Source organism: Mixophyes fleayi, chromosome 4, assembly GCF_038048845.1.
Source record: "Mixophyes fleayi isolate aMixFle1 chromosome 4, aMixFle1.hap1, whole genome shotgun sequence".
Taxonomy (NCBI): Eukaryota; Metazoa; Chordata; class Amphibia; order Anura; family Limnodynastidae; genus Mixophyes; species Mixophyes fleayi.
In genome coordinates, this window is record NC_134405.1 from 337,309,389 (window position 1) to 337,430,778 (window position 121,390).

The 121,390-nt window shown below is 44.3% G+C and overlaps 4 protein-coding genes across 11 annotated transcripts; 2 read left to right on the forward strand and 2 right to left on the reverse strand.

Annotated features, from left to right (window-relative positions):
* Positions 1–1,004: 1,004 nt before the first annotated feature.
* Positions 1,005–9,767, forward strand: MANSC4 (MANSC domain containing 4). Its single transcript, XM_075210548.1, has 4 exons — positions 1,005–1,119; positions 5,111–5,359; positions 7,522–7,656; positions 8,239–9,767. Exons 2-4 carry the CDS (start codon positions 5,122–5,124, stop codon positions 8,949–8,951), a joined length of 1,086 nt encoding a protein of 361 aa, XP_075066649.1. The 5' UTR covers positions 1,005–1,119; positions 5,111–5,121; the 3' UTR covers positions 8,952–9,767.
* Positions 9,768–12,728: 2,961 nt separating this feature from the next.
* On the reverse strand, positions 12,729–22,243 carry MRPS35 (mitochondrial ribosomal protein S35). The gene is made up of 8 exons (XM_075210555.1): positions 22,092–22,243; positions 20,227–20,282; positions 19,639–19,806; positions 19,340–19,400; positions 18,269–18,408; positions 17,224–17,333; positions 17,078–17,147; positions 12,729–13,190 (listed from the first exon to the last, which is right to left on the reverse strand). The coding sequence occupies exons 1-8, from the start codon at positions 22,204–22,206 to the stop codon at positions 12,933–12,935; spliced, it is 978 nt and encodes a 325-aa protein (XP_075066656.1). The 5' UTR covers positions 22,207–22,243; the 3' UTR covers positions 12,729–12,932.
* LOC142153194 (potassium voltage-gated channel subfamily KQT member 1-like) lies at positions 22,071–102,339 on the forward strand. Of its 5 annotated transcripts, none has more exons than XM_075210551.1 (18): positions 22,071–22,264; positions 40,650–41,132; positions 69,699–69,789; positions 73,053–73,179; positions 75,378–75,456; positions 75,803–75,899; positions 81,323–81,463; positions 82,212–82,322; positions 82,995–83,090; positions 83,178–83,306; positions 87,565–87,766; positions 90,951–91,010; positions 92,169–92,283; positions 93,373–93,448; positions 94,355–94,449; positions 94,734–94,774; positions 98,164–98,225; positions 101,350–102,339. In XM_075210551.1, the coding sequence occupies exons 2-18, from the start codon at positions 40,810–40,812 to the stop codon at positions 101,506–101,508; spliced, it is 2,004 nt and encodes a 667-aa protein (XP_075066652.1). In that variant the 5' UTR covers positions 22,071–22,264; positions 40,650–40,809; the 3' UTR covers positions 101,509–102,339. The 5 variants fall into 5 exon arrangements, with proteins under 5 accessions (XP_075066652.1, XP_075066654.1, XP_075066650.1 ...); XM_075210549.1 differs by lacking the exon at positions 22,071–22,264 and adding an exon at positions 40,048–40,218; XM_075210550.1 differs by lacking the exon at positions 22,071–22,264 and adding an exon at positions 40,309–40,390.
* Positions 90,189–120,052, reverse strand: LOC142153196 (cyclin-dependent kinase inhibitor 1B-like). 4 transcript variants are annotated; one of them, XR_012691453.1, is made up of 4 exons: positions 119,631–120,052; positions 117,955–118,079; positions 110,709–110,808; positions 90,189–90,642 (listed from the first exon to the last, which is right to left on the reverse strand). XR_012691453.1 is itself a non-coding variant. In XM_075210557.1 (4 exons), exons 1-2 carry the CDS (start codon positions 119,977–119,979, stop codon positions 117,964–117,966), a joined length of 465 nt encoding a protein of 154 aa, XP_075066658.1. In that variant the 5' UTR covers positions 119,980–120,052; the 3' UTR covers positions 90,189–90,642; positions 110,775–110,808; positions 117,955–117,963. The 4 variants fall into 4 exon arrangements, 2 of the variants coding, with proteins under 2 accessions (XP_075066658.1, XP_075066657.1); XR_012691452.1 differs by having other exon boundaries at positions 110,651–110,808; XM_075210557.1 differs by having other exon boundaries at positions 110,775–110,808.
* Between the last annotated feature and the right edge of the window lie 1,338 nt (positions 120,053–121,390).

Genomic DNA, 121,390 nt, shown 5'->3' on the forward strand with positions numbered 1-121,390 from the left:
CTCGTCCTGATAATATGATCTGTGTGACTTTTGTATATTCCAGGCAATGTTAATTTTTTAGTCCTTTCTTGGGCTAGTGAGGTTACACTCTATATCGTGTTTATTTCCCTTCATCCACTTGTATTAATCCTCTATATTAATGTTTTAGTTGATTTGGGTGCTGATTGTTTTCAATATCATGGTTCTTATTTTTGCCCTTTTTATCAGTAATTTTACCCTTTAATTTGATACCACCTCGTATAAATACTGGGAGGTGTGTAAAGTTCCCCTATCTCCTTGAATAAAACTAGAAGGTTGAAATGCGTTGGTGTTCATAACAGTGTGAGCATTCATTAGGAAGGTTAGATTTTAATGTGGTTAATGGAATGATACTATCGAGATTTTTGTGTCCCTTGATTTTTATGCACAATACCAGTGGGAGAGAACGAGCCGCTGACCGTAAAGGATTTCTGAAACGAGATACATTAAGGACACGTACAATCCTTAGGTTTAGCAAATTATAACACCTACTAATCTGTTCACGGTCTGAAGATTCCCGGAGTCGGGTTTTGCTATAAGTGTCTCTCGTTCCAGTGAGTATATTCACAAGGGGAGCGGGGACTATAAGGAGACTCGTATATATTTTGAAGCTTCTTAGAATATTGAAAGAAATTATTGGACATTGCTGTTTATTTATAACTATTCTCTTTCTTTTACATAAACATTTTCTCTGATAATGAACTGAAAGCTTCTTGCTTATTCCTGGTCTCTCTGCTCTTGGAATGTTAGTTCTTATCTCCAGGTATCTGCTCTGCATCACTGTGCAACCTAAACAAAACTTGTTTTCTGCTTTGTTTTTTCAATTACATTTGAATTAAAAGATTAATATAATAGGAGAAAAACACTTCAGAAGAAAAGTTTCAAATTCCTCACTTTGGCTTCTTTTTAAGTTTCAACCAATAAGCTGCAGCCCCCCAGCACCCCCCTCTCTGTATCCATGTTACACCCTCTCCAGCCCAGCAGACAGGTCTGTGTGACGGAGGGAAAAGGAGGAGACGGATGGGGGGACTCTGAAGACAGCAGAGACGAGAGGAGAGTGATTCAGCCGAGAAGCACCATGACCCAGCACTCAGCATACAGGTGAGTGAGCGCACACAGGGGATGTTAGAGTATACTGACACACACACACAGGTGAGTGAGCACACAGGTGATGTTAGGGTGTACAGACATACACACAGGGGATGTTAGAGTATACTGACACACACACAGGTGATGTTAGGGTGTACAGACATACACACAGGTAATGTTAGGGTGTACAGACATACACATAGGGAATGTTAGGGTGTACAGACATACACACAGGTGATGTTAGTGTGTAGCACATACACACAGGTGATGTTAGGGTGTACAGACATACACACAGGTGATGTTAGGGTGTACAGACATACACACAGGTAATGTTAGGGTGTACAGACATACACACAGGTGATGTTAGGGTGTACAGACATACACACATGTGATGTTAGGGTGTACAGACATACACACAGGTAATGTTAGGGTGTACAGACATACACACAGGTGATGTTAGGGTGTACAGACATACACACAGGTAATGTTAGGGTGTACAGACATACACACAGGTAATGTTAGGGTGTACCACATACACACAGGTGATGTTAGGGTGTACAGACATACACACAGGTGATGTTAGGGTGTACAGACATACACACAGGGGATGTTAGGGTGTACAGACATACACACAGGTAATGTTAGGGTGTACAGACATACACACAGGTGATGTTAGGGTGTACAGACATACACACAGGTGATGTTAGGGTGTACAGACATACACACAGGTGATGTTAGGGTGTAGCACATACACACAGGTGATGTTAGGGTGTACAGACATACACACAGGTAATGTTAGGGTGTACAGACATACACACAGGTGATGTTAGGGTGTACAGACATACACACAGGTGATGTTAGGGTGTACAGACATACACACAGGGAATGTTAGGGTGTAGCACATACACACAGGTGATGTTAGGGTGTACAGACATACACACAGGTGATGTTAGGGTGTACAGACATACACACAGGTGATGTTAGGGTGTACAGACATACACACAGGTGATGTTAGGGTGTACAGACATACACACAGGTAATGTTAGGGTGTACATACATACACACAGGTGATGTTAGGGAGTACAGACATACACACAGGTGATGTTAGGGTGTACAGACATACACACAGGTGATGTTAGGGTGTACAGACATACACACAGGTGATGTTAGGGTGTACAGACATACACACAGGTGATGTTAGGGTGTACAGACATACACACAGGTGATGTTAGGGTGTAGCACATACACACAGGTGATGTTAGGGTGTAGCACATACACACAGGTAATGTTAGGGTGTAGCACATACACACAGGTGATGTTAGGGTGTAGCACATACACACAGGTGATGTTAGGGTGTAGCACATACACACAGGTAATGTTAGGGTGTAGCACATACACACAGGTAATGTTAGGGTGTAGCACATACACACAGGTAATGTTAGGGTGTAGCACATACACACAGGTGATGTTAGGGTGTAGCACATACACACAGGTGATGTTAGGGTGTAGCACATACACACAGGTAATGTTAGGGTGTAGCACATACACACAGGTAATGTTAGGGTGTAGCACATAAACAAAGGTAATGTTAGGGTGTAGCACATACACACAGGTAACGTTAGGGTGTAGCACATACACACAGGTAACGTTAGGGTGTACAGACATACACACAGGTAACGTTAGGGTGTAGCACATACACACAGGTAATGTTAGGGTGTAGCACATACACACAGGTAATGTTAGGGTGTAGCACATACACACAGGTAATGTTAGGGTGTAGCACATACACACAGGTAATGTTAGGGTGTAGCACATACACACAGGTAATGTTAGGGTGTAGCACATACACACAGGTAATGTTAGGGTGTAGCACATACACACAGGTAATGTTAGGGTGTAGCACATACACACAGGTAATGTTAGGGTGTAGTACATACACACAGGTAATGTTAGGGTGTAGTACATACACACAGGTAATGTTAGGGTGTAGCACATACACACAGGTAATGTTAGGGTGTAGCACATACACACAGGTGATGTTAGGGTGTAGCACATACACACAGGTAATGTTAGGGTGTAGCACATACACACAGGTGATGTTAGGGTGTAGCACATACACACAGGTAATGTTAGGGTGTAGCACATACACGCAGGTAATGTTAGGGTGTAGCACATACACACATGTAATGTTAGGGTGCACCACATACACACAGGTAATGTTAGGGTGTAGCACATACACGCAGGTAATGTTAGGGTGTAGCACATACACACATGTAATGTTAGGGTGTAGCACATACACACATGTAATGTTAGGGTGCACCACATACACACAGGTAATGTTAGGGTGTAGCACATACACACAGGTAATGTTAGGGTGTAGCACATACACACAGGTGATGTTAGGGTGTAGCACATACACACAGGTAATGTTAGGGTGTAGCACATACACACAGGTAATGTTAGGGTGTAGCACATACACACAGGTAATGTTAGGGTGTAGCACATACACACAGGTAATGTTAGGGTGTAGCACATACACACAGGTAATGTTAGGGTGTAGCACATACACACAGGTAATGTTAGGGTGTAGCACATACACACAGGTGATGTTAGGGTGTAGCACATACACACAGGTGATGTTAGGGTGTACCACATACACACAGGTAATGTTAGGGTGTAGCACATACACACAGGTAATGTTAGGGTGTAGCACATACACACAGGTAATGTTAGGGTGTAGCACATACACACAGGTTATGTTAGGGTGTAGCACATACACACAGGTGATGTTAGGGTGTAGCACATACACACAGGTGATGTTAGGGTGTAGCACATACACACAGGTGATGTTAGGGTGTAGCACATACACACAGGTAATGTTAGGGTGTAGCACATACACACAGGTAATGTTAGGGTGTAGCACATACACACAGGTGATGTTAGGGTGTACAGTCAGACACACACAGGTAATGTTAGGGTGTAGCACATACACACAGGTAATGTTAGGGTGTAGCACATAGACACAGGTGATGTTAGGGTGTAGCACATACACACAGGTTATGTTAGGGTGTAGCACATACACACAGGTAACGTTAGGGTGTAGCACATACACACAGGTGATGTTAGGGTGTAGCACATACACACAGGTAACGTTAGGGTGTAGCACATACACACAGGTAATGTTAGGGTGTAGCACATACACACAGGTGATGTTAGGGTGTAGCACATACACACAGGTGATGTTAGGGTGTAGCACATACACACAGGTAACGTTAGGGTGTAGCACATACACACAGGTAATGACAGGCTATAAAGACTATAGAATACAAAATGCATATAATATAGACTACAGATTATCATCACCATTTATTTATATAGCGCCACTAATTCCGCAGCGCTGTACAGAGAACTCACTCACGTCAGTCCCTGCCCCATTGGGGCTTACAGTCTAAATTCCCTAATATAGACACACACAGACAGACACACAGACAAGGGTCATTTTTGTTAGCAGCCAATTAACCTACCAGTATGTTTTTGGAGTGTGGGAGGAAACTGGAGCACCCGGCGGAAACCCACGCAAACACGGAGAGAACATACAAACTCCTCACAGATAAGGCCATGGTCGGGAATTGAACTCATGACCCCAGTGCTGTGAGGCAGAAGTGCTAACCACTGAGCCACCGTGCAAACAATACATATAAAATATATTAGTATCCTTAATATTAGTCTATCCTTAGTACCTGAAAACATACACTAATTCTAAACATATTTCTTTAATCCTCAGTCTCTCTATTCCAAAATACCACCCAGCACCAATACACACCAACTACCAATATATATATATTTCTGTTTGTTAACATAGATTTTCTTAGTGTTTATGTGATAATATCTCGGGGTGGGGACCACTAGGGTGGTGGTGGAGACTATAACGCCATTGGGTGAGATCATCGTGGCAGTGACTGGGTGTTGTTTGATGAAGATGATCTCCCCCCCTCCTCCACAGGACACTCGGTCATGGCTGTGTACTTGGAGACGGTGGCTCTCTTGTTTTTCTCTCTCCTGGACGTTCCGTGGACTCTCTGCGCGTCCAGCTCTCTGTGTCCGCACACCACCTACTACCACGACTGCTGGATCAGGCGGTTCCCGGGGCTCTTCCTCAGCTTCTCCGGATCTGAGCAGCGCGGAGCCCGAGTGCTGCAGAGACAGGAGGAGCCCTCCGCGCAATCGTGCAGCCGCAAGTGCTGTGACCAAGGTGAGGCCCCAGCGAGTCAGGGCAGAAGGTACATAGGTGAAATGATTGCATGCAGTCGCACATTAAGCTGGGTACACATCTATGCAATTATATTGCCGATCACACGATAAACGACCGTTTAGTCATATATGACATCATTGTGTACGCTCCCGTTATTTTTAATCATAACACAGCACATCACATCTGCTGATTTCGTCTTACAAACTTCCTAAAAATCACGATCAATGATGGAACGATGTCAGGGAAATTTGGAAGTGTTTATACACTCGCGACCAGACAGTTATCTGTACAGTGCACAGATTCACGATCTTTTCTGCAGATGGTTACGAGAGATGAAGATCTCAGATCCGAAGGTTAATTGTGTATAATGTGTACGTAGGAATCGGCATACTCATCAGGACTTTCAGTCGTTGGTGAAATTGATACAGAAATCACATCTGAAGTAAGGTTGCATAGGTGTGTACCCAGCTTTAGTCTAACATCAGCTCTCTCATAGCTGATTGGCTGCAGAACATTTATGGTATAAACATATTCTTCTTTAACCAGTTTCATTAGTGATGTTAATTAGAATAATCACCATTTTAAACAATTCCATTGTTTGGCTTATTTTCCCTATAATACCGTTATCACCTCCCAGTGCTCTTTTGTTGATCTAAATTAAGCTGGCTAATTCTCTCGCAATATAATAGTGGGCGTGGCCTACTGGCAAGAGATATGTGTGACATCATTAGGGGGGCAAGGTACAAAATAAAAAAATAAAAAAGGTATAAAAATCATACTTGCCTACTCTCCCAGAATGACTCTTGAATTTCAGGTAGTTTTCCCTGGAGAGCAGACCAGCCCCCTCTTGCATCCTGGAAACTTCCTAGTGAAGGGGGCGGGACGTGGGGCCTCGATGACGCGCTTCACAGCGAAACGCGTCACTGAGGCAAATTGCGGCATTGTAGCAATCTCCCAGAGGGGGGAAGGTTAAAGAAAATTGCAAAGTATGATGAAAATATGACAGAGATCAGGTAAATGAATGGCACCCCGTTTTACATCTCCTCACAGACATTTCTCTGTGGGAGGCACAGATAAGCACAGGAGATATTTTGAGATTTGCCATCCCTTTAAATAAACCAGCATCAGTCACATTTGTGCCTTACTCAACTGTCGACGGGGTAAAGAGAAAAATTCTAATAATTATTTTTTTTAATTACAATACCTGTATATGTGTCATCAAGCAAAACATTGCACAAAAGGTATATTGTGCCTCCTAATTAATTGTTAAATATGATGATGGACATCCTCAATCTGTGTATAATGAATCCTCTTCCCTCCGCAGAGGTAGGCAACATATAACTACGAGGCAAGTTTAAATACGGTTGATCCAGCGCTAATGATCCATAATGTGTTTCTACAATAATATGTGGGACTATATCTATGTTAATAAGGAGTGATTAAATAAATTGACATATAACTATGGCAGCTCCCATTTATATCAGGCAAATAAGGATCTCCCTGATGAATAATGAATTATGTGTTTTGCTAAAACCTGTTTTAGTAAGTGATAAAGGCCCCTACTTCATCATCATCATCAACATTTATTTATATAGCGCCAGCATGTTCCACAGCGCTTTACAATTGGGAACAAACGCAGACTTTACCATTTCTGTTGCTTATTCCTTTTTATTTTACAAGAAACAATTGTATTATATCTTTTTATGTAATTTTGTGAATTGTTTTTTTTTCATCTTAAGTATTGTGGATTTATTTTCCATATTATATTCCAGTTAATAAGTTCACATCTCTGTGTTCACATGATGGACTACACTTGGTTCTAGAACACTACATAGTTGGAACAGAGGAGATCATTTGGTTTATGATAACTCTGATGCAGGTATCTTCTGATAGATTAGTTTAACCAAAGGTTTCCTGAGTAACAGTGTCAGCTGACAAAGAGTAAACGTTCTACTGTACAGAGAACAATCAATAGCAACAGCGCCACCTGCTCTGAAAGTGAGAAGTGCAGGAAAAAATGATTTGTTGTCCGACATAACATATGTCTATAGTTATATTAGAATATTGAACATGTGAAATGTATCATCTGCCCTCCAGGAAGTAGCTGATATTTTAGCTTTGTCCTTAGAGTTGGTTATGGAGCTTTTACTCTGTCTCCGCAGAGTCCTGTAACGTCGCCGTCTTCTTCTCCGAGACGAGCGCTGGGAAGGCGAATTGTCACCTGATGCACTGTCCCCAGCCGGAGAGCTGCCTTGTCCAGCTGCTGGAGCGCGGCGTTCTCTTCACCGTCACCGCTGGTGAGTAGACAGACGCATGAGCGATGTACAAAACGGGCTCTTTAGAGATATAATGTGTGAGCGTTAAATATACTTAAGATAGGGCTGTGATTTATTACTCTCAGTCACACAACAATAGTACTATTTCAAACATCTTAAAGGGGAACCCCGGGTAATATCTCATTTTAAACCGTGATACCACACATATATAACCATAGGCCTCTCATCCATGAGTCCCCACTCACTGTACGATGCTCCCATTTCTAGCATTATAGCCAATAACTCTCCAATAGAATTTGCTGCCTTAGACATTTGGGTCACACCCCTTTTTTCCAGGCATAAGAACCTGGAGAATTCTAAACAGAAATACTGTCTGAGGTTAGACCTGCTGTAGACATGGGACCCCAATAATTCTCAATAGTTGAGTTGAAGGACGTCCAGGTGTAGATATGAGACCTTGCCTAAAGTTCCTATTTAAGTTCTACTGTGGTTCGGGAACTTCTACATATATTTTGGTTAATGCTACATATGCTTTCATAATTGGATAAACTTGTACTGAAAGACATAGGAGACGATATTGATCAATCCAACCTCATCTTCCAGGTGTTGATCCAGACCTGCTGGTGTTTGATAAATCGGGACACGTTGATTTGAACCCACGGTCGTCTTTGAAATGGGGACGTCTGAATGTGTCGCGGTCACCAGCCTTCCCTTCTCTCGGATCTCCGCCAGTCCTAGTCACTAACGAGCACCCCAATAATCAACCGTCCTCCTCTCCACAAAAACTGCCTCCTCAACCTCCTCGACATTCGTCTCCCCCACAATCTCCTCCTCAGCTGCCCTCCCCAGCGGACTCTCCCCTCCGCTCTCACCCCCCTACTCATTCTCCATCTTTAACAGCCCCCCTGACCCGTGAGAGCACTTTCATCTCCGCCTCAGTAGACAGGTCTCTACAAGAAGGGGACCTGGGCAAAGAGCCTCTTCCATCCTCACCTCCCCTGGACCAGCCCATGTCAGACGTGCAGAGCCCGGCCCACCTGGACAGCAGCAAACAACACGTCAATGAGACCAAGGGCCACAGCGGGAGGAACCAAAGTTCTGAAGGAGATGCAGAGGACAATGCCGACCCGTTGGCCAACCTCTGGCCGCTTCCAGCACTGATTGGATCTACAGTGACTTTATTGTGCTGCTGCTCAGGAATCCTGGCGTTTGGGTGTTGTAGAAGGAAAAGAAGAGGCCGATACAGGCCTGGGCGAGCACGTGACCCTGGAAGAGGGACGTTAATCAGGTGCACTCTGCTCAAGGAGAAGGAGTAATCCTGGGGGCCAACTGGAGACCGCTCTCTAACCAGGCTCTCTAAACCAGCCTGTGCCAGAATCTGCCCCCTGCTGGACAATAACTGGTACTGTTACTCCATACTTGTGACATCAATCACAGGTAAGATATCTGCAGGACAGTGATTTTGAATACAGCGCAGAGTACTGATGTTCTGTTAATACATGTCAGACACGCTTCATACCCCGTTCTAGAACCCAGATGTATAGTCAGATACTAACTGTTATTTAAGAGAGAAGATGATTCACTGTATAAAACAATTACTAGCAGCGTGCTCCGTACCATTGTTCTGCTAACATCATGTTACACGTCCACTCCTGTAATCGGAATTCTGATTGCTGTAAAAGATTAAAAACTCATCTTTCAGTGAATATCATGGAAGTTTCACCACTAGTTCATTGTATAGGACAGCGGATTCCAAACTTGTTCAGTTCAAGGCACCCTTAGGGTCTCCATAATTTTTTCAAGGCACCCCATAGCCAAAATCATTACCCCCGCCTTGCTTATCACTGGTCCTGAGGCACCCCTGTGCGATCGACGAGGCACGCAAGGGAGCCTAGGCGCACAGTTTGGGAATCACTGGTATAGGACCATCTGTGCCATAACAGGGCAGCTGGCATGACACTGTGTGGTAAACCGGACTCCGAGCTCCGGATTAAAGGGCACTTGGTCAGTAAACCAGCGCGGCAAGAATGTTGTGCCTTGAAATGATACTCGGAAAACAAAAACCAAGGAAGTTTTGACAACCGTGAAGCCTGTGAGGCATTAGGTACCTCATGTCTCTATTATGTCACTAGTGAATTGAGAAGTTGACTAATGGTTCAGTATATTAAAGTATTTTTAAAAACTGGTCCTAGGGCAACCAATGAATTTGTCCCTGTAATAATTGTCCCAGCTGTTTCATGTCAATAATATTTTACATTTTCCCATAAAATATGATACGTAATAGTCAATTGAGTGGGACAACATTGCTAAATATATAACCCAAAATCTTTTGCTGGTTAAAGTTGACCATACGCTGGGGGAAATCTGGTTGTTCGACCCACATGGGCGTCGAGAACTGGACTGGTCCGTTTACTCATCCACGGGGCTGTCAGTTCAGTCGGCTGTGAACCACTATCTACCAGGGTGTTCGGTCATTGTCCATCTGCTCTACATGGGCCCCCATATTGAAGCCACCGCATCGACCCTAGACCGTATGTACCGGCCCCTCGATCAACCTGATTAGTCCGTATCAGAGGTTCATCCGGACTTTTGGTTATTTTAGGGTCAGGCAGACAGCTAAAGGAACCAAACTGGCTGGTTAAAGTCACTATGTATGTGTCCCCAAGGCCAGGGCTACCTTGGACTGGGTTGATGGGGTACCTGCATTTTGATTCATTTAAAAGAGTTACTGATCTGCTGCTGAGCCGAGTGACTCAGGTAGTGATTTCTCTGTGGCCTCGGGTGGCTCAGTGAGTACAGAGCACAGATCAATCTGGGAAGAAAAATATCTAAAAGTAAACCTCATAATTACATCATTTTCTGTGTTTGGGGTGTAGCTGGACGTTCCTGGTTTCTCTGCCATGTCTGCCCTGTCCTGGCATTCATAGGCTGGGCTGCCGAGCAGGTAACAGATCCCCCCCCTCCTAATCTTAGCGAGGGGGGCTCTTACCTTTTGTACTAGTGCAGCTCAATGCCTCCATTCTTCTCTAATGCGGTGTTTGTGTATCTTGCTCCCTGGGAGCGGCTGCTGAAGGTCACTAAGGCTGGATCTGGCCCAGGAAAAGGGATTTTGTGTTTTCAGATTAGCAGGAGGTCACTAAATGAGGCCCTCATGAGTCAACAGCAGGAATTATACCACGACCGGTATCACCACACTGACCCCCCCCCCAGCAGGATTATGACACGACCCCCTCACACCCAGCAGACGTGGTCAAGGCCGTTGTACTGAGGGTTAGATGCCCTAAAGATGGGAGAACACAAAGACCAGGGACGTAACGAAGAGTAAAGTTTTGTCGCCGTTATGAGAATTAGCTTCACCAAGAAGCAGGAACATGAGCCGCAGACAGTGTAGTGTTGTGTATTTCATGTGACAGCTGTAATCCAGGGCCCCCGACCTCACACTACAGCGTTTATCTGGTCTCACATCAGAGTATCTCCACGTTTAGATCAGTTACACAATCTCTGCTTGAAATCAATACTAAGGCTTGTGAAAAACATGTACATCTAAACATCACAGCTACACAATGCACCGTCTACACAATGCAGATAAATATCAAAGCCGCACAATGCAGCGTCTACACAATGCAGACACAACACAGCTGCACAATGCACGGACTACACAATGCAGACACATCACAGCTGCACAATGCACGGTCTACACAATGCAGACACATCACAGCTGCACAATGCACCGTCTACACAATGCAGACACAACACAGCTGCACAATGCACCATCTACACAATGCAGACACAACACAGCTGCACAATGCACCGTCTACACAATGCAGACACAACACAACTGCACAATGCACCGTCTACACAATGCAGACACAACACAGCTGCACAATGCACCGTCTACACAATGCACCGTCTACACAATGCAGACACATCACAGCTGCACAATGCACCGTCTACACAATGCAGACACATCACAGCTGCACAATGCACCGTCTACACAATGCAGAGACATCACAGCTACACAATGCAGAGACACATCACAGCTGCACAATGCACCAACTACACAATGCAGACACATCACAGCTGCACAATGCACAGTCTACACAATGCAGAGACATCACAGCTACACAATGCAGACACATCACAGCTACACAATGCAGACACATCACAGCTGCGCAATGTAGAGATGGAGGAAAAGTTGCTAAAAATATTTTATAAACTTGTTAGAACAAAGTTATATTTGGCAGTATTATCTCAGACCAGAATTCCTGTGTAAAGACTGATTGTAGCAGACACAGAACAAGTGTTACTGCACCACTGTTATCAAATGATTTAACCAAAAATAAATATAAAACAAATGTCTACAGCAGATCAGACAATCTGACGACGGCCAGTTAAGATCTGAGAACCTGACAGATAGTTGTACAATTTGTCAGTCCAGATTTGATTGCACGTCACACTTAAGTAATAATCACTGTACTGGCGGATGGAAAACTATTTTATTGGATATATAAATTGTTACTAGTTGTTGTTTTAAGCCTTTTGGACGAACACTGCGAACAGCCACCGTGAGCCTAAAATATCCGATATCAGGAACTTCAGTGCACGTATATAATGAGAGATCACTGAAACACCCGAATGTGGACCTGTTCCCTAGAGAGGGGTGCAGCCATTTTTATGGGCTGAACTAATATTTAGCCGAGGAAATTACTAGCAACTTATAACCTCACACAGGTTAAGTGCACCCATATGTTCTGGTTTTCCTACCTAAAACTGATTACCCCAAATCACTACAGCGAATTGGAATAGATCAGTGTTGGCTTACCTGCGACACTCCAGGTGCTGTGAAACTACAAGTCCCAGCATGCTTTGCCAATATATAGCAGCTTATTGCTGGAAGAGTATGCTGGGACTTGTAGTTTCACAACACCTGGAGTGTCACAGGTTAGCCAACACTGGTATAGGTGATGTTAATAGGGTGTATTGTATGGATTAAGTAAACTTTAGGTCACATGGGGGGGGGGTTTAATGTTCCAGAATGACGGGACCCCTCCTCGTGTCTAAGTGCCGACACCTTGATAAACCACCAGGGGATCTTATTAGACAAATAGTTTATTTACAGGGAATAATGAACATTTGATGCATCCATCCAGATGTACAATAATGGACAGGTGAGGTCAGGGTGGGATTCTGGTACTTTATCATTAACCGAGACAAAAACAGAACATAAAGGTAAGATGTCCCAGCAGGGTCAGTAGTTTCAGTCCAATCGCCACACTGCGACCACAGCGACGAGCGGATTACGCCACACCCAGCAGCTTCTTGACGCTCTGCTTGTAGCCGCTGATGTTGTCCTCGGTCTCGCCCTGGTTGCGCAGGTTCAGCACGGCGCGGCGGTATTCCTGCACGCTGGGAGACTGGAGGATTTCCTCGGCGTCGGTGGAATCACCGCGTACCGCTGACAGCGTGCGCAGGACAGTCTCCTGGGACTTACTGCCCTCCCAAATATATTCCTCCATGTCGCTCTCCTCCTTCTCGCTCTCCCAGGCTTCTGTTTTCTGTAAAGATAAACCATCTTCATCAACACTACATAGACCCCAAAGTGCCACCCTCCGAAAGAACCGGGCAATCCTCATTTTTTATGATGGTTTGATTTTTGGACCAATATTCACTGAAACTCTTAATAATTAGATTTTCTCCTATGCCCTAGAAAACGCTGCACCTACAACGCCCAATACCTCGCTGTTACATCGGTTCCCTAAATCATTGACTGTTAGTTATATATTCCCTTCATGTTCCTAATGCAGTGCTCTCGCCTAAGAAAACAATAAAAAGACACTTAAATTAAAATGAACACCCACTCAAATATTTGTTTCCTAATTCTTTCCCTATTCTCCAATGGAGAAAAAAAATGATTTGCAAACATTAATTTTTCTCCTGTTCTATATAATGACATAAAAATTGTTAAGAACCTATGGAGCACCAAGGGTTAACTGTTTGGCAGAGAACTGCAACATTGTATCAGCAATGACAACACTATCAGTCTTGGCTGTCTGCCAAGCTCTGCTGCAGTTACTGGGGGAGAGTAGAGCTCAGACCTTTATGCTTTCAAAATGAATTGATCCAGGTCGGCTGAAATCTCCAGCTCATAACTAGGGCTGTGCACAGATATGACTTTAGGGGTAATATATGCTTTTACCACAGGCCACCAGAAAGGGTAATAATTTGCAAATCAGATTACCACTTGGAGGGACATGAATTTCAGTAACGTTCCCTTTTAAACAAGCTCAGCTAAGCAAGATAAGACAATGTTGATCATTCCTCCTTTTAGTCAGTTGCACTGATGTTAAATGCGGCCCACATATATTAATTTATTATGTTTCTACATTCAAAATAAATTAGAAGGTGAACCAATGTCACCTAGAAGCCGAATACTGCATGATAGGGTATAGAGTCGCCCAAACCAGGTTTGGGAGGGGTTCCACGAGTTAATCCCGAATATTAACCTATCTAGAAGAGCATCGAGATATGCGACGGATCAGCCGGAACGCTGGATCCCAGGTAAGTCCTACTTTAATTTATGTTTAACATACAAATATTATACCAAACACATGTCAGCATCTAAAAACAGTATATTAAACTAGTGACACCCGCAGGCTAAACAGAGGTACTACACTCCCTCAACTTTTTATTAATTTATGTCCCTGCAGAAGAGGTACAAAGGCATAAGTATCCCAATACTTTGTCTATAATATAAGCATGACTCGTGCCAAGATATTCTATAAGATATGTCCTTACAAGGGAATTCTTAGTTGTGAAATTCTGTATTTTCTAATTTCTATCAGTCATGATTTCAATTAAAAAAAAATTAACTGTAAAGAAAATATACGACCCGGCTCTTTTTGTGAATGGAGTTCACTTAACCTCCGAGTAGGATGCTTCAGTTAAACTAAATCAGAAAGCACAAGATATACTATATGCAGGAGGAGAAAATAGACAAAGAAAATTATCTTGTGTTTCATTCAAACTCCTCGAACGACTAATTCACTCAGCTGCAATGTAACAATTATCATTAACCACAGAAAGGTGGGATGTGGGGAGCAGTTAAGATGTTAAAATAACTAACAAAATAAATAAATCCTTCCTCATTCAGCAGACAGTACAGTAACCACACTCTGCACGTACCTTGGTGGATCGCGTTGTAGGGCTTACACCGCGTTGTAGGGTTTGGGGGTTAAAAGTGGGCAAAACCAAAAGAGGCGACTCGCAGGTGGGTAACCAGGTGGTCGCCCCGGGATTCCTCCCACACCCTCCAACTCAACACAAGCTCGCCCAGATCATGGAAAAATCACAAGTGTCACAGAGGCTCATGAAAAATGCAGAGCAATCAAAGGCGATTCATCCGGCGAGCGGCCTCTGAATTATTAACCAGCCTCTGAAAGGTAATGAAAGCGCCAGGGGGGGGGTTTGTGTACAGGGAGCGGTCTGAGATCAGGTGGCGCACAGAGGATCCTGACTCAGGGAGAGGAGAGGAGAGGGGGGGGGGGGGGGCATCAACGCAGCCTTCTGCCAAATCCACAAACTGGTACATGAATACACCAAGGATAGAAATGTAATCTAAATCTGCTGTATTGATAATTAATTACTGGATTCCCTCATTGATATCAGATATAAAGCAGGAGACATTATCAATCATGATAGAATTTAAATAATGTGGAGTAAAACGAAATGTAAATCAACTTTGCAACTTTTGTAACCAGAATATAATTCCACCTTTTTGATTATTTTTGTTACCCTCTTTAGAATGAGATTTATTAAATAAGTGCAATACCTCCATGTAGCCTGCAGAGGTCACTGCTGCAATTGCTATACATGAAAAGCATTTGCCCGACAGCAACGTCTCTCCATACACGGCAATGGGAACAGCGACACCTACTGGTTATTGAAGAAAGTATTTTATAAGTGCACATAACTTTTGAACAAGTAGCAATTAAAGTATCCTTGTTTTACTGTCTGTGTATTTTTTTTTTTTTACCCAGAGACAATGTTTATGAAGTTATTGCTTGGTGAAACCAACAAGTATTCTGATTGCTGATGACAAATTAGCCCTTAGGATTTTGCAGAATAGAGCGTTCTTTTACATATAACCAATGGACGGCAGATAAGGCATATTTGCCTACTCTACCGGAAAGTTCGGAAGACTCCCAAATACCAGGTAGGTCTCCCGGACTCCTGGAAGGGAGGGCAATTCTCCCACATCCTGCCCACTTCATAGAGAAGTGGCAGGATGTGAGCCCAAATGACGCGATTCGCGGGGCATCATTTTGGCCCTACCCCTCAATAAAATATTAACTTTGTCACATAAGGCGGGGCCAAATGACGCCACACCCCCTCCATTGTAATCTCCCAGAGGTAAAAAATGAAAGGTCAGCAAGTATAAGATAAGGATTAGACTGCCCGACCAGGGTTGTAAAGAAACATCTTTTAGTGCATCCTAGAGCCTTTTAGGGGAAATATGTCCCTAAAAACAAATTAGGTCATAAAATGTAAAAGATCTAATGAATTAGGCGCCATCTATATAATAATAGGACAATGTTTTCCTTTTTCCAACCATGAAACCTGAATGATATAATTTTAGTTGCCGGCACCGTTGGCTGCTACACAAGGTTTCTGTTTTTATTTATTTGGTCGGCTACAAATGCAACAATGCGACACGGTCAGTCAGACCTGGCAGATCTATTATGGAGCCGTCCACTGACCGCAACAGAAATGACCCCTAAAGTTAGGCCTCAGCGGTCACTCTTTATCATCATCATTTATTTATATAGCGCCACTGATTCCGCAGCGCTGTACAGAGAACTCATTCACATCAGTCCCTGCCCCATTGGAGCTTACAGTCTAAATTCCCGATCACACACACACACACACACACAGACAGAGAGAGAGACTAGGGTTAATTTTGTTAGCAACCAATTAACCTACTAGTAAGTTTTTGGAGTGTGGGAGGAAACCGGAGCACCCAGAGGAAACCCACGCAAACACGGGGAGAACATACAAATTCCACATAGATAAGGCCATGGTTGGGAATTGAACTCATGATCCCAGTGCTGTGAGGCAGAAATGCTAACCACTGAGCAACCGTGCTGCCACTCTTTACCTGGATGTTGGGAATTTGTCCATCCTTATACCTTCCCCAAATATTAAAAACGAAGGAAGCTCTTAGACGTGAACCTCCGCTTCACCCCAAAGTCTCCTCAAAAACCTTCCCACGGAACCGGTAACAACCTCACTGTAATCATCAGGACTGAGCGCTGGACACAGTATAGAGAAAAGCCAGAAATCTATAGTGTGTAACCTACACCGTAGGAAACGGGAGTCAGTGTCACCGAAGACACAGAAACCAGAGGCAGCGTTACCCGTACTTAGCGGGCACCGTGTAACTCACCCAGGACTCGTGGTACAGGACGGTCAGCAGGTACAGAGCATAGTCCTGATTCTGCCTCCTGAGGGGACACCTGGGATAACACAAAGCAGAGTGTGTTACTCTACACAACGACCGGCAGGCCACACGGTAAGTGTGTCGTTCTCTACCTGTCGGTCCGAATGGTTAGAGTATCGTTCTCCGCGTTGTACCGGGATCCCACAAGCTTGATGAACTTCTTCCTGGCGTGGTCATCCAGATTGAGGCTGGAGAGCTTTACCTAGAAAGAGGAGGATGAGGTCGGTAAATTATAATACACTAGTGGTGCATAGACTGCTGGACATAATATCGGTATAATCAGTGAGTAAACAACATCTGTTTTGAAGCTACATGGAAAACGTCAGAGATCTAAAATACGTAGTCAATAAAACCAAGAATCAATTAGGGGATAATGGAGGATTTGTGACAACAGTCAATATCTCAAACACAAAGTTGAGTGATTCAGACTTCGTTAAAGAAGGATAATGGCGACATCAGGTGAATAGTGACATAAGCTGGTGTCTGAGTTAGCGCCATTATCACGCCACCTCCTGCACCAACGTCCTCTGCTCGTTCTACTGGACCCCCAATAGTAGGTCACACAATCTTGGGGGTTCTACACATCCCTTAAAGAGACAACGGCCTCTCATTCAGATAACTGATAAGATAACTCTGTGGGATTATATAGAGTCTGAAATCTGAGCTTAATTTTCTCCATACGTTGCTTTTCCTGCCTCTAATAACACTCTAGGGAGACGGGGGAGTTCAGCGGTATAATGCTGAGTATAATCCAGGTTTAATAGGACTCTGCCTGCTAATGAGACAACCAACAAGTGCAGCTAACAAGACACACTACGCAACCAGTGCCCAGTACATACAAAGGCCAGGTCGGAGCCTAGACGGAGGGTGGAGCGGTATTATAATGCACTCTGGCACCCACATCATCCAATCACAATGCATCACTATAACCCCAACTTGGTCTGTGATTGGGTAGAGCTATTCTACACCGTGCACTGGGGATCTCAGAACCGGACGACCTCCCGGTGACCAGTGCGGCACGGAGAGAGATCTCTAATGCGCAGTGTCATATTTATGCAGATTCATGCCTCGCTGGCCTGGAGGATTTAATGATGGTGCTGCATTCACTGGACGGAATCTTACCGCCGTAACACTCACCTGCAGCGTTACACCTCTGGCATTCGGTTGGCGGAGAGACGGTCCGGCAAACACGTAATCCACAGACTGCAGCACAATGGGGAAGTGTCGGGTCGTCAGTTCATCGCTGGTGAGCGCCGCCGGCCACTCGGTACAGAACTCTGGACGGTAGGAGAGATACAACGTGACCACACATACAAGCGGGTTCCGTATGCAAAGGCGTCTTGTAACTCTGTCTTATGCGTGTAGAAGATAACGAGACTTAACGAACCTCTGGATATTTGACGTGATTTGTAAAATAAGTGCAAGCCTTTGTTCCTCTTAATAAGCCCTACATGGAGTTCTTTTCAGTAGATTCAACAGAGTCTTGTCTTTAGACAAAACCCATACCCAGAGCCCCAAATGTATCCAAATACCTTCAGCTGATAACTTGTATCTCTATCTGTGAAAGGATCAAGTAGAACTTTAACATTTCAGCCTTAGCGGAAGAAGATCAAATATTCTCCAATCGGTGCAGGAATTATTTAGTGTAAAGGCAAATCTGTGGCTATAAGCAGATAAACGGTGGCTATCACTGATCACTCTATCGCAATAGGTAGCCATATTTATAGTAATAATATAACCACCGGATATGTACAGCACTATGAAACCTGGCAGACAACAGAGGGTTATTTACATTATTATTACAACAATAATTGTGGAGACATCTGTACAAATGTTTACCTACATTTAAAGGATGTCAACTACTCCATCCTTTAAGCTATGTGTAAACAAATATAATTATTAATAATAATAATAATAATCAAATTACAAATGAAGTAAGTTATACCAAAAACTGAAGACCTTTTAAAATATATGTACACACAGAAAGAAAAAATAGGTTTACAAAACCGGAAATTATAGTAGAATAAGTTTCTTCACGTAAATAATTTATGTAATATACAGAAACACAGAACCGACTTTTAAAAAATATTTCAAAATAATCCTAAGCAACCCGGTATTATATCGAGTTTAAAGGGCCCGGGGATGATCCCGCCGGGCCGTGATGTTTTAGAACGGCCAGAGAACAAAGCTTTACATTATAAATCTCACCTCTCAGGGTAGCGCAGTGCTTCTTTATAGCTGCTGGAGTTAAGTGCAGAAAGTTGGGGATCTACAAATAAATGAAAATAGCAAAATCAAAGCGTTAGAGGTTTCATGTAAGAAACAGAGTCTCCAGCGTTACTTATCCCGGGTGGTTTTCTAGAGGATGAGCAAAGGTTTACTGGGCAAATCACCCAGCGCTTTCTACAACAGACGTCCCACTATATTCCCTACGTCTTTATATTCTGCAACGTTCCAGTAAGTCGGACAGAGGGAGAGAACAGTCGTCTTTCTCCAGCAGTATTTACCTTCAGGAGTTCTAGGTTTCCATATTTGTCTGGGGGTGCGCCTCTCTTCACAGGGTACCCCATACGCACAGGGAGCGGCACGGCGGACGGCTTAAAGGAGGCCGCCGTCGGATACACACTGCTCCAGTCTTGATCTGGAAGCATTTTCTCTGTACGTGGCGGTGGAACCTGGAAAGGGGGGGGTAACAATATTAAATCAAATAAAGTTAATCCGCAAGTGAAAGATGCCATACGGATAATATATATAGTAAATTAGAAACACACTGTTGCCGCCATTTAAAAAACTGACCTTCCACGGCAACATCTACAACCACGGAAACAAACAGTGGGGTACAACGATTGTTTCCATGGTTGCAGATGTTGCCAAGGAAAGTTAGTTTTACACCAACCTGCAGAAGTGTGCATCAGAGTTTTCAACGGTCCATTTCAGGCATAAGTCTTACTTCAAATATCAGTGATTGTTCTAACAAGTTGTGGTACCCAACAGCATGATTTCAGGTAGGCAACATCCTTTCTGAGTGACGTTGCCCCCTGAATGATTCCCACCACCTACAAGCAGTGCAGTAATTAAAGGGACGTGTATTTTACCTCTCTACTTCTCCTTAGAAATCTCTGAGGTAATCCCTGTTTTCTGCGAGCAGGAGCTGGAAACAAGCAAATAATGAAGTCAAAAGCACAATACCAAAACAAACCAGTGTTCGCAAAAAAGAAAGAAAAAATACTGTTTAGATCTGGGTTATGACAGTCAGAAAACTACTGGGAAAAGCAGAAACCTGTGAGGAGGAGTCAGGTTGTAGCTGTGTATTTTGCGGAGGTCGTACATTACAGTGAGCACTGTGTGTGGTGCATACACCAGAGATAAGCAGCCTGTGCTTCTCTAGCGGCTGTGGAACAAGTAGTATCAGCATGCCCTGCCAGCATTTATCTGCAACGAATGTGCAACATTAATCCCTATGCTGAGATATTCTGCACATCGGTCACTGGTCTAGGTGAACCTTGATGCACTATAATCCCCAATATGACACATTATTAGGACTAGATTATATGGCATATTCTGTGTTTTAAACACTCTGATACCACAGAGAATAGGAACAGATAATGTGAAGTGCAATCAGGACACAACATAAGAGGGACTGTGCTGTGTACTTGATGAGAACTGAAAAACAGGGACACTTAAAGGGACAATATTTTCCAGGAATAAATAAAACCTGGGATGGTCTCCAGAAATTTGGGACATCTGGCAACTATGCAACAACTCAAGAGGCTGACAGGACACACTGGGACTTGTAGTTCCTACAGGGACTGGAGAACGAAGCTGACAGGACATGCTGGGACTTGTAGTCCTAAAAGGACTGGACAGAGGCTGACAGGACACGCTGGGACTTGTAGTCCTAGAAGGACTGGAGGGAGAGCTGACAGGACAGACTGGGACTTGTAATCCTAGAAGGACTGGAGAGAGAGCTAACAGGACACGCTGAGACTTGTAGTCCTAAAAGGACTGGAGAGAGCTGACAGGACAGACTGGGACTTGTAATATTAGAAGGACTGGAGGGAGAGCTGACAGGACAGACTGGGACTTGTAGTCCTAGAAGGACTGGAGAGAGCTGACAGGACAGACTGGGACTTGTAGTCCTAGAAGGACTGGAGGGAGAGCTGACAGGACAGACTGGGACTTGTAGTCCTAGAAGGACTGGAGGGAGAGCTGACAGGACAGACTGGGACTTGTAGCCCTAGAAGGACTGGAGAGAGAGCTGACCGGAGAGGCTGGGAGTTGTAGTCCTAGAAGGACTGGAGAGAGAGCTGACAGGACAGACTGGGACTTGTAGCCCTAGAAGGACTGGAGAGAGAGCTGACCGGAGAGGCTGGGAGTTGTAGTCCTAGAAGGACTGGAGAGAGAGCTGACAGGACAGACTGGGACTTGTAGTCCTAGAAGGACTGGAGAGAGAGCTGACAGGACAGACTGGGACTTGTAGTCCTAGAAGGACTGGAGAGAGGGCTGACAGGACATGCTGGGACTTGTAGTCCTAGAAGGACTGGAGAGAGAGCTGACAGGACAGACTGGGACTTGTAGTCCTAGAAGGACTGGAGGGAGAGCTGACAGGACAGACTGGGACTTGTAGCCCTAGAAGGACTGGAGAGAGAGCTGACAGGAGAGGCTGGGAGTTGTAGTCCTAGAAGGACTGGAGAGAGAGCTGACAGGACAGACTGGGACTTGTAGCCCTAGAAGGACTGGAGAGAGAGCTGACAGGAGAGGCTGGGAGTTGTAGTCCTAGAAGGACTGGAGAGAGAGCTGACAGGACAGACTGGGACTTGTAGTCCTAGAGGGACTGGAGAGAGAGCTGACAGGACAGACTGGGACTTGTAGTCCTAGAAGGACTGGAGAGAGGGCTGACAGGACATGCTGGGAGTTGTAGTCCCACAGGCTGGCGGGTGTACACATGACCGCTCCTCACCCGATCCTGAAGCTGCCACCCCGGTACTGTACCACTGGGGTCCCAGGGGGGCCACGCCGGAGGTCACGGGGGCCCGGACGGTCACACACACCCGGCTCAGCATGGAGGCCGCCATCTTGTTTCCCGATCTACGGAGCGCGGAGAGGGACAGACTGAGAGAGAAGTCACCTCATGTAAGTTATATGGTTATATGTCTGTACTCCCTGTGTATAGTGCTGCACAGCTTCATGGTGTGTCCTGATAACACTTATATATCTACATCAATACACAGGGAATTATATATAAATGTATATATATATATATATATATATATACACATATATATACACACACACACACACACACACACACTTATGCACATAACAATACTTATATATTATTTATTTATTTGTTTAAATGAACATTTTCTAAAGTTTTACTACCGTTTTTCTTTACACATTTTCCAATGCTAACAAATTCACTTTGCTCCCTCTGGACTAGTGGATACAGGACTGTCCCCACCACTTGCTGCAAGTTTCCATATATCTGTCATATATTATATTATATCGCCTGCACTAGGTAAGGTGTTCAGGTTGTGAGATTGTAATTCGACGTGTAAGCAGTTTAAATACATCAAAAGAAAACACTGTTTTGGGACTCCTGTAGGTGTCTGGTCCCTATTTTTATTGTATGTACTAACATGCTAAACAATATCTGCCTTATTAGACATACACACCAGCTTCATGCTGCAGTATCACCACCAGGGCGATCTTAACAACATTATGGGCCCCCGGGCAAAGCAGTGTACCGGGGCCCCTAGATATAGATATAGATATATAGATGTATACAGATACAGATACAGATATAGATATATAGAGATAGATAGATGTACTTGCTCAGTGACCCTTGAAGGTTTTTTTTGCAGTTTTTTTCTTTTGCAGGATTATTTATTCTAATTAGGAGCCCTGCATATGGGGCCTCCTTGCCCGTGGGGCCCCCGGGCAGTTGCCTATCGTGCCCAATGGAAAAGATGGCCCTGATCACCATGTACAGCTGGCCCTACACATCGCTAGATGAACATAAAAACTCTTACTGAATACCCCATAGTTGCCCAACACCTGATACCCTCAGCCAGCAGCAGCTACTCATTAACCACATTACTGCTCTCATTCTTGCAGAGTATTTAGTAAATTATATTCACTATTAGTTTTACCAAGTTTATTAGAATAATTATTTGTAGCTTTTATTTATAAAGCTCCAACATATTACACAGCGCTGTACATATAGGGAATCATTATACAAATAAATTAGACATTTCTAAAAAAAAAAAGTAAAGATGTTCCTGTGCTATTGAGCTTACAATCTAAAAGGAGTGGGAAACTGATGATACATAAGGTAGCGGAAAAACAAAATGTAGCTGCGTTGGGGAACGTTGTGGCTATCGTGCAGCATTATTAGCCGCCGTTAATAAAGCAGCCATTGGTGACTGGCGTTTCTGTACAGCTACCAGTGCTGTGGTACAGTACGGCTGGACAGGTATGTTGAAACATCAAAGATGAGCCAGATCTTCATCATTTTTAGTAACCAAACCGACTCTCTGTCCCGGTATAGGAGAAGGTTTTCATTTCCTGTTGAACGGGGGCTCAATTTAGACGCCAGGTTAGTAGCGTTAAAGCCAAGAGCCCCCACATGCGCTAGCGGTTAGCGAGAGGCTGTAATTATAACACTGCAAAACAGTCGTTTTGCAACATTGCTAACGTGCTCTCTGTTGCCCCCTTGTAGCTTAAAAACAAGAAGAGGTTCAGGTATTTAAAGGTCACCGGCAGATTTGATCCCTCTTACCCCAAAGGGGCTTCTCATGGAGAGAAAAACGATGGGTACGATATTCCTAGAAGGGATGGGGAGGGATAGAAATATCAATATAAATAAACGTTCATGCATTATATTTATTTAAATTGCAAAGAGTTGATTGCAAAAAAAATAAAAAATAGATAATTGTACTTAGCAGATTGATGTATGATAATAAAAGTATTTCTTGGTTCAGTAACTCCTAGGTATGCCTCATAAATAAGGCTATTGTTTCTACGGGGTAGTTTAAGAAATCAAAAAGGTCATATTAAGTGTCATAAAGAGAGGATAGATACAGCCTGTTGTGCTCTTATCTCTTAATCTGACGATGAGACCAGCGCTGAGGAAAGATGAGTAGAGATGGAGCTGTTATCGTGGGCCGTATTGTCATCCTAGACCAGCATTTCAAAGTTCATCGCTGTACTCCAGGGGTGAACTCACATTCATTTCACATATGTAACATTTCTTACTGAGTATCCTAACTCTACGGTTAGCCTAACTTTCCATTGCAAGTCTCACCTTATACCTGATGGTGGCGCTGTTGTTGTTGCTTCTGTATAATACCGGATATCCCTGTCCTGTATTTAAGCTACTATCACGACATGTTTCCTATGCAATTATAACAGATCTGCTTATAATAAATATAATTATGCCCTAATAAAGAAATGTATCATCTGCTTAGCTTTCCTTTTCATTTTTGAAATCCCCTTATTAATCTAAATATTTCTTTATTCCTTCCTAATTGAAAGCCTTGTAGCTCTTCCCTCCTTGTTAGAGGACCAAGCAGTGCCTAAGGTTATGTTCAGAGGTCCCAGCTATATTTGAGTGTCGGGACCCTCCTAAATTCAGAAAATTGTGGGATCCGAGGAGAGGGACCAGCACCAAAATATTATTATTGGAGTATTTAGTAACCTTATATTGTCTACTTTTTATATCTCGCTTCTAGAGACACAGAGGGGAGGTATGAAAAGAAGAAGTGGGCGGGACCTAATTACATTTGCATCATCTTGTGGGCGGGGCATAGTGTATGGGGTGCGCTAACTTCGTACTCATGAACCTGTCAGCGGTCAATGCATTTTAAGATTCCTCTTTAAGTCTGTTATTTCGGCTGGGAGTGAACCTGCGGCTGCTTTGTTTAACTACATACGTAAAATATTGCATCCAGGACAATCCGCCCCCAGACTTTGTACAATTTACGTATCACATTAAACCCTTTTTTACTGCCATTGTGTCTGATTAATTTTAAGGATGAATATATAAAAATATTCTTTTTATACCTAGTTTCTATGATGGTGTTAGTAAGTCACCGTTTAGTACAGTGCCATTCTTTGCTTTCTCTTCCCCACGATTTTCTAGAACCCCCTCTGTCAGTCTAAGTTAGCTGTGCTGATCCTATTGCAGAACAATAACTTGGGGACATGGCCTAGTGGTCAAAGGTACATGTGATGTTAATGGGGCATGGCCTAGTGGTCACAGATACATGTGATGTTATTTGGGACATGGCCTAGTGGTCAGATACATGTGATGTTATTGGGGATATGGCCTAGTGGTCACAGATACATATGATGTTATTGGGGACATGGCCTAGTGGTCACAGATACATGTGATGTTTGGTCACAGATACATGTGATGTTATTGGGGACATGGCCTAGTGGTCACGGGTACATGTGATGTTATTGGGGGCATAACCAGGTGTGGATAGGTCCCGAAAATAAGAGGAGGCAAAGAAGCAGAAGACACAGTTCCCTACATTCGCTCATACCCTGCAGGGGTATAATATAAAACCATATATATCCCACAACCACAGAGGTGTTTGTGGTTTGTGTCTCTTTAAGAAAACCTGATGTCCATATATATTATTCATGTATCCCTTTTATAGACACGATACCACTAACCAAACTGTTTTTATTACTTCTGTTTAGAAGAATTCCCCATTACGTCTGCTGAATCTCTATTCAGTCACATGAGATGGGAGCAGATACGGCAAATTAAGGGAAATAACTATGTAACGCCCCCATTGTCTGGCCACTGTTTAGTTGACAGGGGTCCCCTGGTTGGCTTAATTGATAGTCCCATCCCGGGGCCTGTTGGATTATCTTTGGTGGGATAGGAGATTTAAATACCTGCTCCGATCCCCAAGAAAGGATTGATGACATTGTGAGCTTGAGATCTAGTTCCCGTTGAGTTGACAGCTCCAGTTTCATTGTGTACTGATGTTCGGGACCTAAGTCGAGAGTTGTGTTTGAGTAAAAGTCATTCGAGATAGCTTTGACCTTGCGGTTAGTCAAGCCGAGATAGAGTACCGACTGTAGGGGGGCTGCACCCACTTTGTGGAATTTCCTCCCTCGCACAGTAAGACTTTCCTCTAGTCCTCAAACCTTCAAGCGTTCTCTGAAAACTCAACTCTTCAGGCAAGCTTATGATATTCCTCAACCACCATCTTAATCTCCCAAGGATACCCTATTACCACCCTCTACACAGCTAACACAAGAAAACAACCCTCTGACCAACATTGCCACACACACAGCCCACTCAATACTTTTACCTTTGCATTCTAGCTAGTCCAGTGTGCAATATGATGTAGCACATAAAATTGTGTTTCAAACTCCCATTGTCCTATAGATTGTAAGCTTGCGAGCAGGGTTCTCTTACCTCTCTGTCTGTATGTATTACCCAGTATTGTTTTATTAATGTTTGTTCCCAATTGTAAAGCGCTACGGAATTTGCTGGCGCTATATAAATAAATGTTGATGATGAAGTTGTATCCAAGAGGCAAGCTAGCCTGAGATGCGAACAGAGGGCTCTGGTTTCAGGGATCAGGGAAGAGCCGGAGTGTATAACGAGCATGCTGGGACTGATAGTGCACCAGTAAAGTGACAAGAACCCATGTGGATTGTGTCGCCAACCTGAATGAAGAGAGTCCAGGTGACTGAGAGAGAGAAATGGACAGAAATCCAGAGTGACAATTCCCAAGGCGAATGATTATCATTTCTGATGTAAACCTGTGAACCACTGTCTATATTATTTATTACCTGCAGCCAATTAAAGTCCTAGAGGAGTAAATAAAGTAGTGTGATTTCACCCAGAGATGGTCATTTGCTTATTGCACCAGGAAACTCAACTACCGAACTAGTTATTAAACTTGCATGTGCTGGGTACCAACTTGAATGAAGCGTTTCTGAGACATAGGAGAACTAATTCTATTCAGGAAGAAGAGTTCTATACAACATACAACCTCTAGACGTGGTATAGGATTCCCTAGTAAAGTGCTGTTTATTTTGCCCGGCAGCTCTGCAGGACGCTGACAATATAATATCAGTTTCCACTGGACTTTTGTTGTGACGTAGTGTAGAAGTGAGATGACCACAGAAGTGGACACACTAACTGCTGCACTTAGGTAAAGAGTAAGTCAACTCAAGATACAAGCAATAAAATTAAAACTTGAACACCCCACTTGATGTACTTAATAAATGTACCTTTATTTTCATGTTTGTCTGCACTCCCAGTAGGTAGGAGGGAAAGTAATGTTAGACTGCATGGAGGATTGTAGTTTGCTGTAGTCTACGGTGTGAAGACCACAATCTCCATCATACCCAACAGTATTCTGCAGCTTAATTACAATGTTTAAATCGAGCAAACTGGTTAGCAACCAGGACAGCTGAAGAGCCGTTATTGTCTGGGACATCACTGGATTGCTTATTCAGCCGAAGAGAAGTTCCAAGATAAGTACAGTTAGTCTTAATAGTAGATTTATACTCTTGGCTGGAGATACCCTTTAGGCTGATCTGCAGCTTAATGTGTCCTGTTCCTGCATTGTTGCTACTGCAACCCTCATTCTTATAGCCTGTTTCCGACCTTGGATGTCTTCGTGAGTCTTTGATTGGGCTGCACAGTCCTGCTTTTCATAATTGGGCTGAAGGGGACCTCTAGAGTACATTAAAGACCTATCTAACCTCAGTGAGAGAGAAGTTTTCAGGGAACTCAAGTATAGGATTCAGGTTACTGTGGTATCCCCAAAAGACACCTGGTCATCTCCTAGAGTGGAATAGTGGTGGCTCTGTGATATCTGGACCTCGCCTGAAACCTTCAGTGGTTTATCAGTGGAGAAGGGTCCATCAATGGCAGAGATGAGTAGTCCAGAAAACGCCTACACAGCGCCCATCAACTAGGACAACTCGAGCGATGGCATTGTGACTGAAAGCCTTAATAAAGTACCTTAAGGCTACGGTCCATTTCGGATGCCATGCAGATGTGGGATAGAGTTATTGGGTTGCATCCCAACTTTGTTCTCCCGGCTCGTAATCTCTCTCTCCAGGCAGTGGGTCAGCTCATTCCAGATCTAAATCTTGCTGTTTGGAAAGCTAATGGGATTTCCTCCATGTCGGATTTATTTGCCCAAGGCCTTTTTCTTCCCTTATCCCAGCTCCAAGATCATTATAGTTTGCCATCCTCTGAGACATATAGGTACTTGCAAATCAGTCACTGGGTCAGAACTGTCTCTAGGACCCCCTACTCTCTTATTTCACTCCCAACACCTGTCATAGATAGATTGACGAAGAGTAGTGGGAGAGGTGGAATAACATTCAGGTACCACTACATTTATTCCCTGATCCCCCCAACTAAAACACCTGCACAAACCCAGTGGGAGACGGATGTGAATTTAGTGCTCACTGAGCGACAATGGGAAAGAATTTATGTAACTTCCCACCGTATGTCTAAATGCATTAACCATACTGAGATGCAGGTTAAACTCCTCAACCGGTTATGCCTTACCCCGGAACGGTTACACAGGTTCTGGCCAAGCCAATCAAAATTTTGCTGGCGTCAATGTGCCCAAATAGCCGATATTTTCCATGTATTCTGGTCATGTCCGGTGATCCAGCCATTGCGGAGCGAGGTATTTGCTTAGATTTCTTCAGTCTTAAAGACTCCTGTTGCTCCAGACCCAGCTCTAGCTCTCCTCCACATCTACCCGACTTCTATTCCAAAACATGACCGCTACCTATTGGGTCGCATATTGATTGCTGCTAGAGCAGCAATAGCACAGAATTGGAAGTCTCAGGCTCCCCCCACCACTGCTCGTATCATCTCAAAGATACAGTACAGCTTTGAGATGGAAACAACAGACACGCCCTAGGCCTTATCTGCATCAGCTCCCATCATGAAGTGGTTTAGATGGCATGTGTACATTATGGATGGCCCTGGGCCCCCTCAGGATATTTCTGGTCTCCCAACAGCTCATTCTCCAGCGGCCCCTTTAGAACCCCCCCAGCCAGTAGATCAGCTTGCATCCCCTGTTAGCCCATCTATGATGGAGTCATCTTCAGAATGCCAAAACGTAGGCTGATATGTCTTGATACATTCTTCTATTTTAAAATGTATATTGTTAATACTGTGTGCCTTATCTTAATTTAGTGATCCTTCTCCCCCTGCGTGGGGATTTCTTATGTGTTTTTCCCTGTGTCTGTATTTCCTTTTCCCCTCCCCTTTTTTTTTTTTCTGTACCCCATATGTCTTTGGAAAAATTTAATAAAAATATCGATGCAAAAAAATAAATAAAGTACCTTAATTCACACACAAAAAAAAACCACGTCCATGTTTTAGCCCAGATATAGAGTGAATGTGTGAGTTCTATTATAGGGCAGCACGGTGGCTCAGTGGTTAGCACTTCAGCCTCACAGCACTGATCTTATCTGTGAGGCGTTTGTATGTTCTCCCCGTGTTTGCGTGGGTTTCCTCCGGGTGCTCCGGTTTCCTCCCACACTCCAAAAACATACTGGTAGGTTAATTGGCTGCTAACAAATTGACCCTAGTCTGTCTGTGTGTCTGTCTGTGTGTGTTAAGGAATTTAGACTGCAAGCTCCATTGGGGCAGGGACTGATGTGAGTGAGTTCTCTGTACAGCGCTGCGGAATTAGTGGCGCTATATAAATAGTTGCTGATGATGATTAATAATAATATTATAATAAAAAGTTCCAGTATAAAGTTCCTGTCCATAAAACGTCAACCTACTTTTAAACTTTAAGAGATAATGATTCAAATATTCCACGAACAAACAACAAAGTCTGAAATAGAATCCGCTTTGTTTCAACCGGAGGGATTTTTGCCGATCAGATTAAAGAGACGGATTGGCCAGTTATGTGGAATGATATGAGACCAGATAGACAGCGGACGCTTAGAGATAAGAGAGACTGAGCTCCTTCCTCAAATCTCTCTTTTCATGCAGCTACAGTGGATGAAAACAAATTATTTGTGACATATTGTAACTTTTATGTTCAACAATTACGCCTGGTGTTTGCTCATTGGTTTAGCTCGTATTCATGTTACAAACAAAGATTTTATTTTCTCATTTTACAACAAATCAAAAGCCAATAAAATAAATCACTCTGTCCTCGCTGTTTTAAATAAATTATTGTTATAATAATCTCACTGTTTGGGTGTATTTTCTAAACTGTTATTGGCTCAATAAACTGGAACTCACGACGCACACCGGTTTCGCAAATGGCTTTGGTTCCCGCACTGGTGAGTCTTGATGGCAAGTTCCTTAAAGAAGGGACCTTTTATTAGAATATCTGTAAAATAAAAATGGATTGTAATAAAAAATGCTAAAAAAGGTGCAAAATAGTAAAGGAAGAAATATTATATAATTGAAAACTATTTTTCACTCCTATCTACAACCAAGAGCGCACAACTATCTGACTAAATGGCTTTAACATGGATAGATTGAACGACGAGTAATCAGAGTATTTGGCCACTATAACGATCAGACTGAAGTACAAAGTTACAGACAGACGTTTCAGCAGGGGGTCCTGTGGACAGGTTCTGGTGCTGGGTGATAGACAATGTCATAATAACGGGAAATACGTTTGTTGTGGATGATAGCTCAGTACCCAGGACATAGGCAAACCGAGGGGGGTATCCTAGTGCCTGGAAACCCCCCTCCAAGCCTGGGGCACTGTATAATTGAGGTGGATGGACCCTGCCTAACAGTAGTGCACACAGCATTGCCCATGTATATTATGGGGATAGGAAGAGTTGGAGAGCAGCCAAGCACTGTCTAATATTATAGCCACGCCCCCATGCATGCTGGTCACGCCCACTGGTGGCGTGGTGTGGAAACCCCCTCTCTACAAATCCTGCGTTTGCCCCTGTAGGGCTGTAACCGGGGCTCAGAAATCCCTTTATTCAAACTCAGTGATGCAGCATCACCAGGGACTGATTCATTAAGACACACAAAATTAACGTAAATTATGTTCTGTTTTTTATTTAACAGCACATCTAATGGTGCATACACACAACAAGGAGCGGGATACGTCCAATACATATGTGGAATATAAAGTCCTAGCGGGACGCTGAATGTCACCTGTGAATCATATAATCATTAATGACAAAACATTAAAAAAAAACTTTTGTTTTCATTTTGTTCTCCATACATTTATTAGGATGTTATTGACCATACATAAAATACATTTGTACAGTTCCCCCTGATTGCAGACCCATGTTCTAGCTATATACCCAGCCGTCATCACTATGACTTGTCACTTACACCTGACCTGTAGCTGGTATGTGCTATCGAGCTTTACACGCCCTTATTGTACATTGACTATGGGCAGACGCCAACTCCTCCCCCTGTTCTGCCCATGAAATAGTAGTCTGTAGGGTCCTTTGCTCTCGAAGATGAATTGGATGTTGCTGAGCTCTCTGGCGTATAATCCGGTTCCGGACATGTGCCTGAGTGATTTACCACAAAATACGGCACATATCGACATTTACGTTCCTTAATGAATCTGGCTCAAAATGAGCTTAGATGAGGAGAATACTGCGCAGTATGAAGCTGCTGCAGCGTTACACCGGATATTAGGAAATTGTGACTGTTTCAGTGGATATCAGACTCAAGCACCATTCAGAGCCCATTGTCTACCAGAACTGAGTTTAGATGTTTGACATTAAAAGGGGCACTGTAAACCTATATACTAACTGTATACTGGACATAGGGGAATTGTATACTGGACCTGGGGCAATTTTATATTGGACATGGAGCTATTGTATACTGGACATAGGGGAATTGTATACTGGATATGGGGCTATTGTACACTGAACATAGGGGAATTGTATATTGGACATGGGGGAATTGTATACTGGACCTGGGTTAGCTGTGTACTGAGGCTTTGTATACTGGACATAGGGGAATTGTATATTGGACATGGGGGAATTGTATACTGGACCTGGGTTAGCTGTGTACTGAGGATTTGTATACTGGACATAGGGGAATTGTATACTGGACCTGGGTTAGCTGTGTACTGAGGATTTGTATACTGGACATAGGGGAATTGTATACTGGACCTGGGTTTGCTGTGTACTGAGGATTTGTATACTGGACATAGGGGAATTGTATACTGGACATGGGGGAATTTTATATTGGACCTGGGGGAATTGTATACTGGACATGGGGGAATTTTATATTGGACCTGGGGGAATTGTATACTGGACATAGGGGAATTGTATACTGGACATGGAGCTATTGTATACTGGACATAGGGGAATTTTATACTGGACATGGGGGAATTGTATACTGGACCTGGGTTAGCTGTGTACTGAGGCTTTGTATACTGGACATAGGGGAATTGTATACTGGACCTGGGGGAGCTGTATACTGGACCTGGGGGAGCTGTATACTGGACCTGGGGGAGCTGTATACTGGAACACTAGAAAGCTTTGTACTGAGATGTGCACTAGACATGGGGGCTACATATTATGCTGCATTTTAAAGTCATGGTCCAACGGGTACATGATCTTACACATAAAGATTTGTATAATATGTACATTTTTCAGGACAAGACGACTTAGAGACAGCACCTTCTGACCAGATTGCAAAGGATAAATGCAAGAAATATGCTCCCAAATATTGCTCTGCAGGACTGTTAGTAATATAGATGTGTTATCTGCACCAAAGAGAGATTACTACAGATTCTGCCTCTGATAAGAGAACCTACATTCAGAGTCCTGTCCTGTTATTCCCACTCCTCAGATACTGTGTCATCTTTGATGTTTTTGTTTTGCATTCAGCTGGATACAGGGCTCTAAATGCTAATCCAGTGACTTCCTAACGAGATTGATTTGTGTTGCACACTGGACGTGCACAGAACCGGGATTAGTGACAAGCAGATTGTTGGCTGATCTCAGCTGCAATTAACGGTTCAGGCTGCGTTGTCCTACAGCCTCGGCATCTGGAGGGCAGACGATGCTGCAGTGTGTCACGCAGGTCTGCCGGCTTGTCGTGCAGCTGACCTTCTTCTTATAACGCTGCTCTTCCACTTGCCAAGCAAACCAACTTCACTTCTCTAATGCCCACTCAGTCTTCTCTTCCTTGACACCTCTTTGCCACCTTTAACTCTCTTCTCTGCCCACCTGCACCAACTCCCCATTTATCCCTCACTGCCCCTACCCACTGCCCGTGCTCTGGCAACTTTTTCTCTCCCTTTTGCCGCCAAACTACTTGAGCGACTTGTGTGCAACCTTCTATCTCCTCTCTCCCCATTCTAGAATCTCTGCAATCAGGATTCCGTCCCCAACATTCCGCTGAGACCGGCCTCACACAGTGATCAGTGATGCACATACAGCAGAATCTAAGGGGAAAATGTATCGAGCTGCGGTCTGAGTTCAAGGAATCTTCATATGTACCAAAGGGCTGGATAATCGCCGTTTTTTAAAACTCCACATTGTCGTTCCTACTTTTAGCCGTGATAAATACATTCATCACATAAAAGGAGCTAGCGTTATTTATTGATTAAGAGGGCAAAATTAATATCTACTTACATTACGTTTAAGCGAATGTTGGGCGCACAAAGAGCATCAGCTTTAAATCAGATTGTAAGTTCTCTTATGAAAGTCCCCTCCCTACTCTTTGTTTTCGCGTCTGCATTTATTTTGTCTACCTCGTTTGTTATGTTTTATGCTGTCTTCCCACCTGTCCAGCACTGCGGAGCACTGAGGTGACTTACAAATCAATGGCAAGAGCATAAAAATGATAATAAGCAGATATTTGAACTTTTCTATGTAACTTATATGATGTAAATGGATACTATAAAACTGTACACATAAATATAACACTATACCAATCACAAACTGCAAATGTTTATACGCAGACGGTTTAATGGTTACAGGTAAATTCACATAGTCAATAAACGGTTTGAAAGGAGATCACCCCGAGAGTGACTTATAGAAATTCAGGTGTTTGGACTCGCGGACAACAATCAGAAGTTTGCTTTTCTAGAACAATGGCTTTTACAATCCGATGGGTCACTGTGGGTTACAGAGCGGTATTTGGCACAGATGTGCGCCGGTGCCCTCTTGGAATATTAATGCGACATAGGTAATTTGTGGATGAACTACAAGTCTCAGCAAGCCACAACTTGTAGTTCCGTGGCAGCTAGATAATCACAGGTTGGCTTGTAGATGGATGTACCAGTCATTCTGTCAGCTATGTCTGTTGTACATAGTCTCCTGTACAGTATATCTCTCTTTTCAGACCTTTCTGATTTTTTTTGAGGAAAAAAAAGAAAGTTGTTCTATGGCACCAACTGTGGGACAATTACCCAGTCAGTATAATTATCATGGGAAATAAAATCCTCTATTTTCACTTGTATCTAGGGTGCGACCTTAAACAGGAGGAAACAGGGGTTTGTTTAACAAGGTGCACTGAGTGTCCCTAAATAATTTTTTTTATAATTACATGAACCATCCCTTTAAAATATAACTTTTATTGATTGTAAATCTAAAAAGGACCAGCGAAATATAAAATGATATCAAGCTAATAAAACCAAAAATGTGGAAATAAAATTACTGGGTGCACTTAATGCTTTCTCCTGTATGAACAAGGTGAGGGATATAAAGCAGATTGTGAGCTTTAAATAAGTGGTCAGTATGCAAATCAATGTACTGAGTCAATGTTCAATTATCTGCCACTTATATAGCCATTAATAAATACACCACTGAGAATAGTAGGGGAAGATCCCAAACTTGCCTACTTTGGGCAAGTTCTTTCCGGGAGGGGGCGGGGCATAACCAAACGTGTCATTTTCGCCCCGCCCCCCGCGACGGTAATACCGTTTTGTCGCAGGGCTGAGCCTAAATGACGCGATTCACTGCGAATCGCATCATTTTGTGACAGCAGCAGCGGGATGCGGGAGATTTGCCAGCTCTCCCGGGAGTCTGTGAGACTGACCCAAATTTCGGGAGTCTCCCGGACATTCCGGGAGAGTTGGCAAGTATGACTAATCCCTGATAGTGTAACCAGATTTTACGACTTTTAGCCGTGATAAATACATTCATCACATAAAAGGAGCTAGCGTTATTTATTGATTAAGAGGGCAAAATTAATATCTACTTACATTACGTTTAAGCGAATGTTGGGCGCACAAAGAGCGTCAGCTTTAAATCAGATTGTAAGTTCTCTTATGAAAGTCCCCTCCCTACTCTTTGTTTTCGCGTCTGCATTTATTTTGTCTACCTCGTTTGTTCCTGTTTTATGCTGTCTTCCCACCTGTCCAGCACTGCGGAGCACTGAGGTGACTTACAAATCAATGGCAAGAGCATAAAAATGATAATAAGCAGATATTTGAACTTTTCTATGTAACTTATATGATGTAAATGGATACTATAAAACTGTACACATAAATATAACACTATACCAATCACAAACTGCAAATGTAGAAAACTCAACCTTGAAAAGTCATCACATTCCAATGGTCAGCAAAGTCCATGCAAAGCCTTCTGCAGCGCCATCAACTGTCCAAAAGAGGTAGTGCAGCAACTCTTTTTTTGTTAACCCAAAATAATTTTTGTTTTAATAAGATTCCTCTCCACATTGTGCCCCAGAGTTCACTTTTCTGCCCTCTTGTCCCATTTAATTGTATTTCCAAGGCTCCAACTTGACTGCTGTGGATCCCAAACTTTCTCAGTTTGGGGCACCCTTAGGGTCTCCATAGTTATTTCAAGACACCCCTAAGCCAAAATAATTACCCAGTAGTCCCCCACCTTGCTTAGCACCGTCCCTGGACACAGCACCCCTGTGAGATCGTCACGGCAGACCAGTTTGGGAACCAATGCCCTAGTGTCTTCTGTGTGGAAGACTTAAGTCTTTATATACAAAGCTACCACCATAGAACCAGGTCTCTGGTCTTTCCACAAGTCCAGACATGTCCATGTATAATTTTTTATCAATAGTGTTAGTGTTATGTTGCTGAAAAATAAAGGAGAAGACTTCATTACATGTCTTACTGTATAAAGGGACATTATTCGGGAATGTTTTCCACTGCTTTGTGCTGACTAAAACATGTCTGTGAGATGTGTTATCCTTACGTTTGTCCCTATGTTATTACATGGTAATGTCATTTTTGCATTCTACAATTGGCCACAGAAATTTCCTCTTGCAGAGCGAGATTATAAAAATGTGATAATTGGAGAGGGCGTGATTGTAGGAGGGCTCCTTACCACAACGGGGCTGTTTCCATTTCACAAAAGGACTTGAATTTTGTCCAGATCTGGCGGTCATCGGGTCTCGTCATGTACTTTTATTGTAACCCATTTTGGTCCCCCGTGTTGCACTTCAGCAGAGAAACCCATTTTTGGAAGAATACTCAATCAATACTCAATCAATACTCTCATCAGTTCAACAAATTGGTTCCAAAATTCGAAAAGATCGCCAATATTTTTGAAATTTTAGATTGATTAAAAACACTGAGCTAAATTGGAGAAAATCATTCAGTTTCGACAATGTTTGAGCCAAATTTAGTACATTTTGGTGTTTTTTTGTTAATTCCAAGCAGTGAGTTTCTATCATGAACCTCAAATGCCGAGTTCGAACACAATCATTTTCAATGATCAATTTAAACAAAAAAGAAAATTCTTTTTTTTTATTTTTAGTGAAAACTATTACTTCTATAATGTTTTCAAAATGTACTTAAATTAAAACACCAAATTTAACGCGAACGGCCAACCTTGAACAAGATCAGTGAACCTTCAAATGAAAATGACGAAACACTAACACAATCTGTGAACGGAGACAGCGAACCACCAACATGATCCGCAAATTAGAATCGGGGATTATTGAGATTGTATTGTGAACATGTTCATTGTCGAACCAAATTTTTTGGGGCACTTCCAGACCCCACTCATGCTTAGATGCCAATATATAGAGAAGTATGACTTTGGGGTAGATTTATCGAACCTTCTGTAAAAGGAATAGTGGATGTGTTGCCCATAGCCAATCAGATTCTAGCTATCGTGTTCTAGAATGTACTGGATAAATGATAAGTAGAATCTGAATGGTTGCTATGGGCAACGCCTCCCTTTTTAGAAGGTTTGATAAATCTACCCCGTTTTACTGAACATTTATTGAACAATAAACTCACAATAAATCCAAATTGGTACCTGGGCCCCAGCTTCACGCTGCCACTGAGGACCCCCGACCATCCGTTACCTCCGCTGCCACTATGTACAGCGAGCGATCTGAGTGTCACAGCCCCCCTGCTGTGTGCCCACGCGTAATACAATGATAGCACACTTAGAGTAATTGAGTGAGAGTCAGGTGACACAAGAATTTCATATAATATCCGTGCCCTGAGAACAGACACCTGATCCCCCCCGGTCACACAGTAGCCTTGCTCTGTGCCTTGCCTTTCAACAGTACAATGACACTAGCAAATGCATCTGTAAACAGTCCCCAGGGCTTACGACTAATTATACCCAGCGCAGGGGGTCAGATTCCCGCGGGGTGCTCTTTATATGCAGACGGTTTAATGGTTACAGGTAAATTCACATAGTCAGTAAACGGTTTGAAAGGAGATCACCCCGAGAGTGACTTATAGAAATTCAGGTGTTTGGACTCGCGGACAACAATCAGAAGTTTGCTTTTCTAGAACAATGGCTTTTACAATCCGATGGGTCACTGTGGGTTACAGAGCGGTATTTGGCACAGATGTGCGCCGGTGCCCTCTTGGAATATTAATGCGACATAGGTAATTTGTGGATGAACTACAAGTCTCAGCAAGCCAGAACTTGTAGTTCCGTGGCAGCTAGATAATCACAGGTTGGCTTGTAGATGGATGTACCAGTCATTCTGTCAGCTATGTCTGTTGTACATATTCTCCTGTACAGTATATCTCTCTTTTCAGACTTTTCTGATTTTTTGGAGAAAAAAAAGAAAGTTGTTCTATGGCACCAACTGTGGGACAATTACCCAGTCAGTATAATTATCATGGGAAATAAAATCCTCTATTTTCACTTGTATCTAGGGTGCAACCTTAAACATGAGGAAACAGGGGTTTGTTTAACAAGGTGCACTGAGTGTCCCTAAATATTTTTTTTTATAATTACATGAACCATCCCTTTAAAATATAACTTTTATTGATTGTAAATCTAAAAAGGACCAGCGAAATATAAAATGATATCAAGCTAATAAAAACAAAAATGTGTAAATAAAATTACTGGGTGCACTTAATGCTTTCTCCTGTATGAACAAGGTGAGGGATATAAAGCAGATTGTGAGCTTTAAATAAGTGGTCAGTATGCAAATTAATGTACTGAGTCAATGTTCAATTATCTGCCACTTATATAGCCGTTAATAAATACACCACTGAGAATAGTAGGGGAAGAGGTCTGAGTATAATAATGTGACTAATCCCAAACTTGCCTACTTTGGGCAAGTTCTTTCCGGGAGGGGGCGTGGTGGGAGGGGGTGGGGCATAACCAAACGTGTCATTTGCGCCCCACCCCTGCAACGGTAATACCTTTTTGTCGCAGGGCGGGGCCTAAATGACGTCCCGACCATGGTCTTATCTGTGTGGAGTTTGTATGTTCTCCCTGTGTTTGCGTGGGTTTCCTCCGGGTGCTCCGGTTTCTTCCCACACTCCAAAAACATACTGGTAGGTTAATTGGCTGCTATCAAAAATTGACCCTAGTCTCTCTCTCTCTCTCTCTCTCTCTCTCTCTCTCTCTCTCTCTGTGTATGTTAGGGAATTTAGATTGTAAGCTCCAACGGGGCAGGGACTGATGTGAATGAGTCCTCTCTACAGTCCTGTGGAATCAGTGGCACTTTATAAATAAATGGTGATAATGATAATGTAATTGTAAAAAATGATTTAGGGACACTCAGTGCACCTTGTTAAACAAACCCCTGTTTCCTCCTTTCTGATTTTTTGCCTGATGGCTCTGACCCCAATTTGTGCCGGATTAGGAATGAGGCCTTATGCAAGATACTCGTTTGGGCCTCCTTTCACTCTCCATTTGTAATAAAAAACAAAAAACACACAGACATAAAAATGGGTTAGAGTGAACCTGGAACCTCAGTGCCCCTAAGCCTTAGGCAGGAGTCTAGTTTGGCTCCCTGTTCACATGTTGTCATCCTTGGATAGAGAAAACATGTCTGTGCAGATGTTAAGTGGGATGTTGAGCCCCACCTCCCCCTAATCTCTCTGTGACTGTTTACTAATCTTCTGTGCTGCTCTCTCGACGGTCACTAAGACTGGAGATGACAACTGTCAGAGGGACCTAGGAGAATGTATCTCTGTGATCCGCTGACACGAGATGGTGCGAAGAGATTGATCCACCGTGCACAGGAAGTGACTCTACTTGTGGCATTTTATGACAAAGTCACATTTGAGTTCATGCAATGCTCTGCAGTGACGGAATGCTCTGCTGGGCTGTGGCACTTTGCAACGCAATGTTCTGCAGGGGCCATGCCAATTTGTGAGATGTGAGGTCATAAAACTCATCCTAGCTCTGACAGGGTACCAAGGCATTCATGGCAGAATGCAATCACATGACTGTGAACTTGAGCTATTGCAAAGGTGCAATACTCTGCAGAGAACTAATCGTTCTGTCAGAAATAAGATGGAATGTGAGCCAAGTAGGGTTTGTGGGGTACTAGCCAGGGATGGAGCTACCCCTACAGAGGGCTTACACAGACCTCTCACCTGGAGAGCTGCGGGTGGCCAGAGCTTGCTCCATAGTGGATGTGCTGTGCACAGGTATTTCGCTGGCCTGAGGAGGCAGGATCGCAGGATGTCCCCAACATTCTCTGCAGGATGGATGGGGAGTGACAGTCACTGATCAAAGGGGAGGGGACAGACTCAGAGCTTGAAGCAAGGACACAGGCAACCCAGACACTACGGGCAGGTGCTGGATGGACCCAGGGAGGGAGAAGAGAGTGATGATCTTCAGGCTCCCAGCAGGAGATGGGTTAATGGGAGAGCACTGCAGAGACGACTGAGTGACAAGGAGGAGAGAGCCGTATCCTGCAGGTAATGCATCTACAGAAAGATGTTACTGGTCCTGCAAATTACCTGAGACATCTCTGGGGCAACACTCTGCTTGTTTTACTGACGAAACATGAGCTGTGGGGAGAGGAACGTCTAGTTATTGGTGCAATAGTCTGAAGTCTACACTGGGGATATGGTGCAAAACTAGTTGCTGGTAATATTTCTGGTGCAATGTTCTGCAGAGGGTATACAAGTTGCAAAGAGAGAGCGAGAGTGTCCCTATAATGTTAATATCAGAGGGTGAGGGTTTTGCATTTTGGACAGGTGAGGTGTGATCTGCATAGGTGTCCTACCTTATCTGTGACGTGGTGACTGGTGTGGGGGCTGTTACATCCCCCCGGGAGAGATGTATACTTATTCTGTGTGTTTACGCTGACCCATGCTGTGACCTTCTCTTGTTCATCTTGTTACAGAGCTATGAGTGACAGCGGGTGACAGCAGGTGACACCGGCTGTGATCCTGTCTGAAGTGACTCTCAGCCGTACACTGATAAGAGGGATCAGGTCCCACGGGAGCTTGCAATCTAACACCAGCACTGAGGATGTGAAATATTGATCACTAGCAGTCTGCGGCATGTCGCGCAGTTCGGGGGAGTGCAGGGGGCTCCCCCTCTACAGCCTCTACACAGCCCCCCCTGCTCCGGACCCTATGCATTACTCATCTGTGGCCCTCAGCGCAGAGCCCCCCCTAAACAATGGCTCCGGGACCCCCTGCTCTTCCCAGGACCCCACACTGCAGGTGAGCAGCCCGGCTGGGGGTACGCGGGACGTACACACCGACTACTCCCCCAAGTGCTTCTATCGCCACTACCTGACCCGCACCAGCATGCAGGGCGACATCTACAACTTCCTGGAGAGACCCAGCGGCTGTCGGTGCTTCATATATCACTTCAGCGTGTGAGTACATTATCCTTCTCTCTATTTACCATGGTTGTGATATCTCGGCCGGCTCTGGACGTCCTCCAAGCCTCTCTTATCTCCGCCACTATCCTATTGCTGTCTCCATTGCATTCAATAGAACCTGTAGCATCTCCTCGATTTCAAAGTTGGCAGATTCCTTTAATGGAGAATATGTTTAACAAATACATAATTCAAGCTCGTGTTCCTTAGATTTCCAGAGCGATTGTTAGAAGGTTTCCATAGATCACTGTAATCCGGCACACGCTATGGTGCCTCTGAGTGTAGCTCTAATTATTTACAACTAATCCTTGAATTTATCACATAGACCTGTTCCTCCTTGCAGTACACAGTACCACGATCTCTGCAAGGGCAGCGCTAGAAACTTTTGAAAATCATTTGCTGGGACAAGCCTGCTAGTTTAGTCTCACAAGTTACTTTATGCCCCCTAGACAGGCACAAGGGTGACATCAATAAACCACTGGACGTGATCATTGCACTTTTATTGAATTTAAAGTACCCCTTGGATACATCTTAGCTTCAGCAAGCAGATTACAAATAGATCCTGGTTGTTATATTTAACAGAAATTACTGTGTGTGCAGAATTAAAACATATACTGAGAATGCGTACAGAACAGAAGAAGTGGTAATGTGCAGTTATCCATCTATACCGATTAAGCAGAAGCAATGCTATAGAGACACAACATTCAGGACAAGAGAAGTGGTACTGTGCGTCATCCATACATACAGAATAAGTAGAACCGGTCTGGCATACATACAACATTCAGGACAAGAGAAGTGGTACTGTGCGTCACCCATACATAAAAAGTTAGATCAGTTTATGAGAATTATATTCATCCCACGAATACGAGAACTTGTTTTCTGCAGGCGATCAGTATTTAAATGGATGTTGACAAGGTAAACATACTACAAAGAAATAACCAGCTACTGCCCGGGGCAGAGTCAGCTGGTAGCTGTACTGTCTGTATAAAGCCTACGCAATGCTTTTGTGATCTATATAGTTATTGAGTTTTAATTTCAGGCAGTTGCCTATGGCACTAGGTCTATGTGGGAGTCAAAAAGCCAAATGGAAAAAGACAACCTTATTTTTCTCCTAGTTAACGACCCTCCCTGTCAGGAATGCCCAAAGGACCATTCAAAGCCATAATAGTAATAATAATAAATAATATTTTATAGGTAATTACTTATAAAATGACCTCTGAAGACTCTTTTAGTTTCGGCCTCATCCGGATCCAATGTTTTCTGCGGGAAGGTGCGGAGAGGGGAGGGGTTACCCTGTGATATTGACCGATAGTCTGATATTATTATCATTGATCTATAAAGTGTTGGGTCGCATGGTTTTCTGCCCTCTCCGTCAGTCGCAGTAAATATTGTCTGTACACATTTTCTATGCCAGCTTGTCCCTCTCTGCAGCCCGGGGCTGACCACATCCAGGATTTTCTGACGGTTTTCTTGCCAAGTTTGGGGATCTGCCTCTCTTTCGAGGACACATTAATCGCTCTGTGTTGATAAGCTCTGTCAGCTGTGCAGATGTTGGAGTGAGTGGCCAGGATAATCTGCAGCGGCTTTATCCTTTATGTGCATCGTGCGGGCGAGGATATTATCATCCCGTGTCCGCTGGGCCTGGCATCTGCCTCAGCACCCTCTGTGCTTACACAGAATAAACCGCTTACAGGGCGGACATTTGCCTGGCCTTGGTTGTAGCTGCTGGGTGATGTTAAAATAAGTCTCAAAGGGCTTCTGAGGACCAATTTTAAAAAGCACAAATCAGAAGATAGACAATTTTTAGGTCGACTCATTCCATGTGCCCATATCGGCCAATCAGGTGTTGGCTTTGATCGGTCTCGTACATGGTAGACAATGGAAGCTCTTATCTCATTGGCTATTAGGGGTAACGTCACATTTCCGCAGTTGGTACCATGTTATTAAATAATTATTATGGTATGAAGCTACTGTGGTCCTTTCATGTATTCAGTCTATAAAATAAGGGGCGCTACGTCCTATTGTCATTTTACCCCATTTTTCTATTATACATTAATTGGTAATATATTAACATAATGCAAATTTGGGGTGAGCAGGGAGGACAAATAATTTGATCTTTGTACCCGGTGATATATGTATAACATGTTTGTCCTTGAACCTCTCTGGTATGACAGTTTATACCATTACAGGAGGTTGAGTACAATATATCTTTAATCATTTTAGCATTGGTTGTGTATAGGGTCTTAAGGGCAGATGGGCCACATAGCATTAATACTACATCCACCTATTTTGCCCTTTCATCAATCTACTGATTGGAGCAATTTGTGATCAATGGCTGTGACCAGTAGTCGATACACGGGGAAGATTCTGCGTTCAACAGAACAGTTGAACGCAGTGTTCAGCCGAATTATATGAGCTGCAATTAGTTCATTCGGACAAATGTCCACACAGTGAGACTGCATATTAAGACCCCCCAGTATGGGTGTTATTGATTTATTGATTTGATAGTTACAAGACAGAGAAGGAGAGCACATATAGTACATAATGTTGTTACATGATTATTGTGTTTTATCTTTGGTTTTCATGTCAAGTCTTTTGGGAAAGAGAAATTTTGTAGCCAACAGTGAGATGTGGCTCCTATCGGAGAAACGTTTTCATATTTTGGAAATCTGCTTAAGGGCCTTAAATACACACAAACAATTCAGTTTAACTTGTCACAGTTTAATTAGTTCTCTACTTGGTGCCCAGCAAACTGTGCACATTAGACACCTTTCGCTCTGGAAAGAGCATAGGAAAACAACGCACACGGGGGCAATGTTGTGGATCCTCTCTAGCGGTCAACGTTGCCAACGGTCTGCCACAGATTAATGTGAGCATTGAGAGCTGATCGGGGTCTTGGTGTCGCCTAATTACCTGTGCAAGATTTTTTTGGGTGTCAATTGATTACCAATATCTTTGCATGTGTCTCGGTGTATTTTTTCTTTTGCAAATCTTTTAGTAAAACTAACCACAACAAACATATTAAATTTTAATGTAACAGCCGCTCGTACCGTTCAAAGGGTTGACGGAGCTTTGACTCGTCCCATACGGATTTGTTAGATTCTGGCACTCACGCAAAACCTGCGCCTGGGAAGGCTCGGTGGGGACGTTCAAATGTAGGCCGTGTAAGGTCATGTTCGCGCAACGGTGAACGGACGCTGAGCGGAAAAAGACGCATATATATACGGCTGAGAACGGCATATTATTTGTGGATTGTCAGGGTCAGGTGCAGATAGCGGATGATGATGATGTTGGCATTCTCCAGCTCTAGTGAACCACTTGTGATTGGCTATTAACGATGGCACCGCTGACTAAATTAAGCCTATTGTGTGTGTGTGTGTGTGTGTGCGTGCGTGTGTGTGTGTGCGTTAGGGAATTTAGACTACAAGCTCCACTGGATCAGGGAGCGATGTGAGTCATTATATATTCTCTGTATAGCATTGTAGGCGCTATATAAATAACTATGCTGTGCAATATTGCAGCCATGTTTTGTAAATATACACATTGATGATTTCAAACAATAGTCACCGTAACATAGCATGAAATGACAGCACTTTTCAGGGCGTCATGAACCATTGAGTGAGATATTATAGGCGTTCAGCTTGCATCATACAGCCAGACATGAATGAAAGTTACAATATGTGATATGTACCCCTCTGTAAATTATTAAGTTATTATAAGTTACCGAGGTGACTATATATAAATGCACAAGGCCGCAGGTGACGGATCTCCGAATGAATTTTAGAATCTATAATAACTTTGGGGTGTGTTATTCTTTATAATACACAAGTGTTCCTAATGATCACTGCAGTAGTAACATTTATACACATATTAGTTGCAGGAGTTATTATCCTATAACTTGTGTAACAGTTTATTGTCGGGTTTGTGTGTTACCAGGATAGGTGATTTTTTGCTGCTTTCTGTATAATAGTTTGTCAGTTCTGGTACAAACCAACATAAATAGTTCTTGGGGTAAATGTATCAAGCTGAGAGTTTTCCGGCGGGTTTGAAAAAAACAATCAGATTCTAGCTGTCATTTATTTAGTACATTCTACAAAATGAGAGCTAGAATCTGATTGGTTGCTATAGGCAACATCTCCACTTTTCAAACCCGCCGGAAAACTCTCAGCTTGATACATTTACCCCCTGGAGTCAAGAAGAGTTTCCTGTCTCTGAGTGTGAAGTTGAAGAGAAGTTGAAGAAAAGTTGAAGAAAAGTTGAAGAGAAGTTGAAGAGAAGTTGAAGAGAAGTTGAAGAGAAGTTGAAGAGAAGATGAAGAGAAGTTGAAGAGAAGATGAAGAGAAGTTGAAGGGAAGTTGAAGAGAAGTTACAAAACGTCATCTGAACAATCATTACATTGTAACGCGGAGTCATTACCATTTCCAATATTTCACATTTATTAAACTAAAGGACACAATGCTTACTTCCTAAGTCAATCTTAGGCATCTATTGTGGAAGTACAACTCCCAGTAATCTACCAGTGAATGCTGAAACTTGTAGTACAACAACGGCTGGAATGTCACTGCTTCCCTTGCTCTGATCTTCTCCTACTTACCTACTTATTATACCGCCAAGTACGGAGAGCTTACCTACGCAATTCTCATAATCACTTCCCTGCCCCGCTCTGCGCAATAACGCGTTTCGCAATCAAATTTCGCTTGGGTTTTCAATAAAAAATACAACACCGAATGTCAAAAAGTAAAATCCATCTTATTATTACATTTTTCATCAACAAAACTTGGAAACGGATTTAATGAGCTGACTCTCGTCTATAGTTTTCTATGCTGCTTTTTGGTTATTGAAATAAATATGAGTTTGAAATAAACTCATTAAATGTATTATTTAGAAAACTGCTTAATTACTGACCAGCGGGGAGATTAACTATTTGTGAAGTCACGTGCCCTCGTTTGGGAGAATATGCCACGTTTGTCCATGTACCACATAGGTCTGCAATAAAAACATTGAAATGAAACGTGAGAAAATTACAGCCCCCATGTTCACTCTGCGTCATCATAAATTAGTCGAAACCGAGCAGTATTCTAGGACAAAAATGTAAAAGTTGAATTTAAAGAAATGGGGAATACTGAAGTGGTGGGAGGGCGTCAGTCTTATGACGTTACACTTTTGCACAGTGCGCCTCTGCAGAATTTTCTGCTTTCCACAAACCTAGGTGCATTTCCAGTCTGTGCCGGCGCCTTCTTAGAGTGTGGAGTAGAAGAGTCGAAATGCGTTGGACAGATCCTCTAGGCCTATCCAATGCAATTCCTAGTGTCCATTCCAGTACACTTTGTAAATTTGTTAGGGTCCAATGTCACCAACATTTGGATACAGTCTCCAGAGACGATCTGCGCTGTTACATTGTGAAAATGCCGTATAATTACAGAAATGCACAAACAGGGGATATATATATATATATATATATATATATATATATATATATATATATATATATATATATATACTTAATATATATATATATACTTAATATATAAATGCTATAAAGCGTCCGAGTTTGGAGATATTTTGAGACAAGGGAAGAGATGTATGTTAGTGCAGAAAACGTACGTATATGCTTCACACTGTCATTGAACAACTTACAGCTTCTCTCCTTCAATCCACACTTCATCTATCAACTTTACCTTAACCTGAAATCACCTGGGTCGATAGACCCAACGCCATACCCGCCCCAGCCCCCTCAGCAGCAATCTAAAACACAATCCACTCTCAAGACACTTGCGTGACAGGCTGTCAGCTCTCTTTTATATTACTTGAAATAAAATCTAATAAAAAACATAGGATTGAACAAAAAATAAGCATTTCAAAACATAATTTAATAATCTAGTGGAACTTATTCACTTGAAACACTTAGAACATTGAATTTATTTAAAGCAAAGTACAGATGAATTCATCAGAGAGCAACCTCACATAGAGACAACATGCTGTATAAGATAACACAAGATAAATTGCTATCGTATATTTGGGAAAGACAAATGTATTGATTGCTCTAAAGTCCTGGACAAACTTGCAAGTGTCCTTGCTTGGCTTAATTGCAAGGATAGGTGTGTTTCAAGTACTTTTGTATGGGGACAATAACTCCCTGAGTTAATAAATAATGTATTATGGGTCTGGTAACGTCCGCTGCTTCAGGACCCTAACCCTAACCCTGCACTATCGGCAAGGTACAGGGTTTAGCTGGGTTAATAATCTTTTTTGCTGAGGTAGTTTTAAGAATTTAAGAAATTAACATATATCTCCTGCCAGCCAACAACAACAGTTTTAAGAGAGGTATGGACAGGGGGCAAAAGTTGCAGCTATAGGAGGATTCGGAGTCCTAGCATCTTTAATTTCTGAGTGTCTAGGTGAGGGTGGGGGTGGAAGAAAGTCCAGGAGGACCTCTATAGGATGACTGTCTCTTTGACTATATGTTTTTTTCCTTTAAAACCATCTAATAATAAATTTGGTGAAAAAAAGCCTACTATTTCATATTCAACTATATTAGCCCAAATCTGTTTCCTTTCTTCAAAAACATACATCCTGACCTTTTATGACATACAGAAAATCCACGGTTGGCACGTACATAGTTCATAGGGCGGAAATTCAATTCTAAGCGAAGTGCAGCAGGACATCACTGCGATGTGCAACTGCGCAGACTACTGCGGCATAAGAATCTTCACTCATTTTTGCTCTACATGTGAAATTCTGGCGGCACTTTACTCAGAATTTAATTCCCCTCCATAAAATTTAAAGTCTCTTTTTAAAACACAGCCATCATTACTCAACATAGAGTCTATGTCATCTCTACAAGTTCCACCTTTTCTCATAAATGTCTATCTCACATTTCCGAAAGAAAAGCTTTGCAAGGGGAGAGGGATAAATCTTTACAGTATTTCTGAATTCAATTGCTCTGCAATATTGTGATAAAGAATGCAGCTCTTTGCATTTAAGAAAAAATATACATCAATTCAATTTATACTACATAAAAAAACAAACAAACACATAAATGAAGGAATATACTGGAAACAAAAGGACAATTCCAGTAGGTAAAATGGAAAACCTGATTAAACATGGATTGTGTTTGGGATTTTGATATCTTTTTAGTACAGTTTCTCAAGCCATTCAGCATTTGCTTTCAATTGTGCTCTGCTCGCTCCAAAGCGCTTGTTGTTTAACGTTGTACTGGTTCTCCTCTGCTCCAGCCTTTTTGTATCCCACTTCTAACACCAAGTAATTGTCATGAAAATGATCCACCTGAGATGTTTGGAATGTTGTATGATTAAAAGTTCTGTTATTAAAAGTACAGATTAATTCATCAGAGAGCAATCCGACCCCATGCTGTGTGAGATAGTTCCCCACATCCCACACTGAATGCGGAGATTATAAACATTTACAAATAAATATTGACATGGGCAACAAATACAAAGAAACATTCCCAAGAGAAAAGAAAAACATAACACATTGATAATGGTGTAACATGATGCTGACTACTTCCCCATATTACTTCTTAAGAACATTTAGTATAGATGACTAATACTTCCATATGACTCAACGTTAATATCTAAACTGAAACCTATCTTGGTCACTTACCGCCATGGGCCCATAAGTCTTTGCTAACATAGTAACAGGGTTTGTGTCACGGGCACTAGGAGTCTTTACCCAGGGATCACCAGGTGATAGGCTTACCAGAGCAGTATAGGTGGTAATATGGTACTCTGGTAGCAGGGTGATCACGGAACAGGAAATAGCAGATGATGAGATGCTCAGGAAAGTCTATGACTAGCAGCACTGGCAATATGGAGGTAGTAATACACGAGGAACTGTATGGACAAAGGACACGTGAAGGTAGTCAGTGGTCTGCGGTAGCAAGTTGTACCACTGCTATAGTGAGGAGGAATGTCCAACAGAAACGAGGAGGTGATGAGAGTCAGCGGTCTGCGGATAGCAAGTTGTACCGCTGTCTGAGTGAAGGAATGGAATCCAAGTGGAGGTATCCGGGGAGTCAGTGGTCTGCGTTAGCAAGTTGTACCACTGCTATGTGAGAGGATACTGGAACAGGTGAAACTGTAAACAGGAGTCAGTGGTCTGCCACTAGCAAGTGGTACTACTGAATATATATGTGAGGAGGTGCACGGGGAGAGACTGCAACACAATATATACACGGGCACCTTGACTTTGATCCACAGTAATATGCACAATATAAATGTATAAATGACTGAACAACACTGCCAATATAGAAAGTCTCTTGAAGTAATCCGGCATGAGATAACACAGTCAATGATGGCAATAGACTCAGCGGATAGTACACTCCAGAGGAGAACCAACACAGTCCAGCAAGGTATGCAATACACAGCACAGTCAATGGGAAGTATGCATACCGTGGTTCAGGAGAAGGCAGTCAGACAGGAGTGCAGAGATACCTGAAGGGCAGGAGGCCAGCAGGATACCAGTCCCTGGATGGGTGAAGCAGGGGTCTAGCAGGTGCAGCGCACAGGTAGGTAGACCAGCAGGGAACACAGGAAGGCGTGGAGAGCGGATCAGCAGTAGATGGATGAGTAGCGCTGAGAAGTAACAGCAGCGGGTCTCTGCGGGAACACGGAGGTAACCAATAGCAACCAGCAGGTGCAGTAACGATGGGACACCGGAGCAGAGTTGAACTGGAACAGATGATCACGGAGAGTAGCGGGTAGCAATAGTGGCAGCAGACTCAAGGAAACACGGTAGAGTTGACAAGGACTGAAGACTGAAGCGCACAGAGGCAGCGGATAGGAATCAGTTAAACAGTCGCGATGAAACACAGACGGGTTGCAGGTTGAAGACTGTAGTGCACGGAGGCAGCGGATAGGAATCAGCTAGCAGTCACGATGATGAAACACCGACGAGTTGCAGGTTGAAGCCTGTAGTGCACGGAGGCAGCGGATAGGAATCAGCTGGCAGTCACAATCATGAACAGGTGAGTGGATGTGGTTGAAGCCTGTAATGCACGGAGGCAGCGGATAGGCATCAGCTAACAGTCCCAATGATACATGGTAGAGTTGAAGTGATTAGAAGACTGTAGTGCACGGAGGCAGCGGATAGGAATCAGCTCACAGTCACGATGATACAGTAGATGGTAGAAGTGGTATAGGAACCACAGTAGCAGAAGTGGTTTGGAAACCACAGAGGTAGAAGTGGTTTGGAAACCACAGGAATCAGCAGGGCTGAATGAACAAGGAAACACAGGAACACCTTCAGAGACTCATGGGGAATGAGACTCCAAGATCAGGCAACGTGGTGTTGACCACAGGTGCTTAATATAGGGAGGTTGCCTGATCTGCCAATTAAGTTAAAGGAACATACACTGAAGGTTTGGAAAGGGCTGCGCATGCGCAGTCCCTCAGGATAGAGGACGTCCACGGTTCCTAATAGTCCGGGAAGAAGCACTCACAGTCCGGTGAGTGACAGTACCCCCCCTTTTAAAGGTGGGCACAGAACGCCTGGAACCGGGCTTGTCCGGATTTTTGGAATAAAACTTCTTCAGAAGGGCAGGAGCATTAAGATCTTCAGCTTTGATCCATGAACGCTCTTCAGGACCAAAGCCCTTCCAATGAACGAGGAAACGGAGGACTCCTCGCGAAATTTTTGCATCCAATACCTCAGTAATCTCGAAATCCTCCTCCTGATGAACTTGAACTGGCTGCGGTGCTGAGGAAGGAGTCGAGAAACGGTTGATGATGAGAGGTTTGAGCAAGGACACATGGAAGGCATTGGAAATCCGAAGATTCTTAGGAAGAAGAAGTTTAACACATACTGGATTGATAACTTGAATGATCCTATATGGACCAATAAAACGAGGGGCGAATTTCATAGATGGAACCTTCAAACGAATATTTTTGGTAGATAACCAGACACGATCTCCAATTTTTAGTGGTGGAATAGCCCGCCTCTTCTTATCTGCGAAAGACTTATATTTGTTAGATGTCTTCTTTAAACAGGTTTTGACCTGAGACCAGATATTTTTGAAGGTCTGACAAGCAGTCTCCACAGCAGGAACTTGGGTGGGCGGGAGGGCAGGAAATTCCGGAAAAGACGGATGGTGACCGTAGACCACAAAGAATGGAGTTTTGGATGATGACTCATGGTACATGTTGTTATGGGCGAATTCAGCCCAAGGGAGCAATTCTACCCAGTTGTCTTGGTTGGCTGAAGAGAACATCCTAATAAAAGTCTCAAGATCTTGATTGACTCGTTCCGTTTGTCCGTTAGATTGCGGATGGTAAGACGATGAGAGTGCTAATCGTATGCCCAAGGTTTTACAAAGGGCCCGCCAGAATCTGGAAACGAATTGTACTCCTCTATCTGACACAATCTCAGACGGACATCCATGGATGCGGAAGATTTCTTTAATGAAATGTTCAGCCAGAGTAGACGAGGAAGGTAAACCGGACAGAGGGACGAAATGAGCCATCTTCGAAAATCTGTCTACCACTACCCAAATAGTATTGTGATTCTTACTTGGTGGCAAATCAGTAACGAAATCCATACTAATATGGGTCCAAGGCTTGGACGGAATGGGTAGTGGTCGCAGCAACCCTGCTGGAGTTCTGCGGGAGGATTTGAACTGAGAACATAAATCACAGGAAGCAATAAACTCTTTGACGTCTCTCCTCATTGAAGGCCACCAGTAACTTCGAGAGAGAATCTCAAAGGTCTTGTGTTCACCGGCGTGTCCAGAAAAACGAGAGGCATGGAACCACGAAAGGATTTTCCTCCTCAGAGTAGGAGGCACGAGGGTCTTCCCAAATGGTAGCATTTTGGTGGATGAAGCAGCCAGAGAAATACATTTGGGGTCTAGAATAGCATGGTTGGGAACCTCTTCTACATCAGAGGACGTCACAAAAGCTCGAGATAAAGCGTCAGCTTTCTTGTTCTTAGCGGCTGGTTTGAAGGTTATAATTAATTCAAAACGGGAAAAGAAAAGAGACCATCTTGCTTGACGAGGGTTCAAGCATTGAGCAGATTGCAAATATGACAAGTTCTTATGATCCGTGAAGATCGTCACCGGATGGCGAGCTCCTTCCAACAAGTATCTCCATTCCTCTAATGCAGCTTTGATGGCCAGCAACTCCTTGTCCCCGATAGTATAATTTTTCTCTGCGGGCAGAAGACCCCGAGAGTAGAAGGCACAAGGATGTAATTTTTGTTGCTCCGAGCGTTGGGAGAGAATAGCTCCTAAGCCCACATTAGAGGCATCTACTTCTAGGAAGAAGGGGAGTGTCACATCAGGCTGTCGCAGAATGGGAGCAGATGAGAAGGCCTCTTTGAGGATTTGAAAGGCTTGGAGAGCCTCAAATGACCATTGCTTAGTATTAGCCCCTTTCCGAGTTAGGGCCACAATGGGAGATGCAATGGATGAAAAGTCTTGAATGAAGCGTCTATAGTAATTGGCAAAACCTAAGAAACGCTGGATGGCACGAAGAGTAGTTGGCTGAGGCCAATGTAGTACAGCATTTACTTTGTCTGGATCCATCTTCAGGCCAACTCCGGAAACTATATACCCCAAGAATGGAATCTGGGGTAACTCGAATGAACATTTTTCCAATTTACAGAACAACGAGTTTTTCCGTAGTCTGGAGAGGACCTCTGCCACATGTTGGTGATGAGAAGGCAGGTCCTGTGAGAAGATCAATATGTCGTCTAGGTAGACAACGACACATACATATAATAAGTCCCGAAAGATCTCATTGATGAAACCCTGGAAAACAGCGGGGGCATTACACAGCCCGAAGGGCATTACTAAATATTCGTAATGCCCATCTCTGGTGTTAAACGCGGTCTTCCATTCGTCACCGGAACGGATTCTAATTAAATTGTAAGCACCACGAAGATCCAACTTAGTAAATATCCGAGCTCCCTTGATGCGATCAAATAGCTCAGTGATCAGCGGAATGGGATACCGATTCTTGATAGTAATGGCGTTGAGTCCACGAAAATCTATACAAGGGCGTAATGATCCATCCTTCTTTTTGACGAAGAAGAACCCAGCTCCAGCGGGAGAGGTGGAAGGTCGAATGAACCCACGCTGGAGATTCTCCTGTATGTACTCAGATGTGGCTTGAGTTTCAGGTAACGAGAGAGGATAGACCCGACCCCTGGGAGGAGTCTTGCCAGGTAGAAGGTCGATCGGACAATCCCAAGAACGATGAGGAGGAAGACGTTCAGACTGAGCTTTATCAAACACATCGGCAAATGAAGCATACTGAGGAGGGAGTCCCGGGGAGGAAGATGAGATGGAAGATCGCTGTACTTTAAGAGGAATAACTTGAGAGAGACAACGATGGTGACATTCAGACCCCCAAGACGTAACTTGAGGGGTGCGCCAGTCAATCTGGGGAGAGTGACACTGAAGCCATGGAAGGCCTAAGACAATCGGACTTGTCGTAACTGGAAGAATTAAAAACGAAATTTCTTCATGGTGTAGTACACCAATCTGAAGGGTTACTGGAGACGTACTCTGGGTGATGAGACCATTGATGAGGCGTGATCCATCTATAGCCGTCACAGTAATGGGTGTTTTTAAAGTGATCACTGGTAGGGACCATTGATTCACTAGTGATTTAGAAATGAAATTTCCTGCTGCTCCAGAATCAATCAATGCCTGTGACTCAAAGGATTTGGTAGCAAAGGAAATCGTAACATCAAAAGCGCAGACTTTAGATTTCATAGACAATGGAGAGGACTCCAGGGACCCTAACTTCACCTCTCCAGAACTAGTTAGGGCCTGGCATTTCCCGATCTCTTAGGGCAAGAGCTGAGCATATGCGTGGAATCAGCACAATAGATACAGAGTCTATTCTTTACTCTTCGTTTCCTCTCCTCTGAAGATAATTTGGAACGTCCTATCTCCATGGGAATCGCAGAGGATGGAGCTGGACGAAATTGAGGGTTTGAACGAAGAGGTGCTTTGACAGCCGTTGTTTTCTCAGACTCTCTTTCACGAAATCTCATATCTACACGATGGCAAAGAGAGATCAAATCTTCTAGTGACGAAGGAAGCTCTTGAGTAGTCAGTGCATCTTTAATTTTATCGGAGAGCCCCTGCCAGAAGGCGGCAACTAATGCTTCAGTGTTCCACTGAAGTTCAGAGGCTAAGATCCTAAATTGAATGACATACTGTCCTACTGTATGGGAGCCTTGTCGCAAACGAAGAATGCTGGAAGCAGCGGAGGTCACACGACCTGGTTCATCGAACACACTTCGGAACGTGGAAATGAATTTGGCACTATCTTGTAGAATTGGATCGTTTCTTTCCCACAGAGGGGAGGCCCAAGCCAGGGCTTGTCCAGAAAACAATGAGATAAGATAGGCCACTCTGGAACGATGGGTAGAAAAATTTTGAGGTTGGAGTTCAAAATGGACTGAACATTGGTTAAGGAAACCTCTACAAGTTTTGGGGTCCCCGTCATATTTTGACGGAGTAGGCAGGTGAAGCGTAGGAGCTGTAGACACCTGGGATGGCACTGGGGAAACGGAGGAAAGCACAGGAGCTTCAATACTAGCTGTAACAGTCTGTCCAGATGTTCCTTGGGAGGTTAACGATTGGTAACATTGAAGTAACAGCTGTTGGCGAGCATCCTGTTGCTCCACACGGCTGACCAGATGCTGCAGCATCTCTTTAGCAGTAGGTTCCGTATCTGGGTCTGTCATGGCCTGATCTTACTGTCACGGGCACTAGGAGTCTTTACCCAGGGATCACCAGGTGATAGGCTTACCAGAGCAGTATAGGTGGTAATATGGTACTCTGGTAGCAGGGTGATCACGGAACAGGAAATAGCAGATGATGAGATGCTCAGGAAAGTCTATGACTAGCAGCACTGGCAATATGGAGGTAGTAATACACGAGGAACTGTATGGACAAAGGACACGTGAAGGTAGTCAGTGGTCTGCGGTAGCAAGTTGTACCACTGCTATAGTGAGGAGGAATGTCCAACAGAAACGAGGAGGTGATGAGAGTCAGCGGTCTGCGGATAGCAAGTTGTACCGCTGTCTGAGTGAAGGAATGGAATCCAAGTGGAGGTATCCGGGGAGTCAGTGGTCTGCGTTAGCAAGTTGTACCACTGCTATGTGAGAGGATACTGGAACAGGTGAAACTGTAAACAGGAGTCAGTGGTCTGCCACTAGCAAGTGGTACTACTGAATATATATGTGAGGAGGTGCACGGGGAGAGACTGCAACACAATATATACACGGGCACCTTGACTTTGATCCACAGTAATATGCACAATATAAATGTATAAATGACTGAACAACACTGCCAATATAGAAAGTCTCTTGAAGTAATCCGGCATGAGATAACACAGTCAATGATGGCAATAGACTCAGCGGATAGTACACTCCAGAGGAGAACCAACACAGTCCAGCAAGGTATGCAATACACAGCACAGTCAATGGGAAGTATGCATACCGTGGTTCAGGAGAAGGCAGTCAGACAGGAGTGCAGAGATACCTGAAGGGCAGGAGGCCAGCAGGATACCAGTCCCTGGATGGGTGAAGCAGGGGTCTAGCAGGTGCAGCGCACAGGTAGGTAGACCAGCAGGGAACACAGGAAGGCGTGGAGAGCGGATCAGCAGTAGATGGATGAGTAGCGCTGAGAAGTAACAGCAGCGGGTCTCTGCGGGAACACGGAGGTAACCAATAGCAACCAGCAGGTGCAGTAACGATGGGACACCGGAGCAGAGTTGAACTGGAACAGATGATCACGGAGAGTAGCGGGTAGCAATAGTGGCAGCAGACTCAAGGAAACACGGTAGAGTTGACAAGGACTGAAGACTGAAGCGCACAGAGGCAGCGGATAGGAATCAGTTAAACAGTCGCGATGAAACACAGACGGGTTGCAGGTTGAAGACTGTAGTGCACGGAGGCAGCGGATAGGAATCAGCTAGCAGTCACGATGATGAAACACCGACGAGTTGCAGGTTGAAGCCTGTAGTGCACGGAGGCAGCGGATAGGAATCAGCTGGCAGTCACAATCATGAACAGGTGAGTGGATGTGGTTGAAGCCTGTAATGCACGGAGGCAGCGGATAGGCATCAGCTAACAGTCCCAATGATACATGGTAGAGTTGAAGTGATTAGAAGACTGTAGTGCACGGAGGCAGCGGATAGGAATCAGCTCACAGTCACGATGATACAGTAGATGGTAGAAGTGGTATAGGAACCACAGTAGCAGAAGTGGTTTGGAAACCACAGAGGTAGAAGTGGTTTGGAAACCACAGGAATCAGCAGGGCTGAATGAACAAGGAAACACAGGAACACCTTCAGAGACTCATGGGGAATGAGACTCCAAGATCAGGCAACGTGGTGTTGACCACAGGTGCTTAATATAGGGAGGTTGCCTGATCTGCCAATTAAGTTAAAGGAACATACACTGAAGGTTTGGAAAGGGCTGCGCATGCGCAGTCCCTCAGGATAGAGGACGTCCACGGTTCCTAATAGTCCGGGAAGAAGCACTCACAGTCCGGTGAGTGACAGTTTGTTTCTGTTGAATCCTCAATAAAATGTCAAAAGAAATACTAAAATATATTTGTCATACGAATACAGCTCAAGTATTATAAGGATCTCCATATAGGCTGGTGGAATCCAGTGACTCTTAGGGCTAGATTTACTAAGCTGCGGGTTTGAAAAAGTGGGGATGTTGCCAATAGCAACCAATCAGATTCTAGCTGTCATTTTGTAGAAGGTACTAAATAAATGAAAGCTAGTATCTGATTGGTTGCTATAGGCAACATCCCCACTTTTTCAAACCTGCAGCTTAGTAAATCTTGCCCTTAGATTTCACAGTTGAGGCTGCATTATGTTGTGTGCATTGTGTCAGAATTGCTTTCAGTAAAACAATTACACAGAATAAGTACTGATGTGTATTAAGAACAGCAGGTATCATTCTTGATATCTTTCAAGTGATTAAATCATTTCCGTTTCTCTAGTGTTTCTGTGATATGAGTCATTGTAAGCGGAAGCAGCAATAACACCTTTAATAAAAGTGACAGATAGGGACAAACGCCACCTCCATGAATAAATTGTATGTGTGCCTTCCAGAATTGTTTAAAGGAAGTCACAGAAAATGATTTAAAGTGTTTCTGTCATTCTCAGCCATTAATACATAAACAGCTATTACACAAGAATTTGCTCCAGAAAGGTTTAGTTTAGTTACCAACTGTGCGTGCAGATATCACTGGGTGAGAGCGCTTGTTGTATTCATCTTATTGCAAAGGATGTCTATGTGTACGTCTGAAGTGGGCGAGGCTAGAATGGTGTAACCTCTTAGTCAGTGTTCACCGTTAAGCTGCCAGGTTGATCAGTTTACATGTCGGGGAAACCCAGACAGCGAGGGGGGGTCTGTGATGCGCCCCCTAAGTGCATGAATCAGGATTGCTGATGACTGGCAATGTGACTGTATAATGTGTCTGGCACGGGGGGCTGCCTAATATGGTTGGTAGTGTGCCTGTGTAATATGACCGGCAATGTGACTGTGGGATATGGCTGGGATTGAGGCTGTGAAATATCGATGGCAGTAAAACAGGGTGATGTAGACAACTGACCTGTGCAATGGAGTTGTGTAATGTTGTCGTGCAATGTGGGTGTAATAATATACAATATGTCTAGCAATGTGCATTTAGGGTGAACAATGACAGTCCTTGCAATATGGCTGAAGGCAGGGTTGTGTGACTGTACCTGGCTATACGGCTGTGTAACTGTACCTGGCTATACGGCTGTGTGACTGTACCTGGCTATACGGCTGTGTGACTGTACCTTGCTATACGGCAGTGGGACTGTACCTGGCTATACGGCTGTGTGACTGTACCTGGCTATACGGCTGTGTGACTGTACCTGGCTATACAGCTGTGTGACTGTACCTGGCTATACGGCTGTGTAACTGTACCTGGCTATACGGCTGTCTGACTGTACCTGGCTATGCGGCTGTGTGCCTATACCTGCCTAATAGGTTGTGTGGCTGTACCTGGCTGTGTGACTGTACCTGGCTATACGGCTGTGTGACTGTACCTGGTTATACGGCTGTGTGACTGTACCTGGCTAGACGGCTGTGTGACTGTACCTGGCTATACGGCTGTGTGACTGTACCTGGCTATAACAGCTGTGTGACTGTACCTGGCTATGCGGCTGTGTGACTATACCTGGCTCTTCGGATCATAGGGTTCCATTTATAGGAGAAAATCCATAGAGCCATCGAAAATGGGATTTTGTCACTGGATTTAGGGATTTTTTTCCCTATTTATCAAGCTGGTTTTGTTTCAAAATATTGCCTTATTGTCATAGCATCTGTCCATCAAGCCTATTTAAGGCACATTTGGGTGTGGCTCACAAGTCAGCCCTTGCTAGGTGTAGACCCCTATACCTGGGAGGTGAGTGCATCTGATTCTAACTGCATTTTAATGGTGTTTAAAGCATATAGGTCAGTGTAGGACCTGCATATAATGAGGTACCCTTGACGTTGGGATGCAGGCTTAAATGTTTTGATCAAAATATGAACTAATAACTCATGTTTTCATTTTGCTAGACACACACAGATATGCAGTGTAAAGGATAAGCACTGACAATTGTATTTCTGTTTATCAAAGACCCCGGCCATTGAAGACTATTCCCGGCCCTAACGTACGCTGGGGTGTCCAACGATGCCCTATTATCATGGACAGTCATTGTCCTCCATTGGCTAATGCCAGGATACTGTGATCACTGCAGGAAAAATATTGTATTAGTAAAATAAAGCTTTGTTACTTTTCTTTTTTATAATAAAAAATATTTTTACATTTTGTTTTCTATTTTTACATTTCTTTCTTTTTTTTTTTCTTTTTTTAAATACAAACTATTATTTTTTTCATGGACTATGGAACTGGATGCACGGGAGCAGTAAGACTCCGCTGTCAGCAGGATCGCAGGGGGCGGAGCATCGCTGTTTGTTACATTTTATTAGTAATTTGTTACATTTCCTGATGTTTGAAGCAGGACACACGTAGCTGTACTGTCCCGTCACTGCGGCTTCAGAGAGAGATTACAATTTATAATGACAAAGCTTCATGTCGAATTTAGAACATTGGTCCAGAGTGTAATTAGATGTTTCAAAGAAGACTTTGGGACTGATTCACCAGTGAACACAACTTGCTCGTTAGTTCTGTGGTTAAAAAGAGCACGCAACGCTCAGGGTACGTTACGATTGCAACCTGGGTGAAAGTACGCTCTGCCGAAACAGTACTTGGTTTACGCAGACACGCGGAACAGACTGCTGCATACACACGTGCATATGTACAGTAAAGGTTCACATCAGAACACATAAAACTTTTATGTTATCATTAATTAAAATAGCTCTTAACGGTATAATAATTTAAAAAAAAAAATATATATAATTTTTTAGGTTTTTTTTGCATTAATTGCATAAATAAAGATCAATACGTTCAGAACATACTTTTAGTATATCTTGGTTGTATACACATGTTCTGTGATACAGAAATTTTTAATTCAAAGACTATGCCGTGTCAGTCATCGCCCTGCAGCGGTTGTGAAAATTACGGCTGAGAACAAGCGCACTTGCGACAAAGCATGGATGTGAATCGTCCTCATCTGTGTTGGCACGCCCTCACTGTACATGGCCGGCCTTAGTCCGCCCTCTCCGTCCTCCACTCCACCTCTCGATCCGCAGGGTGTCGTGTCAGTGGCGTCCAGACATGAATTGGATGTGATTGTGCTCATTGGCGTAATGTCCGTTTCTGGCCATGCGCGGTGCGGAATCATGCAAGTTACTCTACGCAAACAGATGCCATTGAAGTTCAGGCTTGATTATCAGAGAACATCCTGTATCCTAGACATAAATAAACTTATATACCGTGACATATAACCGGTAATAAGACCTGGAATGTGATCCTACTTCCAGGACTGACTGGGGAACCAATTTTGAGCTGCACTCGCCTCTTCCTGTTCACTACTATCTAGAAAGTACATTGTAGCGTGCGAAGGGAGTTTGTCCATACAAAGGGCGTCTGTTACATAATGTACATTCATATAGACCAGCTGTCACGTGTACCGTACATCCACATGTCACTTGTCTGGTGCATATTACATATCTGTCAGAGTTGCGTGTTGTATGTCTGTATGTCACATGCCTCTAGCTGACACACAGCGCTGGTCGGATTAGCTGTGCCCTGATCTCTTCATCTTTTATTCAGAGGTTACAGTTGTTCCAATCTAACATTACACACAGACAGGGCCGACATCCTGTACTTAACACAGAGTCACCATGCGAATCCGTCTGACTGAGCTTGTTCACCTCCACCCTTGTAACGTGTACCTGCTCTGATCTGTGTGTTCTCTAATGTGCCATCTGTGCCCATTGTGATCTACGTACCTGTGCCCCTCTAATGTATGCACCGGAGCCCCTCTAACCTTTGTACCTGTGCCCCTCTGATATACCCACCTGTGCCTCTCTAACCTACATACCTGTACCCCTCTGATATACCCACCTGTGCCTCTCTAACCTACGTACCTGCGCCCCTCTGATATACCCACTTGTGCCCCTCTAACCTACGTACCGGTACCCCTCTGATATACCCACCTGTGCCCCTCTAACCTACGTACCTGTACCTCTCTGATATACCCACCTGTGCCCCTCTAACCTACGTACCTGTACCTCTCTGATATACCCACCTGTGCCCCTCTAACCTACGTACCTGTACCTCTCTGATATACCCACCTGTGCCCCTCTAACCTACGTACCTGTGCCCCTCTGATATACCCACCTGTGCCCCTCTAACCTATGTACCTGTACCTCTCTGATATACCCACCTGTGCCCCTCTAACCTACGTACCTGTGCCCCTCTGATATACCCACCTGTGCCCCTCTAACCTATGTACCTGTGCCCCTCTGATATACCCACCTGTGCCCCTCTAACCTATGTACCTGTACCTCTCTGATATACCCACCTGTGCCCCTCTAACCTATGTACCTGTGCCCCTCTGATATACCCACCTGTGCCTCTCTAACCTACGTACCTGTACCTCTCTAACCTACGTACCTGTACCTCTCTGATATACCGACCTGTGCCCCTCTAACCTACGTACCTGTACCTCTCTAATATACCCACCTGTGCCTCTCTAACCTACGTACCTGTACCTCTCTAACCTACGTACCTGTACCCCTCTGATATAACCACCTGTGCCCCTCTAACCTACGTACCTGTACCCCTCTGATATACCCACCTGTGCCCCTCTAACCTACGTACCTGTACCTCTCTGATATACCCACCTGTGCCCCTCTAACCTACATACTTGTGCTCCTCTGATATACGCACCTGTGCCCCTCTAACATTTGTACCTGTGCCCGTCTAACCTATGTACCTCTACCCCTCTGATGTACGTACCTGTGTCCCTCTAACCTACGTAACTGTGCCCCTCTGATGTACGCACCTGTGCCCCTCTAACCTACATACCTGTGCCCCTCTAACCTATGTACCTGTGCACCTCTAGTCTGTTCCCCCTTCCTGTGCCTCTCTGACCTATGTACCTGTACCCCTCTGATGTACGTTCCTGTGCCCCCCTCTAACCTATGTACCTGTAACCCTCTGATGTATGTACCTGTGCTCCTCTAACCTACATACCTGTGCCCCTCTGACATACGCACATGTGGCCCTCTAACTTATGTACCTGTGCCTCTCTAATATACCCACCTGTGCCTCTCTAACCTACGTACCTGTACCTCTCTAATATACCCACCTGTGCCTCTCTAACCTACGTACCTGTACCTCTCTAACCTACGTACCTGTACCCCTCTGATATACCCACCTGTGCCTCTCTAACCTACGTACCTGTACCCCTCTGATATACCCACCTGTGCCCCTCTAACCTACATACCTGTACCTCTCTAATATACCCACCTGTGCCTCTCTAACCTACGTACCTGTACCTCTCTAACCTACATACCTGTACCCCTCTGATATACCCACCTGTGCCCCTCTAACCTACGTACCTGTACCCCTCTGATATACCCACCTGTGCCCCTCTAACCTACGTACCTGTGCCCCTCTGATGTACGCACCTGTGCCCCTCTAACCTACATACCTGTGCCCCTCTAACCTATGTACCTGTGCACCTCTAGTCTGTTCCCCCTTCCTGTGCCTCTCTGACCTATGTACCTGTACCCCTCTGATGTACGTTCCTGTGCCCCCCTCTAACCTATGTACCTGTAACCCTCTGATGTATGTACCTGTGCTCCTCTAACCTACATACCTGTGCCCCTCTGACATACGCACATGTGGCCCTCTAACTTATGTACCTGTGCCCCTCTGATGTACGCACCTGTGCCCCTCTAGCCTACATGCCTGTGCCCCTCTAACCTACATACCTATACCCCTCTAATCTACGTACCTGTGCCCCTCTAACCCACATACCTGTGCCCCTCTGATATATGCACATGTGGCCCTCTAACTTATGTACCTGTGCCCCTCTGATGTACGTACCTGTGCCTCTCTAACCTACGTACCTATAACCCTCTAACCTATGTACCTGTGCCCCTCTAACCTACATACCGGTGCCCCTCTGATGTACGTACATGTACCCTCTGATGTATGTACCTGTGCCCCTCTAACCTATGTACCTGTGCCCCTCTGATGTACGTACCTGTGCCTCTCTAATGTACACACGTGCCCCCTCTAACCTAGGTACCTGTGCACCTCTAGTCTGTTCTCCCTGTAATCTGTGAAGTTGTGCCCCTCTATCTTGCATTTGTGATTCCCTTTATAGGCCCTATACACCTCTAACCATTGTACCTCTACTTTCTAGCCTAAACTTCTTACAAACCGACATTTCTGTACCCATGTGACTGTCATATTTGTACCTCTAACATATTTCTGCCCCTATAACTTCCATTTGTGTGCCCCCCGACCTGTGCTCTTCTAAATGTCATTCCTGTGCCCCTGTCACTTAAGTTCCTGTGCCTCTAACCTTTAATTTCTAACCTGTGTACCTGCGCTTCTTAAATCTGAACTTCTCTGCCAGTCTACCCTTCATATCTGTGCCCACTAATGTCCGTCCCCGTGCCCCTGTACCCTGTCTTTCTGTGTTACTTGTATCCCTGTAACTTGCATTCCTTTATCCCTCTGCTCTGCGTACTTGACCTGTGACCTTGCTACCCTTAAATTCGTATTTCTGTACCCGTCTGGCCTTCCTAGTTTACTTATTTCACCCCCCCCCCCTTTAACTTTTATTTATGTTCACAGCACAGATCCTATTTTTACAGTGAAACAGCTTTTCTGTTAGTAAACTGGGAACAATTTATCATCCGAGTTGAGGGCTTATCATTTGATGGGGGTTCATCAGTCAGACAATTACACAATGTACAGTAGAATTGATGTTAGTTTGTGTTGCATAAACTGCGCCAATTCTCACTGCCTACGCCCACAAAGAGAACGGAAGCAAATGCCCCAACGCATACTGGCTCTCATCTGACACTTGTACTTCTTTACGTTCTGCATATGGCCAGAAATACACTATTTTTGTGTCCGTTATTTATAAAAGTAATTTTGGCCCATTCTGCTTTAGCCCCTGAGTGTGTCCCAGGCAGACACAGAGAGGTTATACTACAATCCTGCGGGGTGAGAGCTTGTCTTGTTTACCTGTTTTGTAGGACATAAATTATGTCTGTGAATCAACTCTGTTACTCATTGTTCGTTTTGCAATTAATAATTCAGTTCTATTTAATTACTTTACTGCTCTCTACTAAACAAGTATAATAACGGAAAAGATGATAGCGGTCTTTTACGTGCAAAATCGCCTTTCGTCCCGCCGTGCGGCTTGATTTGTGCAATCGTGCTTAGAGTGTAGCCCACAGCGCATAGATTAGGGAGAAAGACGGCAACGTCCAGAGAGGAGCAGAAGATTGCCCAGCTGGGTGGAGTGTGGGTGTGCGCCAGTGCTCTTAAATCTGCCAATGTGCAATAGAGACAGCCCCGATGTCCCCTCACTCTCATGACTATGTAGCGCCCCCCTCTGACATATGATTGTGAGCGCCAAGTCCCTCGTGACATGTGAGCTAGTGTTACACCTCCAGAGGTGCAGTATGAATGTTTGAGAAGAGATTGAATTTAAAGACCAAGCCTGAGTCATGGATTTTTTTCTTTCAAGTCTACGTGGCTCTCAACGACTGTGCGGCAGACGCAGTTAGTAAATGCAAACATCAGAATGTATCAAATTTCGGTTCTGTGACGTGTGATGCTTTAAAAAAAAAAACCAAGCCACATGGTTGTACTGTTATTAAAAAAATTAAAACTTTGGTAATGTGCCCCACCCCTACCCCAACTAAAATGGTTAACTAGGCTGGACCAGTTACAGTTACCCTAAAACGGGGAGACAACAAACATGGCCTCCCCTTGTTTTAGAGGAAACCATCCCGAACCTGGTAAGCACAGGGCTGGATCCTCCGTGGGATAGAGGGGTGCAATGAAGAATATTAGGATCCCTGCATTCGTCAGGGCCGATTACGCTATAGTAGTAGGTAAGGTTTGATTGAAATGAAAAGTCACAGAAATCCCTCATTTACCAGTTTATTCATTTCATGATTCTTCTTTCTTCTTGTCTAGTCGTAATCTAGCGGGAAATCTCCTTTACTTGTAATCTTATTGGCCGCTCAACAAATCACAAACCATTGTGGGAAACCCGTTTGTGATTGGCTGAAGTGGTATGAGGGTGGACTTTGGTGTGACGTTCGCACTGAGCATCTCTTCAGATTTTCCCTACCTCCACATACACCTAGGTCACGCCTCTACCCGGCGGACGTGACCCTAGAGAGGGGGCATCGGCGTAACAGCATGACAACATGATAAATGTTTTACCTTATGGATTCCCCTTTTGGCCCAAAATCACTGTATGTGTGGCAGTGCCGTAACTAGACATTTTAGTGCCCTGGGCGAGACAGGGCACCGGCGCCCCCCATCTAAGTGGGAGTGACATTTGCCAAGTGGGTGTGGCCAACCTAATGTGGGGGTGTGGCTAGCACTTTACTGAAATAATTCTGTTACACATATTTGCAAATGCATGATAGAGAGATGGATGGAGAAAGGGAGGAGAAAGAGAGAGGAGGGATAAAGAGAGAGATGGAGGTAGTAAGAGATAGAGATAGAGGGAGAGAGAGAAGGGGGAGGAAGAGAGAGAGACAGAGAGAGAAAAAGAAAGAGGGAGGGAGAGAGAGGGATTAGTGAAAGAAATACAGATATGACACAGGGATAAAGGGGCGAGGGATGTAACAACAGAGAGACAGCCAGACATATAGATACAGAATTGAGTGAGAGAGATAGAGATAAGAGGTGTATAAACATGGAGACAGGCAGCCATACATAGAGACACAGATATGAGTGTAAGAGATACATAGGTGAGAGAGACATGGGAGAAGCAGAAACAGTCAGACAGACACAGAAATGAGTGTGAGAGAGATATACATAGATGAGATGCAGGAGGACACCAGACTGGAATACAGAGACAGAAGCAGGTATGTGTGCTGCCATTAATTTGTATAATAGGAAGGTTAGCAGGAACAATGTACACTGAATAGACATCTGTATAAGAGGTGAAGTGGAGGGAACTAGTAACAGGACAACAATAACCCAGCATCTGGACAGCAGTGACAGCGATAGTGAAGCCAGTGTATCCCTGTAACTGGCCGAGAGATCCCCCCCCCCACGGGCGTGCCCAGTCTGTGCCCCTCCGAGAGGCTCTGAGCCCCCGAGCTAGAGACAGCCAGAGCTGGCAAGTGTCTGTGTGCCTCCCCCCCGTGTGACTGGAGTCCCCTTCTGACCGTGACGCTCCTGAACCCGCCCCCATGCACCAAGTAGACAGCCTCAGAGAAGCAGGGAGCCAGAGGGGAGAATGGTCCGGATCCTGCAGCAGCAGCAGCAGCAGCACCTCACACACAGACAGCGCTGCTGCTGCACCAACCCCCGGGGCTCGATCAGAGAATCTTTCATTCACTTACCCGCAGTGGAACGCATATGCGTTCCACCAACAGGAAGTTCGGCATTTGCGTTCCAAATGCCGAACTTCCTGTCAGTGGAAGATGCGTTCCACTGCGGGTAAGTAAAGGCCTGTAGATAGAGCCAGGTAGCGGGCGGCTGCTGCGCCCACTTGGGCTTGCGCCCTGGGCGACGGCACCGCCCGCACCACCCTAGTTACGGCTCTGATGTGTGGGCTCCCAAAGACCACCAACTATTCTTTTGACCAATAAAATTCTGAGTTGGTTTTATTATTCAATTTGGAAAATCTGGACTGCTGAAAACAGCATTAGCTTGTGTGACATTTTAGGGACACTGCATGTCGGCTATTCTCCAACTGCCTTAAACTATACAATGCCCATTCAATGTCTATGGCCAAGTTGGCTTCAGATCCAGTCATTGGGGCTTGTACATAAGGGCATTGAGAAACCACTCTAGTTAAACGGTATATGAAACTTTTTAGATTGTCCTCACTTTAAAGGAGCGTTAGAAGTGCGTTTGTTAGCTTGTCTCCAAGCCTCCCAGCAGCGTAGTGTACATTGTACTTAACGATCGTTCCTATTGAACACTTCGCATTATAGGGAGCTTTGATAATTCTAAACAATGGTGGCAAAATTAAACTGATGCAAAGCTGAGCGAGCATTTATCAGAGTGAGTGTGTACAGGTCTGTTCCCTTACATTGTTTATTGGAATTTCGGCTTCAAAGTGGGTTTAATAGGCTTTGAGAATGCATGTTAATCGCTTAAAAATAATTCCTGTGTATACGAAGCCTTAGGGGGTAAATTCATCAAACCTTCTAGGAAAGTGTGGTTGTTGCTCATATCAACCAATCAGATGTTAGCTATCTGTCACGGGCACTAGGAGTCTTGCCCAGGAATTCACCAGATGACTGGGCTTACCAGAGTAGTGAAGTTAACACAACGGTCCTCTGGTAGCGGGGTGACTAGCGGAACATATATCACAGCAGATGGAGAGAGAATGCCAATAAAGAATAGGAAAGTCAGTGACTTGCAGCAATCTTGGTCAATGAGTCAGCGACTAGCTGATATGTGGAAAGGCAGATTTGAACACGGAGATCAGGATGGACGTGGGCAGATGCGCGAGGTAGTAGGGAAGTCAGTGGTCTGCGTACAGCAAGTTGTACCACTGCTTATGGTGAAAAGACTTGTCCAGGTGCAGGTAGGTAGCGGGGAAGTCAGTGGTCTGCGTACAGCAAGTTGTACCACTGCTATGGTGAAAAGACTTGTCCAGGTGCAGGTAGGTAGCGGGGAAGTCAGTGGTCTGCGTACAGCAAGTTGTACCACTGCTTATGGTGAGAAGACTTGTCCAGGTGCAGGTAGGTAGCGGGGAAGTCAGTGGTCTGCGTACAGCAAGTTGTACCACTGCTATGGTGAACAGACTTGTCCAGGTGCAGGTAGGTAGCGGGGAAGTCAGTGGTCTGCGTACAGCAAGTTGTACAACTGCTATGGTGAACAGACTTGTCCAGGTGCAGGTAGGTAGCGGGGAAGTCAGTGGTCTGCGTACAGCAAGTTGTACCACTGCTTATGGTGAGAAGACTTGTCCAGGTGCAGGTAGGTAGCGGGGAAGTCAGTGGTCTGCGTACAGCAAGTTGTACCACTGCTTATGGTGAGAAGACTTGTCCAGGTGCAGGTAGGTAGCGGGGAAGTCAGTGGTCTGGGTACAGCAAGTTGTACCACTGCTTAATAGGTGAGGATGTGTACAGGTGTCGATGAGTGGAAGCATACAAAGGATAATAGAATGCAGACACTGAGAGCACAGAGGAACTTGATCCCAATAGATATGCAGCGTATCCAGCAAAGTCTATAACGGTATGTGGTGCTGCTTGGTAGAGACTTGCTCAGCACAGATATGCAGGCCAATAAAGGATAGTCATTGACAATTATGCATATAACGACTGAGTAGTACGGTTAATTCCAAACAGATATGCAGCGTAACAATAACAGTCTATAGCGGGTATGGATACCGCTGCTGAGAGTGGAAACTTGTCCTAGCGGCTATGCAGAGTAAACGTAGAAAGTCAATAACAAATAGGCATACCGCTATTCAGTAGAACAGTCTGTCCACAGGGAGATGCAGGAACTGCAGAGACGCTGGACGGCAGAGACGAGTGTAGGAACCACAGGTGAGTAGATCAGGTAATCAGAGTCCAGCTGAGGACACAGGCAGGAAACAGGAGACTTAAGCAGGTATGGAAACCAGCGATGAGTAGCACAGGGAATCCACAGGAACTGAAGACACTAGTAGTACACAGGAGACAGTAGCGGGTATGGAAACCAGCGATGAGTAGATCAGGAATCAGCAGGAAACTGAAGACACTAGTAGAACACAGGGAACACCTTCAGAGACTCACAGGGAATGAGACTCCAAGATCAGGCAATGAGGTTATGAGCACAGGTGCCTTAAATAGGGAGAGTTGCCTGATCAACCAATTAGATTAAAAGCAACAGTCACAAGAGTTCTTGGGTGCTGCGCATGCGCAGTCCATTAGGATGGCGGACGCCCGCGGTTTAGGACAGGTGCCGGCAGGAAGGCTAGGGAGCCACGCACCAGCGTAGAGGCACTCACGGTCCGGTGAGTGACACTATCATTTCCTTGAATATACTAGATAAATGAGAGCTAGAATCTGATTGGTTGGCGGGCAACTGCAAGTCAACTATCTTTCTAAACAATACAGCACTACATCTCCAAATAAAGATGTAATTTAATATTGTCCTCTTGGATAATCCAATGAACAGATACATATAAATATATACTTAATAAGTCAAATAGAAAGGATGTACTATAACTATAGAGATTTCCGTTTTTCAGCTAATCCGTTTTGCAAATGTTTTATCGCAAGCTGAAAAGCAGAATTTTTAACAGAATTTTTTTGGTTCAAAAACATTTTAAAAAACAGTAATTTCTATGGAATAATCCTTTATGAACAGACTTGGTGGACATTAAACATTGCTAAAAACTGAAGCGCGTCAGGAAACCTCGGTGCTCGCGGAGCCGCTTGTCCGTGTGTCTAACAATCTAACCCAGAAGCTGGAGGACTGGCCATTACTGAATCTCCTTATTGGGGTGAAGAGACCCCCATGGACACCCCTTGTAGTGTTAGTTAGGGGGCGCTGTAGAGTTTTTCTGTAATTTCTATACTTATCTAAACAGAAAATATACAAACAAGGGAACATCATTAAGTCACCTCTTGTCTACTAAACAGGGGGGTCTACCTTGGAAGCCCCCCACCCGGCTGATGTTCTTGGTGGAAATGTATATAATGCAAAAAGGCTAAATGTACTTGTGTGTTCTTGATGTTAGTTTTGCTTTTACATAGACATTTTAAAGGGTCTCTAAGCCTGGAGACTGTTTACGTTTATTGTTACAAGGTAACTGGCGCTGAGCTGTAACATATTTGTATAAACTTTAATATTGTGCTGTATTGATACATTTGCTCTGTAGAACCCTTGGCTTCTCTTCACCTAATCTCCTCTTATTTCATGAACAGGTTCCTCCTCGTGCTCATCTGCCTGATATTCAGTGTCCTGTCCACGATAGAACATTACTCTGAATTTGCCACCGGAACTCTATTCTGGATGGTGAGTTGCGGAAACTCTTATATGTGAAGACGATGGAGGTGCGTGAGGGTTAGGAATAAGGAGATTGGCCTGATGTCAAAGAAAACTATAAATAATATACACTGGGATCAACGTTAGGTGAATGTAGATGTGACCAGTGGTGGAAGTGTGGGGTATACGGGGATATGTCATACCGCCACTCCTCCTACTGCCTTCATTATATCACTATCACATTCCAGTCACTTACTATATATATATATATATATATATATATATATACACAGTGGTGGAAGTGGGGGGGAATAAGTGATATGTCATACCGCCACTCCTCCTATTGCCTTCATTATATCACTATCACATTCCAGTCACTTACTATATATATATACACAAGTTAACCCGTGCATGATACTCATGCATTCTAGTCAAATCAAGCTACTTAAGGTCTTAAAAAGGTTCTTGTCATGCATTTGGACCTAGCCCAGGCCTCCTCAGGGGAAGATCGTTAGTTCCCGACGCAAGCGGCCTTTTTAATGTGTGTTCATGAGGTAAAATTACCTCACGAAAATTAGTTTGACCCCTCAACTCGTAAATTTAGCCTTTACTACCTCTCCCACGGGGGGAAGGGGGGATGATGGAAGTTAACTGACTTGACTATTCTAATTTTTTTGTCAAATAATGTCAGTATACCAAATTTCAGGTCAATTGGATGAGCCCTTTCTGAGAAAATAGTTTTTTTCCACACACTAACGCACGCCTCTACACATGTGTGTTCATGAGGTAAAATTACCTCACGAAAATGAGTTTGAGCCCTACCAAATTTCAGCCCTTTTTGAATTTTTTTTCCCACACACACTAAGAATTTAGTAGGTCAGTGTATAACTCTGCCCAGCAGGTGGCGCTGCAACTTGGTTTTTTTTTTTTCACACACACACAGACAGACAGACGCCACTAAGCATTTATATATTAGATTTATATACACAGTGGTGGAAGTGGGGGGTATACGAAGTATGTCATATCACCACCCTGTCGCTTACATTACGATTACTTTTTTCATACCACCACTTCTAAATGTCTACTTCAAACACATGACATTATATTATTAATAATAGTGCTACGATTGAAGCATATATTCCTAACAAGGCTCATTTATGAACCCCAAGAAACAGAGATCCACGCTGCATCTATTTGCACCAGAGCTACGTGTCAGCCAATCACATTTCAAGCTACACGTCCGCTTTATGGTCCCTGTTATTCCCCCCCCCCCCCCTTGTAAAATGGAGATGAGCTTAGTTTTGCGCATATGTGGATACACTTGAAAACAGTAGAGAGAGTGAAAATGTCACATGTCCTGCCATCTTCAGGGGCCCCCTTCTACAGCCGGCCCCCATCACTGCTTCACACTGCTGACACGACCAGTTTTGGCTTTCCATGTGGACATTGTCACAACATAATTTGAGAAATACATCTTATCCTAATGAGCGATATTTGATGCTGAAAACAAAATCGAGTTTTTTCTTACAGATAGTACTTAAATCCAGAGTGGATTAGGTTTTCTAGAGAGGAAATAAGGAGAAGAGCAGACAACACAGTATGGAGAGTTAGGATCCTACTACGGACCAGGCAATTTATGAGGGGGAAGTGTTGGACCAAGATCTGGAACAGCCAGAGAGGAAGAGGTCCGCAGTACAGTGTATAATCTCAATGAGAACCAAATAATGGTCAAAAGTGAGGGAGAGATGAATGATTAGAACAGAAATATAACCTATGGGTTTTGCTATCTGAAGGCCATTTGTGACTTCCAATAGATCTGGATAAGCTGTGTGAAAACCAGATTGCAAAGTATATGAAGATAGGGAACAATTATAGATGCGGATGAGCAAATTAATTAAGCTCTTAGATAACAACAATGGGCAAAATTTCAATCCAAGAGCGCCTTCTCTTCCCGGTTCCCACCACGGGTTTTCCACCATCAACAAATGAAACCTAGCTGGCTTGGATACAGCATACTCAGTGGCCACTTTATTAGATACACTTGTACGCCTGCTCAGTAATGCAAATATCTAATCAGCTAATCATGTGGCAGCAGCTGAAGGCATAAAAGCATGCAGACGTGGTCAAGAGGTTCAGTTGTTGTTCAGACCAAAAGCCAGAATGGTGAAGAAATGTCATCTAAGTGACCGTGGAATGATTGTTGGTGCCAGAAGTGGTGCTTTTAGTATCTCAGAAACTCCTGATCTCCTGGGATTTTCACACACAACAGTCGTTAGTGTTTTACAGAGAATGGTGCACAAAACATCCAGTGAGCGTCAGTTCTGTGGGTGGAAACGCCTTGTTAATGAGCAAAAGAAAAGTAAGTAAGAAAGGTAAGAGGAGAATGGCCAGGCTGGTTCACGCTGACAGGAAGGTGACAGTAACACAAATAGCCATGTGTTACAACAGTGGGATGCAGAAGAGCGTCTCTGAACAGACAGAACATCAAACCTTACAATGGACGGGCTACAGTAGCAGAAGACCAAACTGGTTTCCAATTCTGTCAGCTAAGAACAGGAAACAGAGGCTACAGTGGGCACCAAAACTGGATAGATGAAGATCTGAAAACCATGACCTGGTCTGATGAATCCCCATATCTGCTGCGTCATGCAGATGATCGGTCACAATTTAGTCTAAACAAGAATCCATGGATCCATCCTGACTTTCATTAAGGGTGGATGTTGATGGTGGTGTAACGGTGTAGGGAATGTTTTCTTGGCAAAGATTAGGCCCCTTAATACCAATTCAGTATTATTTAAATGCCCCAACCTACCTGTCTATTTTTGCTGACCATGTACATCCCTTATGGCCACAGTCTACCCATCTTCTAAAGTTTGCTTCAAGCAGGTATAACGCACCAAGTCACAAAGGTTACATCATCATATCAACATGGACCAGAATCTCTAAGGAATCATTCCAGCACCTTGCTGAATCCATGCCACAAAGAATTCAGGCTGTTCTGGGGCAAAAGGGCGTCCTACCCAGTACATGAGAGGTGTACCTAATAAAGTGACCACTGAGTGTATATTATAATAAAGCAGTATATTTTTAATTAAATACATTTTAAAGTTGAATTGTATTACAGTGTACACTACATATGTCTATATTTAGTCTTGTTGCAGTAGTATAAGCAACATTGTTCCCAGAGGACTCTCCCAGACTTAGACTATGTAGCCCCCACTGTGTATTTTACGAACCTTCCTTTCCCTCTTTTAATGGTCTTCTCCCCCTCACCCCCCTCCTCTCTATTGCAGGAAATTGTACTGGTGGTGTTTTTTGGTGCAGAATACCTGGTGCGGTTGTGGTCTGCCGGCTGCCGCAGCAAATACGTTGGCTTCAAGGGCCGAATACGCTTTGCTCGGAAACCCATCTCTATAATTGGTGAGAGGGCCCCCCCTCCCCGGGGGTTAAACTTCATCTGTTCTCTGATGCTCGGTCTAGTGTTACAATCTGCAGGGTGACAGCTGAGTGACATGGAAACCGCCCCTCCCTGTACGGTTACACACAGGATAGGGAGATGCGTTCAGCCTGTCACACACATCTATAGGGAACGATGACAGATTCCGTTACAGATGCCATCTCTTCAGCTGCAGGATAATAAGACAATAGAGAGCTTTGGGGCATGTGTAGAGTCCCCGTCCCCCCCGCCCCACCTGCCATCCAGTGACATGTGAACAGCTATACAAAGTTGGGAACATTTCAAAGAGAAATAAACTTTTATTATATATGGGTACATTTATTCAAAGAACCACACGTAACGTATATATGTGTTCTTATTAAAATGCATCACTCACCTATGTGCAGTGGATGCAGCTATTTTATGATCTTTATTTTATGAGAACGCAACCTATCCAGTCACTAGGAACCAGTGACATCACTGTGAATGCAGCCTATCCAGTCACTAGGAACCAGTGACATCACTGAGAGTGCAGCCTATCCAGTCACTAGGAACCAGTGACATCACTGAGAGCGCAGCCTATCCATTCACTAGGAACCAGTGACATCACTGAGAGTGCAGCCTATCCAGTCACTAGGAACCAGTGACATCACTGAGAATGCAGCCTATCCCTTCACTAGGAACCAGTGACATCACTGAGAATGCAGCCTATCCAGTCACTAGGAACCAGTGACATCACTGAGAGTGCAGCCTATCCATTCACTAGGAACCAGTGACATCACTGAGAGTGCAGCCTATCCAGTCACTAGGAACCAGTGACATCACTGAGAGTGCAGCCTATCCAGTCACTAGGAACCAGTGACATCACTGAGAGTGCAGCCTATTCAGTCACTAGGAACCAGTGACATCACTGAGAGTGCAGCCTATCCCTTCACTAGGAACCAGTGACATCACTGAGAGTGCAGCCTATCCAGTCACTAGGAACCAGTGACATCACTGAGAGTGCAGCCTATCCAGTCACTAGGAACCAGTGACATCACTGAGAGTGCAGCCTATCTATTCACTAGGAACCAGTGACATCACTGAGAGTGCATCCTATCCAGTTACTAGGAACCAGTGATATCACCTTTCACCTCAGATATTTCATTAGTGAATCTATTAGCTGCATTCAGCCTAAAAAATGGATGCCTGAACTGGTGGTCATTTAGGAAGCGCAGATGATCTGTTGCTCAACAGAAAAAATAGCCACAAGTGAGGTTAATCCCATCCGTATTTTAGCATAAAAACAAAAAATGTTGTTTATCGAAAGGGCCGTCACTACAGTGATTGTAGGCTGCACAATGTTGCTGAAGACATCTCTTGGGAGCGGAGAGTAGACGTGAACTGCGTTGTGCTCTACGTGGACACTACAACACGGTAAACACCCAGGCGTTTTGCAGTGCGCATCAGCTGCTCTTCGTAGATGACCCCCTTTGTGTGTAAATAACGGGCAATTTAATTCCGACTCTAACAAGACAAATAGCATCCAGAGACTTCAGCGGACCAGCCCTTGTCCAACACCTACTCATAACCAAAACAGTAACACAATGCTTATCAGTATAAACAAAGGACCTCCCATGTGTGGGGATACCACTGTTATAATCACATCTGTTTTGTTTGCAAACATGACCAGTGATGGACAACCTGAGCCCCTACAAGGGCCGCTCATTACCCTGAATCTCAGCATAAGAGCTCGGGGTGCAGGTAAAGCTCAGCAGGGTATAAATAAGACTGAGAGCTCAGGGATGAGCTGGGGGCCACAGGTGAAGACTCAGAGGGCCACACAAGGCCATAGGGATGCCCATTGCCCACAACTACATTACACACAGAAAAACAAAAAGTGTTACTGATGGGGATACAGATATAACTAATGTATTGTATTCACCGCCTCTTAATGATGTCTTCAGCAACATATATTGATGAATAAAATACACGTACTCTTATTACTTAGAGTACTCCCATTGCTTAGAGTACTCCCATTGCTTAGAGTACTCCCATTGCTTAGATCTCTTACAAGCACATTAGTGATCATCAGCAGTTTCCTTTGTGCAGATTTGTTTTCTTTAGGGGAAATGTAACAATGTTTCTTTCCTGACTCTTGTGTACAACGCTACATATCCTGATATCCCCGTCTTCCCCTCAGATCTCATCGTGGTCATAGCCTCCATCATCGTGCTCAGCGTTGGCTCCAACGGACAGGTCTTCGCCACATCTGCAATTAGGTTGGTGAGTCTATTGGGGTCCAGGATTGCCGAGGTCAGGAGCGGTACATAGAGGGCATTATGAGAACCCTGCTCCAAAGAGCTTACAATCTGCTGCTTTCGTGAGATAATCTCACAAATGAGGAGGAACATGATTGATTAAGGATCAATAATACAATAACTGACCTGTATGTGTTGGACATGCTGCCCATGGTATGACCATGGGGGTAATAATAATACAATAACTGACCTGTATATGTTGGACATGCTGCCCATGGTATGACCATGGGGGTAATAATAATAATACTATATATGTATATGTACATCAGTATATGTTTAACTCTCTGTCTGTTCTCACATCCCGCAGGGGGATCCGGTTCCTTCAGATTCTCCGCATGTTACACGTAGATCGCCAGGGAGGCACCTGGAGACTTCTAGGATCTGTAGTGTTCATCCATCGCCAGGTGAGGGCGCTGCATATCCCCATTCTAATAGTCCCTGTGACCCCTCCCCAGTTTATTAGTCCCTGTGCTCCCTCGCCAGTGTATTAGTCACTGTGCCCCTTTCCCAGTGTATTATTCACTGTGCCCCTTCCCCAGTGTATTATTCACTGTGCCCCCTCCCCAGTGTATTAGTACCTGTGCCCCCTCCCCAATGTATTAGTCAATGTGCCCCCTCCCCAGTGTATTAGTCCCTGTGCCCCCTCCCCAGTGTATTAGTACCTGTACCCCCTCCCCAATGTATTAGTCCCTGTGCTCCCTCGCTAGTATATTAGTCACTGTGCCCCTTCCCTAGTGTATTATTCACTGTGCCCCCTCCCCAGTGTATTAGTCACTGTGCCCCCTCCCCAGTGTATTAGTCCCTGTGCCCCCTCCCCAGTGTATTAGTACCTGTGCCCCCTCCCCAATGTATTAGTCACTGTGCTCCCTCCCCAGTGTATTAGTCCCTGTGCTCCCTCCCCAATGCATTAGTCACTGTGCTCCCTCCACAGTCTATTAGTCCCTGTGCCCCCTCCCCAATGTATTAGTCACTGGCTCCCTCCCCAGTGTATTAGTCACTGAGCTCCCTCCCCAGTTTATTAGTCCCTGTGCTCCCTTGCCAGTGTATTAGTCACTGTGCCCCTTCCCCAGTGTATTATTCACTGTGCCCCTTTCCCAGTGTATTATTCACTGTGCCCCCTCCCCAGTGTATTAGTACCTGTGCCCCCTCCCCAATGCATTAGTCACTGTGCTCCCTCCACAGTCTATTAGTCCCTGTGCCCCTTCCCCAATGTATTAGTCACTGGCTCCCTCCCCAGTGTATTAGTCACTGAGCTCCCTCCCCAGTTTATTAGTCCCTGTGCTCCCTTGCCAGTGTATTAGTCACTGTGCCCCTTCCCCAGTGTATTATTCACTGTGCCCCCTCCCCAGTTTATTAGTCCCTGTGCCCCCTCCCCAATGTATTAGTCACTGGCTCCCTCCCCAGTGTATTACTCCCTGTGCACCCTCCCCAGAGTATTAGTCACTGTGCTCCCTTCACAGTGTATTAGTCCCTGTGCCCCTTCCCCAGTGTATTAGTCCCTGTGCTCCCTCCCCAATGTATTAGTCCCTCAGCTCCCTCCCCAGTGTATTAGTCACTGTGCCCCCTCCCCAGTGTATTAGTCACTGAGCTCCCTCCCCAGTGTATTAGTCACTGAGCTCCCTCCCCAGTGTATTAGTCACTGAGCTCCCTCCCCAGTGTATTAGTCACTGTGCTCCCTTCACAGTGTATTAGTCACTTAGCTCCCTCCCCAGTGTATTAGTCACTGTGCTCCCTTCACAGTGTATTAGTTCCTGTGCCCCCTCCCCAGTGTATTAGTCACTGTGCTCTCTTCACAGTGTATTAGTCACTGAGCTCCCTCCCCAGTGTATTAGTCCATGTGCCCCTTCCCCAGTGTATTAGTCACTGTGCCCTCTCCCCAGTGTATTAGTCACTGTGCCCCCTCCCCAGTGTATTAGTCCCTGTGCCCTCTCCCCAGTGTATTAGTCACTGTGCTCTCTTCCCAGTGTATTAGTCACTGTGCTCCCTCCCCAGTGTATTAGTCACTGTGCTCCCTTCACAGTGTATTAGTCACTGTGCTCCCTTCACAGTGTATTAGTCACTGTGCCCCCTCCCCAGCGTATTAGTCACTGAGCTCCCTCCCCAGTGTATTATTCCCTGTGCCCCCTCCCCAGTGTATTAGTCACTGTGCTCCCTTCACAGTGTATTAGTCACTGTGCCCCCTCCCCAGCGTATTAGTCACTGAGCTCCCTCCCCAGTGTATTAGTCACTGTGCTCCCTTCACAGTGTATTAGTCACTGTGCCCCCTCCCCAGTGTATTAGTCACTGTGCTCCCTTCACAGTGTAGTAGTCCCTGTGCCCCCTTCCCAGTGTATTAGTCACTGAGCTCTCTCCCCAGTGTATTAGTCCCTGTGCCCCCTCCCCAGTGTATTAGTCACTGTGCTCCCTTCACAGTGTATTAGTCACTGTGCTCCCTTCACAGTGTATTAGTCACTGTGCTCCCTTCACAGTGTATTAGTCACTGTGCTCCTTCCACAGTGTATTAGTCCCTGTGCCCCCTCCCCAGTGCATTAGTCACTGAGCTCCCTCCCCAGTGTATTAGTCCCTGTGCTCCCTTCACAGTGTATTAGTCTCTGTGCCCCCTCCCCAGTGTATTAGTCTCTGTGCCCCATCCCCAGTGTATTAGTCACTGTGCCCCCTCTCCAGTGTATTAGTCTCTGTGCTCCCTCCCCATTGTATTAGTCACTGTGCTCCTTCCACAGTGTATTAGTCCCTGTGCCCCCTCCCCAGTGTATTAGTCTCTGTGCCCCCTCCCCAGTGTATTAGTCTCTGTGCCCCCTCCCCAGTGTATTAGTCACTGTGCCCCCTCCCCAGTGTATTAGTCACTGTGCCCCCTCCCCAGTGTATTAGTCACTGTGCTCCTTCCACAGTGTATTAGTCCCTGTGCTCCCTCCCCAGTGTATTAGTCACTGAGCTCCCTCCCCAGTGTATTTGTCACTGTGCCCCCTCCCCAATGTATTAGTCCCTGTGCTCCCTCGCTAGTATATTAGTCACTGTGCCCCTTCCCTAGTGTATTATTCACTGTGCCCCCTCCCCAGTGTATTAGTCACTGTGCCCCCTCCCCAGTGTATTAGTCCCTGTGCCCCCTCCCCAGTGTATTAGTACCTGTGCCCCCTCCCCAATGTATTAGTCACTGTGCTCCCTCCCCAGTGTATTAGTCCCTGTGCTCCCTCCCCAATGCATTAGTCACTGTGCTCCCTCCACAGTCTATTAGTCCCTGTGCCCCCTCCCCAATGTATTAGTCACTGGCTCCCTCCCCAGTGTATTAGTCACTGAGCTCCCTCCCCAGTTTATTAGTCCCTGTGCTCCCTTGCCAGTGTATTAGTCACTGTGCCCCTTCCCCAGTGTATTATTCACTGTGCCCCTTTCCCAGTGTATTATTCACTGTGCCCCCTCCCCAGTGTATTAGTACCTGTGCCCCCTCCCCAATGCATTAGTCACTGTGCTCCCTCCACAGTCTATTAGTCCCTGTGCCCCCTCCCCAATGTATTAGTCACTGGCTCCCTCCCCAGTGTATTAGTCACTGAGCTCCCTCCCCAGTTTATTAGTCCCTGTGCTCCCTTGCCAGTGTATTAGTCACTGTGCCCCTTCCCCAGTGTATTATTCACTGTGCCCCCTCCCCAGTTTATTAGTCCCTGTGCCCCCTCCCCAATGTATTAGTCACTGGCTCCCTCCCCAGTGTATTACTCCCTGTGCACCCTCCCCAGAGTATTAGTCACTGTGCTCCCTTCACAGTGTATTAGTCCCTGTGCCCCCTCCCCAGTGTATTAGTCCCTGTGCTCCCTCCCCAATGTATTAGTCCCTCAGCTCCCTCCCCAGTGTATTAGTCACTGTGCCCCCTCCCCAGTGTATTAGTCACTGAGCTCCCTCCCCAGTGTATTAGTCACTGAGCTCCCTCCCCAGTGTATTAGTCACTGAGCTCCCTCCCCAGTGTATTAGTCACTGTGCTCCCTTCACAGTGTATTAGTCACTTAGCTCCCTCCCCAGTGTATTAGTCACTGTGCTCCCTTCACAGTGTATTAGTTCCTGTGCCCCCTCCCCAGTGTATTAGTCACTGTGCTCTCTTCACAGTGTATTAGTCACTGAGCTCCCTCCCCAGTGTATTAGTCCCTGTGCCCCTTCCCCAGTGTATTAGTCACTGTGCCCTCTCCCCAGTGTATTAGTCACTGTGCCCCCTCCCCAGTGTATTAGTCCCTGTGCCCTCTCCCCAGTGTATTAGTCACTGTGCTCTCTTCCCAGTGTATTAGTCCCTGTGCTCCCTCCCCAGTGTATTAGTCACTGTGCTCCCTTCACAGTGTATTAGTCACTGTGCCCCCTCCCCAGCGTATTAGTCACTGAGCTCCCTCCCCAATGTATTATTCCCTGTGCCCCCTCCCCAGTGTATTAGTCACTGTGCTCCCTTCACAGTGTATTAGTCACTGTGCCCCCTCCCCAGCGTATTAGTCACTGAGCTCCCTCCCCAGTGTATTAGTCACTGTGCTCCCTTCACAGTGTATTAGTCACTGTGCCCCCTCCCCAGTGTATTAGTCACTGTGCTCCCTTCACAGTGTATTAGTCCCTGTGCCCCCTTCCCAGTGTATTAGTCACTGAGCTCCCTCCCCAGTGTATTAGTCCCTGTGCCCCCTCCCCAGTGTATTAGTCACTGTGCTCCCTTCACAGTGTATTAGTCACTGTGCTCCCTTCACAGTGTATTAGTCACTGTGCTCCCTTCACAGTGTATTAGTCACTGTGCTCCTTCCACAGTGTATTAGTCCCTGTGCCCCCTCCCCAGTGTATTACTCCCTGTGCACCCTCCCCAGTGTATTAGTCACTGTGCCCCCTCCCCAGTGTATTAGTCCCTGTGCCCCCTCCCCAGTGTATTAGTCACTGTGCTCCCTTCACAGTGTATTAGTCCCTGTGCCCCCTTCCCAGTGTATTAGTCACTGAGCTCCCTCCCCAGTGTATTAGTCCCTGTGCCCCCTCCCCAGTGTATTAGTCACTGTGCTCCCTTCACAGTGTATTAGTCACTGTGCTCCCTTCACAGTGTATTAGTCACTGTGCTCCCTTCACAGTGTATTAGTCACTGTGCTCCTTCCACAGTGTATTAGTCCCTGTGCCCCCTCCCCAGTGTATTACTCCCTGTGCACCCTCCCCAGTGTATTAGTCACTGTGCTCCTTCCACAGTGTATTAGTCCCTGTGCCCCCTCCCCAGTGCATTAGTCACTGAGCTCCCTCCCCAGTGTATTAGTCCCTGTGCTCCCTTCACAGTGTATTAGTCTCTGTGCCCCCTCCCCAGTGTATTAGTCTCTGTGCCCCATCCCCAGTGTATTAGTCACTGTGCCCCCTCTCCAGTGTATTAGTCTCTGTGCTCCCTCCCCATTGTATTAGTCACTGTGCTCCTTCCACAGTGTATTAGTCCCTGTGCCCCCTCCCCAGTGTATTAGTCTCTGTGCCCCCTCCCCAGTGTATTAGTCTCTGTGCCCCCTCCCCAGTGTATTAGTCACTGTGCCCCCTCCCCAGTGTATTAGTCACTGTGCCCCCTCCCCAGTGTATTAGTCACTGTGCTCCTTCCACAGTGTATTAGTCCCTGTGCCCCCTCCCCAGTGTATTAGTCACTGAGCTCCCTCCCCAGTGTATTTGTCACTGTGCCCCCTCCCCAGTGTAGTAGTCCTTGTGCCAACTCCTTAGTTTATCACTGTGCCCCCTCCCCAGTGTCTTGGTCGCTATATCCCCCTCCCCACAGTTCCAGACATTCCCTATTGCTCAGTGTGTGATCCATTGTTTGTGTCTGGATCCGTATGACGGTCGGTGTCTGTTCCATCCACTCTAGGAGCTGATCACCACTCTGTATATCGGCTTCCTGGGTCTGATCTTCTCATCATACTTCGTGTACCTGGCTGAGAAAGATGCTGTGGATGAGGAGGGAAGGACTGGATTTTCCAGCTACGCTGATGCCCTCTGGTGGGGAGTGGTGAGTATGACAGGGATAATATCGGCTTATGAGTTGAAAATTCAATGTATCCATTTATTTTAAAGTGGACACATCTACACACAGATACACAATAAACCAATCTGCCTGATGATATAAGGACATGGCTGAAAAGCACAGATAATTGCTAGAAATACAACATAAAACAATGTATTTTAATAGAAGTTTCAGAAACATGATTTAAATGTCATAATACAACTTCCTGTGGCTGCCTGCATCTTCACATCCAGGCTCCAGGGTAAACACTGATTTTAAGGATGAATAGCACAAAAATGTATATTTGATATGTTGTAGAGGAAGATGAACTGTACATCTTATGGTTCATTGCATGTCAGGTCTATTTATTGAGAAAAGCAGAAGTTACTCACTACACACTGCCAGATATTAATGAATGAGTGGGTGTCATTTACATGGATATCTAAAATAAATGTTTCCATTACTATTGGGTTCTCCCACTTCCAGACAACTTTATTTTTTTGGTTTGTATATACCTTCCTATGATTATTACTACATACTTTTTTTTTTTTAATACTTCTGGCTTCCTTCTCTGCTTTTCAGCCATATCTGTATATCATCAGGATTTGTTTGTGTTTGTCTCCCTCTGATGATATAAACACAAGGCTGAGAGGGCAGATAAAAACTAGAGAGGTAGCGGAGGGTATTTACCTGACAATAGTATTGTTATGTCTGGTGCCGGCTGCGTCACTCGGCTCAGCTTCCTCTCCCGCAGGTCACAGTGACGACCATCGGATACGGAGATAAAGTCCCTCAAACCTGGATTGGAAAAACCATTGCATCCTGCTTCTCCGTCTTCGCCATTTCATTCTTTGCGCTTCCAGCTGTGAGTATCAGTACCCCCGAAATGAGTAACATTATCCTGTCCCCTTTGGCCCCCGGTCCTAGTACCATTTGGCCCTTCTGGTCAAACTCATTGGTCTTAGAGTCCACCTGTCCCCTACACAAAGCGGAGGCAGATAGATTGTGTGCACGTCCATCCGCTAGGAGCAAGTGACATCTCTGAGGAAACAAACATTTTCATTTAGAGTGAGTAGTACTCCAGGTAACCTGCAGGGGTCACTGTTGCCAAACATCATTTCAATTTGCCTTTTAAGAAAAGGTAATGTGTTCAATTAAGATATTCCTAGGAAATACCCTTCAGAGCATATAACAATTTCATGGGGATGGTGTTACCACACCCGCTCCCTACTTCATTGTGATTGGCTGCCCCAGCAAAGGAGCAGCCAATCGTGACGGAACAGAAGGGGGCGTATCCATACAGTCGATTGTCAGGGACGGCCCAGTGTGAGGTGGAGCTTCCTGTAGAGAGATTTAAAATAAAGTGTTGAATTGACACCTTTATCTTTTTTAGGGTCATTTTTTTTCTTTTACCCTTTTTTTTTGTAAACTAATTACAAACGTAAAGTTTGTTGTGGAAGAATTTCCCCCTTAGCGCTAAAGTGACAATTCTGTCTGACCCTTGTCCGTGGAGCTGATTCTCTCTCTCATCTCTTAGGGGATATTGGGGTCCGGCTTTGCTCTGAAAGTTCAACAGAAGCAGCGTCAGAAACATTTCAACCGGCAGATCCCGGCTGCGGCGTCGCTCATCCAGGTACTAGGTCTGCAGTGGTGTTGGGGGTTGCGTCTGTGCCTGTGTGCGATACCCAACATCACCGCTGTCTGATTGCCTCCCGTACAGACTCTCTGGAGGTGTTATGCCGCTGAAAAGTCCTACAGCTCCACAGCCACCTGGAAAATCTACCTGACCCCTCCAGAGCAGGGCAGCAAGACAGCCCCCACGCCAGCCAGCCCCGGGGCACGTAGACAGGTCCGGTGATTCCTGACAGCTCTCTGTGATGTCATCATTATTGGCTCTGTCTTGTATCAGCACCCCATCCCAAATCTTCCAAGTATTGTACCCCCCACGACTCACCCTAAATGGAATACTTACCTCCTAATGCCACGGACTGTAGATTTTAGTACACATACTTTATGTAGTAGTATTATTTAGTACATTTGAGAACGTTGCACTTGGTAAAATGATTTAGGGACATTACATGTGGTAGTATTACTTTGGAATATTGCCAGTATAACATTGCTTGTGAACACGTAGTATTAAGTGGTAACTGCATTTGCTAATAATATTTGGGAATATTTTGTGGGGTACTATTATTTAAGTGCATTATGTAGTATTTTTGTGAACATTACAAGGGGATAGTTTACTTGTAACGGTACAAAGAGCACAGTAATTTGAGAACATTCGAAGGGGTGGTATTATCTTGGGAAATACAATTACATTATAATATTGTATTATTACTTGGTAACGAGTGGTGGAATTATTATGGAACATTGCTAGAGTGCGTCGTTACTAGCTGGTAGTGTTAGAATGGATTGCTATTATTTGGACACTTTATTAAGGGTTGGTATTATTTAGGAGCAATGTGTTGTATATTGGAGAATTGTCAATTAGGCAAAATTATAGGATGTAGTATTATTAAAGACTGATAAGCGGGTGGTGTTATGTGAGAAGATTTTATGAGGGTAGTATAACTTAGAAATATAAAGTGATACTAATACCCCCCTTCGCACAGAAGCCTGGACCCGGGAATATCCCAGGTCGTGTGTTTGTGTGAATGGGTCGGATGCGCTGTTGTCTGAAAGGTGTTCCCGGGTTATTCAACCGGGGATATACCGGGACCAAAGTGCAGCGTGAATGGGGCCATATTATTATTACTAGATGTAGAATTATTATTACAGTTCATTACCAGGTGCAGTATCATTATTTCTAGATGTAGTATTATTATTACAGTACATGACTAGATGTAGTATTATTATAACTAGATGTAGTATTATTATTACTACAGTACATTACTAGATGTAGTATTATTATAACTAGATGTAGTATTATTATTACAGTACATTACTAGATGTAGTATTATTATAACTAGATGTAGTATTATTATTACAGTACATTACTAGATGTAGTATTATTATTACAGTACATTACTAGATGTAGTATTATTATAACTAGATGTAGTATTATTATTACAGTACATTACCAGATGTAGTATTATTATAACTAGATGTAGTATTATTATTACAGTACATTACTAGATGTAGTATTATTATAACTAGATGTAGTATTATTATTACAGCACATTACTAGATGTAGTATTATTATTACACTACATTACTAGATGTAGCATTATTATAACTAGATGTAGTATTATTATTACAGTACATGACTAGATGTAGTATTATTATAACTAGATGTAGTATTATTATTACAGTACATTACTAGATGTAGTATTATTATAACTAGATATAGTATTATTATTACAGTACATTACTAGATGTAGTATTATTATAACTAGATGTAGTATTATTATTACAGTACATGACTAGATGTAGTATTATTATAACTAGATGTAGTATTATTATTACAGTACATTACTAGATGTAGTATTATTATAACTAGATGTAGTATTATTATTACAGTACATTACTAGATGTAGTATTATTATTACAGTACATTACTAGATGTAGTATTATTATAACTAGATGTAGTATTATTATTACAGTACATTACTAGATGTAGTATTATTATAACTAGATGTAGTATTATTATTACAGTACATGACTAGATGTAGTATTATTATAACTAGATGTAGTATTATTATTACAGTACATTACTAGATGTAGTATTATTATAACTAGATGTAGTATTATTATTACAGTACATTACTAGATGTAGTATTATTATTACAGTACATTACTAGATGTAGTATTATTATAACTAGATGTAGTATTATTATTACAGTACATTACTAGATGTAGTATTATTATAACTAGATGTAGTATTATTACAGTATTTTACTAGATGTAGTATTATTATAACTAGATGTAGTATTATTATTATAGTACATTACTAGATGTAGTATTATTATTATTACAGCACATTACTAGATGTAGTATTATTATAACTAGATGTAGTATTATTATTACAGTACATTACTAGATGTAGTATTATTATTACAGTACATTACTAGATGTAGTATTATTATAACTAGATGTAGTATTATTATTACAGTACATTACTAGATGTAGTATTATTAATACTACAGTATTTTACTAGATATAGTATTATTATAACTAGATGTAGTATTATTACTACAGTACATTACTAGATATAGTATTATTATAACTAGATGTAGTATTATTATTACAGTACATTACTAGATGTAGTATTATTATAACTAGATGTAGTATAATTATTACAGTACATTACTAGATGTAGTATTATTATTACAGTACATTACTAGATGTAGTATTATTATAACTAGATGTAGTATTATTATTACAGTACATTACTAGATGTAGTATTATTATAACTAGATGTAGTATTATTATTACAGTACATTACTAGATGTAGTATTATTATTATTATTATTACTACTACAGTATTTTACTAGATATAGTATTATTATAACTAGATGTAGTATTATTACTACAGTACATTACTAGATATAGTATTATTATAACTAGATGTAGTATTATTATTATTACAGTACATTACTAGATGTAGTATTATTATAACTAGATGTAGTATTATTATTACAGTACATTACTAGATGTAGTATTATTATTACAGTACATTACTAGATGTAGTATTATTATAACTAGATGTAGTATTATTATTACAGTACATTACTAGATGTAGTATTATTATAACTAGATGTAGTATTATTATTACAGTACATTACTAGATGTAGTATTATTATAACTAGATGTTGTATTATTATTACAGTACATGACTAGATGTAGTATTATTATAACTAGATGTAGTATTATTATTACAGTACATTACTAGATGTAGTATTATTATAACTAGATGTAGTATTATTATTACAGTACATTACTAGATGTAGTATTATTATAACTAGATGTAGTATTATTATTACAGTACATTACTAGATGTAGTATTATTATAACTAGATGTAGTATTATTATTACAGTACATGACTAGATGTAGTATTATTATAACTAGATGTAGTATTATTATTACAGTACATTACTAGATGTAGTATTATTATAACTAGATGTAGTATTATTATTACAGTACATTACTAGATGTAGTATTATTATTACAGTACATTACTAGATGTAGTATTATTATAACTAGATGTAGTATTATTATTACAGTACATTACTAGATGTAGTATTATTATTATAGTACATTACTAGATGTAGTATTATTATTACAGTACATTACTAGATGTAGTATTATTATTATAGTACATTACTAGATGTAGTATTATTATTACAGTACATGACTAGATGTAGTATTATTATAACTAGATGTAGTATTATTATTACAGTACATTACTAGATGTAGTATTATTATAACTAGATGTAGTATTATTATTACAGTACATTACTAGATGTAGTATTATTATTACAGTACATTACTAGATGTAGTATTATTATTACAGTACATTACTAGATGTAGTATTATTATAACTAGATGTAGTATTATTATTACAGTACATTACCAGATGTAGTATTATTATTACAGTACATTACTAGATGTAGTATTATTATTACAGTACATTACTAGATGTAGTATTATTATAACTAGATGTAGTATTATTATTACAGTACATTACCAGATGTAGTATTATTATTATAGTACATTACTAGATGTAGTATTATTATTACAGTACATTACTAGATGTAGTATTATTATTACAGTACATTACTAGATGTAGTATTATTATAACTAGATGTAGTATTATTATTACAGTACATGACTAGATGTAGTATTATTATAACTAGATGTAGTATTATTATTACAGTACATTACTAGATGTAGTATTATTATAACTAGATGTAGTATTATTATTACAGTACATTACTAGATGTAGTATTATTATTATAGTACATTACTAGATGTAGTATTATTATTACAGTACATTACTAGATGTAGTATTATTATTATAGTACATTACTAGATGTAGTATTATTATTACAGTACATTACTAGATGTAGTATTATTTGGTGACTGAAACTCTTTGCTCTTCCCCCAGAACAGAAGATGTAAAAGGAAGACCAAGTCTGTGCACGAGGCCATTGTCACCCCCACAAGTCCCAGTCTGGCCCCACTGTGTCTCTCTCCGGTGCCCCGGGGGCCCAGGGTCAGCTCCCCGGAGAATGCCCTGTCTGTACCTCACATCACATATCACCACACGGAGGGGGAGAAGAGAGAGCTGAGCTTCCCGGGGCCGGCAGGTAGGGGGCAGACTGAGCTCGGTGTTATGTATAGGACTCTGATATATTGTGTCTGCTGATACGTTGTGTGCTGATACATTGTGTCTGCTGATACGTTGTGTCTGCTGATACGTTGTGACTGCTGATACGTTGTGACTGCTGATACGTTGTGACTGCTGATACGTTGTGTGCTTGTACGTTGTGTCTGCTGATACATTGTGTCTGCTGATATATTGTGTCTGCTGATATATTGTGTCTGCTGTTACATTGTGTCTGCTGATACATTGTGTGCTTATACGTTGTGTCTGCTGATAAATTGTGTCTGCTGATATATTGTGTCTGCTGATACATTGTCTGCTGATACATTGTGTCTGCTGATATATTGTGTCTGCTGATATATTGTGTCTGCTGATACATTGTCTGCTGATACATTGTGTGCTGATACACTGTGTCTGCTGATACGTTGTGTCTGATGATAGTTATGTCTGCTGGTAAATTGTGTCTGCTGATACGTTGTGTCTGCTGATACACTGTCTTCTTACTGTCACACTAGGGTGAATGTGTGGTTTATATATCTATAATGTTCTCCATATCGGGGCTGCTTAGTACAATTTTAATATTATCAAAATATTGTGAAGATAAAGCATTACATTAAAAAAATGCTTAATTTACTCAATCTATTACCTTATCAAGTTAATTGACTTTTGATTCAATTGTGTGTATGTGTGTGTCTGTCTGTCTGTATATAAGTGTGTGTGTGTGTGTGTCTGTATGTGTGTGTTTGTCTGTCTATGTGCATGTGTATATGTGTGTGTCTGTATATGTGTATGTGTATATGTGTGTGTCTGTCTATGTGTATGTGTATATGTGTGTGTCTGTATATGTGTGTGTCTGTCTATGTGTATATGTGTGTGTCTGTCTATGTGTGTGTCTATGTCTATGTGTATATGTGTGTGTCTGTCTATGTGTGTGTCTGTCTATGTGTATATGTGTATGTGTATATGTGTGTGTCTGTCTATGTCTATGTCTATGTGTATATGTGTGTGTCTGTCTATGTCTATGTGTATATGTGTGTGTCTGTATGTATGTGTGTGTGTCTGTCTATGTGTGTGTCTGTCTATGTGTATGTGTATATGTGTGTGTCTGTCTATGTGTATGTGTATATGTGTGTGTCTGTCTATGTGTATGTGTATATGTGTGTGTCTGTCTATGTGTATGTGTATATGTGTGTGTCTGTCTATGTGTATGTGTATATGTGTGTGTCTGTCTATGTGTATGTGTATATGTGTGTGTCTGTCTATGTGTATGTGTATATGTGTGTGTCTGTCTATGTGTATGTGTATGTGTATATGTGTGTGTCTGTCTATGTCTATGTGTATATGTGTGTGTCTGTCTATGTGTATGTGTATGTGTATATGTGTGTGTCTGTCTATGTGTATGTGTATATGTGTGTGTCTGTCTATGTGTATGTGTATATGTGTGTGTCTGTCTATGTCTATATGTGTGTGTCTGTCTATGTGTATGTGTATATGTGTGTGTCTGTCTATGTGTATGTGTATGTGTGTGTGTGAGTAAGGGAATTTTGACTGTAAGATAAACGTGTGTAAAGAACCAATCTGTGGTTGAATGTTTGCACTGTGTAATATCTTCTCGCTGTATAAATAAAGGATAATAATAATGATTCCTGTAATTAGGACAGAGCACATCGCCCCACACACAGGATCTGTGGGTAATCTTCATTCATAATTCTCAGCCCCGTCCTAGTACAATATACGTTGTCCGTCACATCTTCCTGTCTCCCATAAGATGGTGCACAGACTGCACCACTAATATCTGGACATAGAGAATACTGATATTTCTATTGGGGGCGCTCTTGGGTTACAATAAAAACTCTAATTTTATAGCTATGCATTAAAATCAGACCGTCCTGTAGGTTTATAAGGAGAAATATTATTTCATTGTACACTGAGGGCAAAATAAGTGAATACATATGTAACATGGAAATGTATTCAAGTTAGAAATTTCTATTGACAGTATACGCAGTATAATTTCATATTCATGCCAGTTATTTAAAATAAAACAATAAACATATATATATATATATATACACACACACACACACACGTATAAATCACAAACAGTAAAAGTAGAGACTGACAATTCATATATTATTTTTAATTTCTTTTTAACAGCTCTTAGATACAAAGAGGATGTCATTATATTGCTGCATATCAAGAAAACTTGAGTTTTTATTAATTCTGGCACAAGAGTGATCTCTATAGGAACATTGTCAGTGCCCCCCCCCCCCCCCCCCCCCCCGTGGCAGGAGAGATGGCAGAATGCCAGGAGGGTAAGGCTAGGGGCAGCCTGGATATAAACTAATATAACAGGATAATAAATGTATAGGTTAGGGCAGCAAGAGCCCAGGGTGCAGGCAAGACGATTTGTATAGGGGGGGGGGGGGGGCATATTGGTAGAAAAAAATATTAGGTGGAGGAGAAGTCAGTATTAAAAAAAGAAAATATATTGAAGTGGGCTCTGAGCAATATGATTGTACAATATAATTGACAATGTGATTGAACAGTGGAGATTGAAATGTGATTGTACAATTTATGCATCTATTTTATTGCACATGAAAGGTGCAATTTTCAGAATCTGTTGTCTTCTGTATATATGGATAACTATATTGTTATTATCGTAGATTTGTAAGGCGCCACAGTGCTCCGCAGCGCTGTACAGTAGGGAAAACAGGGACATACAAGGTAGACAAAATAAATGCAGACATGAAAACAAAGGGTATGGAGGACCCTGCTCATTAGAGAGCTGACATTGTAAGTAGAAGAGGCCACAGCTGAAACAAGAGGAGCGAGTGTGGCTCAGAGTGGAGATTGGGACGGCTGTAAAAAAAAACAAAAGGGTTTTCAGAGTGCACATAAAGATTTGAAGGCTGCGTAATTGCAAAAGATCTGTACACAAACTTGTCCTCTCTATATATTTATTTTACTGACTTAATATTTGCTGATGTGCACTGAGCAAGTCCCCTCTCTGCTCAGTGCTGCCCTCTATGTTATCTCTATGGTAACTGCACTATATAATTTTCAGTCGTCTCTACTTGGTGACTCTCTCTCTCTCTCTCTCTCTCTCTCTCTCTCTCCCTCTCTCTCTCTCTCTGTCCTATCCCATTTTTCACCCCCCTCTCTGACAGGTCGCTGTCGATCTTGGTCTACTCTCTCAATCTGCACCTCTGGTAGCGCCACAGCACAAGGTATTAAACTCTAAACGTTATGCACATACCTCACAAAAACATTTAGTTATTGATAAGATGCTGTGTGATATTACCAGTGAACAGCGAGCTCCAAACAGAGTTTTTAAAGATTCATATACGGTACTTTAATTAACAGTAAATTGATTGGACAATCATTCCTTTTAGTTATTACTGTAGCCTTATGGTTGAAATTGAGACATTCATTTCAAACTTATTTTGCGTTTTTGAACTTCAAATTCCAACCAACTTTAAGGGCGCGGCCCCTGTTCCTCCAATCACTGTGAATAACTTATTACAATAATTCAATGTTGATGTCATTTACTAACAAATCTGAATAAAAAGACAGGGATTCACTGACAGCGCTGACGTTATAGAGTATATTTTCCCAGGAAACTTTGTTGCTCATCCTGAACATACACGATACTGTCTCCAGGGGCAAACGCAAGATTTGTAGAGGGGGGTTACCACACCACGCCACCAGTGGACGTGACCAGCATGCATGGGGGCATGGCTATAATATTAGACAGTGCTTGGCTGCTCTCCAACTCTTCCTATCCCCATAATATACATGGGCAATGCTGCATGTACTACTGTTAGGTGCACGCAGCTCTCTCCTTTCAAGCAAAGCCGTGTGAAGTGGGTGCAGGGTCCAGCCACCTCAATTATACAGTGCCCCAGCCTTGGAGGGGGGTCTCCGGGCACTAGAACCCCCCCCCCCCCCTCGGTTTGCCTATGGTCTCTGCGGATCTTAGTGCACTATTATCCCCATCATGTCATGTTTGCTGAGTGTGATAATAGTGCGTTTTTTACATTTTACATAATCCTCTTCTATAATCTTGTACAGCCCAGAAAATAAGAACAGAGGGTAAGAAATGAACAAAGGGAGAACGTTATTGCACAATTCTGGTCTGGAGTCAATCTGCCAGACTTGACTTATTAGAACGACATGCTGCCTTTGTATGTATATAATTGTATCAGAGATATAGTTCTATGTCATCTCTGCTCATATATTGTTATTGCTATTTTATTCCAGTTTTCTTATAAGTTGTGAGTTTGTTGGTATTTAGGCAGCTGTGTATCTGGTATAACAGGGTGGTCAGATGGGCTACAGGGATATTTGGGACGTCTGACGTGAGAGTGACATCCCTCTGTCTGCAGGGAGGGCTCGGCCGGATGGATCGCTGCCGGATATCTCTCGGACTAACAGCTACACCGATGACATGGATGCGATGAGCGAGGAGAGCCCCCTGCCCGCCGTCACCGATATATCACAGTAAGGTCCTTACTGGTGGGGTCAGACCACAGTATCTGCTGCACACAAGAGTTATCAGTTATGTTATATAGACAATGAGTAACGTCCCCAGATACAGTATGTGCAGATATGTAACTGAAGATGAGAATAGTTGGGATAAAGCTGTTATTGCTGGGAATTATTTCTCCCGTGCACAGTAGACTTCCGGGGCTAGATTTACTAAGCTGCGGGTTTGAAAAAGTGTAGATGTTGCCTATAGCAACCAATCAGATTCTAGTTATCATTTATTTAGTACATTCTACAAAATGACAGCTAGAATCTGATTGGTTGCTATAGGCAACATCCCCACTTTTTCAAACCTGCAGCTTAGTAAATCTAGCCCCCTGTCTTTAAACCTAATGAAAGACAGAACATGAGTCTCAATGTGAGGCTGATAGGATCTCTATAGTAAATCTGAATAGTACAGTAAATGTATTTGAATCCCTATACAATATTACAAGACGTGCTTAGTATGTTCTGCTTAGTGGTCATATGCCGTGTATTACCCGTGTGTCCTATCCATGTAACCGTTACTCTTTGTCTCCCCTGACAGCACAATGAGCAGGTGAGAGTGTGTGCAGGGACAGCCTGTATAACAGTGGTGAGAGGAGCGCTCCGTAGCGCTAACACGTCACACACCGGGTGACCGGCAATGCTCTCCTCACAGCACATGGCGCTGCTAATCCACTATTATTCATGTACCCCTGCGTGTGGTGCAGAGTGTGTGTGCTCCCCATGTGTGCATGTTGTGTGTACCTTCCCCTATAACATGTATATGATGTATGACTGTATTTACCTGCGCGAGCATACGTGTACCTCCTGTGTGTGTGTGTGTGTTACATGCTGTGTGTACCTCCTGTGTGTGTGTTACATGCTGTGTGTACCTCCTGTGTGTGTGTGTTACATGCTGTGTGTACCTCCTGTGTGTGTTACATACTGTGTGTATCTCCTGTGTGTTCTTGGCTTGTGTTTGGTGTCACACACGTGTTATATATGTGTTTGGTGTCACACACGTGTTACATATGTGTTTGGCGTCCCACACACTTCGAGCTGTCACTTCCTATGTTACAGGCTGACAGATGCTCACAGGACAGCGGTGAAGGTCACACGCAGAATGCAGTACTTTGTCGCCCGCAGGAAATTTCAGGTACCAGAAATACCCTCTTATCTCATTACTGGAGTATTGTATAATGAGCCCAATACCTCATTACTGGAGTACTGTATAACAAGCCCAATACCTTATTACTGGAGTATTGTATAATGAGTGCAGTACTTCATTACTGGAGTATTGTATACCAAGCCCAATACCTCATTACTGGAGTATTGTATACCGAGCCCAATACCTCATTACTGGAGTATTGTATAATGAGCCCAATACCTCATTACTGGAGTACTGTATAACAAGCCCAATACCTTATTACTAGAGTATTGTATAATGAGTGCAGTACTTCCTTACTGGAGTATTGTATACCAAGCCCAATACCTCATTACTGGAGTATTGTATACCGAGCCCAATACCTCATTACTGGAGTATTGTATACCGAGCCCAATACCTCATTACTGGAGTATTGTATACTGCGACCAATACCTCATTACTGGAGTACAGTATAATGAGTGCAGTACCTCATTACTGGAGTATTGTATAATGAGCCCAATACCTCATTACTGGAGTACTGTATAACAAGCCCAATACCTTATTACTAGAGTATTGTATAATGAGTGCAGTACTTCATTACTGGAGTATTGTATACCAAGCCCAATACCTCATTACTGGAGTATTGTATACCGAGCCCAATACCTCATTACTGGAGTATTGTATACCGAGCCCAATACCTCATTACTGGAGTATTGTATACTGCGACCAATACCTCATTACTGGAGTACAGTATAATGAGTGCAGTACCTCATTACTAGAGTATTGAGTACTGAGCCCAGTACCTTATTACTGTAATACATGTAGCGTGTTTTATAACTGTGTTAGCCGTGTTATATTGTAATGTTGTTATATAAAGTCTCAATCACTGATATGTGTCTTGTTACCCCAACCTCCCAGCAAGCTCGGAAACCGTATGACGTCCGCGATGTGATTGAACAATATTCCCAGGGACACCTGAATATGATGGTGCGGATCAAGGAGCTGCAGAGGAGGTAACGTCCACACACCCCGGGTGTAGGGTGACCCCGGCAGCTCCTCTGTAACAGACCTTCTTCTATATGAGACGCCCCAGATACAGTAGGTGGAACAATGAACCATCAGCAGGTTCAGCAGTTAGTTCCTGGGGTTCCCCTCAATGGAGGCAGCAGGTTAGAAACACTGAGCGAGTACCTGGGATACCTCATTAATACCACACAGGTCACAGTGCACAGCGACGCTGCAAATCAAATCCATGTATCCTTCTAGGTCACTGTGTCTATAACTCTTCTCTTTACAGACTCGATCATTCCCTCGGCAAACCTGGAGTCTTCCTGCCAGGTACTATTGTGTGTATGTGCATATGTATATATGTCTCTGGGTACATGTAACATGTTGTGAGTTACACACAAGAAGGACAAGCGTTGGTAAAGGTCAGAGAGGACCGGTGGTGATAGAGGGCAGAGAGGACTGGTGGTGACAGAGGGCAGAGAGGACTGGTGGTGGCAGAGGGCAGAGAGGACTGGTGGTGACAGAAGGCAGAGAGGGCTGGTGGTGATAGAGGGCAGAGAGGACTGGTGGTGATAGAGGGCAGAGAGGACTGGTGGTGGCAGAGGGCAGAGAGGACTGGTGGTGGCAGAGGGCAGAGAGGACTGGTGGTGGCAGAGGGCAGAGAGGACTGGTGGTGGCAGAGGGCAGAGAGGACTGGTGGTGACAGAAGGCAGAGAGGGCTGGTGGTGATAGAGGGCAGAGAGGACTGGTGGTGATAGAGGGCAGAGAGGACTGGTGGTGATAGAGGGCAGAGAGGACTGGTGGTGATAGAGGGCAGAGAGGACTGGTGGTGGCAGAGGGCAGAGAGGACTGGTGGAGACAGAGGACAGAGAGGACTGGTGGTGACAGAGGACAGAGAGGGCTGGTGGTGGCAGAGGCAGAGAGGACTGGTGGAGACAGAGGGCAGAGAGGACTGGTGGTGGCAGAGGGCAGAGAGGACTGGTGGTGGCAGAGGGCAGAGAGGACTGGTGGTGACAGAAGGCAGAGAGGGCTGGTGGTGGCAGAGGGCAGAGAGGACTGAGTGGTGACAGAGGGCAGAGAGAGCTGGTGGTGGCAGAGGGGACTGGTGGTGACATAGGGCAGAGAGGACTGGTGGTGATAGAGGGCAGAGAGGACTGGTGGAGACAGAGGGCAGAGAGGACTGGTGGTGCCAGAGGGGACTGGTGGTGACATAGGGCAGAGAGGACTGGTGGTGATAGAGGGCAGAGAGGACTGGTGGTGATAGAGGGCAGAGAGGGCTGGCGGTGACAGAGGGCAGAGAGGGCTGTTGGTGGCAGAGGACAGAGAGGACCGGTGGTGACAGAGGGCAGAGTTGGCTGGTGGTGATAGAGGGCAGAGAGGACTGGTGGTGATAGAGGGCAGAGAGGACTGGTGGTGATAGAGGGCAGAGAGGACTGGTGGTGGCAGAGGGCAGAGAGGACTGGTGGAGACAGAGGACAGAGAGGACTGGTGGTGACAGAGGGCAGAGAGGGCTGGTGCTGGCAGAGGGCAGAGAGGAATGGTGGAGACAGAGGGCAGAGAGGACTGGTGGTGACAGAGGGCAGAGAGGACTGGTGGTGGCAGAGGGCAGAGAGGACTGGTGGTGGCAGAGGGCAGAGGGGACTGGTGGAGACAGAGGGCAGAGAGGACTGGTGGTGACAGAGGGCAGAGAGGACTGGTGGTGACAGAGGGCAGAGAGGGCTGGTGGTGGCAGAGGGCAGAGAGGACTGGTGGTGGCAGAGGGCAGAGAGGACTGGTGGTGACAGAGGGCAGAGAGGACTGGTGGTGATAGAGGGCAGAGAGGAGGTGGTGCAGAGGGCAGAGAGGACTGGTGGTGACAGAGGGCAGAGAGGGCTGGTGGTGACAGAGGGCAGAGAGGACTGGTGGTGGCAGAGGACAGAGAGGACTGGTGGTGACAGAGGGCAGAGATGGCTGGTGGTGACAGTGGGCAGAGAGGACTGGTGGTGGCAGAGGACAGAGAGGACTGGTGGTGACAGAGGGCAGAGATGGCTGGTGGTGACAGTGGGCAGAGAGGACTGGTGGTGGCAGAGGGCAGAGAGGGCTGGTGGTGGCAGAGGACAGAGAGGACTGGTGGTGACAGAAGGCAGAGAGGACTGGTGGTGACAGAGGGCAGAGAGGACTGGTGGTGACAGAGGGCAGAGAGGGCTGGTGGTGGCAGAGGACAGAGAGGGCTGGTGGTGACAGAGGGCAGAGAGGACTGGTGGTGACAGAGGGCAGAGAGGACTGGTGGTGACAGAGGGCAGAGATGGCTGGTGGTGACAGTGGGCAGAGATGGCTGGTGGTGACAGTGGGCAGAGAGGACTGGTGGTGACAGAGGGCAGAGAGGACTGGTGGTGACAGAAGACAGAGAGGACTGGTGGTGACAGAGGGCAGAGAGGACTGGTGGTGGCAGAGGGCAGAGAGAGCTGGTGGTGACAGAGGGCAGAGGGTACTAGTGGCGGCAGAGGGGACTGGTAATGACAGAGGACAGAGAGGACTGGTGGTGACAGAGGGCAGAGAGGACTGGTGGTGGCAGAGGGCAGAGGGTACTAGTGGCGGCAGAGGGCAGAGGGGACTGGTAATGACAGAGGACAGAGAGGACTGGTGGTGACAGAGGGCAGAGAGGACTGGTGGTGGCAGAGGGCAGAGAGGACTGGTGGTGACAGAGGGCAGAGGGTACTAGTGGCGGCAGATGGCAGAGAGGACTGGTGGTGACAGAGAGCAGAGAGGACTGGTGGTGACAGAGGGCAGAGAGGACTGGTGGTGAGAGAGGGCAGAGAGGGCTGGTGGTGACAGGTGGCAGAGAGGACTGGTGGTGACAGAGGGCAGAGAGGACTGGTGGTGACAGTGGGCAGAGATGGCTGGTGGTGACAGTGGGCAGAGAGGACTGGTGGTGACAGAGGGCAGAGAGGACTGGTGGTGACAGAGGGCAGAGAGGGCTGGTGGTGGCAGAGGACAGAGAGGACTGGTGGTGACAGAGGGCAGAGAGGGCTGGTGGTGGCAGAGGGCAGAGAGGACTGGTGGTGACAGAGGACAGAGAGGACTGGTGGTGACAGAGGGCAGAGAGGACTGGTGGTGACAGAGGGCAGAGAGAGCTGGTGGTGACAGAGGGCAGAGGGTACTAGTGGCGGCAGAGGGCAGAGGGGACTGGTAATGACAGAGAGGACTGGTGGTGACAGAGGGCAGAGAGGACTGGTGGTGGCAGAGGGCAGAGAGGACTGGTGGTGACAGAGGGCAGAGAGGACTGGTGGTGGCAGAGGGCAGAGAGAGCTGGTGGTGACAGAGGGCAGAGGGTACTAGTGGCGGCAGAGGGCAGAGGGGACTGGTAATGACAGAGGACAGAGAGGACTGGTGGTGACAGAGGGCAGAGAGGACTGGTGGTGGCAGAGGGCAGAGAGGACTGGTGGTGGCAGAGGGCAGAGAGGACTGGTGGTGACAGAGGGCAGAGGGTACTAGTGGCGGCAGAGGGCAGAGGGGACTGGTAATGACAGAGGACAGAGAGGACTGGTGGTGACAGAGGGCAGAGAGGACTGGTGGTGGCAGAGGGCAGAGAGGACTGGTGGTGGCAGAGGGCAGAGAGGGCTGGTGGTGGCAGAGGACTGGTGGCGGCAGAAGGCAGAGAGGGCTGGTGGCGGCAGAGGGTACTAGTGGTGGCAGAGGGCAATGATACTAGGCAGTGATAATGTTGTATTTCCCTGCAGAGAAGGGCGTGGATAAGGGATTCTACACAGTTGGTGCAAGGCTCATGCGTCTGGAGGAAAAGGTACTTTCAGATGCTATAGTGTAAATAAATAGATTCATCTGACAGAATGTGACTATATGTGAACAGTGATATATTTATTGTGCCAGACAACCAGCTGTGCTCTGTGCTCATGTAACGCTCCTTCTACCCCCACCGTTAGCTTCTGAATGACAGATCTGACAATCTTACTTGTTTCACATATCTGTCTCCTATTATTGTGATTATTAAGATGTATTTATGTAGCACTTTACAATTGGGAACATACACAGTAATAAAACAAGACTAGAGGGAAGATTTACTTCTTAAAAGGAAAAGTGGAGGTGTTGCCCATAGCAACCAATCAGATTCTAGCTCTCATTTTCTAGCACGTACGAGATATATAAGAGCTATAATCTGATTGGTTGCTATGGGCAACACCTCCACTTTTCCCCTTTAGAAGGTTTAGTGAATCTGGGTATTAACAATCAGGCAGCGCAGCTCAGAAGCTTACAATCTATAACCCCAGACGTATTTCTATTGAGTCATTTGTGCAACGTTAAATACTAAACACAGAGAGTGACAGGTAGATCTCCTCATACAACTTATTATATCTTTGTAATAGTCAACCCTATCTACATCCAGCCAGTCTGGAAGTGAAAAGTCCCTGTTTTAATTCAAGACAGACCTTGCAATGTCTTATTGATTACCTCGAAAAATAGGGCCAATTGTCAGTCTGGTCAGATTTACATTAAAGGTGCAATAAGCCACAATCATCTGATAACAGATATTATTCTCCATATGGACCCTCATTATAAAACCTCTTTAAGTCTCGTTCTAGCCCAGGTCCTCTGACACTTTTGTTGTCTGTACCGTACCCCCCCCCCTGGCAGTCTGACATTTTCCCAGGGCTGGATAATGCAAATCAGGACCCAGCCTGGCACACGGAGGGTGGACATGGGGTCAGCGCACGCTGTCCCCCTTCTATCATTCACCTCTTGTTCCCAGAAGCACAGAGACCCAGTTGGGTGTTTAATTGTGGGTCTTGCAGGGCTAGTGAGCTGGAACAGAGTCTGCTCACTTGGCAGTGACACAGGTCTGGCATCGCCGGGCGGCTGGACGGACTGAGTGTAAGTATTGTCTGAGCGTTCCTGGAATCAGCCAAATGCAGCCCCTCGTTCATTCCAGATAATGAGTTCCTCTAATTATCCCTCTATCACTCTGCAGCCTGTCCCCAAATCACCCTCTGGCCTGTGTAACGGTCTCTCCAGGTACTGCGTGTGCGTGTATAGAGCGGTGCACATGTCTGAACCAGAGAGAAAAGAGAATGAAAGACAGACATGAAAACTGCACATTAGAAGCACCTGTGTATTAGTTGAATGTGATAAAACACAATGCTCTCGTTATACAGACAGCTTATTATAACACAGGACAAGACCGGGGTTATAGTGAGGGTGGTGTAATAAAGAGGGCGTCATAATGGATTATTCCTGGTGGTAACCAATGGTGGCTTTATAAAGGAATGGTATAAAGAGAGAGCTCTGTATATAAGGTGCTCCTCCAATCATCAGCCGGCTTTCATGCACACTTAGTGATGTCACTGGTTCCTAGTGACTAGATAGGCTGCACTCTCAGTGATGTCACTGGTTCCTAGTGACTGGATAGGCTGCACTCTCAGTGATGTCACTGGTTCCTAGTGACTGGATAGGCAGCACTCTCAGTGATGTCACTGGTTCCTAGTGACTGGATAGGCTGCACTCTCAGTGATGTCACTGGTTCCTTGTGAAGGGATAGGCTGCATTCTCAGTGATGTCACTGGTTCCTAGTAACTGGATAGGCTGCACTCTCAGTGATGTCACTGGTTCCTTGTGAAGGGATAGGCTGCATTCTCAGTGATGTCACTGGTTCCTAGTAACTGGATAGGCTGCACTCTCAGTGATGTCACTGGTTCCTTGTGAAGGGATAGGCTGCATTCTCAGTGATGTCACTGGTTCCTAGTAACTGGATAGGCTGCATTCTCAGTGATGTCACTGGTTCCTAGTGACTGGATAGGCTGCACTCTAAGTGATGTCACTGGTTCCTAGTGACTGGATAGGCTGCACTCTAAGTGATGTCACTGGTTCCTAGTGACTGGATAGGCTGCACTCTCAGTGATATCACTGGTACCTAGTGAATGGATAGGCTGCATTCTCAGTGATGTCACTGGTTCCTAGTGAGTGGATAGGCTGCACTCAGTGATGTCACTGGTTCCTAGTGAATGGATAGGATGCATTCTCAGTGATGTCACTGGTTCCTAGTGAATGGATAGGCTGCACTCTCAGTGATGTCACTGGTTCCTTGTGAGGGGATAGGCTGCATTCTCAGTGATGTCACTAGTTCCTAGTAACTGGATAGGCTGCATTCTCAGTGATGTCACTGGTTCCTAGTAACTGGATAGGCTGCATTCTCAGTGATGTCACTGGTTCCTTGTGAAGGGATAGGCTGCACTCTCAGTGATGCCACTGGTTCCTAGTGACTGGATAGGCTGCACTCTAAGTGATGTCACTGGTTCCTAGTGAATGGATAGGCTGCATTCTCAGTGATGTCATTGGTTCCTAGTGAAGGGATAGGCTGCATTCTCAGTGATGTCACTGGTTCCTAGTGACTGGATAGGCTGCACTCTCAGTGATGTCACTGGTTCCTAGTGACTGGATAGGCTGCATTCTCAGTGATGTCACTGGCTCCTAGTGAAGGGATAGGCTGCACTCTCAGTGACGTCACTGGTTCCTTGTGAGGGGATAGGCTGCACTCTCAGTGATGTCACTGGCTCCTAGTGAAGGGATAGGCTGCATTCTCAGTGATGTCACTGGTTCCTAGTGACTGGATAGGCTGCACTCTCAGGGAATATTGGTACAACTCACACTATGGCAGCCTCCACCATGTATCAATGAACTACAGTAGCTGTAAATAGATATTTTGGGGTCTGACTTTGCCAGAAGCAATTTATTCGTTCCTAAAACCCAAAATCCACATGACAATGATTCTGGGTCAGTACAACTTAATAAAAAACATAGTAAATTTATTTAAATAAACAATAATAATAACAGCTAAACTGTTGCAGAAATGTGTGTGTCTCGGAGCCAGGCGTGTTCTGGACATTTACATGTCACGTGTTTTGTGCCTCCCGTAGGTCACTCACATGGATCACAAGTTGGATGAAATTCTGCGTGTCTTCCGAGCTCAATTGGTGCCAGAAGAGGATCAGCTGCTGCCCCCTGAGACAGGGTCCCCGTTTCCCCACCGGCTGCACCCTTCTCACAGCTCCCCCACACCTAGCCGCCGACTCTGAGAGCCAACGCTCACTGACGCCCGTATTCTTCCAAGAGACTGAGCCTGGCGCCACCTGAGCAGTGATGAGGAGCCGTCCCAGAGCTACATGAGATACACTCCACCCCCAGCTCCACGAGAGACATCCCATGAGAGGGGTCACAGCGCTCCGAGAGAGGTGCCCCATGAGAGACTCACCCACAGATCCACGAGAGATACTTCGTAAGAGATGTTCTACACCTCCAAGAACTCCACCCTGATCCCCCGTCTCTCCACGCACACAGACGGCCTTCTTATTAATGACACGTTGTGTTTCTATACTGGGTATATTTTGTGTCATGAATATCTCTCCCCACCACAACATGTTTACACTCCACATGAAATGTACAGAACATTGCACACACTCCGACAGGACAGACTATTACTGATCCCAGGATACACGCACACTCAGACTCACCACACAGCTACACTCAGCTCAACGTTGGCTCACACATAATCATGGCTGTTCTCCTGCACATGAAACACGGATGGGTTGTCACACGTGTGACGTCTGGCCATCTCCGTTTGTCAGGATGTTAAACCCATTTGCCTTACATCCACCTCAGGTGATTCCCTCCCGCCTCTATGACATGTACATATATGGTACACGATGCTCTGGTTCTCCCGCCAGGACACGAGAAGCACATGTGAATGACAGAGGTTGTGCTTGTCTCCCCGCGTGTGAAAAGACAGGTGTGACAGAAGTCTGCGTGTTACCCTACAACACCCTGGATGCTAATTAAACTGTTATGGAATCCTGTGTATGCAAATGTGTCTGAAAGTGAAAAAAAAATTAAAGACTAATTAGCAAAAAGACAGAGATCTGATTGTGCTCATTGTACGGGGGGGGGGGGGGTGTTGCCTTGTTGGGGGGGTAACATTTGAGCATCTGCTTTGAGCAAGTTCTACAGTCCTACATCACAAGATCAGGGAGCAAATGTATCAAGCTGTGGGTATAAAAAGTAGAGATGTTGCCTATAGCAACCAATCAGATTCTAGTTATCATTTAGTTAGTACATTCTACAATATGACAGCTAGAATCTGATTGGTTGCTATAGGCAACATCTCCACTTTTTATACCCGCAGCTCCATAAATTTACCCCCACATATCTTTAATTCATAGTTGCCAACCTTTAGCGATTGGCCTCCCGGGAGTCTCTGTGAAGAGGTGGGCGTGAGGGGGCGGGGCTCCTCGAATCGTGTCATTTTGGCCCTGCCCCCTGTGACATAATGACGCAAACACGTCATTTTAGCACGGGGGCAGGCCAAAATGATGTGATTCCCATTGAATCACATCATGGAGGCTTCTAATCTGCCTACTTCATTAGGAAGTGGGCAGATGCGGGAGAATTGTCAGCTCTCCCGGAAGTTCGGGAGACCTACCCAGAATTCGGGAGTCTCCCGGGTATTCCAGGAGAGTTGGCAACTATGCTCTAATTATAGGCTTCATGTCTGGTCCAGTCAGGAAATACTGTACATTAATAGCAGCAATGCGCTTTTACTGTCAGTGAACTACAACTCCCAGCATAGCTGGTCCATAAAGACCTCCTGAGACTGTCCACTTGTTGCTCACAGTTGTTCAGCCATAGATAGCATGATAATAAAAAAAATATATTTTTCTCCATATAATGTTCCAGAAAAGAAAATATAATTTAACGGAGTCCTCTAGATTACCTTTTAATTTATGCAATATAAACTGTAAGCTCTCCGGCAAGAAACCTTTCCTCCCTGAATATTTTATCCACCTTTGTGTAATCCCCACACTGTCCTCTTTCCAACTCACTGCATTTGCTTCACGTGAAAAATATCACTAAAATGTTTTCTTATTTGCCCCGGTAACGACCCTCAAATATGATTTTATCTACTTAAAATTTTGCTAGTTACTATAGCTTCCCGGAATACTTGAAATAGAACTTGTGACCTGAAATCGACTGCTGAAAACTCTGACACACACTGTCTCTGCCATTTCCCAGGTAGGTTATACATAACTGACTTCCCTTAGCAACATCTGTAACCATGGAAACAATCTGTGGATATTGCTAAATACATGAGTTTAAACTAGTGATTTCAGGTGGCCGAATAATTTTTACGGTTCAAGATTTATCCCAGTAAATTTTAGTACCGGAAGCTGCATTGGAGACGCTGCACAGGGCTCGGTCCTGTTCAGTAGAGGTGTATAAAGTAATTCTGCTCAGCAGTATTAAATAGGATGGAACAGATTGTGTCCTTCTGCGCTGCAAACTGCAGCAGATGCTTCCACATTCGCATCACGGTCCAAAAGTGGAAAAGCTCCTTTAATCCAAGCCTCAATCCAAAATCTATCTCAACCCCCTTAAAGCTGCAATCACACATTTTTAAACAGCTCGTTTTGTACCTCTGTAACAGGCAGCTTAAGCTGATGACATTTTTCCAGGAGATTCTCCAATAGCTCAGTCTTCTTTTTGCAATATCACTCTGTGGGGGAGTCTCACACATGAAACCATTGCTTTTTTGTTTCTTCATACGAGTCACCTGATCTGTGTGTCCACGGAGCTCCTTGGTGGTCATGTGATGGAAGAGGAAGATGAGGGAGGACGTACGTGTTTATTAGAGGGGTGTTCCATAGCCTTTTTGCTCATTACATCATATGCCATCCGTCTGTGGTTACCATGGTAATCACAGGTCGGTGAGCAAACTGTAATCTAAATAGGGACGTGAATCCCAACACAAAGGAATAACAAACAAAATGATGTGTCTTACCCGTAACTAGAGTTATGCAATTTAAAGAAACCTAATTTTTACAGGGAATTGTATCTTTAATCTATCCTGATTTCCAAAACAGTCCCGATCTTGCCTCCACCATATATAAAACAAGTAAAAAAAATCTCACAGAGCATTGTATCAGAGTAGAGGTAACAGTGTTTCTTGTGGGATTTTTTTTGCTCTCTTGAAGAAACTCTCTACATTATATGTTAGAGATACAACTGTAAGTTATCCCTATTTTGCCACAAAATAATGAAGACTCATTAATGTGATCTTGGCTATAGGATATGTCTGTACACACCATCCTGACAGTCCGTACACGCACTTTACGGCAGTGGACGCACAATGTCCCGATTCGCGGAATAACAAAGTTGGGACATGTGATATAACTACGTGCTTACCTGTAAGACATTCCTATTAAACTTCTGAGTTTAATCTGAAGAAGCTAAGTAAAATCAACCTGCACTACATTTGTGGATTTGTGGATGAATTAAATACATTAAATTAAAGTCTTTACATTTAAACCTCATCTCCTAGAATACTGCTGGGTTCATGTAGGTCTGCTATAAATCATGATAGTGACGGGACATCGAGGCCGTCTATATTACATGTAGCACTTTGGTGTATTTGAATGATTTTATAGCAACTGAAGTGTAAAGTATTCAAATCTAAGATAATAATAGAGAATGACAGATTTGTATGGCGCCACAGTGCTCCGCAGCGCAGTACAGTAGGGAAAACAGGACATACATAAAACAGGACATACATAAAACAGGGACATACATAAAACAGGGACATACATAAAACAGGGACATACAAGGTAGACAAAATAAATGCAGACATGAAAACAAAGGGTATGGAGGATCCTGCTCATTAGAGAGCTGACACTGTAAGTAGAAGAGGGCACAGCTGAAACAAGAGGAGCGAGTGTGGCTCAGAGTGGAGATTGGGATAGCTGTGAGGGTGCATTAGTGTGAGTAGTACAGGTAGGAGTAGGGTAAGCTGTAATAAAGAGATGAGTTTTCAGAGAGCGTGTAAAGATTTGATGGCTGTGGGAAGTCTGATTGAGCGTGGAGGGAATAAGCGGAGAGCAGCACGGGAGAAGTCTTGTAGGCGGGAGTGAGAGGTGGTTACCAGAGACGAGACAAGACGCAGGTCAGAGGTAGATCGAACAGGGCAGGAGGGAGAGTATTGTGATATGAGATTTGAGATGTATACAGGGGTAGTGTTGTTGAGGGCTTTGTAGCTAATGGTGAGTAATGTGAATTGGATTCTGGAGGACACAGGGAGCCAGTGTAGAGATTTGAAAGTGGTGCAGCAGATGTGGAGCGGTGAGAGAGGAAGATCAATCTTGTAGCAGCAGGATGGATTGAAGTGTGGATATATGGGTGTCAGGAATGCCAGATAGTAGGAGGTTGCAATAGTCAAGGCGGGAGATGATGACTGAATGGATAAGAGTTTTGGTAGCACGTTGAGTAAGAAAAGGGTGTATTCTGGCAATGTTTCTAAGATGTTGTCAACAGGACTGGGTGAGAGTCTGGATGTGAGGAATAAAGCAGAGAGCGGAGTCAAGTGTGACACCAGGCAGCGGGCTTGGGGGACCGAGGAAATTGTGGTGTTACTGACAGTGAGTGAGATTTGAGGGCAGGTGGTGACTCTGGCAGGAGGGAAGATAATAAGCTCTGTTTTAGACATGTTGAGCTTTAGGTAGCGTTGGGACATCCATGTGGAGACAGCAGAAAGACAGTTGGTTACACAAAATAGTACAGAATGGGAGAGGTCAGGGGAAGCAGGGGCGGGCTGGACCGGGGGGCAGTGGGGCAGCGCCCCCCCCGGGCCGCTCTGTTTAACGGCTGTTCGGGCAGGTCGTCCCTCCCCGTGGATGGAATATTGGGCGCATACTACGGTCGGCCGCATCACGTGTCATGTGATGCGGCGGGCTGATACCGGTCAGCCTGCGCCTGAGGAGAAGAGATATAGATTTGGGTGTCATCAGCGTAGAGGTGGTACTGGAGGCGGAATGAGCGAATTAGTGCCCCAAGAGAAGAGGTGTACAGTGAAAAAAATAAAGGGCCAAAATCAGTGTCAAGAAAGTGCGCACTCTTATAAGTATAACTATTATAAGGTTGACTTTCTGGTGCCTCTGACCACCCGGAGAATACAAGTCCCCTTGTATTACCCCGGGGAGGCAAAGGTTGGGAGCACCAGTAAATCCATTCACGCCCATCTGCTGAGTAACAAGTTTCGCCCAATGCATCCAGCTCCACACCTGTATCCTATACGTCAGCCTTACGTCCGACGCACAGACACCCACATACACACAACCAGGTCATAAGCGCAAGAAAAGTTTGTTAACATTTGTATCGATAACGACACATTTACTATCAGGCGCGATATAATACTGCAAATATAATCCTCCTCGCGTAGAAATGTAGAAATGAAAGAAGCAAAAAAAATATTTTTAACAAAGGCCCACAAAATCCTATAATATAGGGGAATGCAGAAAGCACCTATCAGCTTCAGAGGTGAATTTGCAATCAGCCAATCGGAAGCGACCCATATTTTGGGTGCATCCTGTGGACCTATGTTGAGAGATGGGGCCTGGAGTTTAGTTTTTGCTAATTCAGTTCGTGCTCAAGTTTCATGTAGTTGTGTTTATGTACAAGGACTCATCGCCTACTTTAAGCAACAACGTCCAATGAGCAATCCCGAAAAACAATTTTTTTGTGACAGCATTCAACCGGCAAACATGTATCTATAATAATTATGTGTCTCTTTTCCGAAAATATAAATCTCTGCCGTTTGTCGATCAATCGTTTTTTCTTCCTAACTAAACCTTCTTGTTACTGCTCGTTGGTCCAAAAAATAAACCTCTGTTACGTTTTGTAACACAAAACTCACTCCAGCTCCACAAAATCCTGTTGTTAGAAAACACATTTTTATGTGATGATTTGCCACCAAAAAATCTTGAAAAAAATACCCCAAAAAAATATCAAAAAGAGGAGAGTGAGACAAGGATTTTGGCGTGACATCGAGTCAGGGAGGGGGGAGTAGAACATTTTGTATCACGTTTCCTTACTAAGTAGCCCTGTGTCCGTATGTTGGGGGGTAGAGGAGAGAAGTTTTTCGGGAAACAGGTGTTCTCTGCCGCAAGATGTAAATAGATTTTGTCTCCCAGTCCAGAACAGTGCGCTGCTTGTTGGAAGTAATGTAAGACTGTAACCCTTTCTGTCCAGCTTAGACGGGCCGGGGGGGCTTGCTTTAAAATAAAACACAAACCACTGCGCCTTTAAAAGTTTTCCCTTAATGTCTGAATCCCCTGCGGTATTAATGTGGTAATAATACTGCTTTTTTTAACCAAAAAATGAATTTATAATCTTGAAAACACCATCTACTTTAAAAGGCATGTACTTTATTTCTTCTTTATGTAAGTGATAAATGAGCACTTTATACTGACTGACATCATGACATTGGTCTCCGCTCTTTGCTGACTGGGAGCGGCCATGTTGGTTTTTCCCATAGTCGGTGACGCTGAGCTGTATATATACCGAGAGCTAGAAGCCTATAACGGAAACGCACTGCTCTGACAGGAAGTAATATACAGTGCTAGTCACGGCATTAGTTATTCATACTATAAGTCACTCAGGATGTGTGGTGGAGTTTGACAGAAATACTGCAGCGTGTAGGGAGCAACTGTTTCCTGAGTGAACAGAAAAATACAAAACAATGCAGCTCTGGCTCATCTAATAAAGGGGTGGATTTAGCAAACCTTCGAAAAAGGAAAAGTGGAGGTGTTGCCCATAGCAACCAATCCTACATCTAGTACATCTGATTGGTTGCTATGGGTAAAACCACCACTTTTCCTTATTCAAAGGTTTGATACATCTATCCCAAAGACTGGTTCTTTGTTACAATGAAGGCAGTAGGAGAGAAGTGGTGGTATGACATACCTCATACATGTCAACTCTCCCAGAATGTCCGGGAGACTCCTGAATTCCAGTAGGTCTCCCGGAATCCCAGGAGAGCTGGCAATTCTCCCGCATCTGCCAGCATCGAGGGGTGTATGGGCGGAAGAGGGGCGGCCCGTCACGATTTGCGTCATTTTGGCATCGCCCCCAGAGACGTAATGCCTGCTTTGGGTCTTTTTACCACTGTAAAAAGACCCCAAACAGGCATACTACACTGGGGGGCGGAGCCAAAATGACACGAAGCACTGCCCATTTCCATCCTCCCTTCACACCCCTCTTCAGTGATCTCCCGGAGGGAGCCTGTCAAAAGTAGGTAAGTATGACAGGGGGCAGTCGGGACAGCAGGACTTGTAAAAACAGAGAAGAAAGTCAATTCTGAGATTAGCCGGCACTTCCAGCAGCAAATGAAGTTCTTCCTATTTTTGTTTCTGGATTCCCAGCAATATATAACCCAGAAAAGGAAACTGAAAAGAGGAAACTCTCAGTAATGGTTCCACTGAGACATCTGGCACTGAAAGGGTTACAGGACCGCAGCAGGTGTAGCTACAGAGAGCAGATAATGTAGTTATTCAGCAACAGAGGTGACACAATGTTCTCACCCCACACTGGACCACGAGAACACAGTCATTAAAAGGACTTTCCACCTTCAGGCTCATTTATCGGCTTGCGCACACCCTCCTGCAACTTGTACTAAATAAATAGCTTTAACGTTCTGGATTACTTCTGTGCTCTGTCGGTAATAATGTGTTGCAGCTCAGTCATCACCGGGACGTCCACCAATCCACAGACAGATCAGATCTGTTCCAATTATCCAACCGTTGGCATCAACCATAAGTGCAAGAAAACCTTCCCTGTGTAATGATAACTGATGACCCAGAATACAGTCACTGACAGGTTATACTAACAATAAATATATATAGACATACTTGCCAACTCTCCCGGAATGTCCGGGAGACTCCCGCATTTTGCGAGAGTCTCCCGGACTCCCGGGCGAGTGTGGCAATCTCCCGCATCTGGATAATTCTGCCCACTTCCTAGTGAAGTGGGCAGTGGGCAGAATCCCAAACGCTGCGATTCCCGGTGAATGACGCGCATTTTGGAGCCCCGCCCCCCGTTACGCCCACCTCCTCCGCAGGCTCCCGGATTTGAAGAACAGAAGGTTGGTAAGTATGTATATAGAGTAAGTGACTGGGATGTGATTGTGTTACAATGAAGGCAGTAGGAGAGAAGTGGTGGTATGACATACCTCATACATGTCAACTCTCCCGGAATGTCCGGGAGACTCCTGAATTCCAGTAGGTCTCCCGGAATCCCAGGAGAGCTGGCAATTCTCCCGCATCTGCCAGCATCGAGGGGTGTATGGGCGGAAGAGGGGCGGCCCGTCACGATTTGCGTCATTTTGGCATCGCCCCCAGAGACGTAATGCCTGCTTTGGGTCTTTTTACCACTGTAAAAAGACCCCAAACAGGCATACTACACTGGGGGGCGGAGCCAAAATGACACGAAGCCCTGCCCATTTCCATCCTCCCTTCACACCCCTCTTCAGTGATCTCCCGGAGGGAGCCTGTCAAAAGTAGGTAAGTATGACATAACCCGTATACCCCCCACTTCCACCACTGTATATATACACAGTGGGGAGAAGGGGCGTGGCCCACTTAGTGATGGGAGCATGGTTATGCCCCAAGAGGGGGCGCGTGTAGCGCTTCTGACGTGCTAGGTGACCCCAAGCCCCGTCTTCCCCCTACAAACACCCTTGCATTTCCATGCTGTGCAGAGAGGCAGAAAAATCTGGAGAGGTGCAGTGAGTAACCGTGTAAACATCACATAAAGTCCATGGGGTATATTTACTAAACTGCGGGTTTGAAAAAGGTGGAGATGTTGCCTATAGCAACCGATCAGATTCTAGCTGTCCATTTTGTAGAATGGCCTAAATAAATGACAACTAGTATCTGATTGGTTGCTATAGGCAACATCTCCACTTTTTCAAACCCGCAGTTTAGTAAATATAACCCCAAATCTCCGATCATTTTAGTAGCACCACCCGTTTCATGAAAGGAAAGTATTATTTTTACTTATTTGCACCCCTTGTGTGCTAAGGACGAGCGTACTTGCTTGGTTTCTTCCGGATATTTCTAATACCGGATATATCAGCCTCATGACATTTCTTTCATAAAAAGAGGACATTAAAAAAATGACCCATAAAACGACACCCGTACAATAGAAGTGGTTCTGTGCTGGACACCGCACATACAAAACTAGAGCGGATACTAAAATTTACCTCCAGTATATAAGATAATACGCCATAAAGCAGTTATAAACTCTGCTAATCAGAAATAGTTTGTAACATTAACGTAGCAGCGTGTATAAATAATATATAATATATATACACATATATACACACACACACATACATACTTGGATGCACAGTGTACAAGACTGAGCAGAAAAACATGTCGCAATATCTCATTTCCACCTTAACTGGAGGTCCCGCCTCCTCCACACTTCACCTATGTCTTCAAGCCACGCCCCCAATCCTTACTCTGACTGGTTCCTGCTCCTGTCAATCCAACCAGCTAGAAATGAAAAAAAAAAAAAGATATTGAAAAACAACAAGAGCAGAGAGAAAAAAACTGGACTTGTGCACAGAAAACACTCACAACGTTTGTAACACAATATTGTGCGTACACTGTGACACAACGTGACCCACTACAGTCAGATACGTCCCAGCAAAGCTTTTTACAGAGCAAAATACACATAAGAAACATGTAACAACTGGGAATTTACATTGTAACAAATCACAGCTAAAGCATGATGGGAAATCTCCTATATTATATACTGACACGTAACAATTGGAGCTATTACACTTCTTTTTGCAATAAAATCACATTACCGACATTACCACAAACATCTATTGACATTTTTAGAGGAAAACTAAACCTCCAAACTGAAATGTTCATCTATGAAGTATTACTACCCCCAGCGCCATTACAGAGAGCGGGAGACCCTCCCACATCGTTAGGTCGGTGTCCTGATGGGATGGTATATAGGTTAGAACGCTGACGCTGTAGTCATTTCAGCTGTTTGGATGTCACCGGCCCTGCTCTCTGTATGCGATATAACCACTCCACACCGTGCATTTCTGCACAGCAAGTCTGCAAAGCTGTCACTCACTCTCTGCCTGCTCAGCTAGACAGGCGCCTACTTACTAACGTGACACAGAGGAGTGACGGATGGCATGGCGGCTATATAGGTATTTTATTTACATTATTCAGTAATTAGCCTACCCTCATATTTTTGGAGTGTGGGAGGAAACCGCGAACCACCATGAAGAAACCCCCACACAAACACGAGGAGAACATACAAACATCACACAGTGGTGTGTAGTAACAATGTTAATCAGTGTTCCACCCGACTGTCCGTTGTGACATTGAATAGTCATATGCAGACATGGGCAGGCAGTGACTGACTAGCTGTTTAGGAGCTTGCAGTATGCTGGATTTGCAGATGCGGGGAGCCACAAGTTATATTTCAAACCACTAAACCCAAATTCAAGCTGTTTGCGGTGTCTGTGAACTTTGTGTTGATGTTGTTTTCAGACGTACCAGCGTATAACACAAGTTTGCCTTTACAACCTTACCATGATCTTCCAGTGTATATATAAACAAACACAATGTGTGAGTTTCTCTCTACTTCACAGCAACTTCTTACACTGAACAATAAGCCGTCACTAAACAGAATTGGGGCAATTAATAAACATTTATGTAACTGGGCGGAAAAGTTTGTTTTTCTCAAACAATAAAATGTTGTATTATTTGCGGTCCTTTAAACTCTATGGGGGAGATTCAATTCAGCGCGAGAAGTCTCCGGGACAGTCCACGGAGACTATTGGTGCCAACGTTGGGGTTGAAATCACTGCTCACTTTTCCTCTCACCCTATAGAAGTTCGAGGTGAGCGGAGATTCCTTAGCGCAGTGCGGCACGTCGTGGCCGGTTGAATCTCCACCTGATGGTGTAGTTTAGAATTGAACACAAAAATATGCCCATTTGCTTATGCACAAAGATGCGTCTGTACAGCCTGACTTTCCACTTTGCTATTTTGAGTTATATGTAACTTGAGATACATATTACCTTAAATCTAACATATAGATGTATCTGGAACAATCACCATCAACTGCAAAACTGCAATTGTCTAGGTGCAGGAATTATGCTTCTTAAAAAACCTATTTCAAAACATATGAATATCCCAAATTAAGACGCATCTCAAAGGCGATTACTTAACTGGTTTGTCCACTCTTGGGGGGTAAATGTATGATCCTCCGATTTCCACAAGTTGTCCGAAATCGGCGACTTTGCAGTGAAAATTTAAAGCGGCAACGGCTTGTAAAGGCAACAAGCCATCACCACTTTAAATTTTCACTGCAAGGTCGCCGACTTCTGGCAACTTGCAGAAATCGGAGGATCATACATTTACCCCCTGTACTGTACTTTTAAACGCCTCTGAGCCGACTCTATGTATCAGATACATAGAGCTCAAAATACTGATGCAAGTTGTGCGCTATTCACAATTTGAATCATTTACGCAAAGCACATTTTGCAGTGCCAATACCACCTCTTACATGTATATAATTATATTTCCTGACCAGTTAAAGTTGCATTAAAATCATTCATTCTACACAGAATTTATCTAATGATTATATATATATATATATATATATATATATATATATATATATATATATATCTTATAGCAATGATGCCAAATCTGATCCCTAGGTCATATCTTCCTGGCACCTCCCCTGCCGTCTCCCTCACCAATAACAATGTCACGCTGTCCCCAGTTGCCCATTGCCTTAACCCTGTCCTCGGTCTCACTCCGCACTTATAGTCCATGGCACTCTCTTATCACCTCCTCCGGCGGAAAATTGCCAGAATATGTCCTTTTTTTTTTTTTCCACTCAGGACTTCACCAAAACTCTTATACATTCTCTCAGGATTTCCTACCTTGGCTACTGCAACCTCCCCCTATCTGGGATTCCCCTAACCCACCTGATCTTCCTCTTGTGCCAACTCACATCCACTGCACCACACAACAAACCCTACATTGGCTCCCCCCCCCCATAACCCCCAAGCTACTCACCCTCACCAACACCTCCCCCATCTGTCTCTGACCTGCACCTCATCACCGACACCTTATGCTTTGTCCTATTACGTTATTGCTTGGATGTCAAGCTCCAATACGTACTTCAAAGGCACTGAGAGCAGTGGTGTGTAGAGGATACAGTCACCTAAACGTACCACCCCTGGGTACAATGTGAGTAATCTAAGCTGGGGCTTCCCACCAACTTGGAGAGAATACAGTCAGCCAATGTGTCCAGACCCAAGTTCCTCACCCGCTAACAGAGAGCACAGCAGTCGCAGGGCATTATGGGTAATCTGTCCTTCAGTTTCCCATCTCGTAAGAGAGGACACAGTCACCTAGTAGACCAAGGATCTGGTCAGTGATGGGCCTCCGAGCCTTCACCTGCAGCCCCAGAGGGGAGACTCACATGGGCCCCCCATTCCCTTAATCCGGCCCTGTGTACAGCGCTGTGGAATTGGTGGTGCTATATAAATAAATGGTGATGATGATTAAGGGTTCTGTGTGGTCCTCTTGAAGGTTAGAGGGTGTCACCATCACTGGTCTAGGCACATTCATAGGACACCTGGGGGTATATTTACTAAACTGCGGGTTTGAAGAAGAGGAGATGTTGCCTATAGCAACCAATCAGAATCTAGCTGTCATTTATTTAGTACATTCTACAAGATGACAGCTAGAATCTGATTGGTTGCTATAGGCAACATCTCCACTTCTTCAAACCCGCAGTTTAGTAAATCTAGCCCCTGGTGTGTAATTTGCTCCTCAGTCTCCCACTGCTAGGAGAGAGCACCGTGACGCAATACATCCTGGTCCTTCTAGGACGCCCTGTGTGCAGTCTGGCTGCAGATAGACACCAAGATATTCATAGAGCGAAGACATTTGTTGTTTTTGTGCATGGATTTATTCATATTTTTTTTTATTTTAGGATTGCATGACGTTGGAACAGTAAATCAAACTTTGAAAAGATAAAAAAAAAAAAAAAAAAAAAAGAAAAAAATTCCCCAAAAACTATATATTTTTTTCAGTCATCTGGCTCAGTCTGCAATCTTTTCTACAGCCAAATTATAACAATTAAAAAAAAAAAAAAAAAAATACACAAAAAGAAAATAAACCCCCTGCTACACTTCAGCAAAAAACAAGAAAAAAAAAATATATGTATATATAAACAGCATTTACAGTTGCACAAAATCTGCCGCTTTGGCTTTTTGAAAAAAAAATTAAAAATAAAACAAAAAAAATCATTTTTTTGATTAAACAAAATTTCTTTTTTTTTTTTCTTCCTTTTAAAACATAAATAAGTTAGTACAATGTTTCAGTGTCTTTACACAGCAATTCACACACACCTCAAAACTGGTCATCATAGAGTATGCTACATACAAAGACAATGAACTGAGGGAAGGTGATGAGAGTACGATTGATGGGCGCCACCGGATTCGGCGCCCAGGAAGTGCGGTACTGGTGAATGACGCTGCTTATGGTAGCGAGACCAAACCTCCCCGTCTTCCTGTGATCGGAGGGTGGGCTGTGCATCTGGTAATTAACCTAAGTCATGTGTGAATGTGATATAACATGATTGACCCCCTTTTCTGGCGAGGGGGGAGGGGAACATAGTACTGTTTCGAAGATACTGGTTTAACCAATTTAATAACGGAAATATGTTGAGCTGGATGACAAGATAGAGCATACAACCAGGCGTTTGTCACACAGCTGTAGCCAGTGTTTACAACATCAGAATTATTTTTTTTTTTTGCTTTTTCAAAACCTATCACAAATTAAAAAATAGATATATTTATATGTACACGCATAAAAAAAATTGTAATAAAAAAAGTTTTTTTTAAAAAAAAAATACTGCGGAGCCATCTTTCAGCACAAGGAAGGCCTGAACACATTGTTGAAAAGGGACGGGTACGCTTACACCTCCGTCAATTAACGGCCACTGAAGGGACCATCTTTTGCAGAGAGTAGACGTAAATCGGGCGCAGTACCTAGCACAGCCTGTAAGTGGCGCTGTGCGCTTATATCAAGTAAGCAACTTGGAGAACATGGCAGAAAATGCTACATCCGGCAAAAGATAGTTTTAATGATATTTTTTTCCTTTGAGGGGTGAAACTGCGGACAGATTTGAGAAGACCCTTCGGGCAGCGCATCACTGAATATAATTAAATTAAAGTTTATTAAGACAACGCTTAATATTCTGGTTTAAATCTCCATTTCCACGTATATTTAGCCAGATTAGTTCCTTTTCACTGACTAGAAGGGTAGGTGGTCCTCCAACGATTCCTTAGATGGGTACCACCAAAAAACTCTCATTAGCCCAAAAAACTGGAATCTGTCGTGACTGCCACAGCGGCTGCCAATCAGACACGTCAGCCCCAAAAATTGGCTACCTGGGCAACAGAACAGCAATGTTGGTTTTCTGCTAGTCCGGCTAATGAGAAAAATGCAAATTATTTTATATGGAGCGTACCTGCCGCTCTCACACAGTTTAGGCTGATGTTTCACTTACTCAAACAATATACAGCCAATCAATTCGATAGGAATTGATGACACAGCGAACGGATGGGCTGAAGTCTATATGTTGGTTCATACCATGAAAACTGTGAGTGAGAGACAGACACTCAGGAGTCAGGATTTTCAGTGCCACCAGCACTCGGGGAGGCGGAAGGTGCATTTATAAAAGACGAAAAGACGAAAAGACGAAAAGACGAAAAGAAGAAAAGAAGAAAAGAAGAAAAGAAGAAAAGAAAAAAAGAAGAAAAGACCACCCCCCTCCCCAGATTCTCTAATGCGTCGCCTCTAAACAGGACCGGCAACCTCAGACACTGCGGTTGTAGCTGTAGCTAATCACACAATCGCTAGGTGAGGATTTTGTCAGTTGTAGCTCAACTACAGCAACTGTATGAAATATCGCCTGTTCCTGGCCTTATAACATGGAATATTGGTTGGATCTGCTGTTCAGCATGACCTCACGCCTGCGGATTATTAAAGATCCAGAAAACCTGCCCTGCTGACAGTGAATTGTATCTTGCCGTAGGAGGTGCAAATGCTGCAATCTAGTCAGTTACAGGTCATTATGGGGGTGGATTTACTATTTTTTTTTAAAAAAGAAAAGATAGTGGAAGCGTTGCCCAGAGCAACCAATCAGATTCTAGCTATCATTGATCTAGTGCATTCCAGAAAATGACAGCTAGAATCTGATTGGTTGCTGTGGGCGACACCTCCACCTTGGTCTTCTAAAAGATGTCCTCTCTCTGAACAACAGCGGAAACAAGGAAGGAGCGTTGGATGGGAAAGCTGGTGCAAAGGAGAGAGAGGTGGTGTTACCCGTAGATACCAATGTCTGCTTTCAGTTTCTAAACCGCATTAAGAAGAGCAAAAATAACAATTTCACAAAAAGACACCTAAACTCTATTGGTTGCTAGGAAACACCACCTTTCTCCCTGGCACCAGCTGTCACAGACGTCCCACAATGTGTTACAGGCCATACTTTGTGGAAGAATTTAAAAGACCAGTCAGACGATCTTCTATTTAAGCCCCGAAATCCTCTTCACTCCAATCAGTGTGACACCCGTCTCACACCCCGCCCGACACCCCCTCTCTAAAACATTTTATGTGCTACACAAGGGGGCGATGGGAAGGACGCGGGTGGTCAGAGAAGCGGAAGGTGCCATTTGCACAATGCTACATGTTATGCCCATGCTGTGTAGTGTTACTCTGTATCAGTGCTTGCAGGGTTCTCCCACCAGTGACAGAGTCCACGGGCTGAGTGGGCAGGAGTCAGCCGACACTGGGGGGGAGGGGAGCCTGGATCCTGGGGGAGAGAGAGAGAGAGAGAGGGGGACTCATGAGACGGTCATACAACCATATAAACTACATACAAGTCAAATACAAAATTGTACATTAATCACACTCTGAAAATATATAATATAAAACACACACAAATCCATGCACACACACACACACACACCACATATACACACACACGCACACATATACATACACAGATAAACACCATCAGATTTCCATACATTTACGCTTGTTTTCAAACACTCCAGCACGTCACCAGCACGTTCTAACACCAGACCACTTCCTGAACCCCCCCCCCCCCCCCCCCATACTTCCGCTAGGTGTTGTTTACTTCTGCGAGGACCAGAATCTGTGTTACATGGACATAAGGTTACTATATATTTTAGGATTTAGTTTTCCCCCCAGCAGGATCCGTGTCAATCAGGTCAATCAGGATTCAGCGTTAAAGTCTTAGACATGTATACTTGGAGCTTTTATATATCACGTTTATCAGACCGGATAATTCACACAACTAACCAGACGTGTGCATTGTACTATCCCCATCTCCTACTTTTCTCTAGAGCTAGAAAAACAGATTCCAAGATCATTACGTAGATTGCAAGCTCTGCGGTCACCCCGGAGTGAAGCTTGCGGACAATAAGTTTGATTAGGTTGGGGGGAAATAGTACAGGACCTGTGGTGTGGGAGATACCTGGAATCAGTGGGACGGGGTGAAAGGACAAGGGGCACACACACACACACACACACACACACACACACACACACTCCTACTTACCCAATTCCTCTACGTGCTGGGACGGCTCTTCTTGGGCGTTTGCTCAGGTGGGGGCGTCAAGCTGCTCTCTGCTGGGTCTCCAGTCTCCCTCCTGAGGGATTTTTTTGTGTTGGAAGAAGAGGGGTCTGTGGAAGAGACAGGGGGGGGTCACAGGTTAGACAGAAGGAAACTCAGGAACACACTAAGAAGAGGGGTCTGTGGAAGAGACAGGGGGGGGGTCACAGGTTAGACAGGAGGAAACTCAGGAACACACTAAGAAGAGGGAAATGGCTCCAGTTCAATGTTGGCTAACCAGTGACACTCCAGTTGTTGTGAAACTACAAGTCCCAGCACATCCTCCCAGCAATAAGCTACTATATATTGGCAAAGCATGCTGGGACTTGTAGTTTCACAACACCTGGAGTGTCACAGGTTAGCCAACACTGCTTTAGTTCTCGTAAGCTGGGACTTGTAGTTCCACCTTGACCTGCCAGCATCTTGCAACGCGTCAGCTCTTGTGGGGCTACAAGTCTCTGGTCAGCAGGGGATGCTGGGAAATGTAGTTTCACCACTGCTAGAGAAGATCTTTGGAAGTAAATGTTACTGTCATGTGATTAGTCTATGTGACATTACCCAGAATCCCCCGGTTCCCCTAGTAACATGGCAATACTCAGCTATCCCATGTGCCACAATATAACACATGGCGGTGTGATACATAAACACTGACTATCTGTGGGGTGTTGTAACACTTGTCACAGCCAGACACAAAGTAACACAATAACATACTGTGTAACACATGAAGGCAGATACTACTATCTAGTGTGTTACAGCCACACACACACACAAGACAATAAGATACACTGCAACACAAACACACAACAAGGCAAATGTAACACAATCTTGAAAACTTAGATACAAAGTAACACACACACACACACACGGGCAAGTCATACAATGTAACACAAAACACTAAGAAATGCAACAGCTACAATACACACACTAGTCAGAGTCAATGTAACACAAAACACACTGAGAAACTGAGATACTAACATAACAGAAAAGACTAACATATAATGAATACATCTGACAGGTACAATGTAACACAAAATACACTCAGAAAATGAGATACCATTTAACACAAACACACTAATACACAAGACAGGTACAATGTAATACACAGGACAGTCAGGTAACATATCACAGTCTGAAAAAAATGACACCCTATAACACACACATCAGTGGGATACAGTGTAACACAAACACAATAATACACACAGGACAGATCCAGTGTAACACACCAGTAAGGTACCGAGTAACACTATGATACAGTGTAACCACACCACACACAGATACAATGGAACACAGTAATATACAATGCAGCCCCCCCACTCTAAACACAGTATAACACACATCAGGTGGATACAGTGTAACACAAACACAATACCATACATGACAGATACAATGTAACACACATCAGTAAGTTACTATGATACAATGTAACAGTTTTATATAATGTAACCACACACAGGTATAATAGAAGACCAATAAGAGACAAGTGACATATATATATATATATATATATATATATACACAGGGGCTACTGATAGGAGGGTGATCTTGGGGTGACCCGGTTTAGGGCACACTCCTATACCCTACTGCCAGGCCCCGCCCCCCTTGGGGCGGACTGCTGCACTCACCCGGCCACTCTCCGCTCCTCTTTCTCCCCCGGGCCTCCGTCTCCTCCTCTGTGGTTGGTCCTGCGCCCAGTTTCGGGCGTGGCCCCCGCCGGTAGAAGTCGGGTGTGTCGGGCCCCGCCAGCTCCCAGCTCAGGGGCCCCTCCAGCGGCCGCTCCTGGTAGAAGTCGAAGTTCCACCTCACCCGCTGCTCGTCCTCCAGCTCCCGCCGGCACCGGGTCAGCTCCCGGGACAGACTCTCGTGATCCACCGGCCCGAAGAGGCAGCGGCGGGCGGGGGTGCGGGGGGAGCCCGGGGCCCGAGACACCCGCTCCACGCCCGGGGAGCCCGGGGACAGGCGCACGCCCGACATCACTCAGCGGGTCACCGGGGCTCTGCGCTGCCCAATATGGCGGAGAGGGAGCCAGCGCCCGTCGGGTGGATTTAAACGCCCCCTGCCGGGGATTGGCTGCCGCCGGGACCCTCCCGATTAAGGTGGAACGGGAGAGATGCGAGGTGACCCGAAACACCCGATGTGGGGGATTGTACTGTGTGCAGGACTACAGGTCACACAATGCCCTGCATGTAGGACTACAAGTCCCAGCAGTGCCCCTGCCCAGAGACTGCCCCCACTATAATATATATATATATATATATATATATATATATCACCAAACATGACACTGTCAGGGGGTCACTGCCCCCTGTGCTGGGTGTAATCCCCCCAGCTGTGCTCAGTACAACTTCTCTTCTTGCTGTGTGTGGTTCCTACTGTGTTATTATTACATGTGCTGTATAAGTTGTATCACTCTGTGCAAGACATCATCAGTCCTCCTGGGGTCTGAGTGCCAACCTTGGAAGCAATAACCCTAACGGCGGCGCAAAAAACACGACGCGGGTTTGGTCATACATTCAGGGGCGTGTCAATGCGCCATTGGGGCGTGGCTAGCCTAACGACGGTGCAAAAATTTTCGGGAATGTGGTCATACATTTGGGGCCGTGGCAATGCACCGTTGGGCGCATAGCTAGCACATCAAAATCACTAGGTCCTGAATTCACCACAGCGTCACATATGTCCAAGCACTCCTGACTTTTAAGACATCCAGCACCACAGTGTAGTATACAAAGAATGCAGTGTGTACACAAACAGTTCAGTCTTGGCCTGCGCCCACTGGGCTCACCAAACATTGGCATTGTCCCTACTAGAATCACAACATTTCACACACTATGCTGCTCTGTCCTACCTGTTCTTCTCACTTTCTCCACCCGAGGCTGCTGGTTTCTTTAGTTGTGGCTTGCCTGGATCTTGGAATGTAGAAGGACCTATTTGGGAAAAAAATGGCTACATTTAGAAAATTTCAGTCAGACGCAGCGTTAAATCAATAGCACCCACGATTAATAATTAGGCCTTCCTCCAGCCCCAACATTAAAATAATAGAATTCACATGTAATAAATAAACCTATTTCCCGTCATGCAAACAGCCTAGCAATACCTATTTCCCGCAACCATCACTGCCATTAAATAATTCATAGTCACATTTAATAAATAGACCTCATCCTCCCCAAACTCACCTCCACATTCAATAGGCCCCAAATCACCCCATCTTAAATTAATAATCCCCACTATTAAATTGCCTCACCATCACCCTACAAACAAAATAGCGCCCATTAATTAGCCACCACCTACCGCACACACACTACATTGCAACAAGCCCCATCACAACTACACTGCGCCCTCCATGCTGCTTTCCCCCCTTTTTATTCACTCTGTGCCTCTTTGCCCC

Excerpts from the sequence above, each read along its gene's own strand:
- LOC142153196 (XM_075210557.1), bottom strand. The coding sequence starts at position 119,979 with ATGTCGGGCGTGCGCCTGTCCCCGGGCTCCCCGGGCGTGGAGCGGGTG. Across the intron at positions 118,080-119,630 it reads GAGGAGCGGAGAGTGGCCGG|ACCCCTCTTCTTCCAACACA; the intron begins GTGAGTGCAGCA and ends TCTCTTCCACAG.
- MRPS35 (XM_075210555.1), bottom strand. The coding sequence starts at position 22,206 with ATGGCGGCCTCCATGCTGAGCCGGGTGTGTGTGACCGTCCGGGCCCCC. Across the intron at positions 17,334-18,268 it reads CCAGAGGTGTAACGCTGCAG|GTAAAGCTCTCCAGCCTCAA; the intron begins GTGAGTGTTACG and ends TCCTCTTTCTAG. Across the intron at positions 13,191-17,077 it reads TCCTGTACCACGAGTCCTGG|AAAACAGAAGCCTGGGAGAG; the intron begins GTGAGTTACACG and ends TTATCTTTACAG.
- LOC142153194 (XM_075210551.1), top strand. The coding sequence starts at position 40,810 with ATGTCGCGCAGTTCGGGGGAGTGCAGGGGGCTCCCCCTCTACAGCCTC. Across the intron at positions 83,307-87,564 it reads GCCCCGGGGCACGTAGACAG|AACAGAAGATGTAAAAGGAA; the intron begins GTCCGGTGATTC and ends CTCTTCCCCCAG. Across the intron at positions 94,775-98,163 it reads ACCTGGAGTCTTCCTGCCAG|AGAAGGGCGTGGATAAGGGA; the intron begins GTACTATTGTGT and ends ATTTCCCTGCAG.
- MANSC4 (XM_075210548.1), top strand. The coding sequence starts at position 5,122 with ATGGCTGTGTACTTGGAGACGGTGGCTCTCTTGTTTTTCTCTCTCCTG. Across the intron at positions 5,360-7,521 it reads CCGCAAGTGCTGTGACCAAG|AGTCCTGTAACGTCGCCGTC; the intron begins GTGAGGCCCCAG and ends CTGTCTCCGCAG. Across the intron at positions 7,657-8,238 it reads TCTCTTCACCGTCACCGCTG|GTGTTGATCCAGACCTGCTG; the intron begins GTGAGTAGACAG and ends CTCATCTTCCAG.